The sequence below is a fragment of the Cyprinodon tularosa genome, unplaced genomic scaffold (assembly GCF_016077235.1).
Source record: "Cyprinodon tularosa strain WSP-4 unplaced genomic scaffold, ASM1607723v1 ctg417, whole genome shotgun sequence".
In the NCBI taxonomy this organism is placed as follows: domain Eukaryota; kingdom Metazoa; phylum Chordata; class Actinopteri; order Cyprinodontiformes; family Cyprinodontidae; genus Cyprinodon; species Cyprinodon tularosa.
In genome coordinates, this window is record NW_024039138.1 from 973,149 (window position 1) to 1,096,580 (window position 123,432).

Below are 123,432 nucleotides of genomic sequence, written 5' to 3' on the forward strand. Positions count from 1 at the left end.
TTACTCCACAGTCTTCATGTTTGACTCTTATGATGTTAACATCCTAAATTACTGAGTCAGTTTTACACCAAAAGACCAAGTATCCCCCCCCCCCTTCAAAAGTGTACAGCTTTGTCTTTATCAGCCCACAGAACTGTCTCCCAAAAGCTTTGGAGAATATAAAGATTTTTCTTTTTTTTTTTTTCCAAATATAAGATGACTCTTTATGTCTTATTTGAGTCAGTAGCAGTTCTAGCCTTGGAATTATACCTTGGATGCCATTTCTGCTCAGTTTTTTCAAATTTTCTATTTAAAAAAGCAAAGTCAGAGCCTTGTGATCATAACGGCTATTTAAATTCCGTTAACAAATAACTGTAAATACAGAAAACATTCAATCAAGGAAGAAGGTGCCCCATTTCCTGAAAGATAATTCTAAGAACACTGAATCATTGCTATTAGTTTGAATGCTTAGCAGCATAAGCTATACAAAAAACACATCTGATATGAGAGTCGGGTGAAATAAATGTGTTTTTTTTTAATCTGCTGATTTTAAACATCGAGGTTCAGATGGTTATACATCATTTTAGCTTTAAGAAAAGGGTTTGACTTTTTCTGATTTTTGTTTAATGGAAAGTTCTGATAAAAGCATAAAACCAAAATCCTGTAGAACATCCTGTTTATGATGATCAATATGGGATCAGTGCTAAGCTGACTAATTGTAAAACATGGTTTTATGTTAAGAGTGACAATTGTTTTTAAGGGAAACATTTGATGTTTTTTAAGAGGAACTGTAAATAACATTTAGCTTTAAATGCAATCTTGCACAAAAGGCTCTGATAATGCTTTTTTTTTTATTCAATACATTTTAATTTTGCTCCAACAGAAAACATTGAGAATATACTAAAAAATATATTGATTTCTTCTACATGAATGCCATTTTTTAAAAGAAGTTTACTGTTTATTATAATTTAAACATTCTTTATTTAAAACATCAAAACCGTTTGAGCCTTTTCCCTCAGGGTGGCGCTGTTACAGCACCTGAGAATATGGTTACACTATTCAAAAACTAACTTATGTTCTTCAGTTTAGAATAAAGTGTTTGCTCTATTGTGATAAAGGTATGTGGCAGCTTGAAACAAAAATGCACTACTGGCATTTGTGAGAGATCTGCTGCTTCCGTTTCACTCCAAGGCCTGTTTCATTGTGGTGAAAAGGTGTGAAAGCACTTTTTTCAGTTTCTTCATCTGAATTGGATGCCTTATTGTAAAGACTTCAACATATAAGTCTTTTAATAGCCACGGAAATTGCTGTGCTTTCCATCCCCATAGAGCCGTGTTTTGCAGAAGCGGTGCATTTCTTTTATTTCCTCTGATTACTTTGCAGGTTTTATGCAAAATACTTTTTAGCAACAATGTAAACCTACTTCCCTCAACAGCTTTATTATCTAGAAGCCTAAACGCCTGTTCATATCTATATAAAATTATATACGTTATAAAAGTAAAAAAGGTTTAGGATTTCCTTCCTTTTACATCAGAATATTATCAAACTGTGGCAATGAAAGATTTACTTATAAACGTATAATTTCTTTCCACTTTACAATTAGATTTCTTTAAGTTGGGCTGTGATATAAAACCTACATGAAATGCTTGGCTGCCATGTGACATGATGTCAAACTTGAGGGGAATAAATACTTTAGAAAACAACTCTATTTCAGAATAAGAGCCACACACTACATTAATAACAAGCTCTAGTGGATGACAATCGAAATGAAACCTTCGAGTTGGATATCGCTGCATAAGCACTTCAGTGACCCTATCTATGATGCACAGACAATAAGGTAAAGTGTACAGTACTGTCGATTGTAGCTTAGTAAAAGGAACAAGCAGGAAGTCGATGAGAAACAAACCAAATTTGTGGTGGGCTTGCACATGGCTGACATGTCAAATGAGTTCCTGTGGCCACAGATGACCCATTTCTACTAAATGGGCCTTTATAAATAGATCAGATATTTTTTCCACTGCTCCAGTCCAACTTGTCCAAACATAAGTCAAAAACACCCCACAGATGATTTCGACACTATCATCCAATCATTCTGCTCTGTATTGCCATTAACAGCCAATCAGAACCCTTTAAAAGCAATGAATCAAATAACTGTGCTCTGAATAACAGCAATAAATTAGACTTGATCCGTATTACTTCAAAGCACATTGTTCTCTGTCTTAAATCAGCTGTAATGAACAGAAATGCCTTTCATCCAAAGAAAAATGTCATCAAATGCTTTCTTGCAGGCACCAGCAGTTAGCTTAATAATGAATAAATTAACCCAAATGTTTTATTTGAGTGTATAAAAGTTTACTTTAAAATGAAAGTCCGGATGATGGAAAAAAAACGGTGTATAATATTGGCTTAACTGCAGTTGCAAAGGACTTTGCTAATTGTTTATCTTGATTTCTCGTGATGGACTGACACCCATCCAGGATGGGCCTTGGAGACAAGTACCAGCCCCCTCTAACAATGATAGGATAAACAAGAACAGACCCTTGATGTACAATCTCATAGCTGCTACTTTGGTTGCATATTCAGAGGATTCAGGGGTTAGGGTCAAAGCAAAAAATGTCCAAGGTAAAAGTACAACATCCTCAAAGACAGTGATGCTTTTGGACACTTATCTATAGGAAAAAGGTTAGGGTTTGGCCTCTTTATGTAAGGTTCTCCATCTTCATGCTTGTATTTGCAAAACTGCAAAGGACTTTTCAAATCCTGTATTTGGTAGACTCTATTTTTTAATATGTGCCAGTTCGGATTTCCAACAATATATTTGGCCACTTTGATAGACTTTCACTGTTTTCAACGAATAAGATCTCGGTGACAGAGAAAGTTTAAGAAGAGAGGAGTATGTGGGCATAGTGTCCTGCTGAGTGTTTCGGGGACAAAACTAATTCAAAACATTGCAATGTCTTGTCTCTCCCTTATCATACCTCCAAAGCAAGGGCGTAGGTTTGATTTGAACTTTGGTAGGGACACTATTGGTCTGGTGTCATAGGTGCTATGCAATATGCATGCCCTTTTTTATGCTCGATGTGAGCATCCGTACTGATAAGAGGAATTCATTGTTAAAAGAGAAAAGCAACATTTTGCTCCATTAATAAAAATGTTATAAGTTCTACACTCATTAGATGCTGATTATCAATGTTTGAAGTATCACCGGCTCTGATGAATGTGGAATTAGGACTGTTTTCCACTTTGAAAATGGTTTCATTTGAACGACTAAGAGAGAAGGTAAATACAGTATTTTCTTTTGAAGATATTGTTCAGAGTTAAACCCCACTCTAATATTTGTACCTACTATTCTCTCTCTGTATCAAGCAAAATAATACATTCATTAAAATATTAACTTCACTATAAAAGTTGAACATCTGGGCTGTAGTTACTCTGTGTAGCCCATTTCATGTATTTCATCTGGGGCTGAAAAAAATTAATCATATTAATTGATTATTTCAATAATCGTCAACTAATTTAGTAAGTGATTCATCATTAACTGGAGTATAGAGACTTTAAAACATACAGTAATATAAATGTAAAATGTGCCTTTCCCCACAGAGCAACCCACTTAGATCAGTTATTATATCAAAATTGTAAAAATAAGACAAAAAAATGAAAACAGTAATATCAACTAAATATCAGTAAAAAGGAAACGCTCACATCTTCTTTTTTAGTTGGCTGTGGCTAAGAATCAGAAATGTTGATGGCTTACAGCCTTTATTTGCCCATTTTTCCAGCAGTCTTCAGAACTCCTGGCTGACTCAGAATATTTCGTTTTATAAAAGAAAAAAAAAGGTTTTTGTTTTTTAGTGTACATGATATTAATTTTTATTTTATTGGGACTAGTTTTGTAGCCTAATATTAATTGTAGTAACAGCTGCATTCTAGTGTGAATAAATGTTCAATGTTGTGCTCCAAGCACACGCGGACTAGAAAACAGCCAATCAGAGAGAGAGAAGGCGGAACTTAATGCAGACCAACCAATGAGAGTTGAGTTAAACAGCGCAGCACAGTTCCATGCGCTGCTACATGAAATGGACAGGAGAGAGCAGGCAGAGGAGCTGCGAGAGGAAAAGAAGCCTCTGCTACTATAACTACTGCTGTAAATATAAACATGTTGCTCACATCCAATTATTGGTCGGGACAATTAGGTCGGTTCAAAACTTTGGTAGGGACATGTCCCTATGGTCCCTATGCAAACCTACGCCCATGCTCCAAAGTATAACCCGATAAACAGAAGTCTTAGGCCATGGTGTTAGATTCAAGAGGTGGAACCTCTATTTAGGTGTCTCCCTCCCTCAAGATGAGTTCAGGAATCTTGGAACCTTGTTCTTGGGCAATGTTTTAGCTGCTGGTCTTTCATGTTGATTTATCTACCTTCAATCACTCACACACAGGCTTAAAATAAAGATCACAACCAAAACACCAAGATTACAGACAAAAGAAGGTAGAGCAGGGCTGTCCAAAGTTGGTCTTCCAGGGCTGCTGTCCTGCACGTTTTAGAGGTTTCCCTGCTTTAGCACAGCTGATTTCCATTGATTGTCCTGCAGCACAGCAGCTGTCGAGGGCAAACTTTGGACAGCTAGAATAGGTTTCCTCTGTATGGTGGCTGTACTAAAACTCAGAGAAATTATGAGAAGCTCTGCATCTGCGTTCAGCTGAACTGACCTTCAATTACAATAAAGCCATTATGATCAGTTTTAAATAGCCACTTTTGAAGATTATATCTGCAGCACATGCAGGGTGGTTTACCAGCTCTTACAGCTTCATATTATGAGGATACTGAGATAATGGTTGCCTTCATGTTGACACACAGAAGTTCTAATGTCCCATATGTAAAAAGATTAATTAAAAGGCGAGTCCACATGTGGACTCTCGAAATGTAAGTGAGACTTAAATATTTTGAGGCACAAAGAGGATAAGATATAGGGCATATGCAGAGAAACAAGCAGAGAAGATGGAGAACCATCTGGCAGAAGGAAAGAGGCAAAGGAACATAAGGCAGTCTAAAAGAAGAATCCAAAGAGTTTAAATTCAGAGAGAAGTCAGAAGAAATGTATATATAGTACAGGTGGAATCAATCAGGGGAATAATGAGGAACAGCTGAGACAAGCTGAAGGAGGTTAGACTAATTAAGAAAGAGAAAAGATGAATTGAGAAGGTAGGAAAGTGCTTAGTCCTCAGGTGCAACTTTCCTGCAGTTTTTCCCTGCCTCCTTGCTCCGACACACCTGAAACAAAAGGCCAAATCACCTCCTTGTAGGTAAGTCTAGCGGAGTTCTGGCCATTAACTATTTATTTGTTTCAGATGTATTGAAGAAGGGATGCACATAAAAGCTGTAGGACAGTGGCATCTGCCTTAGATGGACATTACAGAAGTAACTTTAAATAAAAACAATGGAAGAATTGGCTATGAAACTAATACACCTGAGTTGATCAAAAATGGCAACACCTGAACAATGGATTAATCAAAACAAAAACGCCCACCCCAGAACCCAAAGACCTAATGATTATATTAAGAAGAAACCAGTTTTTATTGGGTCATGTCTGTTGTGTTTTAAATCTACTGTTGAGAATAGAGAGTCTTTTTATAGACCTGATGTGATGACAATACTGTATCAGTGGAAAGAATGCCCACTATGCTCCACTGAAGGCCACTGATAAGAGCATTTAGCTACGTGTTTAGTCTACTGGGTTGTGTGCAGCATGCTTCCCATAATACTCCCTGACTTTACAGCAGGAACAAAGATAGAGATTCAGCGACACTTTTTAGTAATAGTTTTATTATTTATTTGCTATATAAACCTTTGGTTTAGAGAAAAGTCCCAGTAATGTAAATTTAAAGGTTGATATTTAAGCTTACTTTGGTATTTATGACAATTCTTCTGAAGTTTATACATTTCTGTCTTGCAAAATACACAATGAAGTCTAAAGGTCCTTTCTGTTTTTGTGTTTTTTTCACAATTTGAAGTTTCAGATCCCTAAACAAATGTTTAAATTGGACTAAGATAACTCTAGATAATATTAAAATGAAATTTTCAAGTGATGGTCTAATTTATTGAAGGAAAAAAAGCTTTCCAGACCAACTTGGTTCTGTTATTATTTTTTTGTTTCCCTCACTGAATCCATTTCTAACTCTGATAAACCACCGTTTTTTGGTCCAAACACAATGATCATACCTTTTCTGAACAATAACCAGAAATAACCAGAATAGAACCTGTCAGACAACATGAAGTAGGCCGAAAGATCTCAAAAAGCAAAACAGCAGGGTCCGATCAAAAGAAATTTAAAAAAAAGAAATAAAAAAAAGAAAAAGAATTTCAACAACATTTACTGTATCAGTCTATATAATATAAAACATGGAGAACCTTTCCAAAATGATCTAAAAGAGACACTTAACCAAAGAACCTAAAGAGAAGCATCTGACTCAATCCGGATAGGAATACCTTGATCCCCAGGGAAACCCATTGGCTGCCTAGTGTGACCGTTGAGTTTGAAGAAAAAGAAGGGGCATCATTGTATAACTTAGCACCTTTTGGAGGATAAAACATTAGGTACTCTTGTTCATGTCTTGTCGTTGTGAACGCTTTACTCTTCAAGGCATTACAACAGGAGGAGGATCTATATCACAGCTGCTCAAATCCAATCCTCAAGGCCTGCTGACCTGCAACTTCTAGATGTTTCTCTGCTTTCAACACCTGAATGAGGCGAATGCAAGTTCAACATTCAAAGGAAATCCGGTGTGCTGAAGCAGGAGCTGATCTAAAACACCACGGACACACCTCAATGACTGGAGTTCAATACCTCTGATCTATACCATTTTCTTTATTTTCTGCGGCTCTAAAAGCATGTAGTATATGCATGAGAGTTGGAGAATTGTAGCAGGTTACAACTGCCAAGAGACAATCCTAAAGAACACGTACAGTATAGTCAAGTACAAGCAGATCTTGCTGGTGTATTGCTAGATGCTTTAAGCTCATCTCTGTTTTTCTTAGGCTCATTTAAAGGGTCTGAAATGTCAAGGAATTCAGGATTGGCTACAGGTTATTAAAACAGTTTGGAGAACTAAGAAAAGTTCAGGGACAGAATTTGGTTTCAACAAGGAGGAAAGCTCGGATCCATCTTGCTCGGTATAAATGGTTTTGGCAACTGGTTGTTAAATACTGAATGGGTATTTAGTTTCTTCCCATAATATCAGATAATCACTATCATATTCTACAGCCAACCTATACTGAGTATTGACATTTCTAAGTAGCCACCCGGGGGCTACTTCCAGCAGGATTATTCACAATATCACAAAGCTTGGATCCTTTTCACAGATTTACAAGATAGCTCAACTGTAATAAAAAAAATATTATTTTTTAAAATTCCAGTGGTGATAAGGTGCAGTTGATAAATAGATCACAGAAAAAATATAGCGTGAAACAGAAAAGAAAATCTATTCCCTTTGTGTCCGTTTAGTTTAAGAACTTTCTGTCATGATCGGTACACTAATGTGACCCAATTATGCAGAACACCACGACACAGGAAACAGATGAAAAGTTAACAGAGTTTATTGAAGACAATCCAACGATAGTATGTTCTGGTTATGGTCCTGGGCAAACGGGTTCACCGGAGTCTGTGAGGAAGACAGTTAGTTAGCTGGGCTCTTAGCGGTTTGTCCTTTGATAGTCTCTGGTTTGTACCTTGTGGGTCCTTGAATGGATCTTGGAGAGGAAGGTTGTTGGAACTGGAGAGAGTCTGATTAGCTGAGTCCGTTAGCTGCTTCAGCGTCTTGCTTCTGAAAGGTAGCTGACCTTGACTTAGGATCTCCAGCTCTTGGTCCAGAGCTGCAAGAGAATCCAGGGGAAGTCTTCAGGTTTGGCTCTGAGGGCAGGCTCGGTGGGTTAAGTTCTTCCAGAGCTTCACGAAGGAGGATCAGATTTTCCTGGAAAAACAGAGACAAGATTAGGATCCTGTCAGGATCTCAGAGCAAGCAAAGTTCTCAGAGGTTCAGGGCTTAGGTGCTAACCAACTGGCTCAACACTGCGGCGTTGAGGCAAGGTCTGAAGACAGCTTAAGTAGAGGGTCCTCCTGATGATGGTAACGAGCAGCAGCTGTGCAGAGGGCTCTGCTCAGGAGGATCCACAGCGGACTCTGCTGGAGAAGAGAGGTACTTCTCCAGCTTCCAACAGTACCCCCCCCTCAATGACCGCCCCTTGGCGGTCCGGAGGAAGTAGATGGGCAGGAACGCTCATACTCCTCGATCAGGGAAGGATCGAGGATGTAAGAGCCGGGAACCCACTGACGGTCTTCAGGTCCGTAGCCCTCCCAGTCGACGAGGTACTGCCAGCCGCGACCTCGCCGATGGGAGTCCACGATGCGACGGACGGTGAATGCAGGGTGACCATCGACTTCCAGGGCGGGTGGTGGGGAGTCGGATGGCGGGCACAGAGGGCTAGAGACTACGGGCTTGACCTGAGACACATGAAAGGTGGGATGGATGCGTAGACTCGGAGGTAGCTGGAGACGGACTGCGGAGGGACTGATGACCTGGGAAACCTTAAACGGACCGATGAATCTGGGAGACAGTTTCCGAGACATTCCCTTGAGGGGAATGTCCCGGGTAGACAGCCATACCTCCTGTCCGATGGTGTACTCAGGAGCGGGACGTCTCTTAGAGTCGGCAAAACGTTTGGAGGTTTCTGATGATCTGTTGAGAGTGGTGATGGTTTCCTTCCAAACCCTTTGACAGCGGCGGATGTGTTGGTTGATCGTCCTGACTGATATCTCCTTTTCATCTGCGGGAAAAAGTGGTGGTTGGTATCCATGACTGACCTGAAATGGTGACTGGCCGGTGGAAGCGGATCTCTGGGAGTTATGGGCGTACTCAATCCAAGGGAGATACTGGCTCCAGTCGGTGGGGTTGTTGGAAGTTAGGCAGCGGAGGGTGGATTCAAGGTGCTGGTTCATGCGCTCGGTCTGACCGTTGGATTGTGGATGATAACCTGAAGTCAAAGCAGACTTACAACCCAGAGCTGAACAGAAGGCTTTCCAAACTTGTGAGATAAATTGAGGACCACGGTCTGATAGGATTTCCTGGGGAATGCCATGTAATCTGAAGACGTGTTTCACGAGAAGCTGAGCAGTCTGGAACGCCGAGGGGAGCTTCCTGAGAGGGACTAAATGACAGGACTTGGAAAAACGGTCAACGATGGTGAGTATTGTGGACATACCTCGAGAGACGGGGAGACCAGTGACGAAATCTATGGCAATGTGGGACCATGGACGTGAAGGGATCGGAAGAGGTTGAAGCAGACCAGAGGGTGGCTGATGCGAGGCCTTGTTTCTAGCACAAATGGGGCAGGCCAGCACATATTCCTTTACGTCCCTGTGGAGAGTGGGCCACCAGAAGCGTCTGGTGATGAGAGCGATGGTTCTACTGACTCCAGGGTGAGCCGAGAATTTGGCAGTGTGCATCCATTGAATGAGCCTGGACCTGACGGAAGACGGGACATAAGTTCTGTTAGCCGGACCGTTACCTGGGTCGGGTTCCGTGGCCAGGGCGGAGTTAATGAGATCGGAGATCTCCCAGTTCACGACTCCCACAGTACAAGAGGCCGGGAGGACTGGCTCTGGAGTCTCGGGTTGATCGACGGAGTATAGGCGCGAGAGGGAGTCTGGTTTCACATTCTTTGATCCGGGTCTGTAGGAGATAACGAGATTAAATCTGGAGAAGAAAATGGACCACCTGGATTGACGAGGATTGGCCTGTTTGGCAGACTGGATGCTAGCAAGGTTCTTGTGGTCAGTCCAGACTAGAACCGGGTGCTCAGCTCCCTCTAACCAGTGTCTCCACTCCTCCAACGCCAACTTAATGGCTAATAGTTCTCGATCTCCAACACCGTAGTTCTGTTCTGCTGATGAGAGTCTGCGGGAGAAAAAAGCACATGGATGAATCTTTTGATCTGAGTCGAGTCTCTGGGAAAGGACGGCTCCGACGCCAGAATCCGAAGCATCAACCTCGAGGATGAACTGTTTAGAAGGGTCAGGCTGAATTAACACCGGTGCTCTGGAAAACAAAGATTTCAGTTTGTCAAAAGCAGACTGAGCTTCGGGAGTCCATTGAAAATTCCTCTTAACCGAAGTTAAAGAGGTCAGAGGTTGAGCCGTCTGGCTATAATTTCTAATGAAACGACGGTAAAAATTGGCGAACCCCAAAAACCTTTGAAGCTGTTTTCGAGTTTCAGGAATCGGCCAGTCCAATACCGCCTTTATCTTGTCCTCAGCAGGCTTAACCTGCCCGCCCTCGAGCACAAACCCCAAAAAGGTCACTGATGGTTGGTGGAATTCACATTTTTCTGCCTTGACGAATAACTTGTTCTCCAGTAGCCTCTGTAACACCAGGCGGACATGTTTCTTGTGATCAGTTAAGTTCCGTGAATAAATGAGTATGTCGTCTATATAGACAAAGACAAACACATTTAAAAAATCTCTGAGAACATCATTCACTAGTGCTTGAAAGCAGGCGGGGGCGTTAGTTAAACCAAAAGGCATCACCAGGTACTCGAACTGACCTAATGGTGTCTTGAAAGCAGTCTTCCATTCATCACCTTCTCTGATTCTGAGGAGATGATATGCGTTTCTCAGATCCAGTTTGGTGAAGACTGTTGCCCCCTGAACTGGTTCAAAAGCTGAGGCTAGGAGAGGTAGAGGGTACTTATTCTTTATAGTGATTTGGTTCAACCCTCTGTAGTCAATGCATGGTCTTAATGAACCATCCTTCTTGCCAACAAAAAAAGAAACCAGCACCCAAAGGAGAAGAGGACGGACGAATAATTCCAGCAGCTAAAGACTCGTTAATATACTTCTCCATTGTCTCTCGTTCTGGTTTGGAGATGTTGTATAAACGGCTGCTGGGTAACGGTGCTCCAGGTAACAACTCAATTGCACAGTCATATGGTCTATGTGGTGGAAGGGACGTAGCACTGACCTTACTGAAGACCGGGGCCAAGTCATGGTACTCAAAGGGGACTGAAGATAGGTCAGGGGAGTCCATCTCCTCCCCCCCTCTAGGAGGCCCCACCACGGGGGCTGCCGACCGAAGACAAGTCTCATGGCATGACGTAGACCATGCTTCCACGTGACGTTCGGTCCAATTAATGCGTGGATTGTGTTTCTCCAGCCATTCGAATCCGAGCACCAACGGGGAACATGCGGAGGGAATGACAAAAAATGTGATAGTTTCACGATGGTTACCTGAGAGGAGGAGCTCGAGGGGTTGAGTTTGATGAGTAACTTGGTGGAGATTTTTCCCATCAATGGCAGAGACACGGAGAGGTTGAGAAAGGGGAACAGTTTCAATCATCAACTGTTGAACAAGGTTAGAGTCTATGAGGTTCCGTTCACAGCCTGAGTCAATAAAGGCAGAAAAGGAGAGGTTCTGATTATCACAAAACAAAGTGGCAGGAAGCATCAGTCGAGGAGATTTCTTAGAGTTGGTTTGGCCCGCCAGACTCCTCAGATCCTCTGGCGGGCCCTGCCTTTTGATTTAGCCGGGCAGGAAGCAATGAAATGTCCACTTTCACCACAATAGATGCAAAGTCTGCTCAAAAAACGTCTTTGCCTCTCCTCAGGAGTAAGCCGAGTGTGTCCCACCTGCATAGGTTCGACCTCCATACCATCAGAATGTGAAGCCTGAACAGGGAGAGGGAGGGACTGGGCTTTAGGTCGCCCTGTGGGAGGAGAAGAAACAGTCATAATATTTGAAGCAGATGTAGAGGCATGAGACCCAGAATTTCTTAACTTGGAGCTGCTTCTGGCTCTAATTCTGTTGTCCAATCTAATTGTCAGTTTGATTAGATCCTCAAGGGAGGCTGGCTCGTCGAGAGTTGCCAGTTCGTCTTTAATATTCTCATTTAAGGCCATGAAATAAGCTCCCTTCAGAGCACTTTGATTCCATCCGGAAGCCGCTGCCTTAACCCGGAAGTTGATCGAAAAATCAGCCACAGATGAGTTTCCCTGCTTAATACTGAAAAGAGCACAAGAGTCAATTGTTTGATCAGTTTCTTGATTAAAAATCTGGGAGAACTCAGAAATGAAATCAGAGTATCGGCAGTTGAGACTTTCATCTGAGGGGAATCTGGCCTGGGCCCACTCCAAAGCTCTTCCTGTTAGTTGAGAGAGAATAAAGGTTATTTTCTTAAAGTCCGTCGAAAAACTGTTGGGAGAGTTCTGGAACAATAATCTGCACTGAAATAAAAATCCTCTGCAATCCTTCATATTACCGGAGAATTTTTCAGGGAGGCTTGGGCGGAACTCTGATGACGTCACTGCTGGTGACCGCGGAGGTGGAACTGGACCCGGAAATGGTTGCGCTGCCGGTATGGCGTTAGCACTATTAAAGTAATTAGCATAGCCTTGAATTACCTGGTTCTGCATTTCAATGCGGGTGTTTAGCTCACGTAAGGCCAAGGCATGTCCATTTAGTTGGGCCACCTGCTCTTCCAAGTGGCGGGTGAAGTGATCTGCTGGGCCTTGTGTTTGGCCGCAGTGTTCTGTCATGATCGGTACACTAATGTGACCCAATTATGCAGAACACCACGACACAGGAAACAGATGAAAAGTTAACAGAGTTTATTGAAGACAATCCAACGATAGTATGTTCTGGTTATGGTCCTGGGCAAACGGGTTCACCGGAGTCTGTGAGGAAGACAGTTAGTTAGCTGGGCTCTTAGCGGTTTGTCCTTTGATAGTCTCTGGTTTGTACCTTGTGGGTCCTTGAATGGATCTTGGAGAGGAAGGTTGTTGGAACTGGAGAGAGTCTGATTAGCTGAGTCCGTTAGCTGCTTCAGCGTCTTGCTTCTGAAAGGTAGCTGACCTTGACTTAGGATCTCCAGCTCTTGGTCCAGAGCTGCAAGAGAATCCAGGGGAAGTCTTCAGGTTTGGCTCTGAGGGCAGGCTCGGTGGGTTAAGTTCTTCCAGAGCTTCACGAAGGAGGATCAGATTTTCCTGGAAAAACAGAGACAAGATTAGGATCCTGTCAGGATCTCAGAGCAAGCAAAGTTCTCAGAGGTTCAGGGCTTAGGTGCTAACCAACTGGCTCAACACTGCGGCGTTGAGGCAAGGTCTGAAGACAGCTTAAGTAGAGGGTCCTCCTGATGATGGTAACGAGCAGCAGCTGTGCAGAGGGCTCTGCTCAGGAGGATCCACAGCGGACTCTGCTGGAGAAGAGAGGTACTTCTCCAGCTTCCAACACTTTCAATGTGGATTTCTATTTCTAGATTAATACCAAGTGTTTCTAAGAACCTGTTTGGTGCTATTTTTAGGGACAACAGTGTCCTGGGGCATTGGGAATGTAACTGATTGTAGACAAGCATCATTGGGGAATGCCGTCCATTGGAGGCCCTGGATTTGGGTGGTTATTATAGTAGCAGGGCCACACAGATCAGGTGCCAGAGCTCTGTCTGCCTTCATTTTGGACTTTCAGGAGCAGTTGCTTTGCACAGTGTACTACTGTATGATGTAGAGACAGATGGGAGTGTGCTGGAATTGTGTTATAAATGCAGAAAGCAGTTGTTAATTTTAGCTTTTGTTGCTCAGCAGTGAAACAATTTGAAGTCCAGTACTTGGCATTTTCATTATTCTTCTTTGCTTCTTTGTAAAAATCCTTGTCTCTAAAAGTTTAACAGGTTGTTACAGAGAAATTTCTCTAACTAAAAGTTGTAACTAAATGTTTGGTGCGAGTAAGATAAGCCTCAGAGGCCTTAGGAGAGGAGAGAGTAAGCCTCAACATGAGGAGATAAAGATAAGAGTGTGAATCAAAAGGTGAATGTCTGTGAGGCAGAAATGTATCCTGTATAAATTTGGTTGAATATATGCATTCAATTATTTTTACATAGTGTTATTTTCAAAAAATAATGTAAAAATCAGTGGAAAAAGAAAAGCAGCTGCCAGAACCAAAGCATGAACATCTGTCACAGAGAGAAAGTAGTCTTTTGTTCATAACACTGTCAACTGTACAGATATTATTCTTGCATTATCCAAACAAACATCCTGCTAAGGGAAAAGGAAATACCCCATTGTGTTTAACCATGAATTAACTGAGTAACCACATTTTAGCAAGGACCTGGAACTGCCAGAACCCATCTGGCAGCATGAAGCTAACTTATTATTTTACATATAAGCCATTCCTACAGGAAGTCTTTAAGACTCAAATAAACCACAGCATTTTCTGGATGTTTTCTTTATCTTTAAATGGAGAACACAGAACAGAACAATCCACCTGGGGGGGTTCAACCTTCCAATATTACTCTAAGTGCACATAAAAAACTTATCCAGGAGGTCAGAAAAACATCAGAGAATGAAGTCTCTGCAAACCAAATATGCCTCAGTTAGGTGCAAAATGATGCTGACCAAACAAATGAGAAAAGCCTCTTCATGACCACCAAGAGTTGTTACAAAAACACGCCAAATTCACATCTACAAGTAGAACTACTCCAAGCCAGTAGGTTGCATACTGGTCCATGTCTGCTCTCATTCTAACATTTAGTTGTACTGTTTGTCAGCCAGTTAAAAGTGGATTAGCTAGCACTAATTGTAATCAACAAGCAGCTGCTCTAGTGTTGACAGCCAACTAAAAACACATGTAAATACTTTCACTCCAGCATAGCTGCAGTAATAGGCCTGGGACACGTTAAAGTACCTTCTGACCACTGGTTATCATTAGCAAACATTTAACCAGAGGTGGGTAGAGTACCCAAAAAATGCACTCAAGTAAGAGTAGCACTTCTCTAACATTTTTTACTCAAGTAAAACCAAATAAACATTCAGTAAAAAGGCTACTTCAGTACTGAGTAACTGTTGGATAATAACATCAGATTTAATGTGCTTGCAAACAGACTTTGAGTGCAAGTTCTGGTATTTTTAAGACTCAAATGCCTTAAGAATAAAAATAAATCTCATTAATATGCAACAAACAAAAAATGTGTAGAGGAACTACTTTTACCAATCCTTACAATGAGAACTATTGTCACAGCCTGCTGTTAAAAAAAATATATAAATATTTCCAACAAAGGCCGTGGGTGGCAACAGATGGTTTTTGGCAACTTGATTTATTTTTTGTGAAAGTAAAGAAAAATAACCTAACTAAAAATGTCTAGGAACTTAGTAGAAACAAAACTTAATTTTTTAAGCTCCAAAAAAGTGGTAAAAAAAATCTTTTTTCAAAACCTCCCGTCCACACCAGACATTTACAAAAAACAAATTACTGAAATTAATGGGAGAGTCTAACAATTAATAACTTACTCTAAACTATTGTAAATATAAAAAAAATTATTTTGGTTCTAAATTAACTAAAAAATATTTTAAAAACCAAAAGACCAAAATTAAATTGGTAGAAATAACAAATTGCAAATATTCAGCATAAATGGCCACAACAACTATATATATATATATATATATATATATATATATATATATATATATATATGTTAGGACAGTTTATATACACCGTTTTCTGTATGTTTTTATCTTCCAATGCTTCCAATTACTCACAGGGGACAGAGTAGTCAGAGATTTTACTTAAGTAAGAGTAGTGATACTTTACAAGACTATTATTCAAGTAAAAGTAAAAAGTACAGTGCAGTAAAAGCTAGGGGTGTGGGAAAAAATTTGATATGGTGATATATCGTGATTTCAGTTCCTAATATATTTTTTTTTCAACAAAACATTTTTGCCTAAAACAATAAGGTCAAATGGACTACTTCTGCACCGCCACTGTGGCACATAGCGCTGTGGATCCCTTTTGTTTGCCGGCATAGCGCCATATGTGTAGTTGAGGCAGTCACAGTGGAAGACGTGGACTAACTCAAACAACAAACAACATGGACACCAAAATATGTATATGTTCTGATTAATATAAACAGCACTCGCTCTTTTATCTATACATTTCATTTTAAAAGCGGGGGAAAATATCACAATATATAGCGATATGGCAATATTGTGATAATATCGTATCGTGACCCAAGTAACACCCATGCCAATACTCACCCCTAGTAAAAACTTACTCCTAAAAGTACATTTCTTTCAAATTGATACACATGTGAATGTAACTGAGTAAATGTAAGTAATTACTGCCCACCTCTGCATTGAACCTACCTTTTAAGAGGAAAAAAAGCAACTTTCACATGGCCTCTGAAGCCCTTGGCTACCTTAAATCAGCACTGCTCAAAAGCTTGATCAAAGCTTACCCTAATTTTACTTCTTTTTTTTTTATGTGCTTGAATATGTGAAATCAAAGTATGAGAGGCAGCCATTTTTCAGCTCCATAAAAGATTTACTAGGATCTTGGAAAATTTAAGCAGCGTAGAAGTTTTTCCACTATTTATTGGTGAAGAATACTTTTGTGTCGACATTGGAATTGTAAACAAAAGTAAAAAAAATATGAATGCATTTTAGATCCACCAAAATAAAATAAAAAAAAATGTTTATACACTATTGTTAAAATCTGATGTAAATGTTAAGCTTTAATGCAGCAAAAGACACAAACAAAACAGATAAAACCCCTACAAAATAGCAACTAAAACGCTAAAACTGATATTTTTTGGAGAAATTTGACTCATGCTATCCTGGTGATCGTCATCTCCAGATGTTTGGGTTTTGAGTTTATTCTATTTTTGTTTTGTTTTTTTAGTTGTTTCCTAATTTTGCCATTCATGTTCAGTTAGGTCTTAACAATTTACTTCATGTCTTGCGGTTTGTGAATGCCATTTTTAACATAGTTTTACTTCTATAGCATCTCTGTTGATCTTTCTTGCATGGTTGATAGATTCTTTGTGTCTCAGTTCAGCTCCACCCATTCACCAGTCACTATTTTCTCCCGCTCCAGCTGCTTCACATGATCTCCTTATTAACCCACCTTAAATCAGTCTCATTCCACACTTGTCCCTCCCTATTTAAGCTCCTGGTCTTTCTTTGATTGCTGTATTCTCCTGTGACATGTCCATACTCTTCCTATTTTGCTGCCCGTCTTCTATTTGTGCTGTGTGTCCCATTCCTCTGGTGTCTTGTTCTAAGCTCATATACTTTGTTTTCATTAAATCCCTCTGTTTATCATTCTGCTCTTAGGCTCCTGTGTGTATTTTGGTCCAGCTCCTAACCCGCAAATCATGAAACTGGAGGCCCCAACCAGCTACCTATGAATTGATATGCAACATGAAAGTTGCATGAAGTGATATGCAATGTAACATGAAAATAAATATCTATAGTCTGTTTATGATGCTCTGTTTTGGGGTGCTGGGGAGGGGAGCTTTTAGTAATGGCTTAGTTTGCCAATGCTCCGTGTAAAGGTACAGTAGACCTGGATTATAATAATATAGAGTATAAAGCAGGGGGGAATCCCAGCTGACACATACAGTAACTATTCAGCCACTAGCCGCTGGTTTCTGTTTAGCACAGTTTCCAGTTTAAACATGCTCATGAAAACAGAACCCTGCATTGTCTCCTACATGTCTGCACAGCGAATCACAGCCAGATGATTTCATGCTTTGTTTTAGAGGATTGATCTCTTGTAGCTGCTGTTTAAACTATGTCAGCTTGCTTATTTTAGTTAGTGTGTTTCTAATGAAAGAAAGAATTAATTGCAGCCTAATTCATATAGACGATATTAAGTCATATGTTAAAAAGAGCTGTAGATTTGAATTGAACTATGACAAGCACCAACTAATTAGAATAAAAAGGACTTTGATACCAATTGGTGACTTTGCATCATGGCAAAGTTCAAGGGATGGACAAATAGGCCAAGACAGGAGGTAATTTCTCTACATATTTAGAATATGGATATAAAAAATATCAAACATAAAAAAAAAAACAATAAAAGCATACATAAGTTTGTTACGGAAAAGTGGAACATAGGAACTAAATGCTGCTTTTCCTTCTTTGTTTCTAGTTCTGGGTGCAGAGTAGGTTTGAACTTGAAGACCTGAGTGGTCTGGGAAGTTGATAGACTGACAACAAATCTGTTATGTATTGAGGTGCTGATCCATTCAGTGATTTAAAGACTTACGGAAGGATTTTAAAGTCTATTCTCTTAGCTACAGGAAGCCATTTTAAGGACATCAGAACCAAGCTGATGTGCTCTACGTTCTTAGTTGTAGTGAGAACACAGGCAGCAGTATTTTGGATCAGTTGCAGCTGTCTGATAGACTTTTTTGGCAAACCTGTGAAGACACTGTTGCAGTAATTGATCATAATAAGAGTTTTTCTAGATCCTGCTTGGACATTAGTCCTTTAATCCTGTTCTTCAGGTGATAAAAGGATGACTTTTTTTATGTGCCTCTGAAGGTCAAGGTCTAAGTCCATCATGACACCAAGATTTTGTCTATAATCAGTGGTTTCTAGCTGTAGTAGCTAAATTCTGGACCTCTCCTTCTTTGGTCTGAAAATTCAGTTGGAGAAAATTATGGTGCATCCATTTATTAATCTGTTCTAAGCATCTAGCTAAACATCTGATACAGGAGGTTCAAAGTTTGAAAAAAGTGCCAAAGGTTTACATCAACCTGAAACATGTAAATACTTTTCAGAGCATGACATTTATAGAAAATCAGCAAAAAATTCCTGCAAGAACAACAGACATTCATAAAAACCTTGATGATTTAGTGTTGTTTTATTGAAAGATAATCTCCACATTCTAATATAAAATATATGCTTTAATAAGTTTAATTAAGTTTTAGGATTAAGGAACTAATCAGTCTTAGACTAGGTTGTAATCAGGGTTATCTGTTGTCATGAGCCAACTGCAGTTTTTCTACTCTCTTTTCAGTACTGCTCTGAGCTTTGTGGTATTTCACCATGTAAGGCTGGAGAGCAGAAGCGCTCCTGGGACTGAAAAAAAAAGAGCAGAAAGGAAAACTATTTTCTTCCTGGAGGACTTTGTGTAATTACTTCTCAGCTATAAAAATAAATGTTGTTCTTAAGGTCCCAAGGAGCAGGAAGAAGATGATGAGAATCTTTTAGAATTTTGGTTTGTTTTTATTATCACCTTCCAGGGACCTGACACAGCTTATTGTTATTTTTAACTTGAGCTTTTTACTGGTGTTAGTTTTAAAATTGGACTATTCACACTTCCAGTCCTCCTGGGACATTCCTCTAACAATCCTCAGTCTTGCTATAAATTTCCAATTAAATCCACTAGATCTTCCCTATGAGTCCATACAGGGTTCAAAGCCTAAGGCTATGTTCACACTGCAGGCCTTGAAGCTCAATCCTGTTTTTTTGTGAAATCCATTTTTTTGCGTTGCCGTTCACATTTCCAAATAAAAGCGAAATGTATGTGATCTCCTGTAAGAACTGCAGTCATACAGCTTAAGTGTTGCGCATGAGCATTAGAGGACTTAATGATGTCACAAGCAAGCGTGCTTTGTGTTTACGAAAGTAAACATGGATGGTAGCAATGGAGCACATCTAGCGATCTTTCCCTTAAAAACTCAATCTTTCCAAGATGGTTAAACATAAATACTGCTCTCCACATTATCGTCCTCCATTGTTGATTTTCTTGCCACTTCTGCGTAACAAGAAGCAGAAGAGTGACCACTGTCGGGTATTAATGACATTCAGGTCGGATGGCTGTTTACACACCGGTTTGAAAAGATCAGATTCGTATCGGATTCAGGACCACATAGCCAAGTGGCCTGGGTCGCTTGGAAAAAATTGGATCTGTGTTGTTCAGACTGCCATGAAAAGATCAGATCCAGGTTGCATATGGGTCAAAAAATTAGATTTGGGTCACTTCAGGCTGCGATGTGAAAGTAGCCTAAAGGATTAGATTTGGGACAACTTTTCCGGTTAAACCTTCAGCATTTTAATGCAGATCTGGTGGATTCAACAGAAGGGCAAATTTTGATTAACTGGGACTAAAGGCAATCTAGAATCATCATTCATTATTTGTTGAGATGTATTTGTGAGCACCCTTAGGGAAGGTAACTACGATGAGGGTTATCAAACTGTGAACAATGTTCTTTGTACTTTTATATTTTTTTCCCTTCCTTCATATCTTTTAACTTATTTTTTTTTAATCAATGCTGAAAACTGAAAAGTATTCTTAGATTCAAAATAATTGATACACTAACAATGTATATACTATGATCTGTTTTAAAATCATAGCACATTAAGCCCCTAAATGTCAAGGTTTGGTGGAAGTTAGTTGAGGACCCAAATGCAGAGATTGTTTAATGAAATCAAAAGGCAACAGAAACTAAATCCAAGAACCAAAAAAATACAGAAAACCAAAAACCAGGAGACACCCGGGGAAAACACACATAGGTACTGAAGAACTGCACAGGCGGGGGTATATATGGAAGATGGAATAAAGACTGGGGTAATCAGCTGATAGGGAGCAGGTGTGGATAGAAGTGACTAGAAGGTAGAAAGAGGGGCAACAGAGAGTAATTCAAGACTGCTTAAATATAACATAAAATGAAAAATAAACCAAAGGTCAACAAAAAAAAAAAAAGAATGAGATAACTGAAAACTCAAAGTCCAAAAAGGGGAGAACCATAACACTAAAGGCCTTAGTTATGCTTTGGGCTGGTTCTGGTTTCATCAGTAACCATAGGAAACCATATAAGTCCTGTCAAGGTGGAGGTGGAGGGTTGACAGGACCCAAATGCAGACACAAAAGTTGAAGTGGTTTCTTTAAGATTTATTAACCTAAAGTTCAACAGAAGCAAAAATCCAAAACATTATATCCGAAAACCAGGAATACTCACAAGACGAGGGCAACAAATGACGACAAACCAGCCAAGAGTGACAGAACAGGAGGAGAATATATGGGAGAGAGAAACTAAGACCAGGCTAATTAGCAGATTGGGAACAGGTGTGAACAGAGGAGCTAAGAAGGGAGCCAGGGAAAATGCGACTGAAACAAGAGGGCAAAGAAGGAAATATCTAAGAACTCTAATACAATCAAAAATAACTAGAACACTGGAAACTGGAAATAAGACCAATGAAAACTCAGAGATAAAACTTGAACAGAAATAAAACCATGACAAGTCCCTTCTTGTCCCTTGTCTTATCGTTAGACTCAAGAAAACATTTAAATAAACTTTTTAAAGAATCCCCAACCTTTTAAGTCTGTTAGAATCGTGCAATTGCTTTAATTAGACAGGAAAGAGGGAATTAGATTTCATATATTTTATAACTTTCTAAACTAGAGTCTCTACTTTGCTTCAGCAAATTATATCTACTGTAGTAGGGATTTTTTTTCTTTACACACATAAATGCACTACCTTAAAACAGTAAAATAAGGATTGAATTAAATAACTAAATATGCATCAATGTAGTATTAATATCTTTATTGGACGTGATAGTGAGGGTAATTCTAGTTGTAGACTCAAGAGGGGCAGGCATTGACAAATACCTGAACAGCAGGGATTTTTTTACCTGTTTTGTGATTTAATAAATAGAATCGATATGAACCCTAACAGTTGCATATATGTTGAAATTTGCCCTGTTTACTCTGTTAATGCCTTCATTTTCTGACTTTATTATTAATACTAATATCAAGTTTTCTTTTAGGATATAAATTCATATACATTATACTTGCTTGTAGAGATGGGTTTGAGACAGACTTAAAAAAAAACATTAGTAGTAATTATGTTAACATTAGATCAAACAGAAATATGGTATTGTTAAAGTGTGGGAATCAGCAAATATCCATGTTTAGGTATTAGAATCTGAACAGACGGGAAAAAAATAATGGATCAATCAATCTCTTATTATTATGAATACAGTAGAAGTTTTAACATTTTATCACAACAAAACTATATTCTATTTCATAGGGAGTTAGCGATGGATTAAAACAAAAAGTATCTAATTGTGGAAATTAAAACATCTCATAGAATGTCATTTTTTTAGCCAAGTGTTTTGATCTACTGTAAAGCAGAGGTCTGCAACCTGTGGCCATGGCTCTAAAATTTGGATTAAAACTGATAAAGGAAAACAACTATATTTAGAAAAGATAATTTATATGTCACATTTTTGTCATTGAAGAGCTGTAATAGATCCTCCTGATAAAGTAGTAGTAACACACTTTATGATCTAATTTTCTTGTCATTAAGTTTGAAACTGTCCTTTGAAATCCTTTTTTAAGACATAACAATTTCTCTCTTTGCAGAAGTTTTATCCTAAAACCATAAAAAACAACATAAGTAGATAGTTATAAAGAATTATGTGAACTCATTTAAAAGCCCTTTGTAACATTAATTGTTCTAAATACTGTTTTATTTGGCTGGACTCAGGGAAAATGTGGATCTGTAGACTCTTAAGGTTGCAGACCCCTGATCTAATGTATAAAGGACATTCTCCTTCAGGATCTTCTGATTCAATAAATGGCTTTTCTAAAGCATCTATGATTTTGAGTTTTAGCTAAAAGTTTAGTCTAAAAGTTGTTTTAATGCCAGACATATCAGAATTCAGAACTTTAAAAAGTTGGAGATTTTTTTTTTTTTTTTACCAAGCCTTTTATTGTTGACTCATAAGCGAAATAAGTAAACCCGTCAGAACTTTAAAGCCACTCTGAGTAATTGCGATCCGGCAACGACTCCAAATATTTTCTCCATGTTGTCTCTGTGGATCTCTTAGACAATTTTTATTGTCTTTTTGTATACACAGAGAGTATACAAAAAGACATTTTGTTTTACACAGCTCTCATGACATTTCCATTTCTTAAAGTGCAACAGTGATCAAGTGTAAACATTTGGCAAAAAAAAATAAAAAAAAATTATGCAGTTTGATGCAGAGACTGTGGCATGATTTTTTTTTTTTTTTTCCAACATTCAGTTTTTTCAGTTTGGTGGGGAACCTGCTGCAGAATCTGCAGGAACTGCATCAAATGCTGCAAAGCCTCTTCCCAGAGGGCAGCAGCAGAGAGAACAGTCCATGGTGGGGGTGTGAGGGGTCACTGATAATGTTACGGGCTCGGGAAATGCAGAGCTGGGATGAAATATCTTTTATGGATGGAAGAGGAGACCCAATGATCTCACTATGAATCACTGGATACACAGAATATTGAATACATAGCATTTTTGAGACTGTAACATGCTGCAAATGCTTTACAATCATTTAACCAACTTCATGTTGTATGACAGATACTACTCAAATGACTTCTGCTTTTCCTTTCTGAGCAAGTTTGGATAATCTTATCATCTTCGTAAATATGAACATTTCCTGCAAACTGAAATGTTTGCAGCTACTTAGGGGACTTTTTCAAATAGTGACATAGAGTATCTATGTGACAAGCTATTGTGCCCACAAAAAATGTGCATGAGGTGTGAATACTTTTCTACATGATTATTGACTGAGAAAAAGCAAGCAGTTATAAAAAAATAAAATAAAAATAATAATAATAATAATGACTGTCCAGTACGTGACTGACGGCCTGTTTACATGCAGATCATCCAGCTGGGATGTTTCCTGGGACAGATCATCTGGGTTATTTTTACTTTTTCCGGACTTTTTCAAACCTCCCTTCAATTTTCTTTTTTTTTCCAGTCTTAGAAACCGACAATGTCCAGAACTCCACACACATCGCAAAACACCATGCACTCTCAGATCATGTGAACTCAGACCTAAGTGAGAAACCTAACGAAAGGTTGGCATTTTAAGCTGACAAAGAATCATAAAGTGTAGGGATCCTGTGCTCGCTACCACAACAGTAACCAGTATCCCTAATGATTCCTCTAAGGGTTGTTTATTGGTGTCAAACTATATATTTAGAAGCGCCATCAGCTGTTCAGGGGGACCATGCATGTCTACAGGGGTGCCAGGAGGATAAAGACAATGGAGCAGCCTGTTTTAATATATCTGACTGTGAGCCAAGTGGTCAGTAATCTCTGTTATACGTCAGCGCTGCCAAACTCACATGGTGCAAATTTATTAAACAAGGAGGGGAGGAATCCAAACATGGTGACCCATTTGTTACAAGGAGGAAACTCAGATGACAATAAAATGTCTTTATTCAACTTCTTTAGCCTTTTAGAAATCATTCATTTTTTCTTTAAATAAGTGCTTTTTTTAATTGAAGAGGTAAATGACACTTTGCCAATGGAACAAGACAATTCACATTTAAAATAAGAAAAAAAATCATCTGCATGGTCTTATTTCAAGTTCATACTATCTAATTATCTTATTTTATCGAATAGTCATTCCATTTGCACATCACCTTATTTACCTGCTCCAATTAAGGCTAATACACTTCATTTAAGAAATTTAAACTTATTTTTACATCGGTTTTGTAGTGCAAAGACTAGAAAATCATGTCTTTTTTAAAAGATAGACTTAAAAAATCATGTATAGAAAAGATTCATGATTATAACAAACTTTTAAAGGGTTAAAAGTTTAAAACTTCTAATCAAATGCCTTTCGCATATTTTTTTATGTTCAGATACAAATACAGAAAGCTTTAAGATTTTTCTAGCTAAGAAACACATTCAGAACATGCCCATCTTATAAATCAAATGTGATTTATCTTATTATAATGGAGGATTTGTAAATGAAATTAGTCACACATAAAAAAAATGAATGTGATTTTTAAGTCCCTTGTTCCAAATGTGGGCTAATTTATTCCAAGAACAATGTGCCTCACATTGGACCTCCTAGTTCCTATTGTAATGTGGTACAAATAGGCTGACTTTAGTGATGCTCAGAGGAAATTTAACCACATTTGTTCAAGCTACAGACATATGTTTCAATGTTTTTTTCTGGATTTGGCATACAAAGTAGCCAAAGTAGAGTTTATTTTTGAAAAGAAAGAAAAACTGTGACTTACTGGGTAAAGTAATGGTGCCCTCAAAGGCCATGGAGTCAAAATTTGCTACATGCAACTCAGCTTGTCTCTATCTGGTTTGCACATCTGGAGATGGAGATAATAGCATATTCATCTTTGCAAAAATGCTAAATATTACCTGAACCTCTTTCATTCTCTAAGTACTGATTAACCCAGTCAATTGTATTTCCCCTATATGTCTACGGCGGATGTGCTGCTAGAGGATGATGCTCCTCTAGAAATTACCTGTATTATTCCCCATCTATCTTCCAGCCAGGAGCTCGTCTGCCTGGCTGTGTGTTTCCTGGACGGCCCCGCCTGTGGAGCTGCTTCACAGTTGCCTTTTGTATCTCTGCTTCTTTCTATACGTCTGCTTCTTTCTCCTTGAACCCCAGTTGGTCTCAGCAGATGGCCGCTCACACTGAGCTTTGTTCTGATTGAGGTTCTGTTTACATGGGTTTTTCCTCTCTACTGTCACTACGAGCATGCTTGGTGTAAGGGATTGCCTTCAAGCAAATGAGTCGATGCAATCAGCTGGTTTACCTTAGATAGAAAACTTTGAACCAATTAGACTTTATGATTTGCTTGAATTGTCTTTGTAAAGTGCCTTGGTGCTATATAAATGAACTGATTTGAACTGAATTCCGCTAGCTTCAACCTGCCTCTCTGTTCTAAATGAAAAGCCCCACCACAGCATGATGCTGCCACTATTGTGTTTCACCATTGGGGGATGGTCTTTTCAAGCTGTAGCCTTTAAAGATCTCCAACTCCCTCTTTTTCATTATGCTGTCTGTTTTCTAACGCCCTCAGGCCCTTAAACAACAACTGCAATTGTACAGACATTAAATAATATGTGTTATGTATTCTTAAGGCAGTCTGGATCAGCTTTTGTTGGCCACGTTTACGCAAACAAGCCTTTAGTTCAACTTTGCTCTTTATATTTTAATAAAAACACATACATCTGGTTGGATATAAAAACAACTTGCTGTTGACCTTGGCAGTAAGCATTCACCCCTCATATCTAATAATGACGACAGTCATTATTCCCTTATCTGGTATGTTTTTAAATATACATATACATATATACAATATTACGCCTTGATATATATTTTTTTAGGAGTTATCTCTTATTCGACAAAAAAAATGAATTTCAAAAATGAAACTGAGCAGCATATTGACTTCAACAAATACAAATTTGGTATCCTGGCTCTACTAAACTCCTGACTGGGATGTCCTGCCTTCCCCTCTCTCTCTCTCTCCCTTCCTCCCTCTCTGCTCCTCTTTCTCAGTGTTTTCAGCCTTGGCAAGTGCTGCATATCTGACATTTCTAGCTCCAGCTCTTACCAGCTCCATCGACATCTGCAAGGTAAGACGCAGCATCCTCCAAAAACTTTGGCTTCCCCATTTAGGAAATTTAATATATTTCTAAGACAAGTGTTGAGTTTGACTGAAAATAATAATAATAATAGCAGAAGTTAGACTTGATCTTTTGTTTTTTTTTTACTCTGCTGGTAAAAAGAGGCAAATGTTAATAGGATGTCGGACACTATGAATCACTGCCTCTTGTAAAAAAGTCACTGTTCACTTTAGAGTAAACAAAGCTCTGAAGAGAGGAGCAGCAGGGGGATGGAAACTGGACTGAACCTCCCAGTGGGATAAACACTCACTCCCTAGATTCCCAAACAGCACATGATTTTATTTTGGAGGAGCCAAAATCAGCTGAATCTAATCACATCATTTATAAAGAAAAGATGTTCGATTTCACTTAAACGCTCGTTTCATTAGATAACTATGACTTTTAATGGCAGAGTTGGTTGTTCAGCTCAGTGAAGAATAAGCGTTTTGTTTTGATTTGCAGCGTCCTGTGAGAAGCTTGCTCTATCGTGTTTTATGACCTTAGATTGAGGCGCAGCTCACAGATGGAGAAACTATGCCAGAGTCTAATCACATAGCTGTAAACTGGGGTTCATTCCCCCCGACACATTACTTCTGTCTTTTGCTCTTTCGTCACTTTTATGTTTCAGATCATAGGGCTAATTTTATTGCCGGTCAGATACAAACCGACTCAATAGGAAATGAAGTTTTTAAACCATTATTTAAAAGATGAAGGGCACAAACCAACTGGAGTTTGTAGTTGAAATCTTTTAAATTCTTAATTCAGTCACATTTGAAGGTTTTATTAACAGGACCAAAGCTCTGATGCATTTGCATCTCATTTACATTCAATGCTGGGATTTAATTAGGTCACTTAAAAGACTAAAGGTGGACTGTCTGGTTTGGTTTTAAATTATCGTCTTTATGTGGAACTTTTTTGTACTTGGGCTTAAATCATAAACTGATATATATAAAAAAAACTGATCCTATAGGATTTTACCCTGAAGCTGTAAAGTAGTTCCAGAGTGCAACCTCAACCAGCCATGTATGGCTGCAGCCCCAACCGTGGTCATTTTGGTGATGTTTTTTTTTCTAAAAGTTTAACTTTTCTGACAAGATTTAGGATAAGCTTTTTAGCCAACTCTTATTTTTACCTCATCAGTCCGTAGAAAAGTTTTCTGGGGATCAAAATTATGTTTCTGGCGAATATGAGACATTGCGGCTTAGTAATCAACAGCGGTTTTGGCTTTGAAGCTTTCCCCATTGACGCTATTTCTCTCTCATTGTGTTTCCTATTGTTAAATTGTTTCTGACGCTAAATAAGACGACAAAGGCATGAAGGGCGTTAAATGTTGTCCATGCAGAGTGATTCTGGCAGATTACCTACAGCATCAGAAGCTCAGCCATTGCAAAAACGATCTATAAATAAGTCACAATTTCTTAAATTAAGTGTATTTACTCTTAATTTGAGTAGTTAAATAAGATACTTAGATAATATGCACTTGAAATAAGAAAATGCAATTGCTTTTTTTCTTTGTTTAAATGTAAAGTGTCTTGTTCCATTGGCAGAGTGTCTCATTTACCTCCTCAATTCAAGTACAAAATCACTTATTTTAAGAAAAAAAATACTTATTTTTATTTTTTTAAGTGAGCTGTTCATGTTTGCTTCCTTTCTAACCTACTTCAAGTCGTTCAATAAGTTCTATTTAAGTGATTTCTTAAAAAAAAAAAAAAAACTCAACTGTTAAAAAAATGTACGGTAATGTAAGGTATATAATAATCATGAAATAACAATTTTGGACGGATTTTTCACAAACGTTGAGGTAGATTAGCTTCTCTAACTCCATTAAGACATAATCAGGAGAAAACTGAATTTTATTTATAATTCTGTTATCTTTGTTGGATATTAAAATCATTTAGGTTTCTAAAATGTTTCATTTTGTCAAGACAATGATTGCAAAAAATAGCAAACCATATGCAAGAGATGAACAACTGTTTCAGATTAGACCTGTTATGTTTGTCAATTTAGACGAAATTTTTTTTAGAGTTCATTCATGATTAAACAAACATTTTCACAAAGGGTCAGGCTGGTTTGGAAAGCCTTTTATCTAAAACAGCTTTTTATCTTTACACTCAGTCAATTTTTTTTATATTATTTGTTGGATGAGCTGAAATATTTAGATGTGACAAAAAAAAAAATCTAGGATTCTAAAATATATATTTTGTTTCTTTAAATTTTCAGACGTGCAAAAATTAGCACCTGACAGATGGAATCAAACATGCTGTTGACCTAGTTTGAATATCAGCTCGGCATCAGAGCAAACTGCATGTCTCTAACCTACATCCCTCTGAGCTGTCACTCTGGTTAATGCGTTACAGTTCTTCACAAATATCATCAGACCAAACGCACTCCTAATGTTCCGTAGGTTGAGCGCAGAGATCTGGTAGGGATCTGTTTGAACCCGTTTGCCTCCTCCTGTAATGCTGGAGAAACAGCTGCGTGTGCTGACACATGCAGATAAGACACACCGGGGGAATGACTGGCATCTTCAGTGGGATTCAGCTCAGAGTGGCATGGAAATGTTTGAGTGAAACTTTGCAGAAAGTGACATATTTAGAAGAGATGTCATCCTGTTTGTTGCAACAAATGTATTTAGCCCCTGGCAGAGATGGATAAAAGTAGATTGCTTTAAAAAACAACCAAAAAAAAAACAAAAACAAAAAACAGGTCTGGGGTTTCATCCTAATATTATGAAATATCGGGAAATCTGCCATTGTACAGATGCTCTCTATGTTCTGCCTCCATGTAGCAACCTGATCCTATGAGGAGAAGCAAGCTTTCCCCTAAATAGTCAGTTTAAAGCTTATGGGTTACTGCCTGAGCTGTAGAGTGAAGAAATAATTCAACTAGAACCTGTCTGACAACATGAAGTAGGCTACAAGGTGTCAAAAAGCTAAAGATAATATAAGAGGAGAAGAGGACAAAGGTCACTGACATATTTCTGTTTAGAAATGTGTGTATAAAGACATTGAACTTCCACAAAAAGGCTGACCTAATAAATGAATACAAGACTGATTCAAGACCAAGAGGTCAGAACATCACAAATGAGTTAATGATTTACCTATATAAAGATAAAAATGGCCAAAAATGGATTCCATAGAAGAGTTCAAAGGGGAAAACACTGCATGCCTGTCATTCATCCAAAAAAAGCATCTGGATGATCTCCAGGATGCTAAAGGAGATATTCTAGGGACACACAAGACAACAAGGGACCCTTCTGGGAGTTGTTACTCACACCTGGAATCAAAAATCAACCTTAATTTCAGAAAGATGACTTCAAACCTACAGGTAAACATGGTGGTGGTAATATGATGCTACTCCTTCCGAAATTAAGAGGCTTGCTGCGATTAATGATAACATAAACTCTCCTGGTTATCAGAAAATCTTACAAGGAACTTTACAAGGAACCAAATCCGAATGGCATATAGATCACAGATACCTGGCTGCGGAAAGAGCATGTCAATTCAGCTTTCCGCAAGACAATTTCTTACTAACAATGGTAAGATGTAATTTTCTAATGTAAATCAGGGTAGGTTTGGATGACAAAAACAGGTAAAATCTGCAATATGCTGTAAATCACTAACATTTATAAATATAATAATACTTATGCTTAAAGTAATTATAAAGCTAAAACAACAAAAAATATTTTACCTGAAGATTCAATGCTGTGATAAAATACCCACAGTGATTTTTTCCCCTTAAGGCGGGCATACAGCGTAAGATTTTTTGCCCTTTTATGCGAGAATTTTTTCGAATCAGCCTCATCGTGCATCATATAGTACACAGGGGGTAACGAGGGGAGATCGGCCTCTCAGGACCGCCTCCTGATCAGGAATCGTAAGATCAGGAGGAAATCAAACATGCTAGAAATTCAGTCGTAGGTGATCGTGGGAAAGTCCTGCAGTTGAAGTAGAGCTATGAGCGTCTACGAGCCGATTTACCAGAACCTGACGCACTGCGCATGTGCAAACAAGAGAGTTCTTCCTCTTCTTCCAGATTGACGATTCCGACCATCTCTTGCCGCTGAGACCGACATGTGTTTTTTGAATGTACAGAATGAGTATTTAGGTCTCATAAGAGCATAAGGAATTACAGAATAGGAGCATAGCTAGCTAGCTGTGAACTTTTAAACCTTGCAGTTTTGTTGTACAGTTTGAGCTGAGCGCAATGTTTGAAAATATCGTACAGTGTATTCCCAGCTTAAATTTAGCATTTTGTTTCTACATTGATGATTTATCCTGAATACAAAGAACTTATGTCCACTGTTAAGAAGGGTAGAGGATCACTGATGCTGTGGGACTGTTATTATTTATTTTATTTTTTTTTTTCATTTTTAAAAATCCATTGGAACATTATTTAATAGTTTGAGATACCAGAATATTCGATTATAATCTGATGAAGTACACCAGTAAACAGTAAATCAGATGCTACGAGGTCTGTTACATGAATAATGATCCGAAACAAAAGGCTAAATCAACACAGGCTGAACTTAAGAGATGAGAGGATCAAAGTGAACCTATTACTTCAAACATCCATCTAAATCAGAGAGGAATGGTAACAGATCTCTCTAGACTTACACTCCACGTGTTTCAAAAAATATGGTTCATTATTACTTTATTGCCATATGCAGTTGAATAGCTTTTTCAAGCTTTTTTATTTATTTATTTCTGGTTGTTTAATTTAGTTATTTTGTATTGTTGTCTCTTATCATACTGATTTGTTTTGCAGTCACTCACATTTGCACAAAAACTTTGTAAGGCAGTAAAAGGAAATTGAGTTTTTTTTTTAGTTTTCAATGTTTTGTAGGCAATTTATATAAGCAGCTTATGCTGTGGTTTGAAATTATATAAATGTTTGCACTTTGGCTTTGGTAAGGAAACGTTAAATTAAAAGTTCATGTGGGGGAACTTTGAATGTTAATATTCATTTTTTGTACCAAAGTCAGTTTCATTAGTTCTTTAGCTAACGCTGTCAAGGTTTGGTGGAGGTTTTTGTGGACTCAAATGCAGAGATAAGGAGGCAGAGAAGAGTTTTGCTTTAATAAAAGTTCCAGAGGCAAAAGAGGCAAAAATCAAAATAAGAAAAAGCAAAAAACCAGGAGATGCCAGAGAGACTCACACACAGGGAGACGAGTAACAACAAAGCAACAAAACTGACAAACCAGCAATGAGGAACTGCAGAGGTGGTGTATATACGGGGAACAGAACAAAGAATGGGCTAATGAGCCGATATGGGGCAGGTGTGAATAGGAGTAAGTAGAAGGGAGCTAGGGGAAAGAAAACTGGCACAAGGGGGCAGCAGAGAGTAACTCAAGAAATACAAAACAAAATGGAAAAGAAACCAACTGACAAGAAAACACAGAATAACATAAATCAAAGTGGAACTGAAAACTTAAAAGAAACCCAAACAGAAGTACAAAAAGGAAGAACCATAACAAATGCCTTCCATATCCAAGGAAATTGTGACTGTGTGATACCCTTAACTAAATAGAAAATCGGATTGAATCGTGAATCGAATAGATTTGGGAAATCTGAATCGATACCCAGCTTTATTCTTTATTAGAGGAAGCCACCCATTACTGTATAAAGGACCATCCACACATGTAATTAAGTCTTTAAATGGTTCTTTAACAATATTCCTTGTACCGGTATGTCTGCTATGAAGGAGGGGATGTGCAAGGGAAGAAAAGAGGAAGAACACAAACATTACACAAGGCAAAGGTGAGAAGGAAGATGGGAATGACGAAATAAATGGAGGTAGAAATGATTGAGAGCACATGGAAGGAAAGAATGACAAGAGAATATAAAGGAAGGACACACAAAAAGAGGAAAGATACAGTATAAGCAGCAAGTCAGGAAAGGACATAAAGGAAGGAAGTAGGAGGGAAAGAAGTTTATGAAATTTAGACAATATTCTTAGGGAATGAAGTCTTAAAATAGAAATGCTTTTCTAATATTCTGTTTCTATGCATAATCAGGCCTGAAAAAAGATCCTAAAATTTGACTCCATCTTTTTCCAGCTTGATAGAACCAAATCTTCAGATAATTACCTTCTCTACACACCAATAACCTTATTTGTGAAGTTCTTCCTGTTCTGATTGCGGCTGGGATTCGTTATATTTAGGAACTTCGAGTCAAAGAAAAATGTTAGGGTCAGTCCCAGTCCCTCTGTTCTCAGACACCAGATCCAAGTTCTCAGATCATCATAACCATTACGCTGCAGTGATTTATTAAACATTAAAGTCAGAGTCAAGCACAGCCCTCCTGTAGCCCATCCCCTAACTTGACTGCTGCAGTTGCTCGGATTCGTCTTCCTGTGTTGCTTTTCACTGTTTCTTAACAACAGATGAAGCAATGGCCCACAGAGAGAGCAGCTGTTTGATCCTCTGAAATGAGAGGTGAGAAAACAAAAAGAGCACCAGACCGTTTTTAGCAGAGTTAAAAAAAAAAAAAAAAACAGCTTGAAGGGAGGGATTAAAATGTTCAGATCCATGCAATGTATTTATGGTAAAAATTAAAAAGCTGGTATTTTTCCTGCTTCTATCAAACAAAACACTAGATGATGCCAGAAAAAAGAAAACATAATACATTTTAAAAATGCTCAGTTTAAAACAGTGGCGATTCTAGGCAAAATATAACCGACAGGCAGAGATGGCAAAAGTACTCACTTTCCGTACTTGAGTAAAAGTACAGATACTTGTGTTAGAAAATACTCTTGTAAAAGTGGAAGTACTGATTAAACTTCTTTACTCAAGTAAAAGTAACAAAGTACAGGCTTGTAAATTTACTTAAAGTATAAAAGTGAAAGTAGAAACCACTTTTTTTCATGCCGTTGCCTACATTTTAAATGGATGTCTGCCAATAGGATTAGATCTCCGTTGTGTTCGTTTTTAATCATCTCGTCGTCCATGCTACTATGCTAACGCCACCAAGCTGCAATGATTTGCCGCCAATGAATACCGCCGAATCTGTCGATTCATCTTGTAGTGGTGCATCAAATGCAACGTAGATTCCCACCCAATTACATTGAATTTGGTATTGATGACGTGAAAAATAATAACGGTAACTCCATTGAAATGATTCAAAACTAAAGTAACGAGACTATTTTTTTTTATGTAAGGAGTAGAAAGTACAGATATTTGTGTAAAAATGTAAGGAGTAGAAGTAAAAAGTCGCCATAAAAATAAGTAGTAAAGTAAAGTAAAGTAAAAATATCAGAAAAATCTACTTGAGTACAGTAACGAAGTATTTGTAGTTCGTTACTTCCCATCTCTGCCGACAGGTCAGTGTTTTTTCACAGACAAAATGATAACTTAAAAAAGTAACAGAACAAGAGCGCATTTCTTAGTTTATTCATAAAGCAACCAATCTATAGTTTCTTTCATTTCTGAATAATTGTTCAGGTAAATCGTATTTTTATCCTTAATTTGAGCCAGTAAATAAAATGAGCCGCCCAAGGAAGGATGATTTTAGCCGTCAAAAGAAGATAATTAGTGATTGCTTATTAAAAACAACATATTAATCATCTTATTCCATCTGCAAATTGCCTTGCCCCTCTGCTAAAATCAAATCAGTATATACCATATATCAAGAAAAATGGCTTAGTTTAAATTATTGCAGTTTATGTGTTCAGCACAGGTTCTGCAGGGCACAGCCCCCTGTTGGTCCCCGTCTGAACCCGCCCATGGTTAAGACCTGTAAGAGGGACTCTTAAAAGTGAAATAAACAACCAAAAAATTTTATATAATCTACAAGGAATAGTGTAGAGATTGGATAGAACTAAATGCAGGATTGTCATTACCTGTAAGGAACACTGTTAGATGCTGGAGAAGATGGTAAGGTTTACCAACCAAGCAGAACATACAGCTAGAGCTACAATGGAACAGCTCAGAGCAAAGCATGTTCAATTGGTAGAACGGCCTAGTCAAAGTCCAGAACTAAACCCTTGGCAAAACTTGAGAACCGATGTTCACAGATGCTCTGAAGCAGAAAAGGGAAGATATAAATGCATGACAAACTTTAACTTTTAATTTACAGCTATGCATCTTTCTCCTTCCCAGCAAAACAATGCATTTTTTGATGATTGATAGCATGGATTTCTCAAAAACATGAAGCAAAAACACAAAAGGGGCATTAATTATTTTAGAGACAAAGAGCATTAAAGCTTCTTGGAAAAAGAAGGAAATAAAATGAGGATTTTATCACTAGATTCAGCTCATAGATGAAAGGATGCATAGTTTCTGAATCAGGCTCAACACATTTTATATCCAAAAATCTCCAAAGAGATGGAAAAAATTAAGTTAGGTAAATGTAATATTTGACTCTTCCTCCAGGACAGCATGAAAATCCCATAAATGGAAGCATTAATGTTCTTAAACTTGAAATGAATCCCTCCTCCGGGACTGAGGCAATGTGAAAAAAACATGTTTACCCAAAGCATGAAAACAGATGCAATGAAGTCTTCTGCAGGAAAAATGACAGCAAATCTGATCCCCTGCCTAAGTATCAACAATGGGTAAGTGGCTACAGACATTAAAGGGAAAAAAAGGCTAAAAGGCTGGTAAATTACATCCACTAAGGGGTGCTGCTGTTACTCTTTTAGAGTTAAAAATAGAAAAGGGTTCATCAGTGCACCCGAACAAGTGGTTAGCAGAAACCAGTGGTGCAGAAGCTTGGTATCTTTACTGCTCTGATCCCAGGAAAGCCCCAGTTCAGCTAGCAAAACCACATCAAAGCCCAGTTAGGCCATGCAGTGCTTTGTCCTTTTTAATACCAGTTGCAACAATGGCTCCAGCACTTTCTGCTCTTGACATTTCTCCAGACAGAGCAGAGATTAACACTTCACCAGGCCTCAGCTGGCGCCCGTTTGCAGCTCTGTTATCATCCCACCCGGCTCTGCCGGGCAGAAAGGTCACATATCACGTAGGCACCACACCAAAGAGGCTGGTTTTGTTACCTGTCACTGAAAAGCATGAAGACAATGTGAGAAGAATACTAACACAGACATGATTTTTATGTTTATCTTTTAAATACTAGAGAGAAAAGGGAAAGAGAGGACAAGAGAAACCAGAGCGTGCCTCCAGCATCGACAGCCGGAGTGAACCGCCTCAGCTCCTGAACCCCAGAAGATCTACAGATCCACCTCCCAGTCGCCCTCATGGAGCGTGTCCAGCACATGACAAAGTCGGCCATCCGTCGAGCATCTCAGATCGAGGTGACCCCTCAGGCCAAGAGGAACCTGCAGGAGCTGTTTGTCAACTTCACACTCATCCTCATCTGCCTGCTTCTCATTTACATCATCGTCCTGCTGAGCAGCTGAGCGCAGAAGGGACACATGGCAGAGCTCACGCACTGAACGAGGAGATTTTCTGATGAAGATTTTTCTAAATAGGTCAATATAGTAATATTTCTATTATTTAATCCAAAGAAATCCATTAGTTCAACCATGGCTTGTCTGATTTGTCTGTATGCACAGCATTATTCTACATACACTGTGTATAAGCAATATTGAACATGATGCACATAAGATGGAAAACATTAATCATATGAGGTTACTTCCTGTTACATCACTTGCACTGACCTTTTTATTGTCTGCACTGACTGAGAGACATGAACTTCACAGCTGCTATCGTTAACAATATAAACACACAGCAGCCAGTTTGATTTGATATGATGGCTGATTCCTAATTATTTTAACCCTTAAACACTCTTCTACACCTGCTCCTGCGCGTCCTAGAAATGGCTGCAAAAGCATCATAGATTGATTTTATTTTTCACACCAGACATCTTTTTAAAACTTCAGGGTTCAATATCTTTATTGCATATTTATATTTGTGAAGTTTAAACTCATTAAAGGCCAATATGTTTACAGAACTGTGCATTTTTATTACCAAGAAATAAATGTTAGAATTAATTTAAAAAAAAAAAATACTTTAATGAATATATGCTCTGTAGTTGCATTTTTAAATGAAACCTTAAAATAGATCCTTAGAACAAAAATATTTCAAGTTACCAAGAAGGTCTGTAATATTATTTGGTAATTTGCTATAATTTCCCCCAATTTTTATTCATATTTCAAACTAATATTCTGGGATTTTACTAAAGGCTCGTATGTTTGCACAGCTTGATGCTTTTTAAACCATGATATAAACAAATACAAATTGTCAGCAGCTGAAATATTTACCATGAAATACTTTGCATATAAATACTTCAAAACAACACCTAACTCTCCAACATCAGTGACTGAATCAGTTCCATAAAATTGTAAAACATGTTGACTTTTCTTGCAAGCTTTGAACATATAAACAACAGCACCATCTGGTGGACAAACACCATATAAAATTCTTGCAAAACCAAAACTGAACATAAATGGATGCTTAGCTAGATAAATGTGGGATCCAAAGTGGTATTTTAAAATTATGTTTTTTGCTCATAGCTAATTCAAGGAGCTGTGATGACAATTAGATGTTTTTTTTTTTTTTTTAAGTTTATTTAAAATCGCTTGAAAAAAATGAAAAATCCAAAAGTTTAATGCAGGATCTCCAGAAAATGCTGCTTCAAGCATTTATGTATCTAAGATGTCTGTAGTACCGCGGTGGCTGTAAAGTTATAACTCTGGCTAGAGCAGCGAAAGGCAAAACCATCTCTAACAAGAAGGGGAAAAGAAGAGCTGTAGCTCAATAGTTTAATGGAAACAAAAGGAGTAGGACTTAAGAAGCTAATATAAAATGCTATAAATTAGCCTTTTAATTCTAACTTTAATATATAACTGACATGGTTTGTTGCAGAGATTTACCTGATTATTAAAATATAAACATCCATGAGTGCTAGCAGCACATATAAAACATAATTAAATAATTTATTAGGAAAATAAAGGTTTAAATTGTGTTTTGAAGCAAACTAAACAAATCAGCTAAATAATAACCTATTGAGTGAAAAACAGTGACTTTGGCGCCACCTAGTGGCAGGTAGCTGATGGTTGAGGAGCGGTGTGTCGTGGAAGTTGAAATTTTCAAATATAAATTGTTATTTCAGCAAGTTGGATGTTTTTAAAATGTGTTTTGGGCAAAAAATGCAGAAGGACTATTTAAAAAAATGTCTGTACATATTTTTGTGTTTAATAGTCCTCATTTTATTGCAAAAAGTTTCCAAATATACAAAATTGGGGATTCATTTTGCAGAAAAAGTAAAGAAGTTAAATCCTTAACTCGCATGATAATAATGTTATATAAATTCAGCTTTTCATACCAACATGACTTTCCTAAAGAACGACAAAATGTTTTAATGTCCCTACTTCAATGTTTGTAAGACAACTCTGATTTCCAAACTTTCAAAAACTGAATAAACACTGATTTAGAATTTGAGTTGTATGTTTTTTTTACTTGAGTTTCAGCTAGAAGCGATGGTACCTGCTCTATGGAATACCTCATGTGGAGTACCTCATATTTTAGGCATAAAGGTGGAGGCAGGAATCTGTGTGACGTCTCTATACCAAGGGAGTAAAATCTCAGGACATCTGTAATAAAACATCAAGTTCCTCCAACAGAAAAAAAAAAATATATATATATTAGACCCACATTAGTGGGACAACACAGAAATTTCATAATATGCAAAATCAGTGTTTATCAAATGTCATTAAAACCTCCGGATTAGAAGAGTGCCTCGAAGCAAGCAGGTCTTAGGTTTGAATCCCAGGTTTGGTTCCCCCCGTTTACTCCCCTTCTTCAATCAGATACATGCTGGTCCTACTATTGACAGCCTATTTAGAAACTTAATTCAGTCAAATTGATCATAACTTACCAGAAACAAAGACACATAACTAAATAACCAAAAAATATAATTTGGAAACAGACACCAAACAATAAAGTAGAATAAATAAACTACAAATAAACTAGATTATCCACAAAAAAATAAAAATGTAGTTAACAAAAAAATGTTTGGCTCCTACAATGACCATTAGGTCTAACCCCTTCATTGGAAATGTGTGCATGGCCATTTGTTCTGCTTGGCTCCATGTTTTCCTTTGATGGATGCAAACCTGCACCGCACCTCTCGCCCCACAGAGGATGAATGGATGAGAAGAAATCATTAGAGACGACCTGGGAGCAAGAAAGGAAACTAAATATTTGGACAGGCTAAAGTATTAACTAATGAGAAAGATGATTGGCGCAACCCAGTAGGAAATAAGTACTTTGGAAGATTATAAATGTTAAAAAAGACTTTTAAAAAGTCATTTTTTAAATATATTTTATCGAAGAGAAAACTAAAGAATGTGCATTTTTCAACCAATCACAACCTTTACAAAAATAAATATATTAGCATTGATCTTTCAATTTTGTTTTCTACATATTTTCCACAAAAACATTATTTTTATTTCATGTGAAGGTCATGTTGCACAATGTTTTCAAAGGCACCACTTCATTATAATGGCTTATTGTTCAATTTTAGGATTTTTTTAAATATCAAATTAATAAAAAATCTGCAAAATCTTGACTAAAAAAAAGCACAAACTGTTTTTTTTCTCACAATCAGAATTTTATTGTTCCATAACATACAACAGAAGTGATATAAATATAAATATTGTTATAACTGTAATGTGTTTACTTCAAAAACGGGCATGACAGATATGTAATTATGAGTTTTACATTTAATTTCAAACCACTTTTAGTTCAGTTAAATAATTGAATTGGTGTCATTTCTGTCAATGTTCAACAATTGAAACCATAAAAAACAGGAGTTAAAAAAATAAAATAAAGCTTGTTTTTTAAAACGTCAAATATACCAGTGCATTATAAACATTGCAGGTTTCAACTCTTAAAAAGAAACATTACAAACAAGAACTGAATGTGATTGTGAGATAAATATATCAAGCTATAAAATTAAAGTCTTCTGCACTGTTAAGAGCAGATATCTAAAATAAAATGCCCATATTTCATATAGTTATTAAATTAATTTAAACTTCACAGTGTGCATGGAGCAATGAACCAGCTGTGGTTCAGAGTATCTGGACCTTAATCCCATAAAGGTCCCCTCAACTCGCCTTTGCTTCTTCCTTTTTACAGAAAAGTATTTACAATTAAATAATTTTAGCTCTTTTATAATATGTAACTTCTTTCAGGAAGTGTTGAACTCAAATTTTAGACCAAATAGATAAATATCACGTCTGCATATATTGACACCAACAGTGAAATGTGTAAAAACCTTAAAAAAAAAGGTTAGAAAATCCATAAGCTGGACGTGGATGTTGCAGAAGTTATGCACACGACCCATGGTGATCTTTACTGCATGTCTTCCCCTACCTGTCTGCCTATAAAAAAGAAAGAAAAAAAAAGAAAAATAAAGACAATAATCGCCTAAAAGTACTCTTTGAAAAAAAGAAAATCAAGAAGCTGCAATTATGAGAGGGGAAAGCTGAAGATTTGTTTCTCTGGGTTGTAAATGTTGCAACTAAGCAACTCTTCAAAAGGGGAAACGAGAGAACACATCATTCCAGTGAGGCTGGAAAGCCAGTTATTCTGTCTACCTTTTTTGCACTGCAAAAAAATTAAATCTAAATAAGTCATAAGGCATTTTTTCTTGAATTAAGGATTTAAGTGAAACACTTTGCCAATGGAACAACACAATTTACACTTAAAAAAAAAAAAAAAAAAAATTGCATTGTCTTATTTCAAATGCATAATATCTAGATACCTTATTTCTAAGTAAAAATACTAATTCCATTGGCAAATCATCTGTTTTACCTGCTCAAATTAAGGGTAAATACCCTTAATTTAAGACATTTTTACTCATTTTGAGATCATTTTTGCAGTGAGAAAAATTAAGAAAATAACTACCATTCCTAAATTTGCCCATAGTTACATTCAGAGCAACTATAAACAAATTTACTACTGAGTGAGAATGATGGTAAAATAATTTCTTCAATTCAGTAGTAACTCCAGAGCGGCAGTTGCTTTTGGGGATGCATTCAGGAAACAAAATCTTTATCTGGAAGACTTTGTTTCTGCTGTTGTGTTTAGGTCAGAAGATGGAGCCTCTAGCAGCAAATGTGCAACATGAAGCTTATGGCGAGGCACTTGATGCTAACAGAGGAGGGTTAGTGATGCTGTGGGCCTGTGGCTCCTCTACTGACTGTAGCACTTTTTTTTAATCTGAGGTTTTATTTGGGTTTTTTTTCTATGGGAAAACAGAGTCATAAGTTGGTGTGTCAAGAAGATAAGCCAAAAAAGACACACAAACATTAATAAAAGGTGTGTTCACACCGAACGTGAAACCTGGCCAGCCAAAGCATTTCACCCAGCAGGTGAATTGGCTCATCAGGCGAAGACTCTTAGTTCATGGAGTATGGCAGACCTGGATTTACAAAGCGACTGGCAGTGTTTTTTTTTTTGTTTGTTTTTTTACTTTATAAAGCCAAATATAGCTTTTGGCGTTCCTAGGTTCACCAGATTCCCCAAAAAAGGAACCAGCACCTACCCCCAGACTACAGCCTTCAGCGGTACTTCTGCCTATCTATGACCCAGTCCTACATTGGGAGATGAATCAATCCTACAACAGAGATTTAGGGAAATCAGTACGAGAACACCGGCAAAGAAAAAAAAAAAGCAGAATTGGGACCATGCTGCCAGCCATGGGAGCCTCTGGAATAAAGGAACCACAGCAGGAGATCAGAGGATCCGCCTGGGGAATCAGCACACTAGAGCGGAGAAGTGCAGCTGTAGATCAACTCTCTTGAGAGTATTTCCACTTAATTTTTTTGTAAACATTATTTTCCCCATCTTCCATTTTTAATTAAAAAAAAAAGCTAATCTAGTCCCTGACTGGATTTTGTGATGCAAATCTAAACTTAAGTTCAGATTTTTCAACTGCTGTTGCACTTAATTCACACACAAGGATGAAGGTGATTAAATTTAGCTACATTTGCCAAAATTGTCCCATTTCCCTCCAAAAAGTCGCCACCCTCGCCTCGCTCACTTTCACTCCAGATCCAGCCTCTACATCATGGATGTCAAACCGGTTCCAGTGATGTGAACATACCTTTAGGGTGTCGAATAACAAAATGTGAACTAAATGTTTTCCCAGTGAAAGATGTAAGGATTTTCTCATGTAACTGTCTTTCTTCAGTCTGATAGTGGTTTCAAACAAAGAAAAGAAATTAGGCCAAAATTTTTATTGTATTATATTCTGCTGTTTGCAAAGCCTTGCTTAAGCTGTAAGAGTTCAAACACTTCCTGAAAGCCTGCAGTCTTCCCTTCTTCTGTAAAGGAAGACGAGTGCTCACTGGATTGAAATAAACTGTTAATGTTTCGGTCTCTTAAACTGAGTTTCCGAGAACAAACCAATGAGGTTGAAGATGAGCATGCAGCTTGGAAAACAAACTTGAGATACCCGAATGTTATCAGGATGATAAATATGTAAACTTTTGTTTTAAAAATAAAAAACTGGACAGTACACTGTAAAGATGTGATATCTGAAGTGAATGAGAGCAGCATGAGCGTTTCTGTTTTCACATGCTCTGTGGTCTGCCCTCACAGCCAGAGACCCAAGCAGAGGAGTTCAGGCCCTGACACCAACATTGAATCTGTAATTAAACTTAGACTAAACTCTCCTTGGCATTAAATATTAAAAAAACAAAATCAATCGGGTCAAACCGGCGAAACTCTTCATCTTTATCTCTGTGCTCCTGAGTTGTATCAAGCAGACCACAGGAAAAACAGTAGCTTTGTTTCTTTTAATAAATAGTGTGAGAATAAAAGCACTGGGGGGGGGTTAGTTTAGCCGATCTGTGTGTTTCTCCTCCTGAGACTGTTGTGGCGCCACAAACTAAACCAAACCCCCGCCCCTCCAGTAGCTTGGACATTTAAAAGAAATTAATTTCATACACGTACTTTATGTACAAAGACAAAGTACTGGGACAGGAAGCTAAAGTTGGGCTTTGATTTCCTTGTTCATGCTGGTGCGTTTTTAACTGCAGAGGCCAAAAAGCACAACCAGAACCAAGATAATTGGCAACAGTAACACATGAGCAGAATTCAAAATCATGTGACAAAACATATTCAAACATTTTGGTATAAATGATACCTCCACGTAGCAGAATAATTACTAAAAGGAGCAATAAAGTAAATGAAAAGCAGCAGATCAATCATAGCATGAAAGTAGCTGATTCTGTGTAGGTTTAAATAAACAGTGGCACCGTTTGTTCTGTGAAATATACTTAAAACCTTTTAACATTGAAGGTCACAAATGAGTAAAATAAGTTGCTCCAGACATTAACCAGAAGAATAGGAAATTATATAAAGAAGAGCAGAAAGTAAAGACACCCTACAGTTACCTGTGAGGAAAGGCTAAAGTAAAGTTAAGAAGTCGCCACAGTTAAAATTATAAGACCCCAAAGACATTAAAATTGTTCAAAACACATTGAGTAGCCTAAATGTATGCCCTTGAAGACAAGATTTATTTTTTATGGAGTAGGAGTTGCAGACATTTTCCTGGATGACCTCCAAATAATGAGATGTATGGTGGCGTAGCCATCATGGTCTGGGAATCTATCTCACAATATGGTATCGAGCCTATTTAATCGTTTCCAGAGATTATAAAAGTTTTAACTTAATCAATAACCAATCTGTGATTCACAACTAAAACTGGTAATAAACCTAGATAGTAGTTCAGTGACTAGCAATATTGATCAGTTTATAGATTAAATGTTTGAGCTTGTAAAGCAGGAGTGTCCAATTTCAGTTCCTGAGGGCTGGTATCCTGCAACTTTTAGATCCATCTTTGGTTCAACACATCTGAATCGAATGGCTGAATTACCTCCTCCATCATCTATTTACTTGATTCAGGTGTGATGAACTAAAGGCACAGCTAAATGTTGCAGGATACCAGCCGTTAGGAAGTGAAATTGCCCACCTCTGTTGTAAAGGAACATGCTAGTGCTGCTACGTTTTGAATGACCTACCATTCCCTTAGACCCTTAGAACGGTTATAACTTTATCAAACCCACTATCATTTTGAAAGTAATTTGTTTAAACATGTAACATAACAAGTGCAGTTAGATAATAAGGGGAAAATTTTATTTTGGATGACCAGCTGAGGAATTCCGACACAATATTCCATCTCTCCAGGATCTGTACACCTCCAGGACTCTGAGGCATAGAGGGAAGATTATGTCTGATCCCTTGCACCCAAACCCCCAACTATTTCAGTCACTTCCCTCTGGCAGGAGTCTATCAGGACCAAAACCTCACGCCACAAGAACAGTTTCTTCCCATCCGCTACCAGCCCTATGAACAAGGCCCAGAGCCCCCATGACACTGACACTGCCTTGCTCCCTCCCGTGTTCAGGACCTACAAGCTACAACATAGCATCTCCAGATCTCCTGCATTACATTAATACACAGTCTACTGTGTATATAGTATATAGCTTCACATTACATACTGTATGCTTTATATCGTATATAGCTATAGTTAAAATTTCTTTGAAGTGCAAACCTACTTGGCACTAAACTTGATTTCAAATTTATGGCGTGAACAAGTTATTCATCTGAAATTGTAATTTTTTTATTCAACGGAAATACCACAATTGTGAAAATATGCATTTTCAGAATTAGCAGAATACCCACATACTGTTGCACACATGAAAATGCAACTTATGGGGGTTCCAGCAGTTTTTTGGGAAGTTTTGCCGCAAAAGGAAGCAGCGTAAATTTCATAATAGAGAGGTTACTGAAAAAGGATCATTAAGTGGAAACGGGAACCAAAATTTAAAACAGCAGCCAAGTTTGGGTACAACATTGGTTTTCCAAATGCCTCATAACTATAAAAATACCACAAAATTAGATAAAAAAAAAAATAATGGCCCAGGGACTGCAAAACTAATGCTCTGAGACTTTAGCCATGTGTATATTAGCAAGTTGACTTACAAACATCTTTAGTGATCTGTAGAAATAGGACAGAACATTCAACACAATTGTGAAAAGATTGTGGCAAAAATTCCAAAAGATTTGACCCAATCAGCAGTTGAAAAGCTTTGACCAAATATTAAGGAAAGGAAGGAAAATCTCTAAATTTGTAGAAAATGAAACAAGTATTTCTGGAATGAATCTGAATTATTTAAAAAAGCTAAAGTTGTTTTAAAAAGAAAGAAAGAAAAAAAAGAGTCCTTATATAAAGTGCATGTAAACATCTGTTTTCCACTGTAACCTAGGAGATACCTCTTTTTGAAATGTTTTGGATCATCTCTCCTCAGGCAGTTATGAAATCTTAACAAACAGGAAGCACTGGTTAGTCTCTCTTCTTCAGGCTCAGCATGGAAGCCCTACGGAAGAAGAAGTCAAGCTGGAGGCATGAAATGCTGCGATGATGACTGCATGCCTGATATCTCAATCCATCAAATGACTCAAATAGTAGTTGATCAATATCAAACTCTAGCTCTCTGTCCCAATACATTTGCCCATTTTTTTGACAGAACTGGGGTATTTTTATTTTTTTTGCCAGTCAGAAAGAGAAGTACAGAGAGAACAAGTCTTCCTCTTTTGGAATATACTCTTTGCGTTTTTCTACCTCAATCCCCCTTGATGGTGCTGGAGCGCTGGCTTCAGGAAGGCTGAAGGAAATAAAGAGGAAAAACAGTTCTTAAAATGAAGATGAGGAAAATAACAGATGCATAAAACAACCGTTTTTGGCATGTGTGTTGTGATTGCAGAGGAACCAGTGACATTAATCATAAAAGGAGATCCGCGGAGAGCTTGAGATCAGTAATAAGGATCCAAAATAATGCAGATCAATGTTCTTGAATAGATCCTCAGGTTTTAAACAGACTCTTTGATCCAGCTGTAGTTTATTCCCCCCCGGGTGGTAAACCTTCCAGTCATTTCTAATCATGCTTCTAAGCATCTGCTTGCTTTGCGTCCACTGAAGATGGAGACAGCAACTGCTTTTCTTTCTTTCTTTAAACTTTTCCCCTCCTAAGTTGCCGCAGTGCAGTTTTCTCCCTATCAGATCCCACTGAGACCCAACTGAACTTGCAAAGTTTTGAGTTTTCCACCTATCTTGTCTTTTATTTATTTGCAACCAGCAGCAGATGGAGATGAAAGTGAGGATGTGAGGTAAAACTGTGTGTGACGGTGAAATGGATGGTGTTTTTTTTGCGCGGGGGTGAATAATGGGATGTTAAAACAAGGTGGATCACAAAAAGGGATTATGCATTCATTATTTTTGTGTATTGACCCTGATCTAATGGAGTCAGGCTGCAAAGGCTGCAGCGTTGTGTGAAATGACTCGATCAGAGCCAGACTCTGTGATGGCTCCAGGCAGAAATTAAAAATTCCCATTTAAAATCCCGCCTGGCTCGTATTAAGTTTCGCCACACTCTTTAACGCTCGGTGTGATCACAAAGGACTACATTTCACTAAAACTTTGTTTTAAAACTTGACAAGCATGCCGAGTAATGAGAAAACAGAAAGCTATGGCTTGAAGGATGTAACTGGCGTTGAAAATTCAGTGCATGAAGATTGCTTTTTTTTTGTTAAAAACACAAAATCTGAAGTATTTTATTATGATTTTGTTGTAAAAAGCCAACACAGTTGTTCCCAATTTATCAAATGTTGGACGAATAGATGGATGGATGATGTTTGACATCACTGCTCTTCTTGATCTAATAAAATCCATTAAAAATACAATTAAATGGGGAAAAAAGTGAAAAATATAACACTGTGTGGTGAATACAACAACCCCTGTGCTGCAAATATCAGGGCAGAGGGAGTGCTTGGGGATTGAAGGAAGATCCAAACTAAATTGGTTTAAGTGATGCAGACAAGCGGGCGGCAGACGTGAACACATCATCTGTTTGCAGTGAAATCAAAGTGAACTGTTGCAGCGGCGGCGGGGACTCACATCGTTTCTCACCTCCCACAGCGCTGAAGGCCCTGATGCTGCGCGAGAGGATCCTGAGGAGCATGAGGAGGAGCAAGGCTTGGCATGGGATGGTGTGGGGGATGATGAGGAAGAGGAGGATGCTGAGGTAGAGGAAGAGAAGAAGAAGGAGGGGGAAGAGGGCTGAACAGTGACAGGGCTTTCTTAGGTCTTGGGAGGGACCTCTGGAGGAGGGAGTGAGGAAGCGCAAAGCGGCCTCCAGGTCCTACCTCCTCCGCCTCCCGACTGCCCTCTTCCTGGCCTTCGTGGCTCATGGTGGGAGGGCTGACGAATCGGAGAGCTGAATGGCTAGGAAAGCTGGTGAGGCGCTGATCTGATTGGCTGCCTGTTTTTGACTACAGACACACAGAAAGGCAAGACATGAATGCTGGCTATCTCTAGCTGATTTCCGTTTAAGGATGATTTGAATGGATTTAACAGCTAAAACATTTCTGGTTCAAACAGAAACCTCCATTCTGAACTCAGTTCCATCTTCTTAATAAATGGGTAAAGATGGGATATTTCCCTTTTTTGCCAATGCTTTCTAAAGCATCAGGCAAACTCCCAGCTCTGGTTCTTTGTCGTTCCACAAAAATAATCTAACATTCATGGGTGAGAAAACGATGTGTTTGCTTACTTAACTCTGATCTAATTCTTCTGCATCTTTATGAAAAATCAACATGAGGACATAGACATCCACAATTGAACAAGGAGACAAAAACAGGAATCTTAAAAGAATATTTCTGTTAAATAAGAACAGAAGAAAATATTATCAACTTCGAAACAAAACACAATCGACTTATATATTGATCCATTATTATCATACTTTAAAAGATCAGAATTAAAAGGATGTTTCCTGGTCTGAGATATTGAAAATATATTTAGTGACTTTATTTAGGGACAGATCTCAGTGCAACTTAAAATGTCTCCTAATTGTTCATGTCAACATCCTGTAATGTCAAAAGCTGGAATTTCCAGATGTTTGCAGAAATATTTTCAGTCCATGTTGGATGGATGGATGCTCTGAATCTTAGTAAGTAAAGTTAGTTAAAAGACAAATGTTGCTGCCTCTTCACTGCTTTTACTTTAGTACAAACCCCTCCAACATCTGTACTGTTTCAGCTCCACTTATCATAAAATGTAATCCATTATCTTATCTGCTCATTAGCTTTGTGTAATGAGAAGAGGCAGCATGGGATTTTAACCTTCTGCCATCTGTGATGAGCACAACATTTATAAGTTAGTAGTATGAATCAGTAGGCTGAATTGTAATAGTACAACTGGAGAAGGTTGTTTTCCTTAAAGAAAAATTCAGACCCTTCATCAAATCCTAGCAAAAAGGAATTAAAAACACCTCCGAGAGTTTAACATTTTTTTAAATGATACAAACAGCTGCTACCAGGATATAATGTATATCCATAACTTAAAGCTGCTCAAATGTTTAAATAAGAAATAACTTTTTGATGCATTAGCATTAAAAAATAGAAGTCCTTATGCAAGAACCGATTTCATTTACAAAGACATGTTTATGTGTGAGGAAGAACAAGGCTTTAGATATTTAGTATGACAGAAAAACAAAAAGTAGAATTTAGGAGGCAGATTTGTTTTTTTTTTAAATGTTACCCAGAACATCTAATTCTAAGGTGGAACATGGTGATGGCAGAGCCTCAACAACCTACATAGAGCCTTTTAGAGGTTCTGTGTTTGATTAAGTTTTTTGGTTAGATTAGTAGTTTGTTAGCAGGGTTATTTGAAAAGCTGAGTACGGATTTAAATGAAATTCATAGCAGAGGTGCAGCTCATGCAAGTCTGCAATCTAGTAAACAATCTATTAGATAAAAGGTGTGCCTCCTTGGGGACAGAAATGCGTGCTAAACTGCCTCCTTGGAATCAAAGCACATGCTAAAGAACCCTCTTGGAAGCCAAAATGTCTGCTAAAGTACCCTCTGGGGAGCCAAGACGCACACAAAGTGCCCCCTAAGGAGCCAAAACACATGCTAAACTGCTCTCTCGGAAGCCAAAACATGTTAAACTGCCTTCCTTCGAATCAAAGCACATGCAAAAGTGCCCCTTTTGGGAGTCAAATCGGGTGATAAAGTGCCCTCTTGGAAGCAAAAGTCAATAAAAAAGTGCTTCCTTAAAAGCCAAAATGGATGCTAAACTGCCTCATTGGGAATCAAAGCACATGTTAAAGTGCCCTCTCGGGATCCACAATGTATGCTAAACTGCCTCCATGGGAGCTAAAGCAAGTGTTTAATAAACCTTTGGAAGCCAAAACTTGTGCTCAAGTCTCCTCTAGGGAGCCAAAGTGCATGACAAACTGGCCTCTCAGGAGCCAAATTGTTTGCCAAAATGCCCCCTTGGGATCAAAAATATGCGCTAAACTACCCTCTCAGGGGTCTAAAACGTGCTCTAAAGTGCCCCCTTGGGAGCCAAAATGATTGCTAAATTTCCCCCTTGGGAGCCAAAATGTGTGCGAAACTGTCCGCTTGGGAGGCAAACTGTGCTTAACTATCCTCTCGGGAGCATAAAATGCTAAAGTCCCCTTTGGAGCCAAAACTGTCTCCTTGGGAACCAAAGTCCATGCTAATTTGCTCTCACAGGAGCCAAAACAAGTGCTAAAGTGCCCTCTACAGTAGTGAGTTAAAGCTGAATATGTGCCCTTTCAAAAATTACATGCCAGTGTTGGCAAGCATGTGATGAACTGTCCAATACACTGTGGACTGCAAGTTGCAAGTCTGTTGGTTATGGAGATGTGAGAAGAGGTGCTGAGATGTACAATTTAAAGAGGCAGACATGATAAAGTTGAGAACAAACTTGGTCTTAGTAAAGTTGATAACAACCCTGCCCCACCATTGCTGGCCTTGCCTCTGCATCCCAAAAGGCTGCTCCTCTGAAATATCAGATTACCCTAAAACAGAGTGTCACTCTCCTTTTATTTGTGTGTTTTCCCACACAGCATGCTCTGACTGTTGGGAGCTGGAGAGAATCCCATCTTTCTCCAGCAGAGTCCGCCGTGGATCCTCTGAGGGAGCCTCCTGCACAGCTGCAGCTCGTTAAGATCATCAGAGGATCCACTACATAAGCTGTCTTCAGACCTTGCCTCAACGCCGCAGTGTTGTTCCAGTTGGTCAGCGCTAAAGCCTTGATTCTCAGAGTATCTCCATGACTTTGAATCCAGTCTGGATTCTAACTACTGTCTCTGTTTTCCAGGAAACCTGTGCCTCCTCTGTGAAAGCTCAGGAAGAGCTAACCTGCCGAGCCGACCCTCTGAGCCAAACCCTGAAGACTCTCAGAGAACCCCCAAGCAGCTCAGGACTAGAGCTGGGAAATCAAGCCAAGGTCTGTTCAAGCTAAGACGCAAGACGCTGAAGCAGCAAACGGACTCTGCTGACAAACCCTTCTCCAGAACCAACAGTCACTCTCCCAAAGTAAACCTCAGGAACCCTCAAGGTACAAGCAGTAAACCTGTGGAAATCCAATCCTGTCAGCAGCCACTAACTGTGCTGTCTCTCACGCAGACTCCGGTGAACCAGAACCCAGACCAGAACCAGAATCAGTACATTCTGTGTGTTTTGTGCTTAAATAAACTGTTCAACTTTTCATCCTTGTGTCCGTCAGTGGTGTTCTGCATAACTGGGTCTCCTTTAGTGAACCCATCATGACAGAACACTGCGGCCAAACTCAAGGCCCAGCAGATCACCTCACCCGCCGTTTGGAGGAACAGGATGCGCAACTACAAGGACAAACCCAAACGCTCCGTGAGTTATACCATCTAGTTGGAACTCATAACCAAATGATACAGAGTTGTGCTAACTTCCTGAATAGCGCTAATGCTGCATCTGTTCAGCAACCATTTCCGGGTCCAGTCCCTCCCCCGAGGTCACAACCTGTGACGTCATCAGAGTTCCGCCCTAGTCTTCCAGAGAAATTCTCCGGTAACATGAAAGATTGCAAAGGATTTTTATTCCAGTGTCGGCTAATTTTTCAGAACTCTCCTGGTAGCTTTTCCACAGATCACAAGAAGATAACGTTCATTCTTTCTCAGTTAACAGGGAGAGCCTTGGAATGGGCTCAGGCAAGATTTGCTACTGACGACAGCCTAAATTGCAGTTTTTCTGACTTGCTGAATTTGCCCAGGTTTTCAACCAGGAAACTGACCAAACTATTGACTCCAGAGCTCTTTTCAGCCTTAAACAAGGAAATTCATCGGTGGCCGATTTTTCAATAAACTTCCGGGTTAAGGCGGCAGCTTCCGGATGGAACCAAAGCGCCTTGAAGGGAGCCTTCTTCATGGCCTTAAATGAACAGATTAAAGATGAACTAGCAACCCTCGACGAGCCTGCTTCCCTCGAGGATTTAATTCGCCTCTCCATTAGACTAGATAATAGGATTCGAGCCAGAAACAGTTCTAAGAAGCAGAGTAATTTCTCTCCTGCCTCTCTTAACGTGACTGTGTGTTCTCCCTCTACAGAGCAGATGCCCACTCAGAGGTCTAAGCCCCAGTCTCTACCATTGCCTGTTCAAGCCTCTCATTCGGGGGAAAGGGATTATGAACCAATGCAGGTGGGACATACTAGGCTCACTCCAGAGGAGAGACAGAGGCGTTTCCTAAGTAAGCTATGTATCTACTGTGGCGAGAGTGGACACTTCATCGCCTCCTGCCCGGCAAAATCAAAAGCCGGGGCCCGCCAGAGGATCTGAGGAGTCTGGCGGGCCAAATAAATTCAATAAAATCTCCTCGTCTGTTGCTGCCTGCCACCCTCTTCTGTGATAACCAAAGTCTATCTTTCTCCGCCTTCATCGACTCAGGCTGTGAGCGTAATCTAATCGACTCTAACCTCGTCCAGCAACTCCAGATCAAAACCGTTCCTCTCTCTCAGCCTCTCAGTGTGTCCGCCATAGACGGAAAAAGACTCCACCGTGTTACCCACCAAACTCAGCCCCTCGAGCTACTTCTGTCAGGTAACCACCGAGAGACAATAACTTTCTTTGTTTTTCCCTCTGCATGTTCCCCGCTGGTCCTCGGGTTCGAGTGGTTAGAGAAGCATAACCCTCATATTAATTGGACTGAACGTCTTCTGGAATCATGGTCCACTACTTGCCACGAAACCTGCCTTCGTTCTGCTGCCCCTATGGTGGGGCCTCCTAGTGGTGGGGGGGAGATGGACTCTCCTGACCTTTCTTCAGTTCCCTCAGAGTACCATGACCTAGCCCCTGTCTTCAGTAAGGTCAGTGCGACGTCCCTACCTCCACACAGACCATACGATTGCGCTATTGAACTTTTACCTGGTGCACCCCTTCCTAGCAGCAGATTGTATAACATTTCCAAGCGCGAAAGAGAAACAATGGAAAAATACATCAACGAATCATTAGCTGTTGGAATAATTCGCCCGTCATCCTCTCCATTGGGCGCTGGTTTCTTCTTCGTGGGCAAGAAGGATGGTTCCCTGAGACCTTGTATTGATTATCGAGGTTTGAATCAGATCACAGTTAAAAATAAGTACCCACTGCCTCTTCTCGCCTCTGCTTTTGAACCTGTACAGGGTGCAACAGTGTTTTCCAAGCTGGATTTAAGAAACGCCTACCATCTCCTTAGGATACGTGAGGGCGATGAATGGAAAACTGCTTTTAAGACACCCTTGGGTCAATTCGAATATCTGGTGATGCCCTTCGGTTTAACAAACGCTCCTGCCTGCTTTCAGGCTTTGGTTAACGATGTTCTCAGAGATTTCCTCAATGTATTTGTTTTTGTGTACATAGATGACATTCTCATTTATTCCAAGGACCTCCAGGAACACAAAAGACATGTTCGTCTTGTCTTACAGAGACTACTGGAAAACAAACTGTTCGTGAAAGCCGAGAAGTGCGAGTTCCATCAACCTTCTGTCACCTTTTTGGGGTTTGTGCTCGAGGGCGGCCAGGTAAAACCTTCAGAGGACAAAATAAAGGCTGTCTTGGACTGGCCAGTTCCAGAAAACCGAAAGCAGCTACAGAGGTTTTTAGGCTTCGCCAACTTCTATCGCCGGTTCATAAGGAATTACAGTCAGACCGCCCTTCCTTTAACCTCACTAACCTCCATCAAACGATCTTTTCAGTGGACCCCCGAGGCTCAAACAGCTTTTGAAAGACTAAAATCCTTGTTTTCCAGAGCACCTGTTCTTATTCAACCAGATCCAACTAAACAGTTCATCCTAGAGGTGGATGCTTCAGACTCCGGGGTTGGAGCTGTTCTCTCTCAAAGGCTCAACTCAGATCAAAGGATTCACCCGTGTGCTTTCTTCTCCCGTAGGCTATCTCCAGCCGAACAGAACTATGACGTGGGTGACCGAGAACTCTTGGCTATTAAGCTGGCATTGGAGGAATGGAGGCATTGGCTGGAGGGAGCTGAGCATCCGGTTCTCGTGTGGACAGACCACAAGAACCTCGCTTACATCCAGTCAACCAAACAGGCAAATCCTCGCCAGTCCAGGTGGTCAATATTCTTCTCTCGCTTCAATCTCATCATTTCATACAGGCCCGGATCCAAGAACGTGAAGCCCGATTCTCTCTCTCGTCTCTACTCCGTCGATCATCCTGAGACTCCCGAACCTGTCCTCCCAGCATCATGCACCATTGGAGTGGTCAACTGGGAGATAACGGATCTAATCAATTCTGCCCTAGCCACTGAACCAGACCCAGGTACCGGTCCGCCTAATCGTACATATGTCCCATCTTCCGTCAGGTCCCGTCTTATCCAGTGGATGCATGCCGCCAAATTCACCGCTCATCCTGGAGTGAGTAGGACAGTTGCTCTCATTTCCAGGCGCTTCTGGTGGCCCTCTCTTCATAAGGACGTTAAGGAGTATGTGTTGGCCTGCCCCACATGCGCTCGCAACAAAGCCTCACACCAACCTCCTTCAGGCCTGCTTCAACCTCTACCTGTTCCCTCGCGTCCATGGTCCCATATAGTCATAGATTTTGTCACCGGTCTCCCAATCTCCCGAGGTATGTCCACTATACTCACCATAGTTGATCGTTTTTTCGAAGTCCTGCCACCTTGTTCCCCTCAGAAAGCTTCCTACAGCCTTCCAGACCGCTCAACTCCTCATTAAGCATGTTTTCCGGCTTCACGGCATCCCCCAGGAGATCCTCTCGGACAGAGGCCCTCAATTCATCTCCCAGGTATGGAAAGCTTTCTGCTCCGCGCTCGGCTGCAAACCTTCTCTCACCTCAGGTTACCACCCCCAATCGAATGGTCAGACCGAGCGAATGAACCAACAGCTGGAATCCACCCTCCGTTGCCTCACTTCAAGTAACCCCGTGGACTGGAGCCAATTCCTCCCGTGGATTGAATATGCCCACAATTCCCTCCGTTCTGCATCCACTGGACAGTCCCCATTCCAGGTCAGTCTCGGATATCAGCCACCTCTTTTCCCTGCAGATGAGAGAGAGATATCGGTGCTATCCGTTAATCATCACATCCGTCGCTGCCAGAGGATTTGGAGGGAAACCATCGCCACACTCAATCAGTCATCTGCATCTGCAAAACGCTTCGCCGACGCCAAGAGACGTCCCGCCCCCGAGTACTCTGAGGGCCAGGAGGTGTGGCTCTCCACTCGTGACATCCCCCTCAAGGGGATGTCTCGAAAACTCTCCCCGAGATTCATCGGACCATATAGAATCTCTCGAGTCATCAATCCCTCAGCTGTTCGTCTCCAGTTACCTCAGTCCCTCCGAATCCACCCTACATTCCACGTTTCCCAGATCAAGCCCGTCTCTTCGAGCCCTCTGTGCCCTCCGTCTGACTCCCCACCACCCGCCCTGGAGGTCGATGGCCATCCGGCCTTCACGGTGCGCCGCATCGTAGACTCCCGTCGACGAGGTCGCGGATGGCAGTACCTCGTCGACTGGGAGGGCTACGGACCGGAGGATCGCCAGTGGGTCCCAGGCTCGTACATCCTCGACCCGGCACTCATCGAGGAATACGAGCGTTCCTGCCCATCAACCAATGAGGGGGGGTACTGTTGGGAGCTGGAGAGAATCCCATCTTTCTCCAGCAGAGTCCGCCGTGGATCCTCTGAGGGAGCCTCCTGCACAGCTGCAGCTCGTTAAGATCATCAGAGGATCCACTACATAAGCTGTCTTCAGACCTTGCCTCAACGCCGCAGTGTTGTTCCAGTTGGTCAGCGCTAAAGCCTTGATTCTCAGAGTATCTCCATGACTTTGAATCCAGTCTGGATTCTAACTACTGTCTCTGTTTTCCAGGAAACCTGTGCCTCCTCTGTGAAAGCTCAGGAAGAGCTAACCTGCCGAGCCGACCCTCTGAGCCAAACCCTGAAGACTCTCAGAGAACCCCCAAGCAGCTCAGGACTAGAGCTGGGAAATCAAGCCAAGGTCTGTTCAAGCTAAGACGCGAGACGCTGAAGCAGCAAACGGACTCTGCTGACAAACCCTTCTCCAGAACCAACAGTCACTCTCCCAAAGTAAACCTCAGGAACCCTCAAGGTACAAGCAGTAAACCTGTGGAAATCAAATCCTGTCAGCAGCCACTAACTGTGCTGTCTCTCACGCAGACTCCGGTGAACCAGAACCCAGACCAGAACCAGAATCAGTACATTCTGTGTGTTTTGTGCTTAAATAAACTGTTCAACTTTTCATCCTTGTGTCCGTCAGTGGTGTTCTGCATAACTGGGTCTCCTTTAGTGAACCCATCATGACACTGACACAATACATGGCTTCTGTTTTATATTAAAAACATTAAACTATTTCTCTGTGTTTATTGTTGTGTGTGGCAGTGCTCTTACTGTTTTACTTTACCCATGGAGGCCAAGAGGCAGAATTGGGCAATGTGGAGTCAACAAGTCATCTCCATGTCATGTATTTGTTCTACCCAGCCACTGAAGCAGGTGAGTCCAATCTTCACTGTGAATCAGCCTGTGCAGATTGGACTCACCTGGTTAATTGGCTGGGTAGATTAAATACATGACATGGAGATGACTTGTTGACTCCACATTGCCCATGTCTGCCAAGAGGTTAACATCGAAGTAGGTAACTACTTTGGCAACTAACTGTAGGCAACATTTCAAAGATGATACAAACGACCACACATACACACACGCTCACACATACTTGTTCTGCTGTCGTGGTGAGGACCATGGGTTGACTCCCATTGACTTCCATTGATTTTCAGTCATTTTCAACCCTTTCTTTGCCCTAACCCTAAAACTAACCCTAAACTGAACTATTACTAATGCATACCTCACCCTAATCCAATTGACAACTTAGCCCTAAACCTAACCATTAGCAAAATAGCATGTGAGGACCGGCAAAATGTCCTCATTGTGCAACAACTGGTACTCAATTTGATGGTGAAATTGGAAAAAGATACACCCACCCACACACACACACACACACACACACACACACACCCTAAGTCCTAAAATAAATAGGATTTGAACATTAAGACCTGCAGTGGGAACGTAGCTTAATTCTCCACATGAAGCTGCTGAGTGTAGTTGAAAAAAAAGAGAATCCATATGTCATCTAATAAAAACAGCCCACAGAGTGAGTAGGATAGAATATGAGAAGATGAGGTGGTGATGCTGTAACTCCGAATCAGGGCATTAATGTTTCTGAATGGCATGGGCTATGACAGCTGTGTGCAAACACACAAAGGTATGATGAGCAGCTTGGTAAGCAGATATGGGAGCACATGACAGACTTGATGTGAGAATGTGTTGCAAAGGCTGCTGGATTTGAAGCAAAACAAAATCAATTTGTTCTTCCCAGTGAAGACCAAATCAAGAAATTAATCTTCCACTTTTCTGACACCGTAGGAGAATAATGTTCAGGCTATCTCCAGTTTTATGCAGATCAATTCCAATATATTTCAGAAGCATAATCAATGTAGATTATTATTCTAGCTTTCCTTATTCTGTGCAGATCAATGGAGGGTAATTATGCTAAGATTCACTGTGACAGCGTTGGTTGTGTATGACGGAAGCGTTCCTTAGGGGCTGCTAAATAATCTTAGTAGACAAAGCACAGAAATTTACATTCAACTGATATTTTCCCTAAGATTGTTTCTTGGGGGAAAAAAACTAAAACTATTGAAAAACCTGTCAATTTCCTTTTAAATGGTGCCACACTTGTGAGAAAGATGCTGACTGAGCTGCAGAGATGACTTTGTGGGCTGCAGCCGTGAAAATGGCTCGTTTAGTGTCATTTAGCACTAGACGAATGGAGTTTGAAGAAAGAATCATGGGCTTCAGCAGCATGTAGAAGAACTTTGCAAAGACGCCTTGCCGTGCTGGTCTCTAGCTTGGTCAAACATTGCATCTTATTGTCAATTAAGCAGCTTAAAAAAGTAAGTTTAGATTTTTTTTAAGAGATGTGGCAAATATTAAATGCATGCAACCAACAAACTGAATGCTGAACTAAATTCTCATGAAAAAATAACTTAAGACTTTGACACTGTTTAAGGTTTATTGCAGGAAAAAACAGGACCAAAAAAGAAGAAATCAGTGATGTCAAATGGGTTAAAACTTGCAAGATAAAAACACTAACATGTCCAGGTTTGTATTTAAATTATAAGTGCTGCCTATTACAATATCTATGTATATCTTATTATTATGTAGCTTTGAAGAGAGTCACTTTTTTAAGATAATCGTTTGGATTTAATAAGATTTATTTAGCATTGTTTTTATTCCCCCTCCCCTTAATGAGTCATACTACAATAAGTTGTAAGATGTTTGAAGCTTTTCCCTCTAAATATAAGCTGAGTACACATGTAAGGTTTATAGTTTTAGTAAAATCTATGGGATTCATGTAATTATTTAAGTTTAACCAATTTCTACTGTACAGGATAAAACTCAGGTTTGTAAAAAGAAGCATTTTAGGATTTATTTATTATGATTTCAATTTATTGCATCACAGAAAACCTACACTTTTTAGGTGGTGTGTAGATTTAGATGTTTTTTACATGATACAATTCAGTATATCAATGCAACCAACCTTAATAAAGAGTTTATAAATGTGATGTTAAAAGAATGATGTCCTTAAATGTTGAGCGTAGTTGACAACGAATCTACGTGAAGAACCATTAATATTTCCACCATAAACTCTATTATTAAAAAAATGTCCAATATCACTGCAGACTTATTTCATACTTTGGTTCCATGTTCTTACGTGCAACAGTAGCTGATGGTTAAGAGCTTTATCATAGTTTTCCTAATTATGATGAGAATTTACTGAAATTAGCTGACATCCTATGAGGGAAGGTATAGAGGTCACCCACCTTGATAAGAGGGTTGATGACACCAATGTTAGCACTGGAATTGAAGACCTTGCTGAAGCCCGTCTCTCTATTCACCAACTCCAGCTGGTAGAACTTCTTGTCATCCTATAAAAACAGGTTAAAATGAAAATACATCCTATGAACTTCAATTAGTGCAATCCCTTAAAAGGATTGCAAGGAGGGATTTTGGCACGGCCACTGAAAGAACCATTTGCTAAGCTCTTCTGCCTGTACCTACATTTTATTTTATCATTTTTAATAAATAGAGACTTATTATTCCAGATTTTTTATGCAAATTTTAATAACATTTATTATATCTTTGATTCAGTCATGACGAGGAACCTATGTGGGTGCCCTGAAATGGTTCAGATCCTACTTGTCTGGGAGATGTTACTCTGTCCACCTCATCTGTTGACATATTAATTTTTGGGTCCCTCAGGGCTCAATTCTAGCGCTGGTCTTGTTTGCGCTTTACTGTACATCCTCCCATGCAGCCAGATAAAAAGAAAAAAAAAACTAAAATTTTTATGCTGATGACTGCCAGATTTATCTGCAACTGAAGAAAAATAGCAGAACCCGACTGACACGTCTACTGCACTGCCTAAGTGAAATCAAAGCATGGCTGCCTAATCATTTTTTTAATCTAAATGAGAATAAAATGGAAGTGATGGTATTTGGCCCCATGGATCCCTGCTAAAAGAGAGCCCCCTTATGCAACATCTTTGTTCTACAGCCACCAACCTTGGTGTCATTATGGTCTATCAGTTAGATTTCGAGTTGATGCAGTTGTTAAGTCCAGCTTTTATCACCTTCGCCTTTTAAGCTGAAGGGAAACCTTTTTGGTATTTTAATATGTTGGAGCAACTAATGCATGGTTTCATTCTGACCCATCTGGACTACCGCAATGCATTTTATGTGGGTATACGTTACAAAAAAGTTTCGTGCTTGAAGTTAATCCAGAACACCACAACGCATCTTTTAACTGGAACAAAGCAACTGGAAAAAAGCATAAGCACTTTACTCCCATTTTAGCATCTCTCAATTGGCTGCTGCCTGTTTGCTTTAGGATTGATTTTAACATTTGATTTTTTTATTTTCTAATCTACAGTAAACACCAGGGTGCACCCGGAGGTCAGAGGGTCAGCTTTAACTTGTGCATTTTGACTTTTTTGTGCCTACCTATTTTTTTTTTCCAGTGTTTTTTAATTATCTATTACATTGTAATACATATGTCTATATTACAGTGCAGCACTTTGAAAACATTTGTTTATCAAATGTGCTATATAATAAAGTGGATTTGGCTGCATGTTTAATTCAATCAAAATGTTTTAATGAATAATTGAAAATTTTTCATTTTATAGCAAAACACCCAAATGTATAAATATTGGCCTAATGAAACAAAGTAAATCCCAATAGTGGATAGAAAACATCGCTTTAAGGAGACAAAAGGAGGGAGGCATTACCAAATATGGATAACAATGTGGGGTTTTAGCTCTGCTCAAGAATTCAACATTGATTTGATAATTTCCTTCCCCAAACATGTTAAATGGATGTATAACAGCTTTATTTTGACAGAGAAACAAAGAATGCACTTTCACTGCAAATAGCTCCTTACCAGGAAATATGGTTCAACTTCACTTAAGTAAAGATTATGTCAATAAATTTCTCCATACCCACCAAATACAGTCTCTCCGTTGGCAAACTAGTTTTTCAATTTGTAAGCTCTCTGGAAATTTGTGTCTCTTTTTAAAACTCTTCAAAAAAAAAAAAAAATAGACTTTGCTCACTTCAGAGATTTAAACAAAAGTGTCCTTTTTTTGTTATTCATCCACACCTAAAAACTATCAAAGCAAATTCAGAGCAATCCAGACTGAGTTGGAGCAGCAGGATTTACTCACAACCAGTTTTTTGACCAGAGCTTCTCTTTCAGTGACCATCTCTCTGAGCTCCGCTATGAGATGCAGATCTTCTGGTCGACTCTCTCTGTTTCTCAGCTTCTCCTCTGTGCCCTCCAACCTGCAAACAAAGGAGATGGCAAAGGGATACAAAAAATACAGGGATATAACAAATGTCACAAAATACGCTTCAAAATAAAAACAAACTAATTGTGAAAAGATAAGTTACCACCAGGATGAATAGTTATTTCGACTTACAGGATTTGCAGAGCAGAGATCTTGTCTTTGAGCACCTCCTGAGCTTTGTTGAAGTCAGCCAGCATAATCTGCACCTCTCTGTGATGAACAACCTTTATCTCATCCAGATCCCTCTCATGCCTCTTTACCAGATCCTGTTCATGAGCTCTGTGGCACAGAGATACAATTCAGCATTACCCCAGAGATAAAGTGCAGATATGCTCAAGCTGTGCATAAAAATGCCAGCTTATACATCATAATAGGGACTTATGCACCATGATGGTACTTTTGTCAATCGAATTTAGCTAAATTACAGCAGGGGAATCATTACTGCGCTTTATTCAATGTTACTGGACGACAACAGATGTGCAGCTGCAAACTGAATTTGGCTGGATTGTAGTGTGTTGTAAGAGCTGAAGCGAATCGAGTCCCTCGGAGCTTAAAGAGCTGGTAACCATGGCGACCGTGTCAGGGTATTAATTCGCCTGTCTCTGATTTAAGTAAAACATTGCAATCACATATGGCAGAATGACTGAAGGGTGGTTAAGTTTGCATGCAGTTTGTATATTTAGCCTCCTTCTTCAGAGGACAGGCTAATAAAAAGATCTTTAAGATAGAAGAAGGGGTGATATTTATCCAACATATCCTTTTAGCACTTATTCCAATATTCTTTTAAAGTTTCAGTCTGATTTTTGAAATAAATTGAGTGCTTATGTCCATCCATACTGCCCATCCTAACCAGAGGTTTTTTATTGAGCTAAATTCATGATAATCTTATAAAGTGCTATAAAATAAAATAAGTAGCCCTAAGTTTGCAAAGGAAATATATCATCAGGACCTTTTCTACTTTTCAGCAGATACCTGAAGTTTTTGGGTCCAAAGTGACTGCTATTTAGAGCTGATGATGTCCACTTTCATAAAAAATTTCAGTTTTATCTGATCAAAAACTATCCCAGAGCATGACACTGCCACCACCATGTGTCACTGTGTTTACTGCTGTTTTGGAGTCAAACTTTAGATCTGATCTTTGTCAGACAATGATGCATCATCCAACCCTAGACTAGAGGTGTTCCACTAAGATCTTTAGAATTTATGCAAATATTTCTTTTAATCCAACTTCCAAAATATTCCTTTTTTACAACACCATCCAATTTACTTTATATTGATGTTGCATGTTAACAAATTTCAAGGAAAATCCTAAGAGGACTTCTAACACTTTATTTAGAGCAGAGCAGATTAACTGTAATTGATGGCAGGTAGGAGAGTTGTTTTTAAGCTGGATAAAATAGTAAATAGGTGACAAGTTGAAAAAAGGCAAATGCGTGTTTCTTTGTTGTCAACCAGGATGAACATTTACAGAGGGCTCAAAATAATAGAATGGAGGTACTTGAAGGAGCGATATATAATTATTATTATTTTAGATAGGAAGAATTAAAAAATAGTGATGGAAAAAAACAAAGGGGATCATTTTGGATTGAATATAGTATATAGATGTCACACATCATCCTTTACCCTCCTGTGTTGTTATCCAGTCTTTTGTTTATGTGTGTGCATGTAGGTCCATGTGAATACCAGCCAATCAGGGCTTAGCTTCTCCCTGCTGCGTATGTATCCATTGCAAATAAGCCCATAAGACAACGGGTGAAGAGGGCGTTGCTTGTCAAACATCTAGCTTTGGTTTACAGACAGTGGGCGACAGCCAACCAAGGAGAAATTTAGCTTATTGCTCCTTTAAAAGGCTGCTTTGATTTCTGGTTTATTTCCTTTTCCATATTCAAAAAACTTTCAAAAAACAGTGAACCCAAAACAAGGGACAATTTAAACTCTGACTTATTGAAGAGCGATGGTTCAAAACCAAATAATTCATCATGAGAATGAGAAGATTGCACATAAAGATCCCTGTTTGTCTGTTCGCAGGTTTCATGGCTCCTCAACTTTGTTGTAATTAACACCTGCAATTTCAAAGCATGAACGCTTTTCCTGATCCTTTGTTTAATCACAAGTTCTCCAGTTATTCCCTTATGAGCTGCGTTCAGATTACTATTTTAAAAACTGGGTCAGTCACTTCTCAGCTAATGTGATGTACTTAATACCTCAAGTGCGACCTAAAATAGACTACTTGATGGAAACTTCCACAATTTTTTTACCTTATCTGATGGTTGGCTTCACTGCGAACTCTGAGCACCTCTTTGCCCTTCAACTCCAGCTCTCTGGTCAAAGTGTCGATAGTCTCGTTAAGAGAGTGGATTTCGTGGTCCAAATCGGTGATGCGGTTGCTACGGGAACACAACTCTCCCTGAAGGTCAGAGATGCGAACCAGGAGTTCCTGTTCCTGTAGAAAATAAAACAACGGCTTGATCACCTCAATACAAGGAAACCGATCCCCGATTATTTCACCATCAATGATTTTCAGAAAAAACACCAGACAAAGTGTGGAGGTTTTAACAGGGACCTTTGCAGATTATAGTTACCTGCTGGTGGCTGTGTTCCATTGCTTTCTCCAGTTCTCTTTTAGCTGCACTGTTTTCTTTGAGGTGGAGCTGCTTCAGATGTTCAACGGCCGTAGCATGGAGGTGGTTCAGTTCTGCTCGGAGAGACGCTGCCAGACCAAAGCATCAAAGACAAAGATTTCAGTGTTTTTAAAATCTATTAATTGCTATATAATATAAACCAAATTTAATAAGATTTTGGCTATACTTAAGGAACAAGAAAAAGCAAAGCTTGCAGATTAAAAATCTTTTAATATTTACTCCCTGCTGATATGAAAATAAGACACAAACAATCAAACCACAACACAAACTATTCACCTTTAGAGCAACACATCAATTGCCGGGAAAGGTTCATTTTCCATGGGACTTTGTGCAAATTTAAGCCTTTTAAATCTTGAACAATGTGAATCTCACACCTTTGATCCCAACACTCGAACTTTAATCAAGAGTGCAATAAGAAAAAAAATACATGTGACCCGAATAACAGAATGTCCAATAAATCCAAATTTCCTCCTATGTAGTAACATATAATTTCTAGTGCTCAAAAACACAAATAAAAAAGGATCATTTTAAATTTTTCTGTATCTTTGAAAACATTTGAAATATATTCAGAGATGACAAAAGGCAAAAGTAAACTGTTTTTAAAATGTCAAGACATTTAGGGTTTATGGGAACAAGAGAGAGCAAGACTTTTAGCAGATAACAGGAAGGCTTAGAGTTTAGCAGAGTTCGTCTGATTTCTCTTGTCAAGCTTTCACTCTTGGGGAACCTGATGGAGGTGTTCTTTTTTGGAACCCTTGGAACCGTTCTTATACATTACTGTATTATTGCCCTTAAAGGAAATCAGGATCACCTAAAAAGTATATTATCACTCTGTTATCGCCCCCAGGGGGCGTATTTCATTTTGAGTTCTGATTGTTTGATGGGCTGATGGGGTTATTTAAGGTCAACCATGATTCTGTTCAGGTGTTGTTAATGAGAGGGGGCAACAGTTTTCTACTGTGTTTGGTTTAGACTATGTCGAATTTATGTATTTATGTAAGGCAATTGGTAAAACTATGGACATTGTTATGTTAATAAATGACTTCATTATAAGTCAAAAGAAAGATCGGCATGATATAGTCTTAATTGAGCGCACGTAAAACCAACACCTGCAGGAATAGCAACCAGTAGGATTTTGGCCACTACAATCACTGTGACTCTACATAGGATTCCTAAATAGGCATGGAGGACGTGGGGAAATAGAACTAGAAAAATATAATACTGTTAGGTATGAAACTGAAATGTAACTTAGCTCTACAGCTAATACTGGTTAGAAATTAATAAGGTGTTAAAGCAAAAGTAATCATTTTCAATACATTATTTTTAGACAGATGTGTTATTAAAGCTCTATTTTGACATTCTGCACCCAAAAAGGGGCTTTTCCCTCCCACTATTCTTAAGTAGCTTCCCAAAGCATTAAACTTATGCAGTCAGTTCATAGCAGTCTGTGCTCTCCTTCAGCAATAAGTGTGGAGGAGAAAATAAATCGGATTCTTTGATCATATTTAAGCACAGAGCTGGTAAAAAGTCAAAAAGATCACAGATGATATCCACTAAACACAAACAGAAACCATTCCAGTTAAACATTTCAGTCAATTAAAAAAATCCTGAAAACACATGTTCAAATCGTGGTTTTAAAAAACAACGTGTCAAAGCCAAAAATACTTCATCATTTACCCAGCTTTGCTTTGCCCTCGTCCTCCAGTTCAAATCTTAGAGTCTGCAGCTCCTGCTCTGACTGCTGCCTGAGGATTTCCAAGGTCCTCCTGTGGGCCTCCTTCAGAGCATGAACCTCCTCCCTGTGCTCCTGCTTAAGACGCTCCTCCAGGGCCTAACAGAAGGCAGAGGGAGGGAGTTTAGGGAGGACAAACGCCAAGGTCAGAGTGAGAAAGGAAAACAGAGCTTAGATTCCCTTTTTGTAAATCAGACACAGAGAAGAAGCTGCATTCACATGAGGATCCTATGTTAAAAGCAACTAACAGCAATGGGAATTATTACAAGAATTTAAAATTGATTTGGGAATGCCAATACTATAAAATTTGTCTCGGCTTACAGATGAGGATAGGAACCTCTTTCACTGCTCAAATTAGATCCACTTTATAGTCTAATTTGCATAAATAAGCTTTTTTATTCTGTAATCTCTACAAGGAATAACTAAAGCACCAAACAGACGTCTGGCCAATCATTCCCTTGTGTTCTTTATGATTTTCATTAAAAGAAGTAAAAAATATTCAGTTTGTGCCTGGAATGTAAACACATGACTGTCCTATAAACCAGACAATAAACCTCAAACCACTTCAAACTCGTCTGTTAGTTCACTCTTTGCAATTTTTGTACCAACCTCCACTTAAAGCAGGATTTCTCAGACTGGGGGGGTCGGGACCCCCTGGAGGGTCACAAGACACCAAGTCAGGGGTGATGAGTTGGTTTTCACAATCGTAATAATGTGATCCTAGAGATATATTTAGGGCCAAAATATATCATGAAACATACACTCACCGGCCACTTTATTAGGTACCCCATGCTAGTAACGGGTTGGACCCCCTTTTACCTTCAGAACTGCCTCAATTCTTCGTGGCATAGATTCAACAAGGTGCTGGAAGCATTCCTCAGGGAGTTTGGTCCATATTGACATGATGGCATCACACAGTTGCCGCAGATTTGTCGGCTGCACATCCATGATGCGAATCTCCCGTTCCACCACATCCCAAAGATGCTCTATTGGATTGAGATCTGGTGACTGTGGAGGCCATTTGAGTACAGTGAACTCATTGTCATGTTCAAGAAACCAGTCTGAGATGATTCCAGCTTTATGACATGGTGCATTATCCTGCTGAAAGTAGCCATCAGAAGTTGGGTACATTGTGGTCATAAAGGGATGGACATGGTCAGCAACAATACTCAGGTAGGCTGTGGCGTTGCAACAATGCTCAATTGGTACCAAGGGGCCCAAAGAGTGCCAAGAAAATATTCCCCACACCATGACACCACCACCACCAGCCTGAACCGTTGATACAAGGCAGGATGGATCCATGCTTTCATGTTGTAGACGCCAAATTCTGACCCTACCATCCGAATGTCGCAGCAGTAATCGAGACTCATCAGACCAGGCAACGTTTTTCCAATCTTCTATTGTCCAATTTCGATGAGCTTGTGCAAATTGTAGCCTCAGTTTCCTGTTCTTAGCTGAAAGGAGTGGCACCCGGTGTGGTCTTCTGCTGCTGTAGCCCATCTGCCTCAAAGTTCGACGTACTGTGCGTTCAGAGATGCTCTCCTGCCCACCTTGGTTGTAACGGGTGGTTATTTGAGTCACTGTTGCCCTTCTATAAGCTCGAACCAGTCTGGCCATTCTCCTCTGACCTCTGGCATCAACAAGGCATTTCTGCCCACAGAACTGCCGCTCACTGGATGTTTTTTCTTTTTCGGACCATTCTCTGTAAACCCTAGAGATGGTTGTGCGTGAAAATCCCAGTAGATCAGCAGTTTCTGAAATACTCAGACCAGCCCTTCTGGCACCAACAATCATGCCACGTTCAAAGTCACTCAAATCACCTTTCTTCCCCATATTGATGCTCGGTTTGAACTCCAGGAGATAGTCTTGACCATGTCTACATGCCTAAATGCACTGAGTTGCCGCCATGTGATTGGCTGCTTAGAAATTAAGTGTTAACGAGCAGTTGGACAGGTGTACCTAATAAAGTGGCCGGTGAGTGTATAAATCTGAATATTCCAAAAAATAAATAAACATCCAATGAAATTAGCAGATGTTATCATTATCTATTTATCTTAAACATTAAAGCATACAAAGCACTATTAAACAATAAAATGTCCCATTAAATGAATATAAAAATTTAAAAATATAAATATAATAATTAAATGTCACTTAAATAAATATGACTAAGAATGAATCTAATTAAATCAGAACAAATTATAAATAGTGAAGTAATTGCATCATTGTGCATTTTTTTCCTTATATCCCTCCTTACTAGAACTAACTAGATAGATTCTGATGATTGTTACGTAGCCAAAAATTGCAGTAGTTGCTGTAGTTCTACAGCAGTTTTTAAAAGCTGAAGATTTTAAGTTAAACTTGGGAAAAAAATCTTGCTTTATTCTTCTTCTATAACTTTCCTATTGGTTATTCTCTACTTGTTGGTGCCAATAATTATGGTCTGTTCTGCATAGATGTTCCGTGTCTATAGGCAACATGTATATTTATCTTTGTTTAATTAGAAAAATGCTAAAACATGGGAAACTGTCTTCCTTAATCAGGCTGCAGCTGTTTGCACAGCATCTCTTCACTGAAACTGTTGCCTAAAACTCCTCCAAGCATAAACACAACCATGATGCAAAAGCAACAGCAACTATAACATTCTCCACACTGGAGGAGGTTTTAATTTCCTCTCAGAAGAAAATGACTTTAGGGTGATGCCATTCACCAGAGGCCTCTCAAGGCAACAAATCAAGTTGTGTGCCAGCTAATCTGCTTTTTACTCCCATGACAGGAGTTCGCATTCTGATCTTTGCTGATTACAGATAGAAAAGGTGCAGCAGCTGTTATCAAGGGATCCATGAGCTTATTTATAACAAGTTCGGCCTGCAGATATATCAGTGAGTGTTTGAGCGTGTCATACTCTGATCTGGTGCTGTCTGGCCTCCTCCATGGTGCTGAGGGCACAGCAGTGAGCTTCCTGTAACCGATGCTCCCTCCTCTGATGTTCTCTCTGCATCTCTGCAAACAGACAACAAGGCACGGTGAGTCACATCAGAGGCAGAGAAGTTTCATTTTCCATCAACAAGTAAGGCAGAGCTTTAGTCTGCTGCAGTCACACAGAAGAAGGATGAACTCTTCTGAAAAACTTATAGAAAGATTTTTAAAGCAAAAAAATCAAGTAAATCAAATATGAAGCCAAAACAAAAAACACAAACTTTTTGATACCTCCTACAAAAAGAAAAACAAAAAAACACAATAAATCTGCAGTGGCATTCAACCCCGACATCAAATCATGATAGCTTTTATTGTCATCGCATCTGTAAGACCTCTGCAAGAACTTTGAAAACTTTCATAAATTGAAAAAGCTGCAGCATAAAGTGAGAGAACTTCTTGAGTTTTTCAGCATCACAGTTTCTTTTTTCAGTTGAAATATTATTCATAGACAATGTGAGCCATCACCGATTTATCTCTATATAAACCCAAAGGAAAACACGTGGAAAACACTTCAGACTGCTGTGGAGGTTAACCTTTTAGCAGGAAAATGTCCTGCTCAAGTTCTTCAACAACAAAAGTGGGATAGTTTAGAGCCAGGGTCTGAAATCTCTGGCTCTTTAGATGGTCAACAATGCCTCCCCTAACTTGGGCTAAAAATTATGAACCAATAGCTTTGAACATAGATATGCTAATACATTTCCTCCACTGACTAATTGATTGGAATTTTCCAAAATACATTGACTAATTATAGTCAATATGATTTTTTTCAAATCTATTTGAAATATAATTGCTTTTTTAAATGCAATTCTCTAGAAATATCAACACACTGGTGTGTATATGTGTCAAATATAAGTTATCTCTTTCTTTAAAGGGTTGTGTAATGTTTACGGTTCTGATAGAGATGTATTAGATTTATAGTGATAGAGATTTATTATATCTTTTATGAGCAGTAAAAATGCTTTTTGTACATGACTTTCCAAATGTATCAGTAACTGTGGTGGATATATGTCAAATTTAATTGATCTTTTTCTTATAAAAACGTCATGAAATGTTTGCTGCTGTAAAATGGTACTTTAGAAAGTAAAAGTTGCAGACCTGGTTGAGATGTAGGATTATGTGCTAAAGTGGAATAGTCAAAGTTCAGAGCTAAATTAGATGGAAAATGAGCTAAAAAAAAAAAGAAAACTTCAACAAAGTTCTCTATCTGATCGTGTTGAGTGTGAGCTATTTTGTAAACAAGCAAAAAATGTGGTTCTCTGATGGTTAAAATGAATGACACCATTTTTCAGATGGTATTTCCATCACAAAGTCACAAAAAAAGTTTTTTCTGGCTAAAACACCAAACATTTTTTGGGAAATAAAGACTCTGCAAAACCCTGTTTTAAACTCAAAGTAAAGCCTTATTTTCTTACATTTTAACACATTAATTACTTTTTATGTTTAAAGTTCTGGTAAGTTTGATGAGAGAATGAGACTTTATTCTGCATTATTTGCACTTTTTGACTGAAATTCTATAGAGCTATGTTTTGTATAAAAGAAATAAGTTCAGATATTCAAAAATATTCAAAATCTCATTAAGTTAATGAAATTATGTTCACTAAGCAGCAACCTTTAGATTGTACTCTTCACCTTTAAGCTGTTGGCTCAGCAGCTCCCTCTCTTGGTTGAACTGAGACTGCAGCTGCTGCAGAGCTGACTGAGATTGTGACAACTGGAGCTCCAGAGACTGTTTGAGGAGAGATATCTGCACAGGAAAAAAAACATAAAAACAGATTGAATGTGTGAAATAGAATTAGAAGATTATTATTATAAACAGATACAATATAACATACAGGTGCTGGTCATAAAATTAGAATATCATGAAAAAGTAGATTGATTTCAGTAATTCCATTTAAAAAGTGAAACTTGTATATTATATTCATACATTACATACAAACTCATATATTTCAGATGTTTATTTTGTTTAATTTTGATGATTACAAATGACAACAAATGAAAATCTCAAATTCATCATATCAGAAAATTAGAATATTGTGAAAAGGTTCAAAATTGATGGCCCCTGGTGCCACACTCTAATCAGCTAATTAACTCAAACCACCTGCAAAAGCCTTTAAATGGTCTTTCAGTCTAGTTCTATAGGCTACACAATCATGGGGAAGACTGCTGACTTGACAGTTGTCCAAAAGACGACCATCGACACCTTGCACAAGGAGGGCAAGACACAAAAGGTCATCGCTAAAGAGGCTGGCTGTTCACAGAGCTCAGTGTCCAAGCACATTAATAGAGAGGCGAAGGGAAGGAAAAGATGTGGTTGAAAAAAGTGTACAAGCAAGAGAGATAACCGCACCCTGGAGAGGATTGTGAAACAAAACCCATTCAAAAATGTGGGGGAGATTCACAAAGAGTGGACTGCAGCTGGAGTGAGTGCTTCAAGAACCACCACACACAGACGTATGAAAGACATGGGTTTCTGCTGTCGCATTCCTTGTGTCAAGCCACTCTTGAACCACAGACAGCGTCAGAAGCGTCTAAAGAGAAACAGGACTGGACTGCTGGTGAGTGGTCCAAAGTCATGTTCTCTGATGAAAGTAAATTTTGCATTTCCTTTGGAAATCAAGGTCCAAGAGTCTGGAGGAAAAGAAGAGAGGCACTTCATCCACGTTGCTTGAAGTCCAGCGTAAAGTTTCCACAGTCAGTGATGGTTTGGGGTGCCATGTCATCTGCTGGTGTTGGTCCATTGTGTTTTCTGAGGTCCAGGGTCAACGCAGCCACATACCAGGAAGTTTTAGAGCACTTCATGCTTCCTGCAGCTGACCAACTTTTTGGAGATGCAGATTTCATTTTCCAACAGGACTTGGCACCTGCACACAGTGCCAAAGCTACCAGTACCTGGTTGAAGGACCATGGTATCCCTGTTCTTAATTGGCCAGCAAACTCTCCTGACCTTAACCCCATAGAAAATCTATGGGGTATTGTGAAGAAGAAGATGCAATACACCAGACCCAACAATTCAGAAGAGCTAAAAGCCACTATTAGAGCAACCTGGGCTATCATAACACCTGAGCAGTGCCACAGACTGATCGACTCCATGCCACGCCGCATTGCTGCAGTAATACAGGCCAAAGGAGGCCCAACTAAATACTGAGTGCTGTACATGCTCATACTTTTCATGTTCATACTTTTCAGTTGGCCAACATTTCTATAAATCCTTTGTTTTTATTGGTCTTCAGTAATATTCTAATTTTCTGATATGATGAATTTGAGATTTTCATTTGTTGTCATTTGTAATCATCAAAATTAAACAAAATAAACATCTGAAATATATGAGTTTGTATGTAATGTATGAATATAATATACAAGTTTCACTTTTTAAATGGAATTACTGAAATCAATCTACTTTTTCATGATATTCTAATTTTATGACCAGCACCTGTATATGGACTTATTATGCTAAACCTGACACTCCTTGGTGCAAAAAGAGACCTGATTTTCAGGAAATGCATAACAGCTCTCATTTAATCAGGTCAACATTGTCACGATTCCCTCCTGCGCTCTAATCCTCATCTGAGATACTCCAAATTAAATGACGCTGATGTTGACAGACACATGGATCAGAGCTAAAAATCGCAATGATCTAACAGCCAGTCAGAAGAACATGAATGCAGTTAGCCGAATAACAAGCCAAGTGTTTTTTGTGCTCAAACAGCTTGTTTTCAGGACATGCTAGCGGCTGTGATCGGCAGAAGTCTCACAGAGAGTCGGCTCTGGTCCCTCAGCTGCCGTTCTCCCTCTGGCTCCGGGTTTAAATCCCTGCCAGGATTTATTGGTGTAGAAGCCCAAGAGCAGAGGTTTTAAAGTCAGATGGATTTAAAATGAGAGGATGAGACGTTCAGGGCTGGGATGAGGTTTGTGAGCTCCTTCACTGGCTGAAGATTTAAAGAAGACAGCCAGCTGACCTCCTCACCTAACCGTCGGTTACGGAAAGTCCTTCAGATTCACAGCAAAGCAGTTGGACAAGAGAGGATCAGCAAATATGTTTAACCACCTCGGAGCAACTGGTTTATAATTAAACACACTCTAGAGCACAAACACCTTCACACACAAGAGGCAGCCTGGGGTTAGACTCTTGTAATTAAAATATCTTAATGAAAAGGATGTCATTATAGATAAACTGGCACATTCGGCCATGTTTACCACTCTAGAAGACTTGTATTCACAATTTAACACCTTTTTAAACATCATTCCTAGCTGAAAAGGCTGCTCAATGGCAGAGGAGTCCCGATCATTGGTTTAATCCAAATTAAATTTTGTTATGGGGTAAGAATGAATAAATTATTAACAAAATGATGTAAAAAAAAAAAAAAGAAAAAAAAGAAAGGAGAGAATGAAAGAAGGGGAAAAAAGAAGGATAGGATGCAGGAGACATGGGAGAGGAAAAAAAGGGAATTCAAACCACGATAACAATAAGGAAGGACACAAGAAATGGAAAAGGAAGGAAAAAATGAAAGGAGAGAGGAAGTAAAGAAGGAAACAAGTAAGGAAAAATGAAGAAAAAAATCCACAAGAAAGGATAGCAGGAAGGAAAGGACACAGGGCAAAGGGGAGGAAGGAAATGAAAAAGGAAAGAAAGGAACAACGAAGAAGAGAAAAGGATAGAACACAACAAAGGAAGGAAAAATATAGGCAAGGAAATAAAACAAAGGAAGAGATTAATTATGAAAAAGAAAAAAAAAGATAAAAGGAAGGAAAGAAATAAAAGAGACAAAAGGTATAAAGGAAGCAAGGAGGGGAAGGAAGAAACAAGAAAGCACAAAAAATGGGTCAAGGAGAGGGGAATAAACAGTTTTCCATACCTGTGATTTTATTTTAATTACTAATCCATAGCAGAAAAAAAAAATAGAAACGTTTCCCCTTTTGTATTTCACAGGCACATCTTTAATGTCTAAAAGGAATCATAAGAGAACTCATTCAGTAAGTGCAAGGAGGTGTTGGAGGGTTAATTGCATACCAACTCTATGCAAAACAGATTGGAGACTGATATTGGAGCACATCCTGTAGGGGTGTCAAACTCATTTATACATCGGGCCACTTCAGCATCATCAAGTATTTAAACAGGCTGGAGGCAGCTGTAAAAACTGAACGTCTGATTTCGTCATTGCGTTTACAAAGAGCAAAAATGCTCTGGTATCAGAACTTTCAAAAGTCAGTAAAGCTGTATGTTGTAATACGAATGATACTACGGCTGCATCAAAGCCTCAAATGAATGATTTATTATATCAAATAATGACTAAATGTCAACAAATCCATGGCCATAATTGTAAATAAAGCTCTCCATCAGTCTGAGTTATTATGGATGATGGGTAGCGCAGATAGTCTGGGTTTCAAGTTCAGCCTGGAATGCTCCAAACCCCATAGGTGGAAATCAATGATGCACAATGTGTGAACACTGATATGAAAACAGGACTAATTATCTCCTCCAACAAAGAATTAGAATGGACGTTAACTGGAAACCCAAATAATGTGTGAACTGTTTGAGCCTGATTTAACAAATAAAAGCAAAACAGCTAATATCCGAGGAACCATGAGACAATCTAAGCCTTGAAGGAGCCTGTAGTTCTGCTGCCGTTTCTGCAGAGTTCTAACTAGGTCAATACAGTTAAGATCACTGTGCGAATACCTGCAGCCAGCGCACATGATACAATATTTATATCCAGTCTGAAAATGCATTGTACAATTTCCCTGCTTGGTGGGAGAGCATTAAAAAGGAAAGCTGCAAGACGAGTCCAGCATTTCTCCCTCTGATGGTATTTAATCAATGTTTGAGCAAAACATTTGCATTTTAAATCAACTGTGATTTTATAGATAAAATCCTTTTAAGTCTTCATGATAAGAGAACTAAATCACCAAATCCTGGTAACAAAATCTCTTTATGACTGAATCTAATATTAATCTCACTATTCTTGTTTCTGCGCATGAATGGAATGAATGAACACATTTCCTACTGACAGCAAAATGGAACGCAGAGCAATAACTGCTACAAAAAACGCAAGCATATATACAGCTCTAGAGCATCCGAGATGAAGGAAAAGAAAGGAGGTAAGAGGTCACAATGAGTCCAACATTAGAAAAGTTGTTCAGAAGTTAAACGCAAAAGTTAAACACAAGAAAAGCTAAATATTCCTGATCTTCAAGTAAGAACATTTCTCTGGTACAAACCAAAACAATATCAATACTACAGACATTCCTGCAGTCGATCAAACCAAAGCTGGGGGTATTTAGAGGAAATGTGTTCGGTTGTGGCACAGTAAAAACACAAAAACAATAGCTGATTTTATAACAAATCACACCAATATCTATTAGGTAATGATTTAACCTCTTAACATCCACCTCATTTTGGGTAATCCTCGCCTATTTTGCATACCCAAATGGAAAAGCAAATAACTTTCTATATAGAAAGTTACAGTTTCTATATAACTGTCAGCCCAAATTACATGTGCAATACATTATTTTAAAGCCAACACCCTCTAGTTTCTGAAAATATATATATAAAAATTACAAAAAATTGGGTGAGTAGAACACAGACCAAGCTGCATCAGTTCAAACATGACTCAAAGTTCTTTTTTTTATTCTCGGAAATGATAGGTCTTTTTTTAACAGCAGTAATAAAGACATTCTTGAGAAAAAGCAGGTTTTATTGTATTATATCTGTTCCACAACATGTCAACCATAAACGCAGAACATTTCTGTCCTCTAGCTATAACAGTTCCAGAGCTGTGGGGTTTGGAACTTTTTGTGTCAGCTTGGAGCTGCACGCAATGGCTCCACCTGCTGGTAAAAATTTTACTGATGGAATTTTATGCATTCTGAGTTATTACCCCCACGGGTTTTAAGGGGTTAAGTAAAAAGTAACAAGATATAAAAATAAAAGATCTCAATGTCAGCTACTTTACAAGTCAAATTTACTGGATGAAGGAAATGTTTATGTCATTAAAAAGAAAATGAATATTAATAAAATTAACTTGAATATAATGTTAAGTTTATTAGAGTAGTTAATGTTAAATTAGTTGTTGGTCAGATATCAAGCTGTTCTCTGCTTTAACCAGAGAGGGGAATATTTGGCAGAGGAAAAGAAACGATTTAAATAATGCATCAAGGGTGGTTTTAAAGTTGATCCATCAGCTTCCATCTCCTACTATGACTCAGCACTTATGGCTTGATAAACTTGATAAGAATCAAGCACAACCCCAGCCGATCAAAGACAGCTCTCTTTCAACCAATCAGAACATTCTTTGTAAATACTGCAATTAGACCAATAAAAACAACCAATCCTAACCGGCAAATCAAAATTTGGGCTGAAACTAACCATTTTTCCACTAATCCATTAATCTGTTGTTTTTTATTTTTATTAAATTAATAATCGGATAGAAAAATATATTTTAAACCGAGTCTAAACCAGGTGAAACTAAAACTGCCAGATGAGGAGTCCTGGGCAGAAAAAAAGGTTTTTTTCATTTTCAATGCAAACTGTTTTTGTGATTTTTTTTACAATTGTGGTATAATTACTGCTCAATGGACTTTTAGCTTATTGCACATGTTAGTATGTAGACTTTAGTTAACGATTAGTTAAAATAAAAAGAAAAGGCTGTGAATACTTAATCAAGCTGTAAAATGTGCTTACTGCATTGTGCATTTAAATATATATTTTTACCTAAAATGACTCTGAATGACCCAGAATGGCTGTTTTTTTTCCTTTGGGTCTTTTTCCAAATATCAATCCAAATACTAATGCTAAATCTCTAAAGCGTCTAAATCAGATATCAGCTTTTTAATAATATGTGTAAACAAAAAAGACCTTTTCCTTCTGGTATCACAAGTGAAAAATAACTCTTTCTAATTTATTCTGAGTAAAGTTCAGGTGTCAGGGAAAGCTTTGTTGTTTAGAGTGTTGCTGAGAATAATTAAGTTGGAAAAAGATCCAGATTAACATTCAGTGTCTCAGGTAAAAACAGAAACAAAAAAAAAAGAAATATAAGCTCTTTATCTGTGTGGACTGTGAAACTGTTTGATGTTATTTTCAGCCTTTAAGCATGAATTCAAAGGTAGAAATGTGTCCTATGACTCAACATAATCATGGCTTTTACGAGCAAGCTGGCAGATACAATTAGCAGAGACATTAGAAAATGAGAAAAGTTCCTAATTCCATTTTTGTTCCAGGGATGAAGCAACGTTTGTCCGTTTAAATTTAAAATCAGTTTGCTAGTCGGTGATAGGAAAGAGAAAATATCCTGCAGAGTCATCCGCAAGGACAATTTTCCTTCCAAATTGCAAGGAAACGGAGGAGCTGTTCTTGTTTCTATAATTTCATTTTCAGGGTTGTGAATCCGCCAATAAAATACTCTGAAAAGTGAAAAGAGACTATTTAAAAATTTGCTACAGGTGGACCATGTATGATTTTCACAGACAACTGATCATTAAATAAAATCCAGACTTTATTTCTCACAGATTTTATTCTTAATATGAGAAAATTCTCACTTAAAAACAGTCAAATATAAAACTTATGTGCTAAGAAAATAAAAGAGAATGTGAAATCATCTAGAATTAAGTTAGAGTTTTACTATCAAAGCAAGTAAATACATTAATTTAGATTATCAGAGCCCATTTCTTAATGTCATTCAACCCCATTTTTGAAACTTTAAGTCTATGGTATGATAATTTTGTTTGACATGAAAATGCTGTTGCATTTATTTTACCCCACATTTCATTTCATGCTTTTAATATTTAAAAATGGGACATTAAAAGCACCGATAGGTAGGTATTTCAAGCAAAATCTGGATGCAAAAAGCAACGCTGGGCATGTTTGAAGGAGGCAATGAGGTTGGGATTAGGGCTGAAACAATGATCCTCAACTAATTTAGCAATCGATTAATCGTTAAATGGGGTATAGAGACTGTAAAATATGCATTTAGCTGACAGAGCGACCCAGTTACAGGAGTAATTATACCAGAATTGTAAAAAAAATATATAAAAACATTTTGCATCTAAGATAAGAAAAAAATTAATCTGTCAATATGCTCTATCCAGAACTCCTCTAGTGGAAAAGTTTTATTTTCAACTGGTTTAATTTCATAGAAAATCTTCTTTAAGGAACCTTTGGCTATCCAATTATTAATCGATTAATCATAAAAAAAAACAACAACAGATGAATGGATTTACAAAATAATCATTAGTTTGAGCCCTAGTTGAGATGCACAAAAAGAAATGAAAGTTTCAAAAAGCAGGAGTCAAACAGGTAAAAGAAATCTATATTGAAAAATAATTAAAAAAAAAATAGACTGAGATTGACAATTAACAAGCTATCCATGTGGTAAAAATGTATTTTTCACAACGTTTATAGACTCTAACCAAAATTAATCTCTATGTAGCTTTCTGCAAAATGAAATAATTGTGTCATCAAATGTTTAACCCTTTATATGGCACTCAGTGAAATACTTCAAAAATCAAAATTCCAACCCAATAGTGTTATTGGAATCCAGAACAAGACCTTATTACCTTTGAAACATTCAAAAAATATGGATATTTTAATGGCAAAAATGTATTTCAATGTAATAACAAGAAACGCCAACTTGACTGAATATAATATGAAAAATCACAAAAGTGCTTTTATAAGAAATTCATGAAAAACAAGAATGCAAAAATTTTTTTTTGGTACAACATAACCTAAGATACATTAATGCTGGTACTGGCAAAAACATTTTTTACTTTTTTAACCTGGCTTATTAACTTTTTTGCTTTACTTTTTAACTTTTCAATTAGCTTTGTACCTTTCTTTCTTGACTTAACTTTTTTCCCCCAACTTCCAGTAGGTAATATATCATTCAAGGGTTCATCTAATTGGTCAAATGCCTAAATAAGATGTACAGCCATGTAGCTGAATCACGGCTGTAAATAGATTTTGTGTTTCTAGACCTCACTGAGGGATGGGGGGACTCCATTTGTAAGGTATATGCAAGTGATCAAAAACAGTAACTTTCCTTATATAGGGTTAAAAGCTCTTAAAATGCATCTGAAATTGTTGACGCCTGACTGGTAGTTAACAGAAAATGTTTATCTGGTGTCCAGCGGCACTCAGGTAACATCCAAGGGGGGGTTTCTTTGAAGTTGCTGTTACTGCTGAATCCCCCCAACGGCTGTGTGCGTACTATGAACACCGCCATGAACGTAGGAGGGGAATTGAAACTGTTTTCGCTTCAAAATGACCCAAACACGTCAAACAGTCCTGCTTCTACTAATTTCCATTTCGACAGTAGCTGTAGGGACACGCCAAAACAAAGACTATCGGTTTCAAACATACACACACTCGAGGTCTTTTACTGCATTTGTATGCAGCTTACATAAGCATGTGGTCACACCGTTAAAGCATGCTGCTCTGGGAAAACTAATTAAAAAACAAGCTTTAATGTGTCGCTCTGAGGAAGGAACACAAGCTAAATTAAATCCCTCATTTTTATAACTAATTCATTACCGCTTGAGAATATAATTTGTAGTTTTGCTATCAAGTGCGTAAAATCCCTAAGTCTGTCACTGTGAGATTATTCACTCACGTGTATTTTTCCTCCAAGCATATTTGCCTCAGGATGTCAACAGGTTTAGACATCGAGAGAAGCCGTCGCTCACAGAGGCTCTGGAGTGACATAGGGGCAAAGGTCATTATTTCATTCTGACAGAGCATAAAGAAATCTCTCCTTTCAGCTCCTGTCTGGTCCAAAAACAGATTTATATTCACAGCTTGTGCACTTACTTTAGATGCATAGGATCTGTAATAAAAAAAATCTAAATTTAAAGAACATGTATCTATATTCCTACAGTTTCTTTAAATCAGTATAAATATGATTCCACATAAAAATTATTTCCCCCTTCACAACTGTTAAAAATGGAAAGACAATAGAACAAGCCACATAGCTTAGAGAAACTTTTCAATTTGGTAGCATTTTAAAAACCTACCGTCAGTGAGATAATAGAAATGTGGGGATGGGCAATTAATCAATAAAATCAATTAATCAAATGTTTTGTTTATGGAGATGTAAGTTTTGTAAAAATCTGTTTTTAAACCAATCTACTCCTTAGTCTTCCAGAGCTTACGGTGACCTTAGGTCATTACTTTTTGTTCTTAGATGTTTACTTATAACTGATAACCTAGTTCTCCATGTCATTTGATTATTTTATAAACATTTTTCATTTGTTAAATTTTGTTGGCCTACAAATTAACCTCACCTCCCAAAGAGGATAATTGAAATAAAAGTTAGTTTTTTAACCCAATATATGTAATTTGTCATTTTATCATTTAACTTGAGTGAGAAAAAAAAAAAAAAAAGATTAATCGGATTTGGTAGGAAAAAAAAACATTTTGATTTTTAATCATTCATGTTTATCTTGCTATGATGGACAATGAGAAGGACAGTAAGGAAGACAACAAAAGTAACCATTAGAAACTAACTAAATGCCAACAGGATGACTGGAAAGGCATGACAGAAAAAAAAGCATACCCCATCCCATCACCATACAAAGAAACACCTTCAGTTTACCTAATTCAACTAGAACTTCAACTGGAAAATACAGAATTTGTTTAGATGATCTTTTTTAGAAATACACCTGCCTGGTTTGGTATAGAACAAAATAATTATACTGAAAATGTCTTCATTCTTCCTTATAAGTATGGTGGAGGATGAGTGATGCTGTGGGCCTATTTCTGTATAACAGTCCCTCTGAGCCATGTTTGGATGAGGAAACCTTAAACTTGGATTTCTCCAATTCAATTTTAATTTTTTTGAGATTTATTTAATGCAACAAAAGATGGTTGATGGATTAGTTGTGGAATAAGTTGTAATTTTCAATTTCAATTTTGTGGAAACGGGTGGAAAAATTGTAAAGAAAATAAATTTTGTTTTTGTGTGTGTCATGTTTTGCCAATATAGCTCTGGGAACTGATGTCCCAAAGCTAGATAATGGCCCAACAGATTTGCTTTCACAAGCAGGCCATTATGGTGGTGAACATAAGGTTCCGCTTGGTACGTATATATGAAACTTTATCGGAAATTACTTTGGGAATAAAATCATATACAACAGACACGGAAGATGGAAAGGGATAAACAGCATAAAAATGGAGGAGAAGGAGAACAGACAGGAAAGAGGAAGCCAAACCCATAAAGGGTCTGCCTCACCCCCAGTCAATCACAGTAACTCTCTTGCCTCCACACTCATATTGTCCTCCATTCACGGGCTGCAACCCAGGCAGCCCGCTCCACAGCCCAAGTACGGTATGCTAGCAAGCGGGCCCAGGCGCCAGACATGCCCCGGCATCCCTCCACCTGACTGCAGGCAAAGGCCACACAAAAGCCAGGGCATAACCATAATGCATGTAAAGTCACATGCTGCATTACATGACCATTGTAAGCAGATATCAGACAAAACCCATCTTAAACATCTACTGGCCTGTATAGTGTACTCTGGGAAGGACCTCCAGATGTGTAAGGATCATGGTGGTGCAGGCATAGCGCAGAACTTTTTACATCGATATATTCTGAGGGTTCGCCTTCATCATGTTTTACCTGTTCAAGCAGGTCTTCCACTTTCCTCTGCCAGCCCTCTCTTGCGGCCATCAGCTCCAGCTCCTTCTGCTGGGAAAGCTGGTTGAGAGCTGCCTGTTTGTCGGCTTCATACTCCTCACTCAGCTCTTCCTTCAGCAAACGTACTTCCTCCCTGAAGAAGATTTTAATACATTCCTTACCTTGTGACATATTTTAAATGCAATTAGAAAATTACATCTTTCAGCTGGGGGAATTTTAAAATTCAGTTTCAGTGAAAATTATAATTTGGCTTAATTTGAGCAACTGCTATACCTTTTTTTTATTCAACCTTTTATTAATAGTATGCTTGCATATAGCACCCTTTAGCCATTACTGATTCACTTATCCATTTTTTGGAGGTTTGCGAATTCCTGCTTCACAATATATGTTACAAATACATTTTTATTGGTGTTTACTGGTACAATAAATTTGGATATTAAATGATGATTTCCTTAGAAATAAAATGGACATCTTATACCTGTTTTTTTATTCGTTTCAGTTAAATTACTGATATAAATTATATTTTGAGACATGTAATCTATTGAGCTGTGTCTGTATTATTATCATATTATTATTATTATTGTATGTTTGTATCCTCCAGCTTGCCTAAGGAGATTCACACACATCACATCATAAAACAGAATAGAAAATCTAAAATCTCTTTATTGTCCCACAATGGGGAAATTGTGGTGTTACAGCAGCAGAAGCATTACAGCAAAAGTGGTCACATAACAGAATAAGAGAGAGAGTATAAAAGTAAAACTAAATACTATTAGATAAAGACTTCAGTTTTATATCATCTCATGAGTGGAAGGGGGGTTTGACAGGGATGAGTTAGAAGACAATTTTTTTCCTCACCGCAGAGCATCTCTCCATTTCTGATCCAAGTCATCCGCCATCTTGTCCATCTTCTGTTTCTCCTCTGTTCTGATGGCCATCACTCTGGCATCGTGCTGCTGCTTCTGGGTCTCAATCTCCTCCTGAGAGCACATAGGAGGAGAGAGGGAATCATTTCAGCAAACCAGCTTTATTCTTCCAACCCTTTTGCTGTTTTGTGCATTTTCAGCAGCCTCAGGGTGTTTTTAATGTCTTGGTTTCAAGGCAAATTTCATCAGGTCAGTCATTTCCAGCAGCTGAAGAGGATTCAGGGCTTAGGTGCTGATGAGCTCATTAAAAGTCCTTTAAACGCTTTTCTGTTTAGCTGCGAGGAGAAGCATCGCTTGAGTGGCTAAATCCACACTTCACTACTTGGGTGCACTAATTACGAAAGGATGACATTTTACATTTCGCTGCACCTAAATAGAGCTAGCAAGTCTCTGATGTTTGTTTTTATTTATAGAAAATTTGCTTTTGGTGCAGCAAAAAAAAAAAAAAAAAAAAAAAAAAAAAAAACTCAATAAGAAGAAAAAAATCCAGTAAAGCAATGAGCCTTAAAAACAGTAATTGTTTCTTCCGCCCAAACTCAACAAATTTTCAGATAAATGCACAATATATCAACTTTAATGATCGTACTGATACCAATATTTGCAAAATTGCAAAGGGCGGCTTGGTTGGATGTCATACTAAAAGTGCTAGGTTGTTTTTTTTTTTTTTCTGTTCGAAACCAACAATAAAAACAAAACAAAAAAAACACTCTAGTATTTTCATTACTGGTTTATTGACCCCAAACCAGAAAAATAGATAATACACCAATATCTGATTGCTGAATATTTTGGAGCAATTGAAAATGGACAAAACTAATTATGAGCGCTCAAAGGCTCACTTTCTATTATATTTTTTTAATATATGTATATTTTGAATACATATATTAAGCTTTTAGTCACAAGAGCTCTTTATAAAATGTGCTTTATATGAGAATTAAAGAAATTTGGGTCCAAAAATGCTGATTGCATTTGCTGAAACAGGAAGTAAGCCATTTCAACCTGATCTCCATGACAACTGTTGTTACCACTGTTTTCATTGGATGCAAACTCTCAACTCTTTACATCCATCCAGCTTGCAAAATGCTTATGTTGCCATTAGAGGACTGAACTGGGGTGGGTTAAAATGAAGCTGTTTGAAGAGAATTACGTCTTCTTTAGTCGTGCAGCAAACGCCTGATTTTCCTTTTTTGTTTTGTGCAGAAATGCAGCCTCAACAAACGAAAGACAAAATACAAGTGTGTTTTTTTGTGCTATGTTTGGTTTAAAAAAAAAGAACTGCCTGAATACACAAAGACTTGTCATGCATTCACCATCTGTATGGCAGCAATGTTTGACCAGTTGGAGCGAACAGCATGTAGAAATCTCAGAGGCTGAGATACAAAAATCAAAAAATCAGCTTTCCTCATATGATGCAGACCTAATTCACATCTCTAAATGCATTCAGCTACTGCAGTTTGATAGCTAATATACAGTGTGTCTAATTTTTAATTCTTTGTGTTGTGAAAACACATTTGAATTTTGAAAAGCAATTATTTCCTTGATGAGAAGAGACAATACTTCTAGTCATCTTAAAGGAAAGTGTTGGGATCTCGGTGTGGGATTTGCTTTTTAAAATATCCCATGTATTTGTTATACATAATTAATTGGGAACATTCTGAGTATTTCTGTTGATTCTGTATTCATTTTGTCCTGTAAAACCGCCGAGCCTTAGTCCAGGTAAAATAAGACCTGTTCTAAATTTAAAGTAAATCCAGTCTCAGCTGGTTTTGTGCTTTTGTCTAAAGCGCAATGAGGCACGAAAGAATAAAAGGTAAAATCCTGTATTGAGCTCAGAGAACCCCCCCCCCCCCCCCCCCCCCCCCTACAAAACACAGACGTCCCTTTCTTTATAGAGACCAGGCACTGTTAAGAGAAAAAAAAGCAGACCAATGCAATTTCAGCTAATCATTGCTTTTTCATTCAATCTTCCTTTTCATTTTCTCGGTTGCAGCTCACTTCTCTGTCGCATCTCCCTTTTTCACTTAAATTCAGGCAGCAGCAAAATTATTATAATATAGCTAAACTGCATGATGGTATTGATGGTCCCAATTATCATTGAAATATAGTCCATCCTTCCTAAACAGCGTGTTCCCTACTACATATATGCTCAAAGAGCTCATATCAGCAGGGCTCCTTTCACACGCAAGGCCACTCATCTCATAATAGCTTCATCATCATTATCCCACAGCTGGCCTTCAGCACGCCACTTGTTTCTTTCATTTCCTCCTGTTCTGCTTTTTCAAATGTTTTTTCAGCCATCCCATTCTCCATTTTTCAATCCCCCTACAGTATCTCGACTCCAGAAACTTCCTCCATCATCTGCAAACTCCCTGAACTGATGCGATCATTGAAAGAGGGCCAACATGTCTGAATCGCATCAGGGGAAGAGTCTGAAAAAAGGAAGTTAAGGATCCAGGTGTGCTTAGACAGGATGCAAGTCTCTATATTGGTAGGGTTTGGCTGGAATACAATAGTGATGCGGACCTCAATAGAGAGCAATCTTGTAAAAAAAAAATTAAAATTAAGCCTCTAGGTCAGATCATGAACTAATGTATGAAGCTAAAGGAGTCCTAATATCAGCACAAAACCCATGCATGCGCAGGACAAGATCCACAATGCTTAAACTGTGTGTGTGTGTGTGCTTGTTTGAATCCTTATGCATATGTGAATTTGGTGTGCATGATTAGATCTTGTCCTGCATGTGTGTGGATTTTTTTCTGTGCATGCATGGGTCTTTTATTGTGTATTTGTGGATATTGAGACTCTTCTAGCTCCATTATCTAGCTGATAAAAAAAAAAAAAAAAAAAACATTTAACTCTCTGAACCAGCTGATAGGCCAGTTTAGAAAAAAAAAAAACAGTTTTCTCAAAAATCAGCTCGAAATCAGACGTTTTCAGAGCAAAAGAGCCAGCATTGACTTGAGACCCAGCACTGGTGCTTCTTTATACATTTGAGATCCTAGGGGGTCAGCATTGGAGAGATTGCTGTGATTTTCTGGGTGGAGAATCCATCTTATAGGATTGTTCCGGTGGATTCCTCCCTCTATGAACTCCAAATTTCAGATATCAAAGTGTGAAATAGACGGACCTCTGAGATGAAACCATTTACACATGCAATTTTTGCATATTATAATGAATTATTCAGTAGGTCAAACTCCTCGAGTACAGATAACACCTGAATCATACAGACTTTAAAATCTACATGCTATTATATACATATAAAACCTTTTCTAATGCACCAATGTAGCAGTATATCATCATGTGGAAAAGCGAAGGTTTTTAGTACTAGGCAGAAAAGCGTGATTAACTTATTTGGTTTTAGCAGATCACTAAAGCGTCACACACCTGTAGATCTGTGAGCATGTTGCTGGTCTCTCGCACTCTGCCTCTGGTTGCATCCAGCTCTATCCGGAGCTTCTCCTGCGTTTCCTTCAGACAGCCTATCTGCGTCTGAGCCGAATTCAGGTTCTGCTCCCCCTCCCTCACCAGCTCCTGCAGGTGGGACACCTGCAGAGAAACCAATGTACAGTAAAGCTTATAGCATCTGCGTCGAAAAATCAACCCTCGTGTATCAAACCCAGATGATAGCCTCAAACCTCCTGATTGGCCATGTTGACTTTAGCCGTTAGCTCCTCTTTCAGGTTGTCCAGTTGTTGCTGAAGACGATCCCTCTGCTCTTCTAGGGAGAGACGTTTAATCTCAAACTCCTGGCTCATTTTCTGGACAGGACAGGAGAAGAAGGATTCAAATGCGCCCCCCCAAAAAAGATGTTTTATTAATCATCCTGAATGGATTGTTGCCGATGGATTTAGCTTTCAATAAACTATAAATAAAATGTATCCAAAAGAAAATGAAGCGAGCAGATTTCAGACGCAACCCTACAGTAAATCTCATTTGTGGAGTAATAATGATCCCTGGCAGCTGTTCAGTGTGGCAGAGTATTATCGGATGAGGAAGAGACACATGGGTTGTCATTTACATTTTAAAAGGCCATCTCGTCAAAACCATCACTCTGTTTCATTTTCCAAACCAAAGCTTCAAATCCTTTTCTAAGCAATTTTCACCCTTTCACCTAAAATCTCCTTTAACTCTCAGTTTCACCCCTCTTCTTATTTATTTTTTATTCCCAATAACTCCGCCATGACCGACAGTAACAACAGCTTTGCAGAAGCAGGTTTCTGTACTTGGACATGCAATCAAATCAACCGAAAATGAGTAATTAAATATTGATGATTCCTGTCATTTCTGCACTATTTGCTCTATTTATTATGCTTTCTTGAATTTATGCATTGCAGAGGATGCTACATATACAGGTGCTGGTCATAAAATTAGAATATCATGAAAAAGTAGATTGATTTCAGTAATTCCATTTAAAAAGTGAAACTTGTATATTATATTCATACATTACATACAAACTCATATATTTCAGATGTTTATTTTGTTTAATTTTGATGATTACAAATGACAACAAATGAAAATCTCAAATTCATCATATCAGAAAATTAGAATATTGTGAAAAGGTTCAAAATTGATGGCCCCTGGTGCCACACTCTAATCAGCTAATTAACTCAAACCACCTGCAAAAGCCTTTAAATGGTCTTTCAGTCTAGTTCTATAGGCTACACAATCATGGGGAAGACTGCTGACTTGACAGTTGTCCAAAAGACGACCATCGACACCTTGCACAAGGAGGGCAAGACACAAAAGGTCATCGCTAAAGAGGCTGGCTGTTCACAGAGCTCAGTGTCCAAGCACATTAATAGAGAGGCGAAGGGAAGGAAAAGATGTGGTCCAAAAAAGTGTACAAGCAAGAGAGATAACCGCACCCTGGAGAGGATTGTGAAACAAAACCCCTTCAAAAATGTGGGGGAGATTCACAAAGAGTGGACTGCAGCTGGAGTGAGTGCTTCAAGAACCACCACACACAGACGTATGAAAGACATGGGTTTCTGCTGTCGCATTCCTTGTGTCAAGCCACTCTTGAACCACAGACAGCGTCAGAAGCGTCTTGCCTGGGCTAAAGAGAAACAGGACTGGACTGCTGGTGAGTGGTCCAAAGTCATGTTCTCTGATGAAAGTAAATTTTGCATTTCCTTTGGAAATCAAGGTCCCAGAGTCTGGAGGGAAAGAAGAGAGGCACTTCATCCACGTTGCTTGAAGTCCAGTGTAAAGTTTCCACAGTCAGTGATGGTTTGGGGTGCCATGTCATCTGCTGGTGTTGGTCCATTGTGTTTTCTGAGGTCCAGGGTCAACGCAGCCACATACCAGGAAGTTTTAGAGCACTTCATGCTTCCTGCAGCTGACCAACTTTTTGGAGATGCAGATTTCATTTTCCAACAGGACTTGGCACCTGCACACAGTGCCAAAGCTACCAGTACCTGGTTGAAGGACCATGGTATCCCTGTTCTTAATTGGCCAGCAAACTCTCCTGACCTTAACCCCATAGAAAATCTATGGGGTATTGTGAAGAAGAAGATGCAATACACCAGACCCAACAATTCAGAAGAGCTAAAAGCCACTATTAGAGCAACCTGGGCTATCATAACACCTGAGCAGTGCCACAGACTGATCGACTCCATGCCACGCCGCATTGCTGCAGTAATACAGGCCAAAGGAGGCCCAACTAAATACTGAGTGCTGTACATGCTCATACTTTTCATGTTCATACTTTTCAGTTGGCCAACATTTCTATAAATCCTTTGTTTTTATTGGTCTTCAGTAATATTCTAATTTTCTGATATGATGAATTTGAGATTTTCATTTGTTGTCATTTGTAATCATCAAAATTAAACAAAATAAACATCTGAAATATATGAGTTTGTATGTAATGTATGAATATAATATACAAGTTTCACTTTTTAAATGGAATTACTGAAATCAATCTACTTTTTCATGATATTCTAATTTTATGACCAGCACCTGTACATGAGAATGACTTCTGGATCATGCAAACTACTGACTTCCGTGTACACTGATTTTTCAATTCAATGAACCATCCAGAAAACAGACATTTCCATTTGGGTGTTTTATTGTAGGACTTGAAACCCTGAAAACTCTGCAGCATCAGCTGGATAAATCCTGAGTCAGTAAGTAATGTAAAAACACTGTTAACCCTCTGAGGCGGTGAAATGTAACCATGGGAATATTCCTTTAGTGTAAATGTGAACAAGCTATAAAGCCCGCCCTCGTTTTGTGTAAGTCAGACGGAAGCTGAGGAGAAATCTTTACCGCAAGTGATAACAGCGGCTTGTGTTACACTGATGCTTATCGGTGTTTGAGTATTTGAGCTTGAATGTACAAATATTTGCCCCACAGAAAGCTGTGTCCGTACCACATGCTTCTCAAATTATCATGGGTGGAGATTTGACTGCTCCCCCCATCCTGATAGATTCTTTACATTTTTTTTTACATGGCTGAGTGTGATTCTTTGTGAAGACAACTCCAGAAGTTTAACATGCATTTATCCTCCTTATTGTAGAGCCTTTTTTTTCAGAGCTAAGACATATAAACTAGAATCAAATCTAAATCTGATTTTCTATTGACTTTCAAAGTGGGTGAATACATTAAAGCATGTTTTTCTGAAACTTAAGGAGCCTTTTGAGTAATGAAAACCAAACCCGGAAGGTATTACCATATGCGGATGAAGATGAACCTTATGTAAGTGCACCGTTTCTAAGCATCTCACTCTAATTTGCTCAAGGAAATAAGGCATTTAACTGGAACATGTCAAATGGATCTGCAAGAGCTTAATGGGGGACCCAGTAAAAGGATCTAGACATATTGGTGAACTTTTATCTCGTTAGCTCTATTTAATCATGATAAGAAAACATCTGGAATCCTTTATACTTTAAGCAAAATAAACAACCACAATTTCAGGGATGAGGCTAAAACACACTTCTTGCCATTGGCTATGTTTATAACATGAGTATAGAGTCAACAGCCAGACCACTGAAGCATCTGCTGGATTGCAGAGGTATCAAAATTATTAACGTTTATTCCTCAAGTAGAAGTAGAAATCCTACTGTTTAAAAACACCTTTGTGGAAATGAGAGTATCAACTTAAGTTTCTTACTCGAGTAAAAGTTTAAAAGTACCATTTTTAACAGTATGAACGTAGAAATAATACAGGAAAAAACTTTAAGGACAGATGCTTTACTGCACTACTGTATTAAAGGGAAATTTTTCTACAATTCTGGATGATAACTTCCTTATACTTAATTGTCTTAGTTTTTTAACTAATCTGTCATGTGTCAGTGCCAAATTTACTTTGCATCATCTTGGAAAACTAACCAACAGACCATGACGAAAATTAGATTAAATGAAACAAAACTAATAGATCTATTTTTAACATGTAAGGAGTAGAAAGTAGAGATAATTGCAAATAATTATAAGGAGTAGAAAGTTGTCTAAAAATTACTCCAGTAAAGTAAAGATAGCCAACATTTCTACTTAAGCAAGGTAAGGAGGTATTTGTACTTTGTTACTTGACACCTTTGCTGAATTGTGAATTAGTTAAAGAGGTGGGAAAACTTTATTTAATAAAAAAACAGAAGTAAATAATCTGCATATTGAGGTTAACTGCAGAATACATATTTTAACTTGACTCCCAATCCATGTGTAGTGTAAGCTTAAAGAAACTTTACGGCTAAACAAGGCGTTCATGAGAAAAAAAAAAGCTGCAAGCTGTACGCAACGAAATTTCAGACAATAAAGTTTGTCCAAGTCTCTAAGTCAGAGGTTGTTAACCTCTTACACCCTAAGGGGGTATAAATAAATTTCTGCCTGACAAAAACACACAAAAGTAAATAACTTATAGCCTCAAAGCTATTAGATTTAAGAAGAAACTTTTGGTACGTCTGTAAAGGTAAGATGTCATAGAATGGTTTTCTGGTGTCAGCACCATTGTAGCTTTGACCCTGCCTGAAATATTAGGGACAAAATACAAAATATTTTGCATTTTTTGAACCTCGCCAAAATTTTCTTTGAAATAAACATTGCAAAACACTACCAAAATATTATTTATAGCACAAAAAAGTAGTACAGACTTTCAAATCTAAATGTTGTGTAAAAATATACAAAATGTGGACTCAATAAGATGAATCATATTTATTTTAGAATGGTATTAGTGAGAAATTTCTTAGGCGGAGAGGCCATTTTGGCACATTTATCCATAAATGTCACCAAACTGTGCCAAATATGTTTTTTACATCAATACTGGTGGTTTGGTAAAATTACGAGGTCATATAGCAGCTGGACCCGCCGGTGGGTCCGTAGGGTTCAAGGGGTTAAAACATAATGACTTAGAATTTAGAGAAAAGTGAGACTTGCACAAATACAAGTCATTAGTCATTCAGGTTGCTGCTATTTCAACATAGGATAATAAATAGAATTATACCACATCTTAGTTTTGGTGTGTGTATAGATTTAATCCACTTTAGCACCCTACAAAAATGATGGTGCATTTATATGTTAAAATGTTTAGTTTATTGTAAAATGAGTGCATAAAAGATTATCAAGGTGCATTAGTTCCAACAGGGAATGAATAAACCAGATGCAAAGCTGTAAAATTAAATCAAAAACGAATTTAGCTTCTTTACCCATCCATTCCCTACCAAGGCTGATTAATTATCAATCAATACATAAAAGGAGTATTTGTGGATGAGGACTTTCAATACACTGGATGAGAAAATCATAAGTGTCAAGTAAAAGAGGAAGATAAGCACAAAAACCCAAACAGAGCCAGTATTCTTGTTTCCTCCAAATAACAACAGACCTCCATCTAAACATGATGAGTCAAAGTGCAGAGCTTACATAATGTGCTGTTTCCTCACCATCCCTATAAACACAAAGCAACGCCGCCCTCGCTGGGCTCGGAGACAGGATTTAATGTCAGTGAAAATACACCAATTAGCACCAAACTTCAAACAGCTTCACAGAAACAAGCTTGTGATGTTGTCGAGCCCAGAGCTGAGAGAGATGAGATGAAGGAGGGGAATGTGGTGAGAGACATGGAGAGGGCTGAAAATCAATTGAAGCTCAAAAAAATGTTGGGTCGATTCAGGGACACAAGAGCAATCTTTATTTATGAGCTGCTGTCAGGCTCTTAGAGAGAAACATTTAGCTTTTTGTTATTCCATTTTCAAATATTATTCATATACCCAACAAGGTAACTGTCTTGGTTCAGAAGAAAGGACCCAGTATTTAAGGCCTGACAGACAGTGGGATTACTCAAAAAGTGTTTATTTAAAACACAACAAGACAGAATAGAACAAGGTTGATTCTAGTCAGTGGGCTGCCAACAAGATGCGGTGTGTCCAAGATGCTGCTGCCTCGCAGAACATGCAGGAGTCCAAAGACAGGTCAGGCAAACAGATCAGAACAGGAAGGCTCAGAGCTCCAGGAGTCCAAAGAAAGTTCATGCATACTGTTAAGATGGGAACAGGCAGGCGCAGAGGTTGGGATCAGGTAATCAAAAACACCAAGGAACTCTAGAGCCACTCTCGGCACTGGCTAGAGAGAACAAGATAATCTGGCCTTGACGATTGGATGTAAGCACCTTAAATAGAGGCAGGAGCAGGTGGATCAAATGAGAGGTAATGAGCAACCTGGCAGAGTTAGACAGGTGAATGGAATGAGTAATTAAGCCAGTAAAGAATGAAGAAATGCTTCAGCCTAGGGATGCACGATATAATCGGTCCCCTATCGGTATCGGCCTGTATCGGCCTTAAAACTGAATATCGGACATCGGCCACCCCACCGATATTTAACCCGATATTTGATCAGCTTCTGAGTTTCTAAAGTCAAAAAAAAAAAAAAAACTACTACTTCTTCCTCAAAAACGTTTTTTTTTTACAGACTTAAAAACTTCTAAAGACAAGGGAATAAATATTTATACATTAAAATATCACAATATCTTCATATGCTGATATATTACCATTTAAAAACACCATATCAATCTCTTTTACTAATGAAATATTGCTATATGTCATCGTTATGCTACGAAATCCCTCGAAAATTCACAAAATTTTGCCATATTTTTATATGTTGATATATTGATGCGGTATCTATCTATTTTACTAACAAAATCTCACAAGAATTTTCAAAATATCACGAGTTTGTAACAGAATGATGATATTTCATGAGATTTTGAAAGTACAATTGATCGATACCACGTTTTTAAAAATCAATTTGATATAAGAATATGAAAATATATTTGAGTATATTATTTTTCAAAGTGTCAGAAATGGATAATAAAACTGCTATTTTCAATGACTACTTATTTTTGTCCAGCTTTAACATCAGTATCGATATCGGTTATCGGCTACATGAGTTTTAAAATATCGGCCAAAATCCCAATATCGTGCATCCCTACTTCAGCCTGTAGCTTGAGCTACATGAAATGTACATAACCCTTGAAAAACTGTTCATATGTATTTCACAAGTATTGTTTGTGTAAAACAGTCACACAGCGGTACACATCTGTTAAAAAGGGGAGGAAAATGATTGATTTTCCAAGTTTTCAGATTAAACCTTAAAAATCCTGCATGCATTCGTATTCTACCACCTACTTCAGTTATTGTCAGAAAGCAGAGTCTACCTGTTTTTAATTAGATGCACATGCAGCTGTCCCATGAAGGCTTTGGGAGGCTTAATAGAGAGCAAGCAGCATCATGAAAACCAAGGACAAACCAGACAGGTCAGGGAGAAACGCAACGAGAGAACAAAACCCAGGATGCACGGATGCACAGAGCAGACCGACCACTTCTCTCACAGTCGCTTAAACTGTTTTGGAACTTCTTCACACTCAAGAATCCTCCTCTCATTTATAAGAGATTCAAATAAACTGTGAGAAAAAAAAATGCTGCATCGATGTTCTGTTAAATGGTACAGGTTAAATTAATCTAACCTGCATAATGTGATCAGTAGTTCTTCCAGCTCCTCCAGCAGGGAGGACATTTGTATTCCTCTCATGCTCTTACTTTACACTCTGAGACACAATGGAGGAGGAACGTGGCGAGGGCAAAGAGAGTAAGGACGTCAAAACCCATGACAGAGGGGGAGAGAGGAGGTTAATGCTTTCTAAAGCCTTAATGTTGGAAAAAGGATATAGTATTTTTTATGGCATTATATTTTCTCATATAGGTGACATTTTTATCAAATGACTGCTGAAGTATTCACACCATTTTCAGCTTTCATTTTTTCTTAGGCTACAAAGCAAGCTTGAAACGTGTTTCCTTAGGTTTTTCTGAGGAACGCAAAGCCTACTGAGTTCATAATCTAAGGCTGTGTTTAGACGAAATTAGGCTCAAAAATCTATCTTGGTTTGTTCCACCTTATCTGTATTTACACTTAAATTGAATGACAATGGTAAACTCCATTTCATTTTAATATAATTCAATTCAAAAACACCTTATTCGATCACATTTAAATTTCCTTTATTGATAAGAAAACCTTCAAAGACATTTGCCCAAATTGGATTTATTTATGGACATCAAGGTAAACGGGGGGTTGAAATTAATGGGAAAAAAAGGAAACTAATTAAGTAAACATTGTAAATTAAATACATTTAGGAGACGCACCGTAACGAGGAGTTTCTTCTCATCCTCTTTCTCCTGCTCAGCCTCCTCCCTCATGTTCCTGTGCTTCTCCTCCAGCTCCTCCAGCGCTCTGACCTGAGCCTCCTTAAAGCGAAGGGTCTCCTCCTCATAGTGAGCTCTCAGCCTAGAGAGCTCCTTCTCATAGCCCTGATGCTCCTCCCGGAGGGACTGATGTACAGACACAAAAGTATGAAATTTTAATCTTCAATCTGTTCAACGTTTCACTGCATCGGTTTCAGGAACATGACCTCACCTGCTCCAGTTGGAGCAGCTGCTGCTTGTGCTGTTCGCTGGCCGCCTGGCTTTGATTGAGCAGTGCCTCCCTCTCCTCCTCCAGTCGGCTGATCTTATCTTTGAGCCGACTCTGCTCCTGATCCAGGTTCCTGATGGTCGCCTCGTGAGCCATCTGGGTGGCCTGCAAGGAACCAATCTGACCTGAAAACAGTTCAGCCAGAATCAGTCAAACAGGCTCCATAGACAGCAGACAAAACATCAGACACAATAATTCAAAATACTCTTCTAAATCAAATCTCAAATCAATTCTCCCACGGGAACATTCAAAAACGTGTTATAGAATTAGATACCCAACTATATTTATGCAATTATTTCTAAGCTGCAAGTAGTTCTAATTAGCCCACTAGTTTAAGAGTCCTCTTTATTCTCCACTCTAGTTAGCTGTATCTAATAAAAGCAGAAATTTACTGCTCATTTTTAAAGGCCAAGGCAAAAGAATTGTCTTTTTTAAATGTATGTCCACGTATACCATCAGGTTTGGGTTGGAGGTAGAGAAAAACTGTCCGATATTTTTTCTTTCTATATATACACATTCTGCCTGTGTTTTAAACTGCATTCAGCAGCCTTCACTGATAATTTTTCAGTGTTAAAGTAACGATTTAAGAGTCCCACTCTGAATTAGTGTTAAATCAACTCTCTACATAGTGTTTATCTTACTCCAGTTGTAATTACTCTAAAAGACTCAATGTATTTTGACACTGCATATTTAAAACAGTGTTGGTTTTAAACCAGGTAAAGCAAATGTATTGCAGCTCCCTCCATTTGCAATTGTTAATGTTGGGTTAATTTTTGTTTAAATCAAGAATGGTTCATTTTTATTGTTTAAATGAAGGGCAAATAGGTAATATCTACTTCAAGGAGAAGCACATGCAAAAAAAAAAACTTATCATAACTAATCAGGGATGGGTTACAATAATGTCAAAATAATCAGTGTTAAAATCAGCAGTAAAAAACCTGTATCTGTTCATCTCTAGCTGGTGGCAAACTGAGCACCAAGGTTTAAATCATTCTGAGAGGTTTTATTTTTTATTTTTTATTCTCATTTAGTTTTGACTTTTGATTTTCCAATATATTTTATTTTGAATTTGTTTTGTGTATTTGTAAGGTAGTTTCTTTTTTTGATTTTTTGAAAATGTTTTGTTTTCGTTTGGCTCCGTTTCCATTTCTTCTTTTTTTCTCCAGCTTTTATTGTCATTACACTGTCACAACTCTCTGCATTTAACCTATCCCATTAGGGAGCAGTGGGCTGCCATTGTGCAGCTCTCAGGGAGCAGTGTGAGGTTAAGGGTCTTTTGCTCATGGATACAGTGTGTCAGTCACTGGGAGTGGGGCTCAAACTCAGACCCTCAAGATTCCAAGCTCTATGCCCAAACCACTCGGCCGCCGCTCCCCCCCTACTACTCATATACCAAAAAGAATTATGTAAATAAAATTCTGCAGCAACACACACGGCCTGTCATCTGCTGGCGTAATGGGTTAGGGATGGGCAAAAAGCCAAAAAAGAAAAAAAAGAAAGAAAATGGAAAAAAGAAAAAACTCCATATAGAAACTAGCTCTTATATGAATGCATTTTTAATTAACGCTAATCAAAAATGAAGCTAATTCTCTCAAAATTCATTCAGTTTTAATCAGTTATTTAAACTCTTAATGCACTTTTGGTTAGACTTATGGAAATCTAACCCTTCCTTAAGTTAAAACTTAAACTTCATAAGTCTAACTTATTTTCATGCAGCATTCAAAACAAAATAAAAAGCCTCTAATTTCCAACATCTTACTGGCTTTGTGGAGGATCTCCGTAGCCTGCTGCTGAACTCGTTCCCTGCTGCTCTCCAGTTCATACTCTGTGTCCTTCAGCTGCATCACCCAGATTTCTCCATCCTGGATGGCTTCTTCCAGCTGCTTGTGCAGGTTCTGCAAAACACACATTCATGACGCCACAGTTTGAGTCCCCCTCCCCCACACGCATATGCACCATGCACATGAGCCTGCAGCTCTGTCATACCACACTACATTACCTTTTCCTCCTGATCTGAAAGTCTCCTAAACTGATTCTACCCTAAGGCCTTTACTTGTGCTTTAGTTTTCAGCAATACTTTTTCATTCAATTTAACCCAATTTCACCAGGCTTTAACCAGATAAAGAAAGATTTTTGAACAATTTCTCTTCATTTTTGGTGTATCTATAGTTTTTTTACGCTAAAAACCTAAAAATAAAAACATGCACAGGGCCGCTGGAAGTTATTTTGAACAGGGGATAAAGTGAATTTTTTTATTTTTTGGACAAAAGACCCATTAACCTATAGACCTATTTAAAATAAAATAAATAAACATATAAATAGATTAAGATTCACTACTTTACTGTCATATAAACTTCATTGTATATGACAATAAAGGTCTCAGGTGCATATAAGCACTCTTATTAAACTTCACTGCCATCAGAGGCAGACAGTCTCCTCACTCCCGTTGCTCTCCGCTGTCATGGTTGGAGTACTAGTGTTCTTCTTCACTAGTAGTTTTCCTACAAAAAAATACGAAATGCATTTCTGTGCCATATTTCCTCCTAGTTTCTGTCATAAGAGTATGTGAATTGACTAGTCTGCTGCTGCGAGTGGGATACCTTTTTACTCAATGAGCAGTTGGTTGCTTGACGTTGCCATGACAACGAAAATTCCTCAAAATAATTAAATTAAAATCCATATGTACGTAATAGCAAAAATAGAAAAATCTATTTCCCAAAATATTCATAAAAAATCTATAAATTGTGCAAAGTATTTCTAATATATATATGTTTTTATCTCCCTCTCGCCACTAATGGTAGCTGCAGGACCTCCAGCACCCCCACTTCCAGAGGACATGAATATGCAGCATTTTGACACACCTTAATGGTTCCCTCTGCGTTGGCTAGTGATGTCTGCAGTCTGTTGGTTTTGTCCCGGTTCTCCCGGGCTTCCTCCTGAGCTTTCTGAAGCTCGCTCCTCAGCTTGGACAGCGAACGCTGCAGCGCTGCCTCCTGAGCTTGGAACTCCTTCCGCAGCTCCACCTAAACAGGAGAAGAGACACATGACAAATGGCCAAAGCTGTAATCTGTTTGTCTTCTTGTGCTGTGCTCTCACCTCCGTCCTCTTCCAGGCCAGCAGGTTCTCGGTGGTCAGCTGGTGCGTCCTCCTCATGGCCTCCAGCTCTCTCTCATAGTACTCCTGAGCCTTGGCCAGCTTGGCCTCGTACTCCTCCACCAGACGGACCTTATCCTTCGACAGCTCCTCCAACCTGTCCATCAAAGCCTCCACCTACACAGACAGAAGATCTTGTCTGTTCTATTCCAGCTTGCCAGGATTACACTACCAAATTCCATCAAAGATTTCCTTTTTAATAAACTATCAATTTTGAAGATTTGGGGTTTATTTACTGATTTTTTTTCCTCCTAATATGTTTTAAGTGTGTGTTCAAACGAGGTGAAAGGAAAAAAAGTGAAATGACATGCATAAAACGGTCTATGGTTGGATTCTAACATTTTTGGATTAAATATAAAAAAAATAACAAATAAATATTTTTTTTCCAGTTCCTATAAAATTTAACCTCCAAAACTGCAGTTTCAACTGATTAACCATCCGTGTGATCTTTGCACTAAGCCATGTGGATCTTGAACAGCAGACCTAATCTTCCGTACTCGTGGCCCACCTCTTGTCTATGCAGCTCGGCCAGTTTCTCCTGGTCCTCGGCAGAGGTCGCAGTGTGGTTCTGCTGGTTGTTGCGGAGCTCCTCCACCTCATGCCGGTGGGTGGCCCTCAGCTCGTCCAGTGCTCGCCGTTTATCTGCCTCAAACTGGGCCTGAGCCTGGCTGAACACCCGAAGCTTCTCCTCAAAATCGCGACGCATCTCTTCCACCTATTGAAACCACGAAACATGATCTATGCCGTTTGGACTTTCACTGGCGACCAAGAAATATCCTGTTACAGAAGAAGTTTAAATCTAACGATGTGCTATGCAGGCATGCAGGGTCTTTAAGTCATTATACCGCCTAAACTTTTCAACATTTTCTCATATTAAAACCAGAAAGCTGAGAACATTCTGGGATTCTTGCAAACAATAAACTCAAAGTAGCACATAATTGAGAAGTGGAAGGAAAATGATTTATAGGTACTCGTATTTACTAAAATAATGGGAAATTCCTTAGCGCCTTTTACTCTGCAGGGCTTAAATAAAACATAAGTAAATGCAAACAGGCTGAGCAGCCAAAAAACAAAACTATTCTGGTATTTATGTTGAAAATTGGGTGTGATTTATCAGTCCTCTCCTTTATTTTCCTTTGTCACAATGTCCTCACTGCCTTCTGCTGGTTATGGCATATAAACCTCTAGTTTCTGAAAAGTGTTTGGTACTGTTGTTCTCCTAGACTCCAAAAATGGTAAAAAACGATCCACTGGACTTTGTGTCCAAGTTTGAAAATGTTTCGCTTCTCATCCAGGAAGCTTTTTCAATTCAAAATGTCGGAAATAGCGTTGAGTTCGATTTATAGATTGGACAACAAACAAAGCTGTCATGATCTGGCCTGTTTGCTCTCCCTTTAATTAGTCATTCCTTTCACCTGTTGTTTTCCCCTCCCTGCCTCAATTATAATTTATACCTTTCACCTGTTTCCTCTTGGTTATGTTCAGTTCAGCCTGAGCATTCAGTGCCAGATCATTAACTGTTTTTCTGTTAACCTGTCTGTTCAGTTTGTTTCTTGGTTCCTGTCCTGGATCCTGGCGGCCAGTGGATAGAGAGTTTTGTGTCTGTCTTGTCTCCTAATCGTCTTCTGTTCCTCCCCTGCTGAGTCCTCTGGGTTTTTGGCTCTATATGCGGGAAGGTTCCGTTTTTATCCAAGTAAGCCTGGCTCCAAGGTGGAGACCAGTTTAAAGGTCCTGCATCAAGTTCTGGTTCCACGTCCTGTCTCGGCTACCCTTTTCCACTGAGCCTGCTCATCTGCACCTGATCCTGTCTGCTCCTGTGCGTGACCACCCCGGTCACGCTTTCGGACCCTGTCAGACTCTGAACCCTCCTGCCCCGCTCCCCATCCTGCAGTGTCCAAGAGCCACAGCTCCGCATTTGTTTTGTTTGTTCATTTAATAAACGTTTTGAACTTTCCGACTGACTATCTTTCCTTGAATACTGGGTCCATCTGTCTGCGTTTTCATGAAAAAAGCCTAGTTTTGGCTTAGAAAACATGCAAATTGAACCGGATGAATGGGTCCGCCCCTTAGGAATGGGCAGTCGTTTGGGTTCTTTGTTAGCCTGTAATACCCAATGCCTGTCTATAGGGGAGCAGAACATCTCGCCTGTTAAGCCAGGTCAACAATTCCCTCTAACAACTCCCCTTTCAGAGACATAGACAGGTATTGGTTGTGACCGTGACCTGGATGACTGGGAATCTTCACCAGCAACTATGGGGTAACCTTTTATTTTTTACCAAGTGGATGTGGCCTTAGCCGCTCAGCTGTTTCATTCCTAAACAGATCCACCTTTGGAGCTAGTTTACAGTTCTCCAACATGGAAAGTATTCTGCTTCTATGTTCATTTATCTGCTTATGCCTTCTTGAACCCCAGAAGGCCGCTCACACTCAGCCAGGCTCTGCTGGAGTTTTCTTCCTTTGAAAAGGGAGTTTTAACTCTTCACTATTGCAACATGCATGATTGGTGTGAGGTATTGCTGTAGCATCAATGGCACAATGCAAGTAAATGTCTACTGTCACTACATGCTAATACAGAAGGCGTGAATCTTCCAAAATCAATGACTGGATGCAATCAGCTGGGTTTGCTTAGATTGAAAACTTGTAACCAATCAATATGATTTGATTGCATTCTGTCTATCAAGTGCCTTGGGATGCTATGTGTTATGAATTGTCTAAAATAAATAAACTGAATTAAATAAAATCGGGTACAGCATTGATAGTTGTAACAATCCTAAATACAGGCCCGCTATGATGAGAAAATACAAGAAAATATGAGAACATAATGATTTTTGAAATCTTTCAGGAACTTTATTAGTTGTATATTGCAAATCCAGTCTTTGAAGGGAAGTGACAAAGACAGTGGGAAAAAAAATGGAATCTCCGTTTGTTATTTCACCAAAAGCTACATCCAAATATTTAGGCAGCTAGCTTCTGTGATAAGACCAAAACTGATTATTTTAGTTGGACGCAAAATGCACATTATACTACATCCCCTAAAATAGAACATATTTGGGGTAAATACTTATCAGGGTTAATTCTTTTTCTGGCCTCTTTCTCCTTTGCAGTATTTTTAATATTTCAATGAAAAATATCCCCATGGATTTATGGCATACACCTGCATAGGGTTAAATGAGGTGCAATCTCAAACTGGAGGGAAAGAAACAAGGAAGGAGAGAATGGATACAAATAAGAGATAAAGAAAGTGGATAGTATACCCAGAAGGAAACAATGAAGAGATAGAAAGAAAATGAAGGAAACAAAAGAAAGCAAGAGAGGAGGGATACTAGGAAGGACAAAGGAAACGGAGATCAAGAAAATACTTTTCTTTAGTTTTGTAGACAAGGAGCTTAGCCCAATGCATCACCCCCATTAAATAATTCAACAACCAAAAAAGTATAACATAAAAAAATCATTTTTCCTCCACGTCACAGTTACCTGCTACATTGTTCCCAAAAAAAGACCTTCAGTTGTGGTTCAGAACGAGACGACAAATAGAAAAGTTTAGCAAATTTATCTGAATACTAAAAAGCCTGGAACATCTCTAGTATTTAAATGAAAAAAACATGTAAAAATATAACATGTGATGTAATGTTTTGTGACCCGAGTAGACTGGTTGTGGTTAAAGTCCTGATGAAACAGAAGACGAAGACCGTCGATGAGATAAGCCTCTTAAACAGACCATTTATGCTTATTAGCATCAAACCAAACAACATGGGATTGTGCCTTGCAGTGGAGTGATATGACATATGATATGATGAGATATTTATTGCTTTTTTATCTGATCCCCTCATAGCAGTCATGAGAGTTACAGCTAACTTCTAACATCTCCTTATTATGTTGGACTAAATTAATTCAGCAAAAATTCCACTTCCTGCCTAAAGTGTTGTGTAAAAAAACGCTTAAAAAAAAGATGCATATTTGCTTAAAGCGGCATTAAGCTTTAGAGGTTACGAAAAAAGAAAAGCAGCAGGGTGGGAGATCAAAGCTGCCTGATGATATGCCATGCCTGTTTTCTGGGGCACTTATGTTATTCTACTGACTTTTGCTACTTAAATAGTAATTAAGACACCATTAAGCGCTACATAACTGTTCAGCTGGACTATTGAAAGTAATGCGAGAGTGGATTTTTTACTTTCTTACAATGAGCTGAATTATTTTGGTTAAATTTAGTTAGTAATACAAGTCCTCAGACTAATAAATACTTCATTTAACTGCAGTGGCATTATGTTACACTGAGAAAAATATTACTTTCATTACATTTATCTGTTTCAATTTTTGTAAATACTTTTTTTTGTTCAATTCTGCCAGGTTTGTATTCAGACCCCCTTGTAAAAAGTAAAACCAATGAAAATGTCTTGCATTTATCCATGTACAGCCCTGCATTCAGGCTTCTTTTTGCAGGTTTTACTGCAACAATTTAGTTTGGCATGGCGACAAGCCCTCGAATGAAAGGAAGCCCAGGTTGCTTTGATAGCAGCCTTCAGATCGGCTTCAACATTTGGTTTGATGTCTCATCCCCCTTCTGAAAAAACTGAATTGAATCTCTATAGAGTTTGAGTCAGGCTAGCTTTCAGATTAAGTCCAGCTAAGGGAAACCATGCTCCTTAAAAAGAATGGTGGTACCTTTGGCAGTATGGATAAGTGTCAGGTAATGCTTGAAAATAGAATCAGCATCTTCAAACTGTTTTCCTTCAACCCAATTTTCCCCAACATTCAAGGCCACAGCACTATGGACAGCCAGCTTTGATAATGAAGACCCACTGTGGCTTTCTCCAATTAAAAAGGATTTTAAGAAGTCTTACTTAGGATTTTAGAGGCCATAAAACAGGGATAATATAACTTCTGTCTATAAAAAAACCACGATTTCCATGATTTCATAGAATTCCCTAAGAAATGCTTTTTGTTTTTTGGGGGGATTTAACAGCTATAAGAACATCACCAACCAAACAGAAATAAATGCTTAAAATTATTGAAACCACGTGAAATTAATATAAGGAGTTTCTCTTTTAAAATCAAATTAATGAGTGATGTTTAGGTTTATATTGATCCTTTATCCCCTATAACACATTTTTAGCAGCATTTCCACTAAAAAGGATGCTGTGTCAGCCATGTTGCATTACAGGGTTTTAGGCAGAGACGAATAGCTCCAGGTACACGGGGGCTGAGTCTGTGTACAATTTGTGCATTTATTGCACATTTAAAATGTGTTAATCTCATTGAATAAGTGGCAGATTTCAACAACGCTGCTGGAATGCAGTGGTATGTTCATTAAACTGCTTTATCTAAGCATGCAGTATGACGCAAATCTCTTTTTACACTTTGCAACTTAGTAAGTAAAGTTCGAGTTCATGTTTTTATCATTTGATTGATTTTATTATTTTTTTTAAAGAAAGTCTCACCTCTCTGCTCATAGAAACCACTCTCTGGGTATGCTGGGCCTCAGTGCAGAGCTGCGAATCCTCCATCCTCTGTCTGTACATCTCAAACTCTGCTAAGGCCTGCTTGTGAGAGAGATCAGCCAATGTAACCAAAGCCTGTGTGAAGCTTTATGTATGCAAAGCCCAGCTTCCCGGCGGCACTCGCTGACCTGTCTCTTCATGTGGTCGTGGAGCTCGACAGATTCCTCCAGACTGGCCAGCCGCCGCCTCAGGTCCGCCTCGTCCGCCATTTTGCTCTTGTACTGCATGATCTTGTCTCTGGTTTCTGTCACTATGTGTTGGACCTGAGCAAGAGCAAAAAGATTCATTTTTAATTTAAAACCGATTATCTTTTATAAATAGTTGCAAAATAAACTATTAGTGTAATTGTTGTATAACTCTGGGCAATAATGAATACATATTATGTGAGTAACAGAACCTAATAAAATAATTTAGATTAATGTGAACTCTATAAAATGTTTAACAAGGAAGAAATGTCCCTCATTTAAAATGCATTACACATGGAATAACTAATGAAGTAAACACAATATTTCATAGCGTTTTTGAAGCTTTCGCTGACTTTATTCCTAATAACAATAAACACGTTAACAAGTCTTAAAGCCTTTTCTCTCTGTCGGTTAGGATTGAAGTGTTCAAGTTAAATTACAACAGAAAATCTCCTAAGTATAACACATTTCTGATCCTGAACCCTTTCCACTGTCATAATGATAAAGCAGTGAGCAGTCCATCAGAGGAAGATGTTACTGCTGCGACATTGCATGCTGAAGTATGCGACATTTGAAAAAGAGCTAGAGGCAACGTTAGAGGCAATTCTTTAGCTGAACTCACCGTGATGCTAAAAAAACAAAATCAGCTTAGAAACACAGAAGGCTCTAGATCAGAATTAGTTTTGGAACAGTGAACCCTACTAACATTAAAAAAATAATATAATCATCCAACTTAGAAAAGATATCTTAAATTTCTTCTCTTTCATCTAAAGATGAAAAGTCTCAAACAGATTTTCTTGTCATTCATTTCATTATTTCATTTTAAAAAAAGTGAATTTTGTTTTCTAAATTCCATTTAATAAAGCAAACATCTCAAGATCTAAAAGTCTTTGTTGTTTCTTATTTCTTTAACATCAGCATCATGACTTTATTATGCAGAAAATAGTTTATAGAGCAGCTCAGTGGCTCAGTGGGTAGCACTACTGCCTTGCATCAAGAAGGTCTTGTTCTCCCTGAGCATGTGTGGGTTCTCTCCAGGTACTCTGGCTTCCTCCCACAGTCCAAAAATATGACTGTTAGGTTAATTGGCTTCTCTAAATTTTGTGTTGACCTGTGATGGACTGGAGACCTGTCCAGGGTGTAACAGGGTGTTTTTTTACCCTTATCTACTATGATCCCAAATAATAGGCTCTTAATTTCTTGCAGGAATAAAATAAATGTGTAATTAATGGGGGAGTTTAATACATAATGGATATCAGTGGCAAAACTGCTTTATCAAATTGTAAAACAGTTCCTGTGTGAGAGTTTTGTTGGGAAACCCTTAATAGATTCTTTCTCACTCCGGTTCAAAAAAGACCCTATACCAATTCATCAATATGTTGAAAACAATGTGGGGGCCTGGAAGCGAATCAGTATCACATATTCTGGTCTTGTCCAATATTGTTACCTTTCTTGCAGGAGATCAACAAGATTATCTAAAATGCATTTCAGACAGGTATTAATTTTGAGTTTTTGTCATCATATTTTGGTGTTTTACCATCACAAAATGTATAATCTAATTTTAGATACTAAGTGTGGCTTCTAGAAAAGCTGTAACAAGAAAGTGACTAAAAATAGAAATACATGCAGTGGAGAAATTGTTTGTCATTATTTGCAATATCTTTAAGATGGAAAGAATTACTTTTGTTTTAAGACTAAATAGGGATTTGTTTATGAAAAGATGGGAAAGAAAGATCAGATCTGTCACCTCAATCCATCCATCCTTTGTATAGCTCTTGTATCCATTTCCCCCTTCTTCCTCTTTTTTTCTATGCCTTTCCTTTTCAACCCTTATGCATCAGTTAATTATTTACTTACATTGTATAACAGAAGTGTTATTAATTTCTTTTTTTTTGTGTCTGTGTGATAGAGGGAGAACCAACCATCACTATCTGGAATTGCGGATGTCTAGCTAGACAATGCTGTTGTCGCTGGAGATGAATGATGAATTGTTTAACAATGAAAATAACAATAAAAAAAGAATAAAAAAAAAAAAGTTCCTATTTTACTGCATCATTTCGTTGAGAGATCAGAATGGCAGAGATGATTTAGTTTTTCCATCCCAAAAGCAAAGTCAATTTGAAACAGCACTGAGAACAGATGGAAGGTATGATCCCAGGCTGGACTTAATGTAGGCAGAAAAGAAGAGAAAAGGTCTTCCCTGTTATCAGGGCATAATGGTTATAAGATGACTTGGAGGCATGAACTCAGGCAGAGTAGCTTCTGGCATCTGAATGATTGCAAATTTTGTTACCAGTCACCTGTTTTTTTGTTCTATTGCTAAAAAGCGATGTCACATAGAAACGGCATCACATCATCTCTCAGGATATCCCTGAAGGTAAAAAAAAGCTGTTTTGTAACTGCATTAAGAATTTCTATTGCCTTTTTAAATGATTGTATTAAAGACAACATTACTTTGTTATGTAAAAGAAAAGGGAAAAACTGTTTGCTAGCAGAAGTTTAAAAAAATGATTTAATAACAGAATACTGACGATACAAGGCAAAAACTTTCATGTTAATTTCTCCAACAAATCATGTCTTTCCCAGTGCAGTTTGAATAACAACAAAGACCTGTGGTGTCAATGCAGAGCAGACCATAGTGTATTCTGGAATATGCCACTAAGAGCTTTAGTGTGCTGGAATGATCCATCCAGACAGCAACATGCCTCCTTTTAGGCAAAACCATCACCAACATTTTGTGTTTCCCATTTTGCTGAAGCCACATTTATAGCTATATTCAGGCCGGTAAATTAGTTTTGCATGAGTTATCAATAAAGCACCTGTTTTCAATAGTCCAGGGCCTTTGAATCCCAAGATAAAATCTCAAGGAAAGGAAGTTTATATATTTAAGTAGCACATAGTAAAATAGGAGGAGTAAAATCTATCTTTTCCTCATGATGATGGGTAGGTAATGCTTCTAAGAAACTAAGACTTTTAGCTTGTTTTTTGTGCAAACATCTGCGTCATCTGGTTGTATCATCCAACTAAAGTGGTTTCTATTAAATAGCATAATATATATAGCATAATCCACATTAAACAGGTTTTCAAGCTTGTATTATTCAATACATAACTAGCCATGTTTCCATTAATTTAAGCAAAAGTTTAAAAGTTTCTAAATAATTTTGCTGAGTTTTAATCTGGTTTGAAGCATGCTAAGTGACACAAAGTGTAAAGTTGTCATACATCGTCGTCCACAGATCATCGTCACTCATTGTGGTCATAACCAGGAAGTAGAGAGTGCTATCAAGAACTGACCACAGATCAGTAATGGAGGAACGTTTTAACGAATCCGTTGCTATTTGTCAGCTAGTAATGGCCATGTTGCGCATCATATTAGGTAAAAGTTTGCTATGTCGGAGCTGATTCGAAAAGTCTTTCCATCTCCTGTTTTGCAAATAACTCTTTTTCGCAGAAACCGAAAACCATGTCAAACGAGCTTAAAAACTTGTTGCAAATGTACCTGTTTCCATTAAGCTTATCTGATGCCATACTTCAAAATTTAGATGAGAAAAAGCCAGTTTAAATGCACCAGCTGATGCTCCCCTAACCCTTATTGTGAGGTTACCGACAATTTAATCTATGTAAAAACTGCTTCACAAATGTAAAAACACCCAGTTCTTTGATAAAGGACAGTGAGCCGATGAACTTTAAAAAATCAAATTCAAATGAATGACTGCAGATAAAACCACTCGCCCCTTCCATAAATCATTCTTGTCCAGTATAGTTAAAAATGACCTCCTGTTCCTTAAGCAATTAAACATAGAAAGTCCGATTCTGATGCTCTGGACAATAACAGATGGAGAAGAGTCTAGAAAGTACCTCATCCTCGTGGGCCTCTTTCAGCGACTCGATTTCCTCTTCATGTTCATCGTTCTTGGTGTTGAGAGCATAAATTACCTGGAGGCAGAAGGAGACGACAGCATGGAGATGGGAAAGAAAGCCTTTATTAACAGTTTCAATATGAGATCAATAGCTGCAGAGGAGGAGGAGAAGGAGAAGAAAAAAAGATCAACTGTGTAAAAATCAATACCAATAACATCAGTGAAGGAGGCCAACATGTTTGAACCTGTGGGCAGACGGGGCTTTGCACTCGTCCACACTGTAAGATAAAACTCAACCTTTCTCATGAGTTATTCTTCGCCTTTTGGAATAAATGTGGGTTTTTCAAAAAAAAGGCAGATTGAAATAACTCTGACACGTTATCACAACTTTAACAAAACATTGTGCCGAGAATAAATTCTTCCAAGTACAAGCTCCGAAACAGGATGGAGAATATCCCTCTTCTTCCTACTGCACTCTCCACGCACAGGCTTAAGTGAATAACATCTTGTCAGTCATGCTCGTGCTCCGACTCAGGAATATAAGCAGGTTGTATGAGTGCTGGAGGTAAATGATATGCAGAAGCTTTAAACAGCTTTAAGCTCAGATTGTAGCCCCCTGGGGAGAAGCTAATGTGTGGTCATGGTCAACTGACATAGAGGCCTGCTGCCATCAGGAGCAGTCCAAAATTTGTTCCAGTAACAGGTGAAGTTAAATGTTTCATTTATACATAAAGCCTGCATTAGACATGGCTATTCTACGATATCCTGCATGAAGAATAATGACGAGAGGCTTTCCGACATTTAACACCACTTTGGATCGATACTGGAGCAGCAGTCTTGTAAAAGCTTTCTGAGGCCATGTAATGCATCCGTACTTCAACCAGTGATCATAATAATACACTGTGCAACTGCATACAACAGGAGGAAAGTTGCAAACTCATTTTCTCCAATGAATTAAAATAACACCTTATATTGCTGTAGATGATAAAGGCATGTCATTCCTTAGGGATGATTCTACAAAAAAAACCATTAAGCAGTTCATCTTTTTTGTGAATGTGCAATCGAGAATTGTGGAAGGAACACTTCTAAGATCTCCTTAATCAGAGCACCATGTTCAGGGGAGCAGGCGAATCCATCATAATGTCAGAGGTCACTGATGTGGTTAAGAAGCTGCACAGCAGGTTGTTAAAAGTAAAGTAAAAGTCACGTTGCTCCAGACCCTCATTTCCGGCAACACATTTCTAAAATTTCTGCATTAAAAAAAAAAGAAAGAAAAAAAAATAGAGTAAACACGGCAGAGTTGCAGTTTCAGCTGTAATTGGCAGCAGCAACACTGGCGCTTACAGAAACACAAACATGGCGAGCAGAGTAGCCATTATATTTTTGGGACAGAACAGCCGGATCTCTTACCTGAACCAAACATGCTTAATAAAAAAATTTAAAAAATCATAAAGTTAATGTCTAATTGAAAAAAAAAGCCAAATCATTAGTTTGGAATAGAAATGACAAGACATACACCTTTTATTTTCCCCAAAACCCTTCAGGTCATGTTTCTACCTGACACAAAACTAAAAGGTATAGTGGAGGATTTTTGAAAAGACCGCCCCGCTCCACTTTGCCGCCCGCGCCAAACAGGTAGTTTTAGACACAAAAGCAGAAATTTTAACAAATGTGCAGCAAAATTTCAAAATAAAGCCCAGGACATGTCGACAGCACTACACGACATCTATTTCTCTAATAAAACAATGTTGATTTATGTAACCATCAATCAATCAAACTACTTTATTGTAAACTACAATTTACGTTGCAATCCAAATTTCAGTTTCAGTACAACTGTTCATCACAATACGTCAATTCGTATGGATGAAGTCTTTTCACTAAAACAAAACAAAAATCTCATAAATAGTTGTAAAATTACCAAAACATAATGAATGAAAGATTTACAGTATGCCCTTTGTTTTTCATGTTTATCAATTTTTATAAGAGTTGCTAACTTATGTAACTTTTTTTTGTTTATAGGCAAGGCAAGGCAAGGCAAATTTATTTGTATAGCACAATTCAGTACAAAGACAATGCAAAGTGCTTTACATGATTAAAATACATGAAGATAAAACAGAATCAAAGCAAGTAGGAAAAAATGCAGAAACAAAAAAAGAATATTAAAAACAGTTGGAAGTTTTTGTTAGATTACATAGATTTGTTAGATTATAGGACTCAAACCAGTTTTTTTTATATGGTATCTAATATAGTTTCTATTACTTATATGCAAAATTTCATGAATATTTTAATGTGATTTTTTTTCAATCCTGTGTTTGAAATTTAACCAAAGCATGACTAAACTAACACTAGTACTAGAACTACTGAAAAGGAAACTAGAACTAAGTATTATTAAAATCTTATAATAAAAACTGGCAAACTTATGTCTGCAAACTGGTAACACTAATTAAAACTAACAGAACTGGGAAAAAGTAAAAGTTACAACAAAATAAAATTAAACTAGTATGAAAAATCCTAGGGCTATTAGAACTTCGCTGAGCAACAGTAGTGCATTAGATTTGGAACTTTATTGAGAACTGGAAGAACAGGACTGGCATGGTCAGGTTAATAATGAGTGAAGCTATTGAGGAATCACATCCCTCAGCCTCTGTCAAACTGAGGTGTTTGAAGGCGGGTGTGATTAAACCAAAATTTCAAAATTGGTTAAAAAAAATAAATAAATAAGCAGGGAGTTAACAGCCAGACCATCAAAATGACTGTGGTGGTTTGTTCATACAGACTACAATCATGGTTTTGCAACTTATTTAAGCCAATAATTCAGGCTGCATGGTGCTGTTTAATATTGGACATTTAGCAATAAACCACATTTTCCTAACATGTCATCTTTAACGATTAATACTCCCAGTGACCTTTAGCAGGGATGCGACATACAGGTCAGTCAGATATCTACACATGAAAATTTACTGAAGGCAATCACTGCTTGAATATCTTTTAGTGGTGCCTCATGGTTTGGCTGTCAATATTAGAATGGAGGAAGGTGATTTCCTGCTCTATCTGACTGTGAGCTTGGATTGCCAGCATTGAGTCAGCCATGGAACTGTTCCTTCAATTATACATGATTATTCTAATGATGCTGGTATCCCTGCTGCTTTCATCTCGGTCTCCTCAATCTCCATGTGCTTTCATCCTTTTATCTCTCTCTCTTTATGTTCTCCATCTTCCCCTCCTGCTCTCTACCCACTCTGTCTACTTTGTTTTAACATCTCAGAGGGTGGAAAGGACCTTGCAGTACTGTTTGGGGTAAAGCTGGCTTTGCATAAATATTCCTTAACAATATTAACTGAAGAGCAATTAAATTCTGTTAGAATATATTCCTGATAGATGCTGCTCAACAAATGATCAATGTTGTCAAACAGTCCCTCATTTGGAAAAATCGGATTTTGGCTAAACGCGTATGAAGCTTTAAACTTGATAAAAACAGTCTCAAAAATGTAAAAACAAGCAACAAAAAAATAGAACTATAGCTACAACTTGATGCGTAGCTATAAATCAGGACAAATGCATGACAAACTTCAAACTAGTGATGTTATGAGATGAGCTGAGGCTTCGAGGCATGTGTCAAGAAGTGGAAGGTGCGTTTCAGTGAAACGCATGTCGAGGCTTACTTCATTTAGGGGAGGGGCCAAAATCGTTGATGTCCAAAGACTCGCTTCCCCGCCATACCACATGTATGCTTCGGGAAGTGGTTCTGCTCACCGCAAACTTCAACAGGTATTTAAACACCTTTAGTATTCTGTCAAGATGTGGCAGTTTGTAGGAGAGTCGCGGTCAGTTGGATAGAGTTCGGATATATTCTAACAATAGAATATATCCAAATATGTGTATCCAATGCAACCAAACAAGTCAGTTAAAACAATTTTGGTTAGAATAAACAATATAATGATCAAAATCTGAACAGGCCACTGGTTTCAGCTGTAGTATTACGAAATAGTACTATTGTCAGTTACTGTCACAAGTGGTGTCAGCTGTAAAACTTTGCCATCATTCCAATGGTTGTTGGTTCAAGACCTGACTTAGATTTTGAAAGTTGCTATGCTAATTAAACATTATTTTTGGACATTCTGACCAAGTTGTATTGGTTTTCCCTTTTACCAATATAGATTGGATAAAAGCACTACTAAATTAGATAGGTTGGTTTAACCAAAAGACTGGTTGGACACATAACTTCCAGCCCGATTTAACTAGTTTTTTGGAATAAAAAAGGACTAACATCTTTCATTTTGCTCATTATTGCCCAATTTGCAAGAAAACTTAAACAGAACTAAAACTGTAACAGGAAAACACAAAATAGTTCATGCCACTGCTAGAACTGAAAGTCAACAGCCAGACCACAAAAGCAACTGCTGACAACGTGTTTGTAACCATAAAGTTTACGCTTTACACCTTGGTATTAGTAATAGTTGGATCCGCTAGAGCGGTTTGGACTCTTTATAGGAGGGAAGTTAAAGAGGAAAGATTCAACTTAATCTGCTATCTTAGTATTTGGATTTCCCTTTTACCTACTACATGAAAAGCATCAGTTAGTACAGTGGTGAGTGGTGTATCTGGTACTTGGGCCTTCAGTGTGCACCCTATTCTTCTTAATCCCTTGATGTCTGAATTTAAAAATATATGTGTACAAGTATAGTATATGGATATGGATATATGATAACAAACTGTTGGAGACCAGTTGTAACAGAAACAAGAGCTTGCCAAATGTTCCTGTTCACAGAATGTGTAATACAGTAACTGGCACTGAGGGAGGGAATGCACATGTTATTTTGATAATACAAAGTGTTTGTTGCATAAGGAGTTAATATCACTACTTTTAAAACCACCAAGAGTATTCAAATATGAAATGTAACAAGTGGAGGTATAACTGAGAGGAAGATTAGTGTGAGTATGAATAGAGAGGTCAATTAAGAAAGGAGACATGTTAAGAAAACCACAATCCTCTACCTTATAACCACAGTTCCACCACATTTACAGAACCAGGAGCCGTTCAGATTCAATAAGCATCTAATTACCAGCTAAAATAATGCATAAAGAATGAAAATAAAATATACACTCCCCAGAGATGTTGATTATTTATAAACAAAACCCATCATTATGTCTTTGTGCAGGAAGTCTTAGTATCTTCATTTAGTCTCAGTCATTGAGGCCATAAAAAACTTTTAACAAAAGCAAACCTAACTTCCAACTGTTTTTAATATTCTCTTTTTGTTTCTGCATTTTTTATTTTATTTTATTTATATTTTTTATTTATTTTATTTATTTATTTTTTTTCCTACTTGCTTTGATTCTGTTTTATCTTCCTGTATTTTAATCATGTAAAGCACTTTGCATTGTCTTTGTACTGAATTGTGCTATACAAATAAATTTGCCTTGCCTTGCCTTGCCTAAAATTCAGATTGTTGTTAGCTGAACTTGGCTGTAAACATCTAACTGAGCCTTAAAGGCCCTGACCGCCTGTCACTGATTAGTTACCTTTTAGAATCATAATATATGAAAACTAATTATAGGCATTAGAGCAGTGCGAGAGACATGTTGTGGTAATTAGGTTTTTGTAATTATATAATTTTAATGCAGTTAAACCCCGCCCCAAGGAAAAAAGTGAAGTCTTCTTAATCATCGCATGTTTCCCCAACATGAAGTCCTGTATTTCATAGACATTTGTTAAGCAGTGCTAATTAATGCTGGAGCAGGAGTTATTTTTGCCTTGAGAAACTTTGTTTTTCAAACTATAATTTTTTTTCTACATAGAATCATTTCTCATAGAGAAAGTTCACCACAGCCTAGATCTGGGGTCTTCAACCCAAGTCCTCTAGGCCTAGGTAATGTTATGTTTCTTAAAATAAAACTAGTTTGTTATTATCAACAGTAGAGTACACTGGAATACATGGTTAATGCATAAATATCCAATAAAAAAAAAAAAAATAAAACTCACTTTTTAATTTGCCTTTATAAAGAGCCAAAGGTTGACGGGTCCTGATATTGGCTGTAATGCAGGTGCAGGAATTAACTGCTGTGATGGCATGTTGGTGATGCTGAGGTCACCAATATCATGTGTTCTAGACTGGATTTCTACTTTGCTAAAATCCGAAAACGAACACTTAAAATAACCCATGAGATTTCTGATTTATCTTTAGAGGGTTTTGAGATTAAAATCTCTCAACAGGAAAAAAATTATTCATCTCTGGGGGTGAATTATGACCGATAATGAGTCTGCAGATTAACTATGCCTTACATTAAAAGACGAGAAAAAAAAACTACAAAGAGCCAAAAGTCGTCAAATGAGTCCAATAAATTGGATTTAGAGAAGGACTCCTTTTATCAAGATCAAGATGTTAAATACTGAGATTCTCTGCACAGGATGAAGGAGGCGCGATGCAAGCAATGACAATAGCACACCCAGGAGGGAGGCTTCTGAGGCCAGAGTCAATGATTATTGATTGAACTAAAGAAAAAGCCACAAAAGTTGAAGAGAATAACTGCAGCATGTGGCCCTAATATAACTCTGTTACTCTTCTCTCATTGTTTTCAGGGGATTTACATGATATATAGTAATTAAAGGATTAATTGAAGCTAGTTTCTAAGAGGGAAGTGTCTCCACATCTGCAGTGTTTTCCTGCACCAGACACTCAGACAGGCTCAACCAAACATTTCATTTATGTCATCCACAATTCAAGAAGCTCCAGATCTGTTCCTTCTTTAATTGGTGCACTGCTCAAAAAGCTATGAGGACACTCAGAAACCATTTTTCACTCTGAACACCTCTACAGAAAATCCCAACCAGAAAAACTGGCATCTTCTATGATTTTTTTCAGTCTGGAAATTATATTTTTGCAGTTTTCTAATAGAAAAGCAATATGAAAGATGCTTGATAACACTGTGATATGTGCCCCAAAACCCCCTGGGACTCGAGCAAAGTGTTATCTCATTTTAACTAGGACCCCAGCTGTCATTATCTTAGTAATGGTTTGATCTAGCAATTAGTTTTTTAATTAGTCTAAGAAGAGATTCCTCAAGTAAATTAACATGCTGCACCTCAAAAAGAAAAAAAAAGGTGTGAGCTTACAAAACATGTTTCAAAAAAAATAAATGCATTGTTTAATTTAAAAAAAAGTTTATAAAAATACAGCAGCTTAAAAAAAAAAAAAAAATTGGGATGTCCCAATCCTATACTGGTATTAGAAATGGATCCAATATCAGCCAAAAAAGCAAATATTGGAAAATAATCTCTGATATAAATGATAAAAACTTCTATTCACTTTTGTTTAAATATGTGAAACCTATTCTCATCCCTATTGTTGTTGATTATTGTTTTTTGTTTGAGCTAGTAGGTATAAACTAGGGCTGAAACAATTAATCAGATTAATCATGATTAATCGATTATTGAAATATTCATCAAGTAAATTAGTAATCGATTAATCGTTAAGTCTATAGTTATAGTTAGAGTGTAGGGACTCTAAAACGTGCCTTTAGCTGACAGAGAAACCAACCTTGAGCAGCAATTATGCTGAAATTGTAAAAAAAAAAAAAAAAAAAAAGATATGTAAACATCTTGCATTTAAGATAAAAATCTTTTTTGTTCGTCAATGTGCTCCATATCAAACTCCTCAAGTGGAAAAGTTTGTGTCTCCTGGTTTAAAAGTCTTCTTACAGGAACCTTTTGCTAGCTGATTATTTATCGACTAATCAAAAAAAATAATCGACAGATGAATCGATTTGCAAAATTATTGTTAGTTGCAGCCCTAGTCTGGACTGACGTGAACAGAGTAGAACCTTACAGTAGGCACGAGTCACTTAAAAACCAACACAGCATTTAAAGGAATACTACACCCAAAACATGATTAGCCTTCATTTTCTACTCACCCCCATGCTGAACAACACTCTGGAGTACTTTTTTGATATCTCAAATGCATCTGGAGATCTGGGAGGCTTCTTGCTGTCTGCTGACATTCAAATAATGGAGGTCTATGGTGACCGAGACAGAAAGGTCCATAAAAGTCCACAAAAAACGTGTCAATATTCCTCCATACTGGTCTTCCAATGTATTCCAAGTGTCCTGAGTGGGTAGCATCCAGAAGTTACTCGAAACGAAGTCATTTAGAATGTTTTTAGAGCATAAACAGTAGTGTATAGGACTTCCTGAAAGCGCGCACATGCGCGATCCCGACGCTACGGAAGCCGGCAGACCAAACCAGCGCATTCAGCTCGGCAAAGAACTCATGCTCTTCCTCAACACTGAAGTCCTCAGACATTTTTCTTTCGTTGTTTCTTTCTTTGCACAGGTAAACGGCACATTTCTTCTTCTACGCTTGCATTATTGGAAGAGCAGACGCTGAATGCGCACTTTCATCTGGTTTGGTCTGCCGGCTTCCGTAGCATCGTGAACGCGCCGGCGCGCGCTTTCAGGAAATCCTATACACTACTGTTTATGCTCTAAAAACCTTCTAAATGACTTTGTTTCGAGTAAATTATGGACGCTACCCACTCAGGACACTTGGAATACATTGGACGACCAGTATGGAGGAATATTGACACGTTTTTTGTGGACTTTTATGGACCTTTCTGCCTCGGGCGCCATAGACCTCCATTATTTGAATGTCAGCAGACAGCAAGAAGCCTCCCAGATCTCCAGATGCATTTGAGATATCAAAAAAGTACTCCAAAGTGTTGTTCAGCATGGGGGTGAGTAGAAAATGAAGGCTAATCATGTTTTGGGTGTACTATTCCTTTAAGAATGTTTTTGTGAAACTGGTTATTTTAGTGTATTTTATTATATTTATTATATTTTATAAAAAAAAAATGAAATTTTTGAACTGTAAATGTACAGCCATATGTTTATATTACTATTTTTTTTTTACTATTTTTGAAGGCTGCACTTAAAAAAATAAATTAAATTGTCTAGAGAGTTGTTCTAAACGAAATTTCTTTTTGTTTTCCACTTGTGTAAACAAAATGACAAAATAAATCTAAGTCTAAGAAAAACACTATACATGCCTACTCCAAGACCTGGATGGCTTGCAGTTATTAATGAAATCAAGAATACTTATGAAGAATAAAAATCATGAACTGGATCTCATCAAAGCAGCTGAATTCAATTCATTATGATTAAAGTTCAGCTCTAAAGGAACAGAAAAAAAACAAACAGAAAATACAATACAGTAATACAATTTAAAGCAGAATAGTCAAAGAACGGAAGCTATGACATCATCATAAATTATACATTTTGTATCTTAATGCCGCCAATGTACTATCCAAGATCCTCGTTCTCAGGTTTGTTTTGGTCTAACAATATCACCATGATGATTATGTAAAACTCCTGTCCTTTACTGCTGTTTTTGTCTCCTCTGGTGCAACAAGGTCACACCACAAGCCTTGATGCTCTAAATGGAGCTGCCACCTTAAATCTCCTACTAGTACCCAGTAGTATGCCTGCATCATCTAACTGTGTCAGGTGTAGACAACAAAGAAGCAGCTCAGCCAAATCCCTGCAAGATTATACAATTTCTATCAATCCTTCAACCTTTGGTGTAAAACAATTAAGGTTAAGCAGTGTAGTAGGATTTTTTTTAAGCATATGTTGAATGTTTACAAATGTAGGTTAATGTGTTGCAGCTCCTCCATAGTTATAAACATATATATTTTATTTATTGTTGACATTAAAGCAATGCAAAAACATGGAAATGTGTTATTAAAGCTGAAGCATGGAGCAAAGCACCATGTTTACAAACAGCACTGCAGCCCACACCAGAATCTCCACAGTACTACTCCATCTACATCCCCACTTGCTTTAAATGACTGAGCCACTACATCTACGTCATCCATTCACCTCTCCAAACACACACCTTTGTCAGCTGGGCTATCTTCTTGCTCATCTTCAGATGCAGGTCCGGGGTGTATTCCAGCGTTAAACTCCCGTCGTAAAACATGCTGGATGCTGTTGGAGAGGAGGCGTATTTGCTGGCGCTGGATGAGGTGCTGTACTGAGGCTGCCAGCCTGCCCCCGTCGCCATTTTCGCCGGCGGTGAAGCCAAGTGCGTCGGTTTTTAAATTATGATGCAAACGGAGCGGTGGCCACCGCGCGCGTCCAGCTCTCCCATTGTTGGTGCGTCTGTGGAGATTATCTTTCTGCTTTAAGGGGAGGAGGAAGCGAGCTCCGGACAGGCTGCGCGGCGCGAGACCGCTGCTGCGTCTCACGCACCCGCGGCTGGAATGATGATGGAGGCGGGGACGCGCTCCAGATGCTCATCTCTCAGACGCTCTATCGAAGCCAGATTTTGTCGCGTGGCCCAGAGGCGTAGCTAGAAAATTTTCATAAGGGTGGCCAGGCAATAACCAATGTACGCTGAGGGGTGGCCCGAAGTGGACAGGCACCAGAACCTTAAGGTTATTCTATACTGATCCAACAGGACAATGAACAAACACAACATCCATATTTTCCAAATAAAGATAAGCCAGGGGCGGAGCTAGGTAGGGGGCCATGGCCACCCCTACAATTTTCCCTCTAATACAGACGGTGGCAGCAGTAATACTCTGAAGGGGAATGTTCAAACTTATTAAACTATTAAATTCTTAATATATTAACAACTACTTGACAACAGAAACCCTGCGGTTAATTATGCACATCAATATACAAAATTAAAGATGATAGATACAGAATTCATGCTATTTTCAGAACAAAATTTTGAATTATTTGGGGTAAAGATAAAATTATATGCCTCTGCAAGTCATCTAGGAGTCTTCAGTGAAATCATACATAAGTAACTACTTTAATAATAAATAAAAATAATTAAATGTGGATATTAGTAGATTTAAATATAATTTTTTATAATTATTGATAAAAGTAGGTAATGACACTTAAAATATCTTTGCCCCAGAACTCAAACCTTAAAGAATTTACCTTTCATTTACACAGCACTGATGTTTAAATATGTGCATCTATTTGTTAGCAAAGGCTGCAGGAAAGTATAGTTTGTCTTTATTTAGAAAAAATAGATGTAGTGCGTGTTCCTGTTGGAACAGTGTAGATTGACCCTGAGGTTCTGGTGCCTTTCGGCCACCCCTCAATGTTCATTGGTTATTGTCTGGCCACCCCTATTAGGATTTTGTGGCTAAGCCTCTGAGACAAACTATACTTTCATACAGCCTTTGCTAACAAATAGACGCATATATTTAAACATCCTTCTAGATAAAAGTTTTAGTGGATAAAGGCTTGAGTTCTGGGTCAAACATCTTTTTCCATTGTCATTACTTACCTACATTTATCAATAATCCTTCTGCATAAAATTTATATTTACAAGTACTAATATCTACAAAAATTTATTATTTACTAAGTTTTTATTAGAATAGTTATTTATCTATGATTTTACTGAAGACTGACTTTAATTTTCTCTTTACCCCATATAACACAAAATCTAGTTCTGAAAAGAGCATAAATGTTGTACTTATTATCTTTAATGTTAGTATATTGTTGTGCATAATTAACCACAGTGTTTTTGTTGTCAAGTAACTGTTAATATATGAAAATTTTAAATGTTTTAAGAAATTGAGAGTATTCCTGCTGCCACTGTCAGTATTAAGGTGAAAAAAATGGTAGGGGTGGCCACAGAGGATTGGGTAAGGGTGTACATGGCCACCCCGGGCCCCCCTGTAGCTCTGCCCCTGGCATGGATTTAAATACAAACACATATTATACATCTTTTTATACAATAAATTGTTTATACTGTAATCAACTACATTATATTAAAAAATGTATTAAATTAAACAACAACATTTATGTAATTAACATTAACTTGAGTCATTTATGGTAAAGAATACAAGATTTAAAACCTAAAAAAAACCAGAAAAACAGATAAAGTTAATTGTTAGAAATAAGTTAAAAATACAAAAACCCCATTGTTTTGCAAAATAAAACAGCTCAAACCTAGCAGTTGTTTTTTTGTCACGTTTTCCATTAAGAGTAATAATTTTAGGATAATGTATGTCATAAATATTTCCTGAAGCATGAAAAAATGGCCCTCGTGAGACCTATTTTAAAAACAGGGAACACATAATAAGTTTGAAACGACACAGACCAATAAATCTCCTTCCTATCATGTTAAAAATGATCTTCTGAAAGATCTCAAAATTAAATACCTTCTACACCCTCTCCAATTTGTCTTTAGACATGACCAATTAACAGAGACTACCACTTGTTTTCAGTTGGAAGAGATAAAGCCGTCTCTTGGCAGAGGAATAATTTGGTGCAGTGTTCCTCAATAAAAAAAAAAAAAGATTTCAGAACTGTGAACCACGATTTAATAATTTCCAAACTTTCATCCTTTGGTTTCTCAGAACAGTCAATGTCTTGATTGGAGTAATTTTTTTAAAAGATCGTAAACAATGCGTCATCATCGACAATACTAGAACATCTTTTCACAAAAATCAAAACAGGGATTCCTCAAAGAACTATCTTAGGAGCCATTCTTTTCTGTGACTACTGTTTGAAGCTGAAAACAAAAAAAACAAAATATATTTTTTTCTCAATCAGGAAAACTTTTAGATTAACAGGGATTCAACTAAAGATCAGAAGACAAATATGTGGGAATGATTTTAAATCCCCAGTTAAATTTTAAAAGTCATTTTAAAAATATCTACAAGACTGTCAGATCAAACATGAAGTGTTTTTAAATAAGACAATGCCTAACCTTTGAGTGTGCAGAGACGTTCTTAAATTTTATTATTCTCACACTTGTCATATGTAGCTATTGTGTGATCCCAAAGTGAGACCTTTGGAAAGTTTTTTACAATCGGACCTTGAAGATTTCAACACTGTAAGTGGTGAAATTTCATAGTATAGATTGTAAATTTTATATATTTGAAATTAAAAAGATATACATAATTTTCAATGTCTCAATGGACGTGCCCCTAAACCACATATGAACAAGCTTCAGAACCGCAGTAGATAAACCAGAGCAGCCTCAGGAAAACCTTTATCACTTAAAGCACTCTGTGAACTTAATCTCTGCTTATTTAAAATCTGTGAAAAGATTTAACAATCCTGGCTGTGTCCAAAACAGCCTTGAAATCATGTTTTATACATTTCACTCATATATTAGTGTCTGCTGTATATGTCCGTATTTGAATATGCTGTTAGTGTCAGGTTGAGAGGAGGTTTGAAGGACCCAAATGCAGAGATGGAAGCAGAAGTGGTTTCTTACAGATCTAATATTCCAAATGGTGACAACTGAGGCAAAAATCCAAAAATAACAAAACGCAGAAAACCAGGAGACGTCAGGAAAACACACGACGAGTGAAGAAACAACGAGGAACTAGCAAACAGTAACAGAAGAGGCAGAGTATATATATGCCAAACAGAACAAAGACTGTGGTAATGAACTGATTGGGAGCAGGTGTGGACAGAAGGATCTAGAAGGGAGCTAGGAGAAGGAGACTGACACAAGAGAGCAACAGAGAGTAAACAAGAAATACAAAGAACTCAAATACAACCAGAAAACAACACAAAATTGAAATTAAACATATAAAAAACTCAAAAAGAAAACTTAGAACCAACAATTGAAAAAAACAAGACAGTTAGATGTTATGTCAGCCCTTTCATTATTACACTATTTACTGTATTGTTTTAGATAGTGTTTATAAAAGCCCCCCTGAAGGCAAGGGCTACAGATTTGTTCACAATATTGGCACCATAATGCTAGCATGAAGCTGTTGTTTTTTTTCAAGGTCTATGTTGTTAAGTAAGTGTCCCTATCAAATAAACTCAACAAGTAAAGGGTTCCTATCCAAATGGTATGTGATTAATAGAAAAAATCAGTTAGAACTGACTATTGTTTTGTCAAATAAAAAAAAATAAAAAAAAATCTATATGTAAGGTGTATATTCCTCAAAAGTATTTATTGAATCAGCTGTTTTTGGCTTCAGTCATATGCAATAAGGGAAAGACTCATGTTTTAAGCTAGCTAGTTTTAGGACAGTAGATAGGGTGAGGGACAGTTGCAACATACTGAAAAAATAAATACAAGTCAGCCTAATAAATACAGTAGATACATATGTTAGTGTACTTTTTTTCTTTTTTTTTAAAGATCAAATTGATCTTTACATGTTTAAAACAAGAAGCAAGATATTCTTAATCTTTTCCTCTGAATGTTTGCCTTTAAAAGGACAAGTATCGCTGTATTTAATCAGATTTTTGGATTTAATTTGTTTTAGACACAAACTATAACACTGATCCTTTCTCTCCATTTGGGTTTTCATTAAGAACTCATCATAAGCTATCCCTTTTAATGCTAATGATGTGAGGAACCAAATTATGTGGATCAATATTTTCTCAACATCCTTATTTCTGCATTATTAATTCTTAAATCAAAGTATCACTTCATTTGACAACATTTTACCCTTTCTGGCCCTTAACTGATTGAAATTGCTGGTTAAAAAGCTTCTGGCGGTCAGCTGGCTGAAAGAAAATCACCCAACCCCTCCCTAACTGGTATGCTTTTATGTATAAAAACTGTTATCTCTACTTTTCCATCAGAATTTTAACAAGAAAAAAGGTAAGTTATATTCTCCAATCTATGGGTTTCAATCAATTATGTCTCTGTGTATTTTTTTTAGGCGAGAGTTTTTGGAGAGTTCTAATATTTTGAATTTGGATTTTTTTTTATTTTATATCTCGTGACTTCTATGCTGCTGCCCTCTTGGCCAGGTCTCTCCTGCAAAAGATTTTTAATCTTATTGGGACTAACAGGGTTGAATAAAGGCTAAATTAAAAAAAAAAAAAGGAGCAGTATAACCACTAGGCTTTTATTTTAAAATTCGATTTTTCAATTAACTATAAACAAAATCAAATACGTCTTCAGTTAAAGCTGTTTTCTGAAACATGATCATGCATTAAAACTAATATTTTTGCTCAGGGTGGTCAGACTGTAAGCATCAAATTTTGATAAAAAACCAATCTTGACCCATTTTACTTCAGTGAAACAGGTAAAAAAAAGGGGCACTCTTCTTAGTGTGACCCTGAATAGTACGTTTTGATGTTATATAATCTGATTTCCCTCTAAAAACTCCCTTTTTAATTAAGATTTGAATTTTGAAATTAACATTCTTTAAAATATACTCTGACAAGTACTTTTTTATAGTTATTAGGGCCTGATGGTAGAAATCCTAACTCAAAAGTTACAGAAGAGGCACTTCAGCAGTAAGTAAACACACAGTGACCCCTACTGTTTAAGTTTTCAAACTGCAAAAATGTATTGGATTGTTTCTAAAAAAAGATTAGACCTTTACAGCAGTCTGATATATATAACTAATTTATTTTCAGTTCTTAGATTTAGGTTCTGGGTTCAATTCCCAGCCTCGGGTCTTTCTGCCTGGAGTTTGCATGTTCTCCCTGAGCATGCATTGTTTCTCTCCGGGTACTCCGGCTTCCTCCCACTGTCCAAAAACATGATTGTTAGGTTAATTGGCTTCTCTAAATTCTGCTTTGGTGTGAGTTTGTGTGAATGGTTGTTTGTCTCCGTGTTGTCCTGCGATGGACTGGCGACCTGTCCAGGGTGTACCCGCCTCTTGTCTGGGATAAGCATGATGGAAATGGATGGATGGAACTTTTAGTTTGAAATGTTTAATTTTCAAAAGTGTTCAATAATTTAACATATGTCTTCTCAAGATTTCATAATAGTCAAAGTGTATGTTATTTAAAGCTAGGCATAAAAAATGTCATGATAAACTTGATATTGTGCTAAAGGATATGGACATAGAACAGGTTCAAGAGGTGAAACTACTTGGAGTAACATTTGATGAGCAGCTATCCTGGAAAAAAAAACATGTACCGGTAGATACAGTGGTGAAAAATATGGGAAGAAATATGTCTTGTATTAAAAGATTTAGATCTTTCATGACCTCAGCCTCTAGAATTTTGGTGATTAAATCGTTAGTGCTGTCTCACCTGGACTACTGCTCTGTGGTGTGGTCAGGTGCAGCTCAGAAACATCTGGCTAAACTACAGACCGCACAGAACTGGGACTGCCCTGTGTGTGGACTCAGAGCTCTGCTGAGCTGCATGTGCGTCTGTCGTGGCTCAGAGTAGAGGAGAGACTGAAATGTAATGTTTTGTGTTTCCTGAGGAATATTATTGTTTGTGGAAAACCTTCTCTTTTGTTCAGTTTGTTACATTATGTGAGAAATGAGCACAATTATTCAACCAGGCAGGCAGCTTCTGGTCATTTGACTCGACTCATTCCGAGAACAGAAGCAGTGTGCAGGTCTGTGCTGTTCAGAGCTGTGACTCTGTGGAACAAACTGCCTCATAACATCTTGACTGCTACTACCATAGGTGGATTTAAAACACTTTAAAAAAATACTTTTTTGAAAGTCTTAATATATGAATATTTGTGTAACTGTACTGTAATGTGTACTAATTTGAAATGTATAGTTGTTCTTATGATGTGATCATTTGATATGTTTTGTGTATCTGTATAATTTTAAAAGGACCCCAGGAAGAGTAGCTGTCAAATTACTGACAGCTAATGGGGATCCAAATAAATAAACAATATAATAATATAACTCAACACCATATAGTACATAAAAAAAACTTTTTTTTTTTTTTTTTTTTTTTATCCTTGAGGTAAGAAGTGCAATAAATGATGATGCCCTTATGGTGCTAGTGTTAATACTATTATACTATCTACTATGATACTATTTACTAGCATAAAATTTTTTTTCCACTTGCTAACCAGCTGACATACTCTATGCACCGCAGAAAATCACATTTTTTTAAATAAAAATAAGTGAAGTTTTTCTTGAATTGAGCAGATAAGTAAGACAGTTTGTGAATGTAATAAGACAAATTACATCTAAAATAAGACAAAACAACAGTTTTAAAATTCTCATTCCATTGGCAGGTAATCTTATTTTCCCTCTCAAATTAAGGGTAAATGCACTTATTTTAAGACATTTTTATTAATTTAAAGAACGATTTTGCAGTGTATGGTCTATTAATTAAAGTTAGGTAAATAATAAACTAGTTTGCAGGTATGGGGCGCACTTGCTGACTGACTTTAGCTAATATATCTTAAATATTTAGCTTTTAAAACCAAATCCCTAAACATATGAGATTATCTAATTTTTCGGTCCAGTTATTGTTAGGTTTCTGTTTCTGTTATGTTTTTTTCTTTTGAGTATTCAGTTTTACTTTACTCCTTGATTTCTAGTGTTTAGTTTTCTTTTCACCATGTTTTATAGTTATTTGATTATCATTTTGTTGTTATTTCCAGTCTTCCAGGTTTCTATTTGTTGCTCTCTGCTGCCCCCTTATGTTCTCCTTCTTACCTAGCTCTTTCCCTCTCTTGTTCTTTGCACACCTGCTGCCAGTTTCCTCATTAGCCCCCTCTTTGTCTCAGTCTCCTTTAAAAAGCCCTCTCTGTTCAGTTCCCCTTTGCTGGGTCCTCGTCAAACACCGTCTAACATGCTCCAACTCCTTCTCTCTGTGGCTTCCTCGTTATGTTTGTGATTCCCCTGATGTCCCCATGGTTTCTGGTACGTTAGACTTATTTTCATGTTTTTGATTTTTGGACTTCTGGTTTCATGTTTGTTTGGACTTTGTTTTCCTTTTGGATTTTTGGATAACCAGCCTCTGTTTTCTGTTAAGTCATTATTAAATCCACAACAGTTTCACCTCTGCCTCCCTGCCTCAGCTTTTGGGTCAACTAACCATAGTCAAATCGTAACAGTTATTAATGAGTGTGTTTAAAAAAATTCCAAGGTGGGCTGCCTTTTAATGTCTAATGACTAAACCATCTGCTTCTTCTGGTTGGACTAAACTGCAACTAGTTACATCAATAAATTAACTGTAGTGGATCAGCTGGTGAATATCACAGTTGATGGTAGCTTTTGAATAGATACGCAAAGAGATTACCATATTATGCTTCCTTTCCACTTTTGCATTTGTTTCAGTTTGCTTTTTTATCCAGCAGATGGCCCTATCTATCAGCAAATACAAGCCATAACCTGCAGATGCCATCATGAACTGAACTGAAATCTATTTCTGCAAAACTCGCCAGCAGCCCATTTTCCTCACAACTGCATTGTCACATAGTGTCACCCATGACCACGCCTCACCTTTTGTTTAGCATACACTCATTTGATTGACCTATCCTCATGCAGCAATTCAGAGAGGAACTTATATCTGCCCTGTAAGATTCAATCACCCTTTGGCCACTTACTGCACTTTTTAATTATTATAGCAGTTCTAGTTGAAGCTTTAGAGGATTGAATTATGTTTCTGCAAACTATGGTCCTGGAATTTTTCTCACTGTAGTAAAATGTGCCTTATTAGACGAACTGACTAATTGCAAATCTATAGCTTAAACACAGTTTGGTAGGAGATTTGCATCAAG

The 123,432-nt window shown here is 38.0% G+C and overlaps 2 protein-coding genes across 7 annotated transcripts; one reads left to right on the forward strand and one right to left on the reverse strand.

Moving 5' to 3' along the window:
• The first annotated feature begins 26,079 nt into the window (after positions 1-26,079).
• pln (phospholamban) lies at positions 26,080-36,126 on the forward strand. The gene is made up of 2 exons (XM_038298879.1): positions 26,080-26,185; positions 35,290-36,126. The coding sequence occupies exon 2, from the start codon at positions 35,411-35,413 to the stop codon at positions 35,570-35,572; it is 162 nt and encodes a 53-aa protein (XP_038154807.1). The 5' UTR covers positions 26,080-26,185; positions 35,290-35,410; the 3' UTR covers positions 35,573-36,126.
• Positions 36,127-44,726: 8,600 nt separating this feature from the next.
• On the reverse strand, positions 44,727-115,274 carry LOC119792311 (protein FAM184A-like). Of its 6 annotated transcripts, none has more exons than XM_038298900.1 (25): positions 114,889-115,056; positions 104,997-105,074; positions 101,082-101,216; positions 100,894-100,992; positions 95,964-96,170; positions 95,399-95,572; positions 95,164-95,325; positions 94,062-94,197; positions 92,246-92,427; positions 91,975-92,160; positions 83,992-84,114; positions 83,741-83,902; positions 80,292-80,413; positions 79,416-79,566; positions 68,440-68,554; positions 66,737-66,834; positions 63,780-63,933; positions 62,043-62,170; positions 61,719-61,903; positions 59,593-59,739; positions 59,338-59,455; positions 57,440-57,544; positions 46,392-46,517; positions 46,156-46,265; positions 44,727-44,854 (listed from the first exon to the last, which is right to left on the reverse strand). In XM_038298900.1, exons 1-25 carry the CDS (start codon positions 115,054-115,056, stop codon positions 44,746-44,748), a joined length of 3,480 nt encoding a protein of 1,159 aa, XP_038154828.1. In that variant the 3' UTR covers positions 44,727-44,745. The 6 variants fall into 6 exon arrangements, with proteins under 6 accessions (XP_038154828.1, XP_038154826.1, XP_038154829.1 ...); XM_038298903.1 differs by having other exon boundaries at positions 44,729-44,854; positions 46,144-46,265; XM_038298898.1 differs by having other exon boundaries at positions 46,156-46,517.
• Positions 115,275-123,432: the final 8,158 nt, after the last annotated feature.

Coding starts and splice junctions, on each gene's coding strand:
- LOC119792311 (XM_038298898.1), bottom strand. CDS start 115,056: ATGGCGACGGGGGCAGGCTGGCAGCCTCAGTACAGCACCTCATCCAGC. Junction 95,326..95,398: donor TGGCCTGGAAGAGGACGGAG/GTGAGAGCACAG, acceptor TCTCCTGTTTAG/GTGGAGCTGCGGAAGGAGTT. Junction 79,567..80,291: donor AAATGGAGAGATGCTCTGCG/GTGAGGAAAAAA, acceptor AATCTTCTTCAG/GGAGGAAGTACGTTTGCTGA.
- pln (XM_038298879.1), top strand. CDS start 35,411: ATGGAGCGTGTCCAGCACATGACAAAGTCGGCCATCCGTCGAGCATCT.